The 140,855-nt window shown below is 49.1% G+C and overlaps 3 protein-coding genes and 2 long non-coding RNA genes across 5 annotated transcripts; 3 read left to right on the top strand and 2 right to left on the bottom strand.

Moving 5' to 3' along the window:
• Window positions 1–34,572: 34,572 nt before the first annotated feature.
• LOC140000741 (uncharacterized) lies at window positions 34,573–36,280 on the top strand. Its single transcript, XR_011805923.1, has 3 exons — window positions 34,573–35,627; window positions 36,016–36,077; window positions 36,223–36,280. It is a non-coding gene; the product is annotated as an uncharacterized lncRNA (long non-coding RNA).
• An 8-nt stretch (window positions 36,281–36,288) lies between these two features.
• Window positions 36,289–87,464, top strand: LOC113841723 (uncharacterized). Its single transcript, XM_072031649.1, has 43 exons — window positions 36,289–36,376; window positions 36,766–37,022; window positions 37,318–37,403; window positions 37,852–37,937; window positions 38,179–38,284; window positions 38,419–38,530; window positions 39,343–39,521; window positions 40,071–40,188; window positions 40,343–40,480; window positions 41,015–41,193; window positions 41,753–41,870; window positions 42,025–42,162; window positions 42,698–42,876; window positions 43,434–43,554; window positions 43,710–43,847; window positions 53,656–53,834; window positions 54,384–54,501; window positions 54,656–54,793; window positions 55,328–55,506; window positions 56,066–56,183; window positions 56,338–56,475; window positions 57,011–57,189; window positions 57,747–57,867; window positions 58,023–58,160; window positions 67,970–68,148; window positions 68,698–68,815; window positions 68,970–69,107; window positions 69,642–69,820; window positions 70,380–70,497; window positions 70,652–70,789; window positions 71,325–71,503; window positions 72,061–72,181; window positions 72,337–72,474; window positions 82,284–82,462; window positions 83,012–83,129; window positions 83,284–83,421; window positions 83,956–84,134; window positions 84,694–84,811; window positions 84,966–85,103; window positions 85,639–85,817; window positions 86,375–86,495; window positions 86,651–86,788; window positions 87,324–87,464. The coding sequence occupies exons 1-43, from the start codon at window positions 36,292–36,294 to the stop codon at window positions 87,462–87,464; spliced, it is 6,105 nt and encodes a 2,034-aa protein (XP_071887750.1). The 5' UTR covers window positions 36,289–36,291.
• Window positions 48,849–50,593, top strand: LOC140000740 (uncharacterized). Its single transcript, XR_011805922.1, has 3 exons — window positions 48,849–49,940; window positions 50,329–50,390; window positions 50,536–50,593. It is a non-coding gene; the product is annotated as an uncharacterized lncRNA (long non-coding RNA).
• A 19,061-nt stretch (window positions 87,465–106,525) lies between the features above and the next one.
• LOC140000819 (uncharacterized) lies at window positions 106,526–116,064 on the bottom strand. Its single transcript, XM_072031648.1, has 18 exons — window positions 115,422–116,064; window positions 114,972–115,033; window positions 114,673–114,826; window positions 114,027–114,283; window positions 113,646–113,731; window positions 113,112–113,197; window positions 112,765–112,870; window positions 112,519–112,630; window positions 111,528–111,706; window positions 110,861–110,978; window positions 110,569–110,706; window positions 109,856–110,034; window positions 109,179–109,296; window positions 108,887–109,024; window positions 108,173–108,351; window positions 107,495–107,615; window positions 107,202–107,339; window positions 106,526–106,666 (listed from the first exon to the last, which is right to left on the bottom strand). The coding sequence occupies exons 1-18, from the start codon at window positions 115,492–115,494 to the stop codon at window positions 106,526–106,528; spliced, it is 2,385 nt and encodes a 794-aa protein (XP_071887749.1). The 5' UTR covers window positions 115,495–116,064.
• Window positions 116,065–120,836: 4,772 nt separating this feature from the next.
• On the bottom strand, window positions 120,837–129,939 carry LOC140000767 (uncharacterized). The gene is made up of 18 exons (XM_072031513.1): window positions 129,734–129,939; window positions 129,284–129,345; window positions 128,985–129,138; window positions 128,339–128,595; window positions 127,958–128,043; window positions 127,424–127,509; window positions 127,077–127,182; window positions 126,831–126,942; window positions 125,840–126,018; window positions 125,173–125,290; window positions 124,881–125,018; window positions 124,168–124,346; window positions 123,491–123,608; window positions 123,199–123,336; window positions 122,485–122,663; window positions 121,807–121,927; window positions 121,514–121,651; window positions 120,837–120,978 (listed from the first exon to the last, which is right to left on the bottom strand). Exons 1-18 carry the CDS (start codon window positions 129,804–129,806, stop codon window positions 120,838–120,840), a joined length of 2,385 nt encoding a protein of 794 aa, XP_071887614.1. The 5' UTR covers window positions 129,807–129,939; the 3' UTR covers window position 120,837.
• Between the last annotated feature and the right edge of the window lie 10,916 nt (window positions 129,940–140,855).

Raw genomic sequence — 140,855 nt, 5'->3', positions numbered from 1 at the left:
TTTTCTCTATTGACAATGAAGAAAATCTAGGAAACCTAGTATACTTGTACATTAAACATAGAATCATAGAATCATAGAATACCCTGAGTTGGAAGGGACCCATAAAGATCATCAAGTCCAACTCCTGGCACTGCAAAGGTCTTCCCAAAAGTTTAGACCATGTGACTAAGTGCACAGTCCAATCCCTTTTTAAATTCAGACAGGCTTGGTGCAGTGACTACTTCACTGGGGAGCTTGTTCCAGTGTGCGACCACCCTCTCAGTGAAGAACCTGTTCCTGATGTCCACCCTAAACTTCCCCTGCCTCAGCTTAACACCGTTCTGACAGGTGATCACTGGTGATTACGGAGAATAGGTCACCTGCCTCTCCACTCCCCCTTGCAAGGAAGTTGTAGACCACAATGAGGTTCCCCCTCAGCCTCCTCTTCTCCAGGCTGAACAGGCCCAGTGTCCTCAGCCTCTCCTCATACATCTTTCCCTCTAGGCCCTTCACCATCTTCGTTGCCCTCCTCTGGACACTCTCCAACAGTTTAATGTCCTTTTTGTACTGTGGTGCCCACAACTGCACACGGTACTCAAGGTGAGGCTGCACCAGCACAGAGTAGAGCAGAACAATCGCCTCCCTTGACTGACTAGCAATGCCGTGCTTGATGCATCCCAGGATACAATGACCCTCCTGGCTGTCAGGGCACACTGCTGGCTCATATTCAGCTGCTGTCAACCACAACTACCAGATCCCTCTCTGTACAAATGTACATATGGAAAGGAAGGTCACCACATGATGCATCTGTACAAAGTAGGTGCAGAAGCATTCCCCTGAATTAAGTATGTGCTAAAATGAATTTGTTCATTTATGGCAAATGCTAGATTGAAGTTAGAGAGTGAATCTGTACTTTTTAACAGGGTAATGCAGCTTTGCTATTACATTACAGAGAAAGGAAAAGAAAACATCACTTTTAGAGCTGATCATTACAGTGAGACAGTAAGACAAAACTGCTCTTTATATGGCAGTTTGCAAATGCAGCTTAATCTAGTTTTAGCCAGAAGAAAGAAGTATCTCTAGTGCATTGTGTAATTATTCTAATTAATCTCAATTTCTAAACTAAGGTTGTTTAATTTCTCATGGCTTTTGTCTTGAGATAACATTTGTCTGCCCAGACAGTCTTGTTGGAAGAAGAGTAATTGGCTGTCTGTATATGCTTAGATGATGGGCACAATTTAAATATTAGATTTACCTCATAGAGTCTATAATTTGCAATTGTTTTGATACATGGATAGTTTTGCTGGATATTAGATTTATTATAGATATATAGATAATTAGAAGACCTCTAAGAGGGCTATATATATTTTATTCTGCAGTTGGTGACCTATCTGTTCTATGCCAGACTTACAAGTCGTCTGCTATGCTATCTAGAATTAATTTACCTAATAAGTAACTTACCTAAGTAATTTATCTGATAAGCCTTTGTCTCCTTTTATGACTTTGTTTTCCACCAAGCTGTTGAAATCCAGTAACACAGAACATTCTCAATAATATTAAAAGACTTTGAAAGTTGTATCAGTGCCTCAAGGTGGGTGTGACAGATAACAGATCTCTGCAGTGTCTGATTGATGGTAATATGTCACATATGCTTCTTAAAGTTTAACTGCTTGCAGAAAAGTATTAACCTTAAGCATCAATACAGAAATGAATTCTAGGCTTGAATTGTTCATCTCTCTTAAAAAAGCTTATGAGATGTGATCCTGGCTTTACTGGCCCTTAGGTCCAGTCTGACACAGTCAGTCCTGTGTTACCATATTCTCTTTGCCCTCTCAGAGTATGGCAAACTTGATCTGAAGAGAGATCATTTCATGCAGGTTGGTGTAAAAGCTTGAACTGTCTACACCATCAGGAAATAGAAACTCAGATAAAAGAGTGAAGAGGAAATTCAGGAAAATTGCTCAGTCTATATGACAACAAAACAAACTCAATACATATATATATATTTTCCTATTTCTTTAAATAGTGAGATCCATGACAGCTGAGACAGAAAAAATATATATATTATTATCATTATTAATATATTTACTAAATAATGATAATGATTGATAATGATAATGATAATGATAATGATAATGATAATGACAATGATAATGATAATGATAATAATTTTCTTTAGGGAGATAACTTCTGTACTGACACTGGAAAAGAGTCAAAGTCACTTAGTGCAAGGACCAATGAAGTTTTTGTTTGTAAACAGTGGTTATTTGAAACTGTTTTCATGACAGACATTTTTTCTACCTTCAGTGATTTGCTGCAGAGCAACATTCAGACCCTCTGAAAACAGCAATGGAAGATATTTGGAGAAAATCTGAGTGCAGCTTCAGCTTTTCATAGAAATCTTATCTGTCTTACCACTTGGTTCCAGCTATATGATGGCTCACTTGGTTGAAAACATTTTGGGATTTCACTGTCAAATAGCAGTGACAGTTTCTGTGTTGAGCTGGTGTATTGGATGCTTGTTACAGAGGTGCTTGTTACAGAGGGATATCCAAAAACCTTCTGCATAGGAGAGCTTCTGTCAGAGATGGGTTTTCATCTTCTTGGGGTATCCCTGGGTTCACATTGTTTTCTCTGCTTGAAACACTGTTGCTGGTTAGTCCCTGCTCACCCACCCACCCCTTTTTCCTGGCGTCTTCCCAGACTCCCCATGCACATTAACTTCCATGACAGATTAGTTCAGCCACAACACATCAGTTCTCCTGGAAAAAAAAAAAAATCAATGAAAGCAAGGCATTTCAAAACACTCTTTTTATAGTTCAGCCTTACTGAGGACTTTGCAGTTTCTGTCTATTGAAGTGTCAGAAGGAGAACATTTTCCCAGAAGTGGGAAGGAAGGAAGGACTTGAGTGATACACACACAAATCAACTGCTGTCACAAGGCTGCATGGTAATTGGCATCACATCACATATGCAAGCTTTTTCAAATAACAATTTTCCCACTTTACAGTCAGGAAGCAGTGTGACATACAGAATATCAAACAATTTATTAAAATCATACAAATAATAGCTATTTACCCAGATGGGAAGCAACAAATTGGTTTAGTGGCCCTGTGGTTGAAGTGCTTGTGTTGTGTAGGAAACACTGAGTTTTAAACCCCTAAGCCAATTTAAGATATGTGTTTTGAATGTGTCTAGAAATCTTCACCCATGACTAGCAGTTTTACAAGTTTGTGTATTATTTCTTACAGGACAGAACTAGGGCAAGGTACCCACCTGGGACCAGGTTGAGAGAAACACTTAGAAACAAATTTGTCATAATTTTGAAGGAATCTTTTAATCACACTACCACTGGGTATAGCAGGCAGTGTACCTGCCTAAAACAGGGGGTTGGAATTAGATCACAGAATCACAGAATCACAGAATTTCTAGGTTGGAAGAGACCTCAAGATCATCGAGTCCAACCTCTAACCTAACACTAACAGTCCCCACTAAACCATATCCCTAAGCTCCACATCTAAACGTCTTTTGAAGACTTCCAGGGATGGTGACTCCATCACCTCCCTGGGCAGCCTGTTCCAGTGCCTAACAACCCTTTCAGTAAAAAAAGTTCTTCCTAACATCTAACCTAAAACTCCCCTGGCGCAAAATGATCCTTAAGGTCCCTTCCAAACCAAACCATTCTATGATTCTATGATTCTATGATTCTGTGAGGTAGTATAGACTATAGACATTCACTCACTGAAGGATTTAGTTAGTTAGTTAGTTAGTTAGTTAGTTAGTTAGTTAGTTAGTTAGTTAGTTTTGTCATCAGCACATTTAAAAATGCTCTGCAAAATGTCTGTGAGAAAGAGGTCAGAGAGGACATCACCTCTTTGGCAAGACAGTGTTAGTGTGATGGTGAGATTGGATGAAATACCATCACAGAGTGTAGGCAGTTATCTTGTAGATAAACATTGCTTTCAAGGATTTTACAGGTGCCTAAAAGCTAGACAATCTGTATAAATCTCAAAGAAGGCACAGTCTCTTTTTTCACTTAATCTTGCAGTGTTTGCTCTGCTTGGTTTGTTCAGCCTGTTCAGTTAGCAAGAACAAAAGGTAATTGCTGATATTGCCTTGTTATTACAATTCTATGACTAGTGTTTTATAAATGTAATGAGCACCTTGCAAAAGAGTAAGAGATTGAGCAGGAATTTGGGAGACAGAATGGGATGGATGTGAGGTTATAACTATCCATTTTCACTAAATGTAATGTGAAACAAAAATGTGAAAAAATTGTAAAACATTGTTTTTTCAGGGTGAAAGTGCTGAAACAATTAATTACATCTAATGACTTGCATAAATATTACTCACTTATCCATACAGGGAAACAACAAATTGACATCATATCCTTGTGAGTAAACCACTTATATTGGATGGGAAAGAGTATCTTTCAGAACCTTAACTCACTGACTTTTAAATTTTATTTTAATATTATTGTGTTGTAGTGTAAAATGTGGTGAGGTCCCATCAAGACTGCAGATGACACCAAGTGAAGGACGATCAGTCATTGTGCACAGGAGGAGGCCCACTGCCCAGAGGGGATGATCAGGGGAGGAAGGGGATGATGGGGGCCCCAGCAGTGCAGGCAGGAGCAATGGGCAGCCCTACCTCAGGCAGGTAAATCCTGGCAGTGGTGTTGCCTGGGAATAAGAAGAAGGCCCCTCTTCTCAGCACCCAGCAGCCCTTGTAAATAAATATCTCCATGGAAATGTCATTTTGAAGATCTGATTATGGAAGCACAGTGTTGACAACGTGGCAGAATTCCACAACATTGACCTCAGATATTGTATAGAAGAAACTTGAACAATGGGCTGTCTAGAAAGCAAATAAGCTAGGCAAATTGAGATGCTGGAAGTAGAATACAAATGGAATATTCTGAAGAGGATTGTCTGGCATCCAGTGACTAGCAACAAGATTCCTCAGTAAAGGAAAGTGAAAAACAAAATAAAGAAACAACGAATTGTTGGGAGCTCCTTTTGTGAGGAGCTTGTGAGGAGCTTCTGCCTCCTAAAAATGACCTTTGTAGGTCCTGATCACAAATAGATATGTCCAACAGGCAAAATTAGGAGAATAATTCAAAGGAGCTTGGTTTCTATGAAGAAGGGTAGAAAATAAACTTAAGGTTTTTCTGCCACCACCATGGGGAGAATGCAAGATGTATTCTAACAAATAGTCTAGCAAAAGACTGAAGGGATGTGTTTGCAACAATGAAAAGAATTCATTTATTTGACTTTGTGTTCATTCTATTATAGAGGTAAATGGTCACTTTTTTTTTATTTTCCAGACATGATGTAAAGCGCTTGTGTATATATATGTATATATATATGTATATTTCAATCTGACAGGTTGGTTTTCATGATAATCTTCTATTTTTAAAAACATCCCTCTTTAAAACTTCTTTTTAAAGCACTTGCAAGAGACTAATAATAAATGTATTAATTTAAGTCAGGTAGTGATCCAATAGCCAGTGTTTCTTTAGTAATAGTATCAGGAATTATTACTTATAGCTTAGATCCCGAATGTATCACTACCACAGGAAAGAGCTTTAACGGTTCTCAGCATATTACTACAAAGACTTTGTAACAGTCAGTCAATACCTCTTAAGGAAAAAATGGACAGGACAGAAATTCAGAAAGATTTCTGGCAAACTCTTACAGCACAGTCAGAAAGATATTAAAAGAGGTTGACAGTTTTCTATTGAAAAAATATAATGGCATTAAATCTAAGATTAATCTATATCTTGTTAAGATTTTTTTTTTTTTGAAAGTAAATATATGTTTTCTAATCTCTCAGAGAATTTATATTGTAACGCTTCCCATCCCTGTTCCACAGTGCTTAACATTGGTGGGAAAGCTGAAAAAAAAAAAAAAATCATGCCCAAACAGCTTTTAGCTGTTCTATGAAGCTTTTTATTAGTAATGCAGGAGGAAATGCTTTCTGGATAGATAAATGTGTGAATATTGAATATATACAAAGAGGCAGCAGCATTCATCCTGAGAGGTACTCATGTCTTGTATGAAGGGAATCAATTTCTGTAATGTATTGACAACAGCTTTCTGGTTTTGATAAGATATGTAAAAGGATACTTGAGACACAATCAACTGCATTGACAACAAGAGAAAAAAAATAAACTGTTTCACAAGATGGGGATAATTGCAGGTAGTGCAAATATTGGCTACTTTGAATGGGCTCAGTAGATTCTGTCTTTACTGCTCTTTAAATCCTCCTCAATAAAAGAAAAGAAAAAGAAAAGGAAGGGAAGGGAAGGGAAGGGAAGGGAAGGGAAGGGAAGGGAAGGGAAGGGAAGGGAAGGGAAGGGAAGGGAAGGGAAGGGAAGGGAAGGGAAGGGAAGGGAAGGGAAGGGAAGGGAAGGGAAGGGAAGGCAAGGCAAGGCAAGGCAAGGCAAGGCAAGGCAAGGCAAGGCAAGGCAAGGCAAGAAAAAGAAAAGAAAAGAAAAGAAAAGAAAAGAAAAGAAAAGAAAAGAAAAGAAAAGAAAAGAAAAGAAAAGAAAAGAAAAGAAAAGAAAAGAAAAGAAAAGAAAAGAAAAGAAAAGAAAAGAAAAGAAAAGAAAAGAAAAGAAAAGAAAAGAAAAGAAAAGAAAAGAAAAGAAAAGAAAAGAAAAGAAAAGAAAAGAAAAGAAAAGAAAAGAAAAGAAAAGAAAAGAAAAGAAAAGAAAAGAAAAGAAAAGAAAAGAAAAGAAAAGAAAAGAAAAGAAAAGAAAAGAAAAGAAAAGAAAAGAAAAGAAAAGAAAAGAAAAGAAAAGAAAAGAAAAGAAAAGAAAAGAAAAGAAAAGAAAAGAAAAGAAAAGAAAAGAAAAGAAAAGAAAAGAAAAGAAAAAAAGAAAAGAAAAGAAAAGAAAAGAAAAGAAAAGAAAAGAAAAGAAAAGAAAAGAAAAGAAAAGAAAAGAAAAGAAAAGAAAAGAAAAGAAAAGAAAAGAAAAGAAAAGAAAAGAAAAGAAAAGAAAAGAAAAGAAAAGAAAAGAAAAAAAAAGAAAAAAAAAGAAAAAAAAGAAAGAAAAGAAAAGAAAAGAAAAGAAAAGAAAAGAAAAGAAAAGAAAAGAAAAGAAAAGAAAAGAAAAGAAAAGAAAAGAAAAGAAAAGAAAAGAAAAGAAAAAAGAAAAGAAAAGAAAAGAAAAGAAAAGAAAAGAAAAGAAAAGAAAAGAAAAGAAAAGAAAAGAAAAGAAAAGAAAAGAAAAGAAAAGAAAAGAAAAGAAAAGAAAAGAAAAGAAAAGAAAAGAAAAGAAAAGAAAAGAAAAGAAAAGAAAAAAAAAGAAAAAAAAAGAAAAAAAAGAAAAGAAAAGAAAAGAAAAGAAAAGAAAAGAAAAGAAAAGAAAAGAAAAGAAAAGAAAAGAAAAGAAAAGAAAAGAAAAGAAAAGAAAAGAAAAGAAAAGAAAAGAAAAGAAAAGAAAAGAAAAGAAAAGAAAAGAAAAGAAAAGAAAAAGAAAAGAAAAGAAAAGAAAAAAAAGAAAAGAAAAGAAAAGAAAAGAAAAGAAAAGAAAAGAAAAGAAAAGAAAAGAAAAGAAAAGAAAAGAAAAGAAAAGAAAAGAAAAGAAAAGAAAAGAAAAGAAAAGAAAAGAAAAGAAAAGAAAAGAAAAGAAAAGAAAAGAAAAGAAAAGTAGAAAAAAGGGCTAAAGGGTTGAGACAAGGACAGGGAGATCACTCACCAGTTACCATCACAGGCAAAACAGACTCACCATAGGAAGATTAATGTAATTTATTATCTATCACTAGAACAGTAAGAAGCTAAAAGCAAGCTAAAACCATCTTCCCCACATTCATCCACAGATCCGTACCGCAGGGTCAATCCATGCCCCAGGAGCAAACTCCTCCAGCACAGGTCCCCCATGGGTGGGCAGCAGCTCCCCCCAGACCCCCTGCTCCTGCGGGGGCTCCTCTCCACAGGCTGCAGCTCCAGCCCAGGGCCTGCTCCTGCGGGGGCTCTCCAGGAGGCTGCAGCCTCCTCTAGGCCACATCCACCTGCTCCACCGGGGGCTCCTCCACCCATGGGGGGGCTGCAGCATGGAGATCTGCTCCCTGTGGGACCCATGGGCTGCAGGGGGACAGCCTGCTCCACCAGGGGCCTCTCCACAGGCCTCAGGGGAACTTGTGCTGCATGCCTGGTGCACTTCCTGCCCTCTTTCTGAACTCACCTGGGGGGCTGCAGGGATAGTGCTCACTCCTTACTCTCCCAGCTGCAGTTGTGCAGCTTTTTTTTTTTTTTTTCTTTTCTTTTTTTTTTTTTCCTTTCTTCACTCTTTTTTTCCCAGAGGCCACCCATCAGTGCGTGTGGCCCATATCTGGAGAGTGGCAGGTCCCTGTTGGAGCCATCTGGACCTGGCTTCTCTCTGACATTGGTCAGCTGCTGTACTCTGCTCATAGAGGCCCCCCCTGCAGCTCCCCTGCTACCAAAACCTTGCCACATAAACGTAATAAACAGAGAGGAAATATTTTAGTCTATATAATGACAGAAAAATATGCTCAATAAACTGACCAAATCATCTGCTTTATCCAACATGGAAGTGTGACTTTCAGGTTTAAATATTAGAGATAGATATACCAACAGTGAACAAAAATTACAAGATAACAATGTACAGAGATGTTTAATGCTTGCATGACAGGAAAGCCAGAAACTCCATCTATGTTTGGATGCCTATGTGTGGGCACACTGTCAGCAATTTGTTAAACAGGATTTGCATTCCATTTTTCTGTAGGGGCTGTTAAATTGTTTGTGTAACTTCTTTGGTCATCTGCCACAGTCAGAGAAATGACACAGACCAAGGTCTTGCCTGCTCTGGTACTGATGTGACTGAAAGAAAGACCAACACCACCAGCAAAGCTCTCCCAGGCTATGCAGGAGGCAACCAAGTGGAGCAGTCTGATGTAAGCACTGCTGGGCATTGGTCCTATGGGTGCCACAGTAGTGTGTGGTCCCTTGGTGCCACCTGTTTTAGAAATAGGGGTATTGTGAATTGAAGAGCATTTGTTAGGAAGCTGACAAGTTCACTTCAAATTTGTAGGAAGTAGGAAAAAAAATAAGGAAGAATGACTCAAACACTGTTAATTCTGATCAATTATTTATTATAGAAATTAGCAAGCATTCAGGTTTTACATGTAGTTGCTTGGGTATCTTCTAGTTCACCTGCCTCATTTAAAAGGCTGTTCACTACTTCACACCCAATAAGCGAATTTTAGTTCCTCTAGAGGGTGATTTTGGGCATATGAACCCAGCAGTACTAAACACATTGTTAGTCTGAACTCTTTACTGCTTTCATTAGGTATCACCTTATTTCTACTGGCTTCTCTTTTCTCTCTACCCTAAGGATATCACAAGTGGTCTCAATGCAATTAGTATTTTTCCCATAAAATTTATTTTTACTCTTGAGGCCCAAAGTAGCTGCCGGTGGATGGATGAATTGAAGAATCTCTCTCTGGTCTGCAGAGCTGCAAATTCAACCTGTCTGTAGAATACCCCAATTAAAATAGAGCATATGTTTTCCTGTAGCAAGCTAGTTTGTTCAGAGTCAGCTTTATAGAAAGATAATTTTCTCATTTCCTTTGGTAAAAAGAAAGCTTGGTGTTCTAACAGTTATAAATCTGCTTCCTTAATCTTGTCCTTGGCTGACACATCACCAAAATATACAAGGATGGTTTCGAGAATGGAGGCATTAAACACTATTAAAACCTCCACTTTTTTTTTTTTTTTTTTTGGCTGCCACTGTGATGCACATTCAACATATTTTCTATGCCAAAGAGCATAGAAAATGGCACATTAACATTATGGCTTGGGATTTCTGCTACATACAAAGTCAGTTGTGTGTTCTTCCTCCTGAAATTTCATCTCATTAGATTTTATGAACATCATGCATGTCTTTAACCTATGCCATCTTTTTAATTTTTTTATTTTTTCTCATATAACTCTTCATAGAATATCCCAAGTTGGAAGGGACCCATAAAGATCATCAAGTCCAACTCCTGGCACTGCAAAGGTCTTCCCAAAAGTTTAGACCATATGACCAAGTGCACAGTCCAATCCCTTTTTAAATTCAGACAGGCTTGGTGCAGTGACTACTTCACTGGGGAGCTTGTTCCAGTGTGCGACCACCCTCCCAGTGAAGAACCTGTTCCTGATGTCCACCCTAAACTTCCCCTGCCTCAGGTTAACACCGTTCCCACAGGTCCTATCACTGGTGATTATGGAGAATAGGTCACCTGCCTCTCCACTCCCCCTCGCAAGGAAGTTGTAGACCGCAATGAGGTTCCCTCTCAGCCTCCTCTTCTCCAGGCTGAACAGGCCCAGTGTCTTCAGCCTCTCCTCATACGTCTTTCCCTCTAGGCCCTTCACCATCTTCGTTGCCCTCCTCTGGACACTCTCCAACAGTTTAATGTCATTTTTGTACTGTAGTGCCCAGAGCTGCATACAGTACTTGAGGTGAGGCTGCACCAGCGCAGAGTAGAACAGGACAACCATTTCCCTTGACTGACTAGCAATGCCTTGCTTGATGCATCCCAGGATATGGATAGTTGATCCTCTTGTTCCTTCAAATATTTAGACAAGTTAGAATCCTCTTATGATCCTCTTAGAGGATCCTAAGCAAAGTATTTTTGATTTTAACATCCTTAGTAGATACATTTAGACTGTTTATTACCCTCCTTCAGTTTTATGAACATTGAATGTTTTTAGTCAAAATGACACCAAGAATGGTGAAAAAATCCATATTTGAAGGAACTTTAAATATCCTCCTTTAGCTCTACCTCATTCTGGTGCTGTACCTATGTAATCATGCTCAAGTCACATGCTTATTTCATCTACCTCAAAGAACTGTAGTTTGGATCTGTGTAGGTTCATTTTCATTAGACCTGTTATATTTTGGATGTCCACAACTACAAATATGACTTCTCTTCTTCTCTAAGCTACATATATATTTTTATTTTCTTTAAACAATGTTTATACTTTGCTGTTTCTAATATTCTTAGTTGTCTTTATCTGTTGAAAGGCTAATCAGACTTCCCAGTTTTTCCTAAGGTCCTTCATTTAAAAACAAAATAGAGCTGAAAAATGTAAATGCACAACTTTCAAAGTATCTATTCAGTCTCTTGGCTGTCTATTGTAAAGTATTTTTTTATTATTCTTTTTTTTTTTTTTTCAATTAAAATAATATCTGAAGCTGGTTACTAAATTTATGCACCTTCTTTCCTCACCATCTATCCATTAGGATAGGGAGATGGGGGAAAAAATAAATTTGTTATGACAAAGATTTTTTTCATCAAAAGGGCACATTAGATCATAATGAAAATTTTACAGAATATGTGGCAAGAAAACAAATCAAGCTTTTTTTAAAAAAACATATTTTTATAAATATTCTGTAACAATGTCAGCTAAACAAATGAAAGAATCACAACATCTAGCCTTTTTCTGGTTTTGTTTAGAAACAAAACATGAGTAAATTGGTTAAAATATTATTTACATTTTAAGGAAAAAAACAGACACCATTTATGGTTAAGTTTATTTATTTATTTACTTTCATTAGTTTCATCTGACTAATGAACACTTTACCCCTGTTTCTCAAGGTCTACTGCATGCTGTTTGTTGAACTGCCATTTCAGTTACAGCCAACAAGATCATCTCCCTGATAATCAAATTTTGATTTTCTTAGCTTTCCAATGAGAAGTCAAAGAGAGCTAATAAGTTTGATCTCCTCTATCAGCTGTTTTGTGGACATGAGTGAAAGGTATGTTTATGTTATAAAACATGATGCTTTACAGCAGATTGAATTGTTCTAGGCACAACAGTTCAGGAAGCCACATTAAATTTTGAGTTAAATCTAATTTAATTGAACAACCATGTTTCATATATAATACAATGTTTTAATTTAAGTTTTGTTAGTTCTAGGGACTGATCCAAAGACTGCATCAACTAATGGGGAAGATGCTATATCCATATTGATCTTGAAACAATTTTAATAATGCTGAGGTTAAATCTTGATTTGTCTTAAGTGGCAATTGAGCAGTGAGAGTGCCTGAAGGACAACTAGAGTGTCTGTATAAGCTGAGCTTATAAAGAATTGCCTAGAAGATCTCTGTCAACTTCTCGTTTCTCTCTCCCCAGAGGCCATCACAAGTAGCCTGATGCAATTAGCAATTTTCCCATAAAATTTACATTTTTCTTTTGGGGCCCAAAGTAACTTTTAGTGGGTGGAGGAATAGAAGAATATCTTCCTCACCTGTGGAGATGCAAACTCTACCAGTATGTATAAATGCTACCAATATGTGAATTCTTCTCCCTTCTTTGCCAGGCACTCAAATCTTCTTCACCCACTTATTTTTTTAGTGATTGGACACTTGACACTTTTTTAAACTGCTACCAAAGAACAGGGAATCCTTCTCAACAATGAATAAACTTTAAGAAATATGTTCACCTTGGAAATAAAGATAAAACCTGAGACATGGCAGCAGCTTACAATGTCAGTATCCATTTGCATTCCTGCATTTAAAGGGAAAAAATTTTTATAAGGATTCATGTCAAACAAGTCAAAAGTGCAGATTAAACCTAATTACAGTAAAGCACTTTCCCTTTCAGTCAAAGAGTTAATAAAAGTACTAGTGATATATGGGATCCGTAAACCATTTAAGCATTTTTTTTCTTTGTAGGGTACTGTCACATACTGAAAGGACTTTTCTTTCTCATCTGTCAGATGGTCTAATGTTAGACATATTTCTCTTAGAAAGCACCATGCTGACAGAGCAAATAGCGGGAAGAAAACAGTCTTGGCATTCTAAGTCCAGGCACACAAAAGCAGGGACTGGTTGTTATGTGCAAAATGAACCTCTCTGTAGTATAAGCAAGATGCCTAGCTCAGTCACATGGCACCAGCCCCATGAGGCTGAGATCATTTCTCATTCTGTTGTTATCAGTGTGACTGAATCATTGTGCTTTGGAAAATGCAAACAGCCCATGATTTCTAAAAAGAGCACAACACTTGCCATGTAATCTCTCTTAATGTCTGCTACCCTGATCACCAGCAGTGCCAAACACCATCAAACCATGTGTCACGTAGTCAAGGTCCTCTCTTGTATCTCAGCAGTGGATGATGCCTGGAGGAGTTCCTTTTTCTCTAACCTTCCTCTTAAGCGGTAATTATGATGTAAACTTTTGAAGCGTCTACATCAGAAAATCAATGCTTCACATGTGGATGTTATGGGTGATTTATGACTTTCATTACATTTGATAGAAGGAGCAAAACATTTGCATTTTAATTACCCCTTTTTACTCATTCCAGATTTTATCAATTAGGTTCTGCATATAAATTTTGCAGAATGATTGCCTTAAAAGCCCCTCTCCCCCACTCCATCCCCCCCCCCCCAAAAAAAAAAAAAAAAAAAAAAAAGTCGAAAAGAACAAATAAGAGGGATTTCCTCCATACCAACAATTATTTTTGCATCACCCTTAGCTTTCAGGCTTTTGACACACAGAAAAAAATAAATAAATTTAAAAATCTCCTCTAGAATTGGGCGCTTACTCATTGTGCTGTAAGTGATTATACCCTATCTCTGTGAACTCACAACCAACAGTGTTATTTTGTGCTGAGGTCTGGTTAAAGCTGCAGCAACATGTTCACTGCTGATTTAGCTGTTGAATAATGTCACTAAAATTCATTCCTTTACAGATGCCTGCTAGGACTTATGACATCCTATAAATACAAGATTAAAGCCCTCTGCAAAACTCTCAGGTTAAATATATTGAAATCTGTCTTCAGTCTAATTAGGAACATCCAATCGTCTAATTTGAAATCACCTCTCTAGAAGAAAGTTAGTTTTTCATCTCCCTACTATTTGTCTTAGAGTTTTAGTCTTCGCTCCTTGCTCAGGGAGATCATGCTCCCTACATACACGTGCCAGCAGTACCCACCCTGGCCCTGAAGAAGCAGTGACAGGTACCCCGGCTTGTGCAGTGATAGGAACCACATCATGCTGTGAGAAGTGCAGCTCCTCACTAGCCACTGAAGTATCTCCTCAGACACGTTTTTTGTCCTGAAGGGACGTAAATACATGTGTATAACGTCCTCCACTAAACACCCCCCCCCCCCCTTTCATAATAATCCACCGCTGTTCTGGTACTTGTCTTAATATTTGAAGGAACAAGCAATATCAAATAATTACCTTTAAAGAAATGAATGACCCAATAAACCCCCATCCCCACTGTTGTGGTTTAAACCGGTCAGCAGCTAAATACCACACAGCCATTCGCTCACCCTCACCCCCCTCCCTCTCTGGGATGGGGGAGAGAAATGAAAAAGTGAAGCCTGTGAGCTGAGATAAAGACAGTTTATAAAGACAGGAAAATTAATAATAATAATAATAATAAACAATAACAATAATAATAATAATGTGTACAAAACAAGTGATGCACAATGCAATTGCTCACCACCCACTGACTGATTCCCAGCCTAACCCCAAGCAGTCCGGCCCCCTCCCACCCCGGCTAGCCACCCCCATATATTGTTTAGCATGACATCAGATGGTATGGTATACCCCTCTGGCCAGTTTGGGTCAGCTTTCCTGGGTCTGTCCCCTCCCAGCTCCTGCTGCACACCTAGCCTGTCTGCTGGCAGAGCAGAGCGAGAAGCTGAAATGTCCTTGGCTTGGTGTAAGCACTGCTCTACAACAATTAAAACATCAGCATGTTATCAGCACGCTTCTCATCCTAATCCAAAACATAGCACCCTACCAGCTACAAGGAGGAAAATTATTCTAACTGAAATCAGGACACCATCTCATGACCACTGTACCAAAAACTGTCTCTGACTTTCACCTTCCCGATGATTTTTAGCTTGTTTTTAAGCAGCAGGTCCAAGAGATCACTTTTCTGTTTTCATTCCTCATTCACCTGTACCAGGAAGAGTTGTCAACCCTGTTGTATTGTCCATTCAGCAGGCCCACAACAACAGGCCTGTGAACATGAAGCTTCTTCCAGTTATTTGAAGAAAACTTCATCCACTTGTTCTACCGTAAGAGATCTACTGCAGATACCTGCTACAATAGCATTCATATTGGTGTATCTATAGTGGGCATCACAGAACAAGTTAAAAATTATTTTCTTAGTTCCACTAAAAAGAAAGGGACTGTTGAACCTGTATTTCATTAACCATTATTTTGTTCAGTGCCACATTTTATTCATCGTATTATATTACTAGCCAGTTTCTTCCTGTTCTTATTCCATTTACCACATTTACCTCAATCACCATTCACTTTTACCTGAACAGCATGGATATTCTCTGATGTAGCAATGATGTCTTTCAACTATATCTCATTTAGAAATTTCCCAGTACCTTCATTGTATTGTGAGTAGGTCAAAAACATAATCCAAAAAGATCGGTCTTTGAACTAGACATCACCTCTATAAGTAGTAACACTTCAACTATAGAACCATAGAATCATAGAATCACAGAATCATTCAGTTTGGAAAAGATCTCTAAGATTATCTGGTCCAACCTTTAATCTAGTACTGACAAGTCCACCACTAAACCAGCCTACTAAGTTAGTATACCTACTAAGTGTCCGGGTACTACTTACCTGGACATGATAGCCACTGTGCATCCTCAGCAAGTCATCTTGTATGGGGACATACTGATCTAATGCTGGTGGTCAGAGGACTGGAGGACTTCATGAACTTCAAGGACTTGAAGAGGACTTCAAGATACCAACTGCTCTAGTGCACATACTCTGGGCAGGATGGAACCACAGTCACTCCAGACAGGTGGCTGAGAGACCTGTGGTAGAAATGATACATCATTTCAGTGCTTAATCACATCTTACAATTGAGGCTCTTTTTTCCTAAAGTGTAGTTTAAGTGGCTTCACATTTGCTAGCTTCCAGTCAACAAGAACCTCCTCAAACTCCCCAGATCTTTGGTAAATTGATGAGAGTGGTCCTTCTACAATGTCTGTAAAATTCCCTCAGCACTCTGAGGTGAATCCCATCAAGCCGCATGAATTTATGAATATTGAGCTGATACAACTGTTTCCTTACAATTTTGGTGACAAGTAGACAAGTGGCACTCCCCTAGTCACAGTCCTTTGAATCCAAGACCAGGAAGCCCCAGGAAGCAATTCATAAATTATGGAAACATATAGACCACCATCTAACAATTGGGACAGTGAAAATGCTACAGACACTTGCTACAGACGCCTGCCTCCAGAGCTCCATTTGTGGCATTATGAAGCAGCCACATGAAGCATCAAATGAGAAATGAACATGCTTAATAGAGATCCAGGAGAAGTGCCTCAAATTAAAGATAACCCTGCCATGCCAAGTCATATTTTATAGTGTACTAGTATTAATATTATTATTTAAACATATGTTTAAGTCCTACTTTTTTTGCTAGACAAGGAATATTTGACATATTTCAAAACTAAAATTGAAAGTGTCTGTGATGTTTAGGACAGGTGAGGAAAACACATGCATTCAATGTGCAATTACAAAATAAGACACTAATTCCTCATAGTCTTGCAAGGGATGCTGGGCCATTGGGTGCCTGCTTATTTGCATTTCAACTAGTATTTGCATTTCAGTGGTATTAGACCTGAAAGCCTGATTCACACTTAGGAGACCAATGTGCACAAAAGAGCTGTTCTGGTAATGTTGGAACCAAGCAACTTCACACTTCACTTTGCTCTTCACTTCTGTCAAAAATGTTCAAGCTCCATCATCTTGTATGAAGCACTTTGGGAGATGCAATGATATATACATAAAATAAGGAACATGATTCCCATGAGGCACACATTTAGCACTCAGCCTTAGAAAGTCCTAAACCCCAGAAAGAGCTAAAATATGTCCTCTAAATATTGGAAGAAGATGGGAAGCACAGAAAATAGTAAGCCCTCTCAGTTGAACTGTGGTAGTTAACTTTGTACCAGCAGAACTGCTAGAGGACATTCCTTATTATTTATGCAAGCAGCTGGAAACAAAAACACTCTATGAGTTGGGTTCGCAGTCTCAGGAAGCATAGAGGCAGTTCAATAAAGTAACATGATGAAGTGCCCTCAGAAAAAATTGGATGCCCGAAAGCAGTAAATAGGTATCGTTCTGATCTGATATCAAAAAATAAGCTGAGATCATTGTACATTTACCTGCCTCCCTTCTCATGAAAAGATTTATATGTGTGAGAAAATACTTTCCAATACTAGAGTAGAAGGTAATTAGCAATTTAATATCCTTTCTATTCCTAAGAAAAGAAGAGGTAGATGAATTATTGAGTAATAAATTTTGAAGGGATATTGGGTTGGATGGTAACAGGAATTTATCAAATGATAATAGAACCATTAAGGAAGATATGGGAAACTGAACAGAGAGGAGATTACTAAGTTATATAACACAATAATTTTGAATAAAAATGCATACACTTTTTAGCGTATTTAGTTCTATATTTAGAGCTCTGCTGTGAGCCCAAGCACTGTGCTCCTGCAGCAGTTGAGGAAAGGCCACGTGCTTACTCTGTGACTTGGCATCAGGTCATCAGGAGCCCAGCAGTGAGAGCAAAGCAGTTTGTTTCAAGAACGTTATTTGTCCTTTCAGGAGCTGAGGAGACACAGACCCACTATCTCACAGTATGCCAGCCAAGGAATTTTTGACACAGATCATCATGAGCCATGCTGAGACAATGTTGATGGGCAGTGATAGCTGTCTGCAGAGCACATTGGGATCATCATAGCACCAGGCAGGACAGGGAAAAATGAGTTAAGGAACCAGAACCAGATTAATTCAGGTAAGGAATCTCCACAAAGCAAAACAAACTCATAAGAAACTGAATGAGACAAGTTTTTTTTCTATAAGCATGTATGGGTTCTCTATAATGCCTGGTCAACTGATGTATTCTAGTTCATGTCCTTACAGCTGGTAGCTGTGGGCTACTTTTCCATAGCTACTTTTTTCATTAGTAACTATGGAAGTCACCTTCCCAGCAAAACCAAAAAGCTGGAATCATAGAATAGCTTGCATTCCATTCACAACCCCCCTGCCATGAGCAGGGATACCTTCCACTAGATCGAGGTGCTGAAGGCCCCATTGGACCTGACACATCTGGAAGGGAGCATCCATAACATCTCTGGGAAGCCCATTCCAGTAACCACCCTCTAACCACTCTCATAGTAAAAAGTTCCTTCCTTACATCTATTCTACTGTCTTTTAATTTAAAACTGTTACTCCTTCAACAAGTATATCCCTTTAAATCAGGCTGACAGAAAAAGTAAATAAAGTTGTCTACTATAGGGAAAAAACTTAGACAACATACCACCTTTTTTGTATTTTTTTTTTTTTTTTTTGCTTAGGACATGGGGGAAGCAGGGATCACACAGTCCTCTGTGAAGCAGTTTAGGACAAATAAGTCCACAGATTTATTTCAGACTGTCTACACAGACTGTAGATACAGTCCTGCACAGTCCTGTTACACACACACACACACACACAAAATCTTTCTTATATTAGTACGATTTAGAGTGCACATCATGTTCTTGTTTAAACATCTTGTTGATGTTTAAAGCTTAACCATCAAACTTTACTCTACCTAACAGTGTCCTACACTGTGTAAACTTAGCTGGTATAATAAAAGCAAATTTTCAGAAAATACAATTGAAAATATTGTAAAATATATTGAATAAATTATGTGACAAGTTGACTGTATGTTTTAAGTAGGAATAACCAAACATCATCCCTTAATGTCAAGTCAAAACACTATATTAAAAACAGATATGTCTGTAATTCAGTATTGACTGGAAAGCCAGCACATGCAAAGAAGGTTGTTATTAAATGCTTCACAAATGTCTTTGCTACAATTAACATTAGCATGCTGTTCTTATTACCAAGTGCAGGGAGTTCACATAATATTTTCTACTTGGAAAGGCAGAATGTTAACAATCTGCACAACATTCCCTATAATGAGCAATCAGGAAAGAATAATACCAGGAAGGTTAATGAAATACTGATGCTTAAAGAAAGCTCTCCAACAAATTAACTGAGGCGATACACTTAGAGCTGAAGCATTGATTCTGTACCATGATGTCATCACCTAAGTGTAAACAGTGGATATCTGCTGTTCCACTAGGACAAAACAAACATGTCTCATTTATTTCTCCTTCCTCTACTTCTCCTGTCCTTGCAGTACTGCTTAAGGAGTGTCTCTTCTGCCTTTGCAGAGCCAACTGAGATGAAGTGGAGATGAGCTGTGGAAAGCTTGGGGCTGGAGCCTCCAGAGGAAGGTCTTCTGGACCTTCTGGCATCTGGAAGAAGAGCCCTGCCTGTTGCCAGTGCCAGAACGCCCTTCTCAAAAAACACCTGGTGACTTTCCTTCCTCCCCAGACCTGTCCTGGGCACAGTATGTGCTTCTTGCAAGCTGGGCAAGTGAAGCCAAGTATGGCATGCCTTCAGAGCCCCTGATTGGAATGTTATATGTTGTTTCTACCTGCTAACAGGTGATCCTGGCAGGTGTTGGGTTTATGCTTGTGAGTAGCATAGTCTAAAATGGAAGGATGCATGCATCAAATGGGACACAATTTAATATAGGTACAACAAAAAGGTACATGTTGTTTTGTTTTTTTTTTTTCTCCCTGATATCTTTGCACCACAGGAGGAGGAATCAGTGATGTGTGCCAAAACTCCATGGGGAGGATTTTCAAGCAATGGCCAAGTAAGGGAGCAAAGGGGAGTAAAAATGAGGTTTGTGTCCCCAAGAGAAAACTGCCACAACAAACTTGACATCACACTGTTCTTTTTAAAAGAAAACTAAGCAAACATTTATGATTGTTTGTGTGCCTGTGGGAGAACACTGTAAAAAAAGGCATCCAAAAGGGCATTTCATGTCAAAAGGAAGAAGCAAGAGCAACTAGGGAAAACAATGTGTGCTTGCAGCCCAGAAAGCCAACTGTATCCTGGGCTGCACCAAAAGCAGTGTGGCCAGTAGGGCGAGGGAGGGGATTCTCCCCCTCTGCTCTGTTCTCATAAAGCCCACTTGGAGTGCTGTGTTCAGCTCTGGGGACTCCAGCAGAAGGACATGAACTGTAGGAGTATCACCATGGGGGTGAACAAGCTTCATGATTGGTGATAACAGACTAATAACAATGAAGCCATGAGGAATGTAAACAAGTTAGAAGGAATAAAGAAGTGGTGATTCACGAGACACCTTGCTGTCTCAAATTGCTTGTTCTCCAGCTGTTAGGATATGGAAGTGGTTAAATGTTCACCTTTGGTGGGCAAAGTTGTTAACCAATGAATACCTATTGGGAAAGTATCACTTGTAGAGCTAATGGTATAAAAAGGGAGCCTGTCCTCAATAAAGTTGTTAAAGTTATTGATTCTTAAACTTAACCTGGTGTCCGTGTGGTCATTATGCCACAATGGACCTGTTAGAATGGGTGCAGAGGAGAGCAATGAGGAAGACCAAGGGACTGGAGCACCTCTCCTGTGAAGACAGGCTGAGGAAGTTGGGGTTATTCAGCCTGGAGAAGAGAAGGCTCTGGGGAGACCTTACAGCAGCTTTCCAGTGCCTAAAGGGTGCTACAGGAAAGCTGAGGAGGGACTCCTTGCCAGGGAGTATAGTTACAGTACAAGGGGTAATGGCTTTAAACTGAAAGATGGTATATTTAGATTAGTTATAAGGAAGAAACTATTTACTATATGGGTGGTGAGGCACTGCAACAAGTCTTCCAGAGAAATTGTATATGCTCCATGCTTGAAGTGTTTTAAGTGTTAGAAGGGACTTTGGGCAACCTGGTCTAGTGGGAGTTGTCCCTGTCTATGGCAAGGGGGTTGGAATTGGGTGGTCTTTATGGTTTCTTCCAACTCAAACCGTTCTGTGATCTGTGATTTTATGATTCAATGAGGTAATGTAGACATTCATGTACCAAAGGTCTTCATTTGAACAGAACATTTGAATAGAACAAGCAGCCTTGTCTTAAATGAATGTCTTAAAGCATTTTTGAAATGCTTACTCTGTATGAATCACTGAAATAAATGTATAAAATTTATAAAAATATTAAATAAATATTATTTATAAAAGAAATTTGTAAACCACATATAAATAAGGAATAAATCTTAAATTTAGCTCAGAACACATATACACAGATCTGCTAAAGTAGTTTATTACATTAAGTGCAAAGTCATCAATCGGGATGCCATTTCTGTAGGTACATAAGGCAAAATACCCATTGTACATGAGAAACCACTGGTTTATAATTAAATTTTTTCTTTTTAATTTTTTTTCCATGTGCTGCATTTCTCAGGTGTTTTTTTGTTTGTTTTGTATTTTACACAGTTAAAACAGTAGTAACACATAAAGTAATATTAGAATCTCTTTGATTCAGCTAGGAATCCAATACAAGTCATTTTGATCTATAAAAATTCTCATTCCTAGAGAAGAGATGAAAATAACTAGAACACGAGCAGCAAGCTGACAGGGACAACTTTCATGTTGGCCCATTGTGGTATAATTGCCTGAGGTAACTTGGAAAATAAAACTAACAATCACATTTTAAAGAAAATGTACAGCATTGAAGAGGCTTTCAAGGTAGGGCATAGTTGCACTACCTGAGCGTTCCCTAGGCTTCCAACCTTAGATGCTATCGCGCTGGGGAAACTTGGTGTGCTAGCTCTAAGGAACACCACGGAGCGTGGAGTGGAGTGGAGACACCACGGCTAGGCTCTGTAATCAGGTGGGACCTCGATTGTTCTTGTGCACACCGAGACCGATAAGCTGCACTTTTTGCTACCCTGAGCCAAGGACCTCTCATGTTTTGACAAATGCTGTACCCTAGTGTACTTTTGCTCATTATAATATCATTATAATACCAAAACACACCTCCATCCCAAAAGCTACCTGCCTCCAAGGTGCAACCACCCCTCACTGAGTATGCACTCTGAATTTCTCAGAGCCTATTACTTTAAACAGAGACGGGAGAACTTTTCACCAATCACAATTAAGATATGCTTGACTAGAGCCACTCAAGCTCCACCTAAAAGATAGAAAATAATATAAATTGGCCTAAGAGAGGGGATGTTAGGGAAAATACCACTGTCAGGGGAGATACTGTCCCAAGGGAATAAAATATCCTTAGGACCTCCTGACTCCTGGGACCAGTCAACAGGCTGAGCCTCTCTTCCCCTCCCATTGGGATGCCTTTGGGTGAGATTTGAACACTTGGTTATAAATCTCTCTAGAGTCTTTGATCCTTTTAACACGTTAATTTCTAGGCTGCGCACCTGTAACACCTGTAACACCTGTGCATTTCATACATGCTACCTTGCTTTTGCAGACAGTCACTATTGCCAGCAATCCAAAGAACCTGTGTACCTGTTGCTGTAATAAATCACACTTGATTGCATTGTTATAGCTCTCATTAAGTGCAACTAGGGTAAGGGTGGTTATACATTATTGGTGAATCCATGACCATGATAGTTCAGTGTTCTGAATCCAACCAGGCCCCTAACGATTAATGAGTTATTGGTGAATATCCGACTGGACCCCAGACGGTTAATGCGTTATTGGTGAAATCTGTGATTGTGATAGTTCAGTACCCTGAATCCGACCGGGCCCATAACGGTTAATCAGCTACATCCCATAACGCGACACCCATGTGTTGTCACTTGCACATCATCAGTGCACCCATGTAAAAGTAGTAAGATGTCAGAGAACAAATACATTTTCAACACCAAGTTTTACTGTTTTAAAAAACATGGAAAAAGAAAACAGGACCAGCTTAGTCAAAGAATGTGAAACAGATGGTAATGCAACTCAAGAGAAGTAGAATGTCCAATCCAAAGAGATCATTGCAAATGCTGACAGCCTTTCCTCTACTGGAGCACACCTTTGCACATCAATGACCATAATTCAATTTCAGAGAAAATTATGACATCTTTCCCTACATAAGACTGAACCAAAAGCTAGAAGGGTAAAAGTATCATTAGGTACCAAAGGGTAAAAGTTTAAAAGTTATGATTACTGTCTATTACTAAACATGAATATCAGGGAAGGTACAAAACACTCTTTTTATGAAATACTAAATTAAAATAAAATATAAAGAAAATAGGCGTCCTTGTTTCAGCTGCAACAGATTTAATTTTCTTCATAGTGGCTGGTATGGTGTTGTGTTTTGGGTTCAGGAGGAAAAAAATGTTGATAGTACACTGATGTCCAGTTGTTGCAAAACAGTCTTACACACAGCCAATAACTTCCCAGATTCTTGTGCTATTCCACCAGTGAGGAGGCTGGGAGGGGACACAGCCAGGACAGCTGACCCCAGCTGGCCAAGGGGATGTCCCATAGCATGTGGTGTCATGAGGCACAATAACACTGGGGGATTGGCTGGTGTAGGGGGCTACTGCTTGAGGCCAGGCCAGGCATCAGTCAGTTGGTGGTGAACAATTGTGTTGTGCATCACTTGTGTATTCTTTTGTGTATTTTTATTTATCTATTAATTATTTACTTCCCCCTATTTCCTGTCATTTTCTTTCCTATTAAACTGTCTTTATTTCAACTCCCATGTTTTTACATTATTTTTTTTTCCTGATCCTATCCTCCATCATTGTGGTGAGCAAATGGCTGTGTGGTGCTTGGCTGCCTGCTGGCTTAAACCGCAACAGTCCTTTTTGGCACCCGGTGTGGCTCATGAAGGTCTGAGATAACAATAGATCTGACCAGAGTGTGCTAGAGCAAAATTGTATATAATTTGTTACAAGCATTATACAGGTATATATACTTTTAATAGTAGGAAGTCACAATGTTGATATATTTGTTCTCAACATTTATTTATTTGCTCACCAGATTATTTTATGTCACCCCTCTCTTGCTGTTTATCACATCTGAGGGCTGGCTTAAGGTTGTTTTTGGTTGTATCAGTTTGTGTGTTAAATATATTACATTCACTTACATTACATCAGCTGTGAGCCTAATTTGGTATTTGTACTCACCAGTGCCATTCATCCTTGTACTTCAAGAACCACTTTGTGGAAAGTATTACCAAATAAATTTCTTACCTTTTCTATGCAAGAACCCAACACATGCAGGACAACTCTCCTCTTCAGCATCCCTTTCCCATTACCTTTCCTCTCTCCTTTTCTCTTACCATTCTCCTTCAAGATAGTTCCAACAGCTCTTGAGAATTTTGAATATCCCTGGGATGCTCAAATAAGCATGATCCTATTGTTAAGTCTCCTGAATGTGTTTCAGGTTTTGTTTAAGGTTAAACAACTATTTAAGAATATCACCCAGAGATCTTTCCTGAGGCTGGATAGTTATGAGTGGCAGTGAGTGTGGGATAGTATGGGCAGAAACCTGGAACAGTGGGTACCTCCAGTGTTTTGGAACTTCACTCCTGAACAACTGCAGAATCCTCAAAAACTGGTAAAATGGTTGAAAAAGGTATACCATCACCCTGGCAATTCTATAGAGAGACAAATCACTGCAACTTGCAGGGGCCTGGCCCATGCCTACCAAGACCTCTTCAGCAGTATTCAGCATCCTCAAGGAGAAAGGAAGGTCTGGATCTGATGACAAAACAGATGTTACAACTATTACAACCCCCACAGCAGACATTGTGGCTAATCCAACTGCTGCAACAGGTGCTGCAGCTAATCTAGCTTTGGCAACAGACATGATGGTTGCTCAAACTCTTGCACAGACACGGCTGGGTTAAGCAACAGTAGAGAAGGTGAGCTGCACTGCAACCCTGCTTTTATGGATATCCCTTTTATCCCACAACCATCCATGAAGAACAAATAGTGAAAAAAACACATGGTGAGATGTCAAGGGGATAATTATCTACTTCACATGACATAAAGGGATTATTAATCTTTATTGTTTCCATACAGGAAGACAATTTCTAAAGTTATTGTTTCAATCTCTTCTGTTAAATATAAAGTTTACTTAGTCTTTATTACTCCTACTCACCTCAGTGCATCTTCAGAGCTAGGTAAGAATGGAAAGGTACAGTTAGACCAGTTCTGCAGAAAACTGAAATCCTGCACTACTGATCCCATTTGATGTGAAATACTTAAGGTTAGGTATCAAAAATACCATATTCATGCAAAATAATAATCACTATCATTGGACTGTTAAACAAAAAGCCAAAAAGGCTTAAATATTATGCACTAACTAGAGACAGATTGCAAAGGCTCACTGTGGCATAGCATCAAACTTTTGAGTCCAGTATCTAGAAATATCCAATAGCATATTAAATGGCAAAATTAAACACTCATCCAATACAATTAATTAAAAATTTGATAAATGCCAGAGGTGCAAACTATATCTTCCTTAGGGATTACTGGTAAGATTTTTTTTCCTCTCTATCAAAAACATTCAGAAGTTCATGCTTCTCATCTCTAAATATATTGAAAGGGTAGGAGTCACTTGCTTCCATAAATTTAGAATAGAAATGCCTTGAGATGTGTGAGGGGAAGATGCCAATTATCCATAATATTCCAAAATATCATAGTTTACAGCCCATAATTCAGTTCCAGTTTTCATAATAGCATGCTCACTAACATATTTTCTTTTTCTTTCTCCTTACTTTTCCTAAAACAATTGCTCTTTTCATGAACACCTGTTGAACTTAGATTATACCATTCAACAAATTTTGGCTTGGCAGATAACTGTAACACTGGATAAAACCTTACTGGGTTGTTCCAGCATTTTCATTACCTTTATATACCAGGAAAAATGACAACCAAGGTAGGTACTATTATGACTTACAGCTCATGTTCAGAGATCTTTAAATGATGAAATGCCTACACTCCAACACCAAATAGATCAGCAAAGCAACGCACTGTTATTATGATAAATAAACAATATGATTTATGAAAGGTGAAAAAGAACAAAAGAAAATGAATATTGAGAACTTTTAAACCTCAGAGCAGTCTTTCTCACACTCATCCCATCACACTCACAAGTGATTTCTATGCTGTCTTTAAAGTAATGAAATCCTGTGCAATTCAATAAATCCAAGTGCCAATAGTGATGTCACAGGTTATGTGTCACTTACTCTAAATTTATTATTACACAAGAATACTTGTTTACCTTTCTGTCTAGTTTCAATGAAGAACTAGTAAAGACATACATACTGTGATTATCAGTTATGTTATTATACCAAGGATGAGTATTTTTGAATAAAGCTGCATGAGACACTTTTCAGCATACTAAAATAAAGTTGTATATCAGGGTCTGCATAGTCAAAGAAAATCAGATGATCTATGAAGAGATCAAAAAAGGTATGCAAGAAGATATCTACTCTTCTGTAAACAGAAACTTGGGTCTATATCATATAGAGAGATAACTTTAATGTAGTTAAAGCATTGTATACTAAGATTTAACAGTAAATTTAAACCTGTATCTGAATTTCATAATAAATATCTGTCTTTAATATTGGGACATCAGTAGAGTGAAACAGTTTGAAACAAGGCCAGCTACATTGCAAATGTAAGTTAAGTAATTTATGTGTTAATGAAGTCGTTACATAGACATATGTTGCTACGTAGAAGCTGTAGGTGTATCATGTCATGCACTTCTAAATTTCTTCATTTTAAAACTTGTTAAAATGTATGAGCATTTTTTCAAAAACACATACATTTTAATTTTTCTCAGACTTTCAATATGTGGAGAGAATTCAATGCATAATACCACTCTTATGCTTTCCATTCATTTTTAGGAGGAATACTTTTAAAATGTGTTAAGTGGAATTGTGTTTTGTAGGTAAAGCAGTCTACTAGAAACTAAATTTAGATGACTAGGTAATTTGCTAAGGACCCCCAGATAGCTATCACTTTTTAAGATGCCGTGTCTTAAAGCTCATTGACATTTTAGTTACTAGATTGTGTTTCTATAATTTCCTCCATTTAGAAAGAGATTAGAATTTACTGAGTGAAAACTATAAAACGTGAAAAGGACCTTGACAGTATTTTGCCTTCCTCAGGAAGAAAAATATCAGTGAAACAATTTATACTTCTATTTGTGTTTTGGAAGCAAAATTCAATGTCTAAAGTTTCTTGACATTTCTTACATTAAAGTACCCACTTTCTCTTTCTGAAAACATTTTTATAAAGAATGAAATATTTAAAGTCTGCATGACAAATCACTTCATCAGAGATATACATGTATATTTACATAGTTCTCCTTAAGAGATTCCAGTAAAAGCATAATGTTCTAAATAATTAGTAACAGTATCAGTGAAAAGAGATTAGAATTTAAAAATCCTAATATAGTACTATAATCTACTTCCTTTTACTAGTCAGATTAATAAGTGCCTCAAAAGTACAGAGTTAATATTTCAAAATGTATTTACCATTCTAGCAATAAAGTAATAGGCCAGCTAAACTCTTCCAAAATACAGGAAACACACAAAAAAGAATTCCTTCTTTAAATTCTCAGTAAAATCATATAGCCATTTTCAGAATAGCAGTCACTTACCTTAAAGGTTATTCAGTTTTTAAGCCTGTGTCCTGGTTTCAGTTAGGACAGAGTTAATTTTCCTCCTAGTAGCTGGTAGAATGCTATGTTTTCGATTAGGATGAGAATAATGCTGATAACACACTGATGTTTTAATTGTTGTAGAGAAGTGCTTACACCAAGCCAAGGACGTTTCAAATTCTCACTCTGTCTTGTCAACAGGCAGGCTCGGGGTGCAGCAGGAGCTGGGAGGGGACAGACCCAGGACAGCTGACCCAAACTGGCCAAAGGGGTATTCCATACCATCTGACATGATGCTAAATATATAGGGGTGGCTAGCTGGGGGAGGAGGGCCAGATTGCTCAGGGTTAGGCTGGACATCGGTCAGTGGGTGGTGAGCAATTGCATTGTGCATCTCTTGTTTTGTACACATTATTATTATTATTATTATTATTATTATTATTATTATTATTATTATTATTATTATTATTATTATTATTATTATTATTATTATTATTATTATTATTATTATTATCTTCCAGTCTTAATGAATTAATGAATTGCCTTTATCTCAACTCACAGGCTTCACTTTCCAATTTCTCTCCCCCATCCCAGAGAGGGAGGGGGGAGACTGAGCAAACAGCGTTTAGCTGCCAACCGGGTTAAACCACAACAGCTTGTCATCTATCTGTACTTCTGCAAGGCCTTTCACAAGGTCCCACATGACATCCTGGTCTCAAAACTGGAGAGAGATGGATTAGAATGGTGGACCATTCACTGGATAAGGAGTTGGCTTGAAAGTAACACCCAGAGAGTGGTGGTCAATGGTTCTATGTCAAAGTGGAGGCCAGTGATGAGTGGTGTCCCTCAGGGGTCTGTCCTGGGACTATCACTGTTTAATATCTTTACCAACAACATAGACAGCGGGATTGAGTGAACCCTCAGCAAGTTTGCAAATGACACCAAGCTGAATGGTGCAATTGATTCAACAGAAGGAAGGGATGCCATCCAAAGGGACGTGGACAAACTGAAGAAGTGGGCCCACATGAAGCTATTGAGGTTCAACAAGTCCAAGTGCAATGTGCTGCACCTGGGCTGGCAATCATGTACAGACTGGGGGAAGAACTCAGTGAGAGCAGCACTGCGGAGAAGGACTCAAGGGTTCTGGTGGATGAAAAGCTCGACATGAGCCAGCAGTGCGAGCTTGCACCCCAGAAGGCCAACTGCATCCTGGGATGCATCAACAGATCTGCGTCCAGCAGGTAGAGGGAGGTGATTTTCTTCCTATACTCTGCCCTCGCGAGGCCCCACTTGGAGTACTGCATCCAGGTCTGAAGTGCCCTGCACAAGAAAGATGTTAGAGCTTGTAGCGTATGGTTCTTCATGTCCCTGTTCAAGTGCCATCTGTGGCAAAATGTTCTTCATGTCCCTGTTCAGGCACCGTTTGTGGCATGATGACCACATGGAGGCCAGGGTTCTTTAAGGATCCATAACTTCTACTTCTTTATTGATAACATAACTTCAACTCCCTACTTGAGGGTATAACTTTGACTCCTTATTGAGGATAGGTTCCTGTCTCATACCGTATGCTCTACAGAAATACTTTTTCACTATTCATTGGTCAACAACTTTGCCCAGCAACAGCAAGCACCCAGCAACTTCCATTGGAAGAACAAGACAGAGAACTGCTGGAGAACAAGTAGTCCGAGACAACAAGGCATATTGTGAATCACCCTTCTTTGTTTCTTCTAAACTCTTTACATTCCTCATGGCCTCCTCGTTAAGAGTGCAATGTTATCGTCAACCATGGGGCTTGTCAATCCCCATGGCAATACACTCACAAGAGCTGGTCCAGAGGAGGGCCATGAAGATGATCAGAGTGCTGGAGCACCTTGCCTTAAAAGAAAGGTGGAGAGAGCTGGGGCTTTTCATCCTGGAGAAGAGAAGGCTCCGGGGTGACCTCATTGAGACCTGTCAGTACTTAAAGGGTTCTCATAAAAAAGGTAGAGGGCAACTCTTTGCTCAGTCAGATAATGACCGGATGAGGGGGAATGGTTTCAAACTAAAAGAGTGGAGATTTAGATTAGAGGTTATGAGGAAATTCTTCACTCAGGGTGTGGTGAGGCACTGAAACAGGTTGCCCAGAGAACTGTGGATGCCCCATCCCTTGAGGTGTTCAATACCAGGTTAGATCATAGAATCATAGAAATACAAGGTTTAAAAGGACCTACAAGGTCATCTAGTTCAACCGTCCTCCTATCACCAATACTACCCAATAAGCCACTAAATCACATCTTGTAGCACCTCGTCCCAGTGCTTCTTGAACACCGCCAGGGACAGTGACTCCATTACCTCTCTGGGCAGGCCATTCCAGTGCCTTGCCACTCAGAGAGAAAAATATCTTCCTGATACCTAATCTAAATCTCCCCAGGCTCAACTTGTGGCCATTTCCTCAAATCCTGTCATCAGTTATCTGGGAGAAGAGGCCAACCACCTCCTCATTAGGAAGTTGTAGAGAGCAATGAAGTCTCCTCGAGCGTCATTTCTCCAGACTGGGCAATCCCAGCTCCCTCAGCCACTCCTCATAGGACTTTCACTCCACACCCCTGACCAGTTTTGTTGCCCTTCTCTGGACATGTTCCAGGGTCTTGATGTCTTTCTGGTAGTGAGGGGCCCAAAACTGTACACAGTACTTGAGGTGCAGCCTCACCAGAACTGTGTACAGGGAGATGACCACTCCCCTGCTCCTGCTGACTCTAATACAGGCCAAGATGCCATTGGCCTTCTTGGCCACCTGGGCACACTGTCAACTCATGTTCAGCTGAGCATCAATCAACACTAACAGGACCTTTTCCTCTTCATAATCTTCTAGACACTCTATAGAAGTGTCTAGAAGACACTGCCCAAGTCTATAGCATTGTATGGGGTTATTGTGGCCAAAGTGCAGGACCTGGCACTTGGCCTTGTTGAAACTCATCCCATTTGCCTCAGCCCAGCAGTGCAGCCTATCCAGATCCCTCTGAAGGGCCACCCTACCCTCAGGCAGATTGAGGCTACCTCCCTATTTGGTGTTGTCTGCAAACTTACTGAGTGTACACTCAATCCTCTCATCCAAAACATCAATAAAGATGTTAAACAAGACAGGCCCCGGTACTGACCCCTGGGGGACACCACTTGTAACAGGATGCCAGCAAGACTAAATTCCATTAACCACGACCTGCTGGACGTGGCCCTTCAGACAGTTCTTTTCCCAGAGTATACCTGCCCAGGCCACAGGCAGACAGCTTTCCCAGGAGAATACTGTGGGAGACTGTGTCAAAGGCTTTGCGGAAGTCTAGGCAGACTACATCAACAGCTTTTCCCTCATCTACCAGTCTGGTCACATGGTCATAGAAGGAGATGAGGTTGGACAAGCACAACCTGTCTTTCAAGAACCTGTGCTGCCTGGGCCTGATCCCCTGGATGCCATGCATGTACCATGTGATCTCACCCAAAATGATTTGCTCTATAACTTTCCCGGGAACCAAGGCCGGGCTGACAGGCCTGTAGTTCCTCAGATCCTCCTTACTGCCCTTCTTGTAGATGGAAGTCCCATCGGCAAGCCTTCAATCCTCTAAGACCTCTCCAGATAACCAGAAATGTTGATAGATGGTGGAAAGCAGCTTGGCAATCACCTCCTCCAGCTCCCTCAGCATCCTAGTGTGTCCCCAGCCTTCACATCTTCCACCAGTCCTTCTCTGTTAGTGAAGAACAGATCTAGCAGGGCACCTTCCCTGGCAGGCTCTTGTACCTACTGTATCAGGAACCTAGGTACACACTCTAGAAATCTCCTGGACTGCTTCCTTTGCGCAGTATTTTATTTCCAGCATATATTAGGGAAGTTGAAGTCTCCCAAGAGAACAAGTGCTGGCAATACTGCAACTTCTTCAAACTGCTCATAGAATGTCTCATCCATCTCTTCATCCTGATTAGGCAGTCTATAACAGACCCCCACCAAGATGTCACTCCTGCAGGTCTTCTCCCTGATCCTTATCCATAGACACTCACCTTTATCATTCCCAACCCCAAGCTCAACATCAAAAGACTCTTTAATATAAACAGCCACACCACCACCCTTCCTTGTCTATCCCTTCTGAAGAGCTTGTAGCTGTCCATCACAGTATTCCAGTCTTGGGAGTGATCCCACCATGTTTCAGTTACAGCAGCTAGTTCATAGTTAGCCTGCCACACAATCATTTCTAGCTCCTCCTGTTTGTTAGCCATGCTGCATGCATTGGTGTAAACGCACTTCAGATAAGATATCTGTCTCACCCCCATCTTCAGCATTGTACTTCTAGGCCCTTCTCTGGTGAGCTCTGTTTTAACCCCTTCCCCTGTCATAGTTAGTTTAAAGCTCTCTGAGTCCTGCTAGCTCCTGCGCTAAGATTCATTTCCCCCTTTGAGACAGGTGAGTTCCATCCATTGACAACAGACCAGGGGTCAAGTAAACTGCCCCACAGTCAAAGAACCCGAAGTTCCTGTCTCAACACCAGCCTCTCAACCAATTATTCATTACCTGTGTTTTCCTAGCCCACTCCATGTCCTTTACCACCCCAGAAGGTTTAGAGGAAATCACCACTGGCACCCCTGCTCCTTGAACTATTCGCTCTAAACCTCTGAAATCTCTTTTCATAGTTCACAGGCTTCTCTGAGCGATTCCACCACTGCCCACCTGAACTATGAGTACTGGGTAGTAATCAGTGGGGTGAACCAGCTCTGGGAGTTTTCTAGTTATGTCCCTGACCTGGGCCCCAGGTAGGCAGCACTCTTCCTTATGGCTCAGGTATGGTCTGCTCTCTCAGAAGGGACTCACCTACCACAACCACCCTTCTTTCCTGGCAGAGGCAGTCTGAATGCACAGAGTCCACTGTCTTGTCCTTGATAACCTCTTAGGAGAACCTTCCTGCACATCTCCACTTACTACCCCTTAAATGTCCAATGCTGCAAACTTATTGTTTAGGGAGACCTGGGGACTTGAGGTAGGCAGAGGGGGTGTTCACCCATGATGCTGAGCAGGGACACTCCCTAAACCCTTCCTATTCCTCAGGTCCCCCTCCTACGCACAACAGGAACAGGGAAGGGGGTCCACCACCAATTGTGGAGTATCTCCCTGGTGCCTTTCACTCTGGCACACCAGAGAGCTACTCTGCCAGTTGAATTTTTTTGTTGGTTCTGGGAGCTTCTTCCTCTGTGTTAATTAGTCTGTAAATGTAATAGGAGCAACTGGCCAACAGGAAAAGGTGGGTTTTTTTTGCAATACCAGAAATTTAAATTGGGAAAATTAGGGAAGAAAAGGGACTCATAGGCACTCAAGGAAAAGGGCTAATTCACCAAACTGTAGTTACTCAAATATTGCACGCATTGAGAGGACCTAGGGAAATTGCCGTAGTACATGTCAGAGGACATCAAAAGGGGAACTGGTTTCCACATAAGAGGGAATAATCTAGCAGGTAAAGAAGCTAGGGAAGCAGCTCTTAGGAAGCATGACGTAGTTCTAACCCTACAGGAATAGGATAATGAAAAAGGGGCACGAGAAAAAGCATACAGAAGCACAAATAAAAACTATAAAGACAAGAGGGGCAGAACTGAAAGAAGGAAAATGGATTCTGCCTGATGGAAGAGAAATACTGCCAAAGGAACAAGCTAGGCGTGCACTTCTACAGTTATTACTACAAACGCATTAGGGAACAACAGCATTGAGTGATCAATTTCTAAAATTTTATGGGTGTGTAGGAATACATGAGATAGCCAAACAAACTGTCCAGGAGCAAAAAACAGGCAGTAGCAGGGAAAATTCTGATTAGCAAAAGAAAACAGTGTTAGCCATGAGGTGCTTTCACAGTGATGGCTAGCTCAGCTTTACCACACCGGTCTCTCACCCTACCCCTACTCAAAGGAAAGTGAGGAGAAAATGTGACAAAAAAGGGTTTAGATCAGGACAGTTTACAAAGGAATAAAGAAAGGGAAAAAATCAGAAAACAATAACACAAATAAAAGAAGCAGGTGATGCACAATGCAGCTGGTCACCACAAGCCAACTGATGCCCACCTGGTCCCTGAGCAACAGTGACCTCTCCTGCCAACCCCCCCAGCGTTATTGTCCCACATGACACCACATGCTATGGGACATCCCTTTGGCCAGTTGGGGTCAGCTGTCCTGGCCGTGTCCCCTCCCACCTCCCTGTGCACCCCCAGCCTTCTCAGGTTCACCAGGAGGAAATCATGCTTGATAAACTGCTTAAAATTATCTAATGAAAGGACTGGCTTGGAAGACAAGAAGAGGGTATTGCATATAGACAGGGGGACTGATGGCTGAAGTGCAGCCCTGCAGAAAGAGAGTTGAGTACTGAGCTGCACAAATGCTCTGCTGCTACCACACTGCTAGTAGTATTCAACAAGTGTGTAATTCAGAGCTTAACCCAGCCTCACGGAAGGAAGCGAAGTCCCAAATGTGTCCTCCTGAAAACTAACAGCCTAAACACAAGTGCAACGTCAGGGGAAATTCAGAGAAGATGGGACCGGTGTTGTGAAGGACAGGGCAAACTAGAACAAACACAGCATACGGTAGGATCAAAGAAGGAAAAGGTTGTTCATCCCTTGAGACATAAAAGTAAGATTTCAATGGGAAGAGAAAGTAAAACAGCACAGCACAAAATAAAAAACAGCGTTATTTATTATATACCCTGCATCTTCCCTTGGAACAGTCACAGCGAGGTCCCGACTCCCCTCCCATCTCATTTTCCCTCTAACCCTTGCTGATAAGATCAGCAGATTAAGGAGATGAACAACTCTTGTCATCTTTGCTTGCTGTCTCCCAAGTAAGAAACCTGCACGCAGGCAGAGAGAGGTCAGTGTCTCTCTCAGAAAAATAAATAAAGAAATAAATAAACAAATAGAATAAAAATAATTAAAAGAAAAAAAAAAAAAAAAGAAACAACAACAGAGCAAACAAACAAACGAACAATAAAGCAGCCACACTCAGTGGTATTCTACTGCAACAACATCATCTTTGTTTCTCACACTCCCCAGTCAGAAACCTGCACACAGGCAGAGACAGTCAAGTGTTTCTCTCAGAAATTAATAAATAAATTAATAAACAAAATAAAACATCCACACTCGGGCGTAAGGGACACCTGTGACAGAGAACTGGCACAGGGTGCCCAGAGAGGCTGTGGAGTCTCCCCCAACAGAGATCCTCAACAGCAGCCTGTGCATGCTCCTCGGCAACCTGCTGTAGGTGGCCCTGCTTGAGAGGATCCATGATTCCTCTCTGATCTATGGTTCCGTGATTCTCTTGATTTTGAAAGCAAAGAATTCACCTGAACATCAAAAGCAGCCTGAAGAAAACAGCCATGCTCTGGAAGAACACTTTGAAGGAGCATATGCAACTAAGCTGGGCCTGACTGGCAAGGAGCCTTACTGCAGCCTCCAGCTTGTTAGGACACGGTTTGCGCAGAGCCTGGCAAAACCAGGCTGGGGTCTTGTTTTGAGCAGTGAGCTGAACAAATTCTCTACAGGTACTGCAGTGATACCTATATTCAGCCTGAGCTCAAACCAGCCTCACTCACACAAGGGAGTGAAGTCCAAAATGTGTCCTCCTCACACCTGTAATTGCAATGGACGTGGGGGTGCTGGAAAGGTGGAGGCAGTATATCAAAGAAAACGGAGTAACAGGAGCATATGGTAACAAGCTGAGGTGAGAGATGGAGGCAGAGGTGTCTGCACCGCCCCGTCAGGGGCCTCACTCTGCACCCCTGCCCATGCTGAGGCAAGATGTGGGTGGCCTGTGAGGTGCCGACCCTTTGTGACACGTTCGATGATGTCGTGGGGCTCGGCTATAAATACCGGCCCTGCCGTGCCTGGCCACACTCCCCAGCAAGGCCTGGGAAGTGTTGGAGCTGCTCTCGCCAGCGCTACTCTGCTCCACAGGAGCTGCTCTGCCAGCAGCAGAAGGCGAGGGGAGCCTGTGGTAGAGAACGCTGGTTGGGAAGTGTTGAGGAAAAGGAGGAGGAGCCAAGGGAGTTTTGTAGCACGAAAAGCACGTCTTTACCAGCTTCTGTAAGGCTAGGGTAAAGATGAGGCACTACGTGCTGTTCAACCCCTTGAAGCCTGAGGACCTTTCATTAATTAAGGAGCTCACCAGGAAAGGTAAGGCCCTGGGGGGCCCTTGTGGGAGCGCTGTTGTCGCAAAGACGGACGTGAGCTGTGGAAGGCTTGGGGCTGGGGCTGCCGGGGGAAGGTCTTCTGAAGGGTCCTGGCGTCTGCAAGGAGAGCCCTGAGTGCATCCAATGTGCTTCCCAAAGTGCATCTAACGCCTCCCCTCCCTCCCCAGGCCTGTCCTGGGCACAGTGTGGGCTTCTTGCAAGCTGGGCAAGGTTCAGGAGCTGTGCAGCAGCTTGCCCCAGCAGTGCGAGTGCTGGTTGAGGGCAAGGCAGAGTTTGATCGCACACCACTGTCACCTCTGTGGCGATGGGGGTTCAGACTTCATGGGCATTGCCAACTCACAGCATCTTGGCATCTGTCTTTCGCTTTCCAGAAATCGCCCAAGTGTGGAATAGTACGTGCAGATACATCAGAAGGCAGCTGTTGCAGAAGAAGGTGAGCCTTACATCCTGCCCCTGGCCCATCTTGCCCCTTTGGACCTGGGCCACACAGCACCATCTTCAGGGCCAGCAAGTCACCCAGCACCCTTCCAGCTCTGCCCAGCACTGCCATTGGTCCCTCTTCTTGCTTGCGTTTTCAGGCGGTGAATATTGGAATCGGGACATTTGCCGTTGTGTCAGCGAAGACCACTGGTGCGGACGGCAAGGCTATGGTTGTCCGGAAACCCATATTCAAGCCCTGCAGGTTCATGAAGATATTTTACAAGCTCAAGTGTGCTGAGAGCAGAATTCCTAGTAAGAAGATTTTTGCTTTGCTTTCCCTCTGCAGCCCTTGCCTTTTGCTCCATGCAGTCGTGCCTGTGCCACGGCAGAGCAAAGTCTCTTGCACCATGGAGAGGCTGAGTGTGGGTGCACATACAGCATCCCAGAACATGCCCCTGCCCTGGGAGTCAGCCCCGTCTCTGCAGCTCATCCCACCCTCTAGCAGGATGCTCGTAGCACGTGGCAAAGCTTCCCTTGGCCTTCTGTTCCCCATCTGCTCTGCTCTGGAGATGTGGCCAAAGCTGGCAAGGACCTTCCCCGTGGCACAGCATTGCGCGAGGGCTGGGCGCTGCACACACTTCGTCTGTGAGTTTGCTGAACTGAGTGAGGACTGACATTGTTCCTTCATGGTTGTTTTCTAGTCGAGACATTCATTGATCCGCTGGACATTGAGAAAATTGCCGCACACATCTACTTCCGACCACAAATAGTAGAGCAGTGCATCCACGAGACCCTGCTTCTCTACGCTGGTGGCCTCTTGGACAACCAGGATGTGGAATTCTTCTTCAAGGGCATTGGCATTCTTACTGTGCGAAGAAGAGTGGTCACCATGAACTATTACACTGATTTCCTGCTGGACGTGGATGACACACGCAATATGCGTGAAGCTCTTCTCACGGTGAGCGGATCATGTCTCCAGGGCAGCTTGCAGCTCTGGCAATGCTGTCAAAGCTCTCTCAAACTGCTTTCTCCTTGCCTGCCTCACCATTGGGTGAGACAGGCTGGAGGAGCTACACAAACTGTTGGTAGCACCTTGGCCTGTTTGTGTGAGGGGCTAATGACACCAAAGGACAAAGTGGGGCGAGGATTTTGGAGAGGTAGCCGTGTTCCTGAGCAGTGGGAACGTTTGCTACCTTTGGGAGCAAGGAGCACATATCCTTGGCTTCTGCTGACGTGTGTCTGTCCCATTGCAGAACTCCAAGATGATGGATATGCTTGCCTTCAACGGCAAAAACAGATATACTCGCATCAGTGGAAATACGTTCCTCACACTACCAACGTGAGTGCCATCTCTTCTGCAACATCTGGCTGGCCAGGGGAGCGGGTGCCCAGCTCGTGCTTTGGGTGCAGCGTCTTCTTGATGCTTCTCTCCTGCCAGAGCGAGGCAGGACCAGCTCGTTCCTGGGAGGCCTTCCAGGTTGACCCCCTGCTCAGTCAGCACTTCTGGGCAGTGCAGATGAAGCGGCCAGTCTGCAGTTGAGGGTCCCTGAGAGCGGTGGGAGGGTGTGAGGGGACAGCGAGGAGGACTTGTGTTGGCTCTGGCAGTAAGGCATAAGAAGCATGGGAAGAAGCTGCTGGAGGCTGTGGGGCCCCTCAGCTCGCACAGGCCATTGTGTCCTCCAGAGGCTCGGCAGTAGCTCCCAAAGAGCCCTGCCAGCAGCTTCTTAGTGTGGGGCACCAAGGGAACATAGTGCCTTATTTGACAACTGCTGTCTTCCTGTTTCCAGGCTTATACTTCGGGACCCACGACGCAAAGCAGTTTGCATCAAGCCCAGAAGGGATCCGCAGCCTTGGGGCATGGGTGGCCGAAAATGTAATGTCCCAGTGGGCTCCTGGCAGGGGGTTGCGTGTTCTCCTTTTGTCCTCGCAGGGCAGGAGAGCCAATGTTGATGTGTGGGGGATGCGAGAGAAGGCAGCTGTGTGGGATAAAATGCCCCAGGAGTGGTGGCTCCCAGCGGTGGCAATGAGTGTGGGTGGACATGGCTGAGCAGCTCTGCTGCTGCTGCCGCTCCCCTGCACAGACACAGAGGTGACATCGTGCTGTTCTCTTGCAGTGAGTGTGCTGGACCCGGTGGTGATGGCTCGGAGGAGGGTTTCTCAAGCCAAGAGGGCAGAGAAGAAAAGAAAGGAGGAGGCAGACAAGCAGCGTGAACAAGCCAGGTGAGCCTGCTGGAGAAGTGTTGTGGCGGAGTTAGGGGACTCGCTGTGCTCTTGCTGCTGGAGCTAAGATGTGAGCTGCGAGCCCGCCCTTTAGAAACTGCCTCCCATAAGCTAAACTTGCTGTGTCTTACTAGATTCCTGCCACCAATTCATGAGAGGTCTGAGGAGGAGCTGAAGAAACCAACACCTTCAGCTTATCAACGGTCATCCATAATCCCGGCTTGTTATAAGGACACTCCACCAATGGTACGCCATAGGCATTTGTCAGTCCCGTTTCACTTTGGGGGTTCCAGAGCAAGGCAGAAGCAGCAGCTGTTGCTGCCCACTGTCCCCATGCTCCTGCCTGTGCCCAGCCCCAGGAGACTAACGCTGCGTGCGGATGTGTTTCCCTTGCCTGCAGGGAGTGCGCTCTGTGCGCGCTCAGATAGAAGACGGGCATGAATACTGATGGTCCACAGGCTCAGAAAGATTGAAGCTGAAATGTGGGACCTATGCTGTGTATGCATATGGAGTAGGAGCAAGGAGCATGGCATGTTTTCAGAGAGCCTAGGAAAAAATGCCCCCAGCAGGCTTTTGCCCTGCTCCTTGGGAGGGAGGGGAGCAGTGCAGGTCTCCGGCACGGCAGCGTTGCAGTCCCCACCTGGCCAGGCAGGTGCCTGCTGTCTGCGCGCTCCCCTGCACGTTGCCATGCGGGAGGAGCTGTTGCAGTTAGCAAAGGGCAGAGCCAGCAGAGAGCTGGGCATGGGCACGAATCTGCCAAGGGTCTGTACCTCCCTGCGAGGGATGTGTGCCCGCTGTACCTGCACCCTGAAGACTAAAGTGAGCCTGTGCGAGGCACCTGCCTTCACAGAAGCACACATGCAAGCAGAAAAGGCAGGCCCTGCCCTGGGCTCAGGGAGCAAGGGCTGCAGCCTTGAAAGCACTGTCTGTTGGAAGGAGACCCCTTTGGAGAGGGTGGCCTGCTGCTGCTCAGAGCCATTTCCTGCAGGAGCGCACTGGGAGTAGCAGCCTCAGCTGCTTGCAGCAGTTCTCTAGGAGACTCTCTTCTGGTTTTGCAGAAATATTTCTGCCAAATACTCAAGTGCACACGAGTTCCTACCCACATCGTGAGAAAGGAGTATGATCAGATGCTGAAGCGGAGAATAAAGGACAAGTTGAAAGGCCAAATGCCTACGAGCCTGAAGGCACCAAAGGGGTGGCAGCAAGTGCCACAGCAACCGAGGACAGCACAGAAAAAGTAAGTGTGCACCGGTCCAGCTGAGACCCGGAAACAGCCCTGGAGGCCATGACCCGTGTTCTGGGGTTCCACGGCTTGTCGTCTTCCCCTTCCTCGTGACATGGGAAGGAGCTGGGTGCGATGGCAACCCAGGGATCTCTCTGAACCCCACAACCGAGGCATGACACAGGTCCCAAGGGGAAGGCTGTGGGTGCAAAGGGCCAAGGCAGCTGTGTCTGATGGTGTGCGTCTGCTTGGGTTGTAACAACACACCCCACAGCTAGGGGCCTGAGTGAGGCCTTGGGACATTTCTGTCCCTTCTTCCCCACACAAGTGGAGGAAGTCAGATGCTTTTGTGCCAGTGAGATGTTTCCCTGGGCTGCACTGAACGTGCTCATGCCAAAAGGCACTGGAAACACCAAAGGGACAGCTGTTGTCCTGGTGTGGTCGTGGTCTTCCTCCTCCAGAAGCACCTTGTGGTGCTGGAGATAAGGTGTGAGCTGCGAGCCCAGCTCTGAGTAAGTGCCTCCAAGTGTAGTCCCATATGCTAAGCCTGCTGTGTCTTTCTAGATTCCTGCCACCAATTTATGAGGAATCTGAGGAGGAGCTGAAGAAGCCAACACCTCCAGCTCATGCAAAGCCTAGGACACCTGAGCACGGGGCTTTTGCTCAGGACACTTCAACACCGGTACGCCATAGGCATTTCCCAGCCCCGCTTCCCCTTGGAGATTCCAGAGCAGGACAGAAGCAGCAGATGTGGCTGCCCACCGTCCCTGTGCTCCTGCCTGTGCCCAGCCCCAGGAAACTAACGCTGCGTGCGGATGTGTTTCCCTTGCCTGCAGGGAGCGCGCTCTGTACGCGCTAAGATAGAAGAAAGAAGGCTCCGCATACTGAAGGCCCATAAGATGAAAAATCTTGAGGCTGAAACATGGAACCAATATGATTCCACGCTTCAAAAGCTGATGATGGAGCACAAGCAGGTATGACATGCGTTCAGAGCCCCCAGGAAGAAAATGTCCCAGCAGGCATTTCCCCTGCTCCTTGGGAGGCAGGGGAGCAGTGCAGGTCACCGGCACGGCAGCGTTGCAGTCCCCACCTGGCCAGGCAGCTGCCTGCTGTCTGCGTGCTCCCCTGCACGTTGCCATGCGGGAGGAGCTGTTGCAAGAAGCAAAGGGCAGAGCCAGCAGAGAGCTGGGCGTGGGCACGGGTCTGCCAAGGGTCTGTACCTCCCTGCGAGGGATGTGTGCCCGCTGGACCTGCACCCTGAAGGCTAAAGTGAGCCTGTGCGAGGCACCTGCCTCAGCAGAAGCACACACGCAAGCAGAAAAAGCAGGCCCTGCCCTGGGCTCAGGGAGCAAGGGCTGCAGCCTTGAAAGTGCTGGCTGTTGGAAAGAGACCCCATTGGAGAGGGTAGCCCGCAGCTGCTCACAGCCAGTTCCTGCAGCAGTGCACTGGGAGAGGCAGCCTCGGCTGCTTCCTGCAGTTCTCTAGGAGACTCTCTTCTGGTTTTGCAGAAAAACTTTCACCAGCCGATGGAGCATGACCAACGTCCTTCATTCCAACTGAGAATGGAGTACAATGAGAAGCTGAAGGAGAGGATGAATCAGAATGACAAAGGCCAGAGCGGTGCGAGCCTGAAGGCACCAGAGGGGAGGCAGGAAGAGCCACAGCCCCTGAGGAGAGCACAGTCAGAGTAAGTGTGCACCGGTCCAGCTGAGGCTTGGGAACAGCCCTGGAGGCCCTGAGCCCCTGCACCATGTTCTGAGGTTTCCTGGGCTTGAAGTCCTCCCCTTCCTCTTGACACGCGAAGGAGATGGGTGCGATGCCACGCCCAGGGGCCTCTGGGAATCCCCAGGCCCTTCCAGGACACAGGTCCTGAGGGGAAGGCTGTGGGTGCAAAGGGCCAAGGGGGCCGTGTCTGATGGTGTGCGTCTGCACGGGTTGTAACAACACATCCCACAGCTAGGGGCCCGAGTGAGGCCTTTGGACATTTCTGTCCCTTCTTCCCCACACAAGTGGAGGAAGTCAGATGCTTTTGTGCCAGTGAGATGTTTCCCTTGGCTGCACTGAACGTGCTCATGCCAAAAGGCACTGGAAACACCAAAGGGACAGCTGTTGTCCTGGTGTGGTCGTGGTCTTCCTCCTGCAGAAGCACCTTGTGGTGCTGGAGCTAAGTTGTGAGCTGCGAGCCCAGCTCTGAGTAAGTGCCTCCAAGTGTAGTCCCATAAGCTAAGCCTGCTGTGTCTTTTCAGATTCCTGCCACCAATTTATGGGAGGTCTGAGGAGGAGCTGAAGAAACCAACCCCTCCTGCTCATCCAAAGCCTAAGACCCCTGAGTGCCAGGATAATCCTCAGGACCCTCCAACATCGGTACGCCATAGGCATTTCCAAACCAGGTTTCCCCTTGGAGACTCCAGAGCAGGGCAGAAGCAGCAGATGTGGCGGCCCACCGTCCCTGTGCTCCTGCCTGTGCCCAGCCCCGGGAGACTAATGCTTCATGCGGTTGTGTTTCCCTTGCCTGCAGAGGTGGCGCTCTGTGCGTGCTCAGATGGAAGAAAGACGGTACAGAATACTCATGGCCCACAAGCGCACAGAGCTTGAAGATGAAATCGGTGGGGAATATGATGCAATCCTACGGAGTAGGAGCAGAGAGCGAAAACAGGTATGTCACGCATTCAGAGCCCCCAGGAAAGAAAAGCCCCAAGAAGGCAATTCCCCCACTCCTTGGGAGGGAGGGGAGCAGTGCAGGTCTCCGGCACGGCAGCGTTGCAGTCCCCACCTGGCCAGGCAGGTGCCTGCTGTCTGCGCGCTCCCCTGCACGTTGCCGTGCGGGAGGAGCTGTTGCAAGAAGCAAAGGGCAAAGCCAGCAGCGAGCGGGGCATGGGCACCGGTCTGCTGAGGGACCGTACCTCCCTGCAAGGGAGCAGTGTCCGTAGTATTTGTGCCCTGAAGACTAAAGTGAGCCTGTGCAAGGCACCTGCCTCAGCAGAAGCACACACGCAAGAAGAAAGAACAGGCCCTGCCCTGGGCTTAGGGAGCAAGGGCTGCAGCCTTGAAAGCACTGTCTGTTGGAAAGAGACCCCATTGGAGAGGGTAGCCCGCAGCTGCTCAGAGCCATTTCCTGCAGGACTACACTGGGAGGGTCAGCCTCAGCTCCTTGCAGCAGGTCTTTAGGAGACTCTCTTCTGGTTTTGCAGAACCCTGTCTACCACCTCCTGGAGGGTGACCAACGTCCTTCGAGCATTGTAAGAAGGGAGTATGACAAGAAGCTGAAGGACAGGATGAAAGAGAATGTCAAAGGCCAAAGCCCTGCAAGTAAGAAGGCACCAGATGCCTCGAAGGAAGAGACAAAGCCAACGAAGGCAACACAGACAGAGTAAGTGTGCACTGGTCCAGCTGAGACCTGGAAACAGCCCTGGAGGCCCTGAGCCCCTGAGCCGTGTTCTGGGGTTCCACGGCTTGTCGTCTTCCCCTTCCTCATGACACGGGAAGGAGCTGGGTGTGATGCCAACCCAGGGACCTCTCTGCACCCCATCACTGAGGCATGACACAGGTCCCGAGGGGAAGGCTGTGGGTGCAAAGGGCCAAGGGGGCCGTGTCTGATGGTGTGCGTCTGCACGGGTTGTAACAACACATCCCACAGCTAGGGGCCCGAGTGAGGCCTTGGGGCAATTCTGTCCCTTCTTCCCCACACAAGTGGAGGAAGTCAGATGCTTTTGTGCCAGTGAGATGTTTCCCTGGGCTGCACTGAACGTGCTCATGCCAAAAGGCACTGGAAACACCAAAGGGACAGCTGTTGTCCTGGTGTGGTCGTGGTCTTCCTCCTGCAGAAGCACCTTGTGGTGCTGGAGCTAAGTTGTGAGCTGCGAGCCCAGCTCTGAGTAAGTGCCTCCAAGTGTACTCCCATAAACTAAGCCTGCTGTGTCTTTCTAGATTCCTGCCACCAATTCCTGGGAGGTCTGAGGAGGAGCTGAAGAAGCCAAAACCTCCAGCTTACCCACAGACTAAACCCCGTGAGCACCTGTCTTTTGCTGCTCAGAAAACAGCAACATCGGTACGCCATAGGCATTTCCCAGCCCCGTTTCCCCTTGGAGATTCCAGAGCAGGGCAGAAGCAGCAGCTCTGGCTGCCCACCTGTCGCTGTGCTCCTGCCTGTGCCCAAGCTCCGGAGACTAATGCTGCATGCGATTGTGTTTTCCTTACCTGCAGGGAGTGCACTATATGCGTGTTCTAACAGAGGAAAAACGGGAACAAGCGCTGATGGCCCACAGGCTCAAAACACGACAAGCTGAAGCGTGGAAAGAATATGATTCCAAGACGCAGAAGCTGCTCTTTGAACGAAGAAAGGTATGACATGGATTCCGAGCCCCGAGGAAAAAAAAAACGCAAGCAGGCACTTCGCTCTCTCCTTGGGAGGGAGGGGAGCAGTGCAGGTCTCCGGCACGGCAGCACTGCAGTCCCCACCTGGCCAGGCAGCTGCCTGCTGTCTGCCCGCTCCCCTGCACGTTACCATGCGGGAGGAGCTGTTGCAGTGAGCAAAGGGCAAAGCCAGCAGCGAGCTGGGCATGGGCACGGGTCTGCCGAGGGACTGTACCTCCCTGCGAGGGATGAGTGCCCGCTGGACCTGCACTCTGAAGACTAAAGTGAGGCTGTGCGAGGCACCTGCCTTCACAGAAGCACACATGCAAGCAGAAAAGGCAGGCCCTGCCCTGGGCTCAGGGAGCAAGGGCTGCAGCCTTGAAAGTGCTGGCTGTTGGAAAGAGACCCCATTGGAGAGGGTAGCCCACAGCTGCTCAGAGGGAGTTCCTGCAGCAGTGCACTGGGAGGGGCAGCCTCAGCTCCTTGCAGCAGTTCTTTAGGAGACTCTCTTCTGGTTTTGCAGAACCCCATCAACTCCTTGCAGATGTGTGACCGACGTCCTTCCTTCCACATGAGAAAAGAATACGATGAGAAGCTGAAGGAGAGGATGATGCCTGTCAGTGGCCGAATAAAGAGTGCTGGTGCGGGCTGCCAGCTGGACTGACCACACTGCTCCCTGCATGGCCTTTTTTTTTGCACAAAGGAGGAGAGGAGAAGCCCTGCAACTCCCGGTACTGCTCCCATGGTTGCGAGCCACCTCTCCCGGTGGAGGGCAGCTCGTGCAGGGGGGCCTCAGGCCCTGCGGCAGAGGGCTTCTCGCAGTGTTGACGAGGACTATCTGCCACCAGGGACTTGCTGCTTTGCAACAATGGCCGGGAATGACAAGCAGGCTTCTGTCTCTGGGACACCTTCCTTGCCATCCGTTCTACCATTTGTGGGCCCACAGACCCATTCTCCTGCTTTGGGGATTCCTTTGGGGTTTTCTCCACATGCCCTCTCAGCACTTTAGACCTTCACTAGAAGTACTCTGCTTTTCCAGGTTCAATGTGCAAAAAAAGAAAAGGTGGTTTTTTAGCCGAGGCACTATTTGCTCCGCTGGACTTTGAGCAGATTGCCTCAGACATCCACTTCAATATTGATCGAATTGGGCCTTTTCTTGAGATACGCTGTCCCCACTTAATCCCCCCAAAAATCAACAAGTTTATAGTCCACTGAATATATATATTCCTCTTGCATAGTTGTGGCTATTAGGTCATCTACATACTGTGCCTTTGCCTGGGAGTGAGCTCCAAGCCTCAAGCTCCTTTGCTAGCTGATTACCAAACATCGTCAGGCTATTTTAAGCCCTTGAGGTAACCCTGTCCAAGACAACTGAATCTTTCTGCCATTTTATGGATTTTCTCACACAAAGGCAAATGCTTTTTGACAAAAGAAGGCATCTTTCAAGTCCAACATGGTAAATCACACATGGTCAGTTTTGAATTTGGGGTAGATGTGCTCCAGGATTTCACTAGGCACCAGAGTACTTTTGGTACCTGTATTAACTTAAAAATTGGATTAGCTGAGTCACAGAATCACAGAACTGGAGGGGTTGGAAGGGACCTCGAAAGATCATCGGGTCCAACCCTTCCACCAAAGCAGGCTGCCCAGGTAGGCGTCCAGACGGGCCTTGAATATCTCCAGAGAAGGAGACTCCACAACCTCCCTGGGCAGCCTGTCCCAGTGCTCCGTCACCCTCCCCGTGAAGAGGTTCTTTGGCATGTTGGTGCGGAACTTCCTGTGCTCTATCTTGTGGCCATTACTCCTTGTCCTGTCTCCACAAACCACTGAAAAGAGGTTGGCCAAATCCCTCTGTCTCCCACACCTCAGCTATTTCTACGCATTGATGAGATCCCCTCTCAGTCTTCTTTTCTCCAGGCTGAACAGACCTAGGTCTCTCTGCCTTTCCTCATAGGGAAGATAAGATAAGCTGCGTCTCTTTTACTTGGAGCTCCTTGGGCAAAACTTTATGCATGCTCCTGATTGTTTTAACAAATCTCTTCCCAACAAGGATTTAGCTGATCCTGGCAAATACAAAAATTGAAAGGCCGTTAAATTGTACAACCTTATCTCCTCAGCAGATTCTCCAAATTCCTCAAAGACAATGAACAAACCCCCACTAATTTATCACACCTTGAAAGTGCTGGCTGTTGGAAAGAGACCCCATTGGAGAGGGTAGCCCGCAGCTGCTCACAGCCAGTTCCTGCAGCAGTACACTGGGAGAGGCAGCCTCGGAGGCAGTTCTCTAGGAGACTCTCTTCTGGTTTTGCAGAAAAACTTTCACCAGCCGATGGAGCATGACCAACGTCCTTCATTCCAACTGAGAATGGAGTACAATGAGAAGCTGAAGGAGAGGATGAATCAGAATGACAAAGGCCAGAGCGGTGCGAGCCTGAAGGCACCAGAGGGCAGGCAGGAAGAGCCACAGCCCCTGAGGAGAGCACAGTCAGAGTAAGTGTGCACCGGTCCAGCTGAAGCCTGGGAACAGCCTCACTTCAACACACCCCACAGCTAGGGGACTGACTGACGCCTTGGGACAATTCTGTCCCTTCTTCCCCACCCAAACTGATGGCCTTTCCTTTGGATCCTGCAGGAAAGGGGAGAAGACGAGGCTCTTGGACAACTGTGACAAGGCCCAGGGCGTGCCGTCCACACCAGGAAACCGCAAGCGGCCCTGCAGCTTCCAGCTGCAGAGGCCGTAGCCATCAGCACCAATACCAAAAGCTGGAGCAGGCGCCGGCACCAGTACCAGGGACACTCGAGAAGAAGCTCCCACCTCTTCTCATGGCGCTGCCCCCTTTGCAGTGTGAGAGCTGTCAGCAAGGGGTGTGAAGAGCGCCTTCCAAAGGGTGACCTGCCAAATAAAGAGGGCGGGTGCCTGCTGCCAGCTTATACTTCAGGACCCACAACACAAACCGATTTGCATCAAGCCCAGAAGAGATCCGCAGCCTTGGGGCATGGGTGTAAGGCTTCTGTAAGGCTAGGGTAAAGATGAGGTACCCTAGCAGGTCCATGAGTTGAAATAAAACTAGGAAACGAAGAGAGAGGCTTGAATTTTTTTGTTGGTTCTGGGAGCTTCTTCCTCTGTGTTAATTAGTCTGTAAATGTAATAGGAGCAACTGGCCAACAGGAAAAGGTGGTTTTTTTTTGCAATACCAGAAATTTAAATTGGGAAAATTGGGGAAGAAAAGGGACTCATAGGCACTCAAGGAAAAGGGCTAATTCACCAAACTGTAGTTACTCAAATATTGCACGCATTGAGAGGACCTAGGGAAATTGCCGTAGTACATGTCAGAGGACATCAAAAGGGGAACTGGTTTCCACATAAGAGGGAATAACCTAGCAGGTAAAGAAGCTAGGGAAGCAGCTCTTAGGAAGCATGACGTAGTTCTAACCCTACAGGAATAGGATAATGAAAAAGGGGCACGAGAAAAAGCATACAGAAGCACAAATAAAAACTATAAAGACAAGAGGGGCAGAACTGAAAGAAGGAAAATGGATTCTGCCTGATGGAAGAGAAATACTGCCAAAGGAACAAGCTAGGCGTGCACTTCTACAGTTATTACTACAAACGCATTAGGGAACAACAGCATTGAGTGATCAATTTCTAAAATTTTATGGGTGTGTAGGAATACATGAGATAGCCAAACAAACTGTCCAGGAGCAAAAAACAGGCAGTAGCAGGGAAAATTCTGATTAGCAAAAGAAAACAGTGTTAGCCATGAGGTGCTTTCACAGTGATGGCTAGCTCAGCTTTACCACACCGGTCTCTCACCCTACCCCTACTCAAAGGAAAGTGAGGAGAAAATGTGACAAAAAAGGGTTTAGATCAGGACAGTTTACAAAGGAATAAAGAAAGGGAAAAAATCAGAAAACAATAACACAAATAAAAGAAGCAGGTGATGCACAATGCAGCTGGTCACCACAAGCCAACTGATGCCCACCTGGTCCCTGAGCAACAGTGACCTCTCCTGCCAACCCCCCCAGCGTTATTGTCCCACATGACACCACATGCTATGGGACATCCCTTTGGCCAGTTGGGGTCAGCTGTCCTGGCCGTGTCCCCTCCCACCTCCCTGTGCACCCCCAGCCTTCTCAGGTTCACCAGGAGGAAATCATGCTTGATAAACTGCTTAAAATTATCTAATGAAAGGACTGGCTTGGAAGACAAGAAGAGGGTATTGCATATAGACAGGGGGACTGATGGCTGAAGTGCAGCCCTGCAGAAAGAGAGTTGAGTACTGAGCTGCACAAATGCTCTGCTGCTACCACACTGCTAGTAGTATTCAACAAGTGTGTAATTCAGAGCTTAACCCAGCCTCACGGAAGGAAGCGAAGTCCCAAATGTGTCCTCCTGAAAACTAACAGCCTAAACACAAGTGCAACGTCAGGGGAAATTCAGAGAAGATGGGACCGGTGTTGTGAAGGACAGGGCAAACTAGAACAAACACAGCATACGGTAGGATCAAAGAAGGAAAAGGTTGTTCATCCCTTGAGACATAAAAGTAAGATTTCAATGGGAAGAGAAAGTAAAACAGCACAGCACAAAATAAAAAACAGCGTTATTTATTATATACCCTGCATCTTCCCTTGGAACAGTCACAGCGAGGTCCCGACTCCCCTCCCATCTCATTTTCCCTCTAACCCTTGCTGATAAGATCAGCAGATTAAGGAGATGAACAACTCTTGTCATCTTTGCTTGCTGTCTCCCAAGTAAGAAACCTGCACGCAGGCAGAGAGAGGTCAGTGTCTCTCTCAGAAAAATAAATAAAGAAATAAATAAACAAATAGAATAAAAATAATTAAAAGAAAAAAAAAAAAAAAGAAACAACAACAGAGCAAACAAACAAACGAACAATAAAGCAGCCACACTCAGTGGTATTCTACTGCAACAACATCATCTTTGTTTCTCACACTCCCCAGTCAGAAACCTGCACACAGGCAGAGACAGTCAAGTGTTTCTCTCAGAAATTAATAAATAAATTAATAAACAAAATAAAACATCCACACTCGGGCGTAAGGGACACCTGTGACAGAGAACTGGCACAGGGTGCCCAGAGAGGCTGTGGAGTCTCCCCCAACAGAGATCCTCAACAGCAGCCTGTGCATGCTCCTCGGCAACCTGCTGTAGGTGGCCCTGCTTGAGAGGATCCATGATTCCTCTCTGATCTATGGTTCCGTGATTCTCTTGATTTTGAAAGCAAAGAATTCACCTGAACATCAAAAGCAGCCTGAAGAAAACAGCCATGCTCTGGAAGAACACTTTGAAGGAGCATATGCAACTAAGCTGGGCCTGACTGGCAAGGAGCCTTACTGCAGCCTCCAGCTTGTTAGGACACGGTTTGCGCAGAGCCTGGCAAAACCAGGCTGGGGTCTTGTTTTGAGCAGTGAGCTGAACAAATTCTCTACAGGTACTGCAGTGATACCTATATTCAGCCTGAGCTCAAACCAGCCTCACTCACACAAGGGAGTGAAGTCCAAAATGTGTCCTCCTCACACCTGTAATTGCAATGGACGTGGGGGTGCTGGAAAGGTGGAGGCAGTATATCAAAGAAAACGGAGTAACAGGAGCATATGGTAACAAGCTGAGGTGAGAGATGGAGGCAGAGGTGTCTGCACCGCCCCGTCAGGGGCCTCACTCTGCACCCCTGCCCATGCTGAGGCAAGATGTGGGTGGCCTGTGAGGTGCCGACCCTTTGTGACACGTTCGATGATGTCGTGGGGCTCGGCTATAAATACCGGCCCTGCCGTGCCTGGCCACACTCCCCAGCAAGGCCTGGGAAGTGTTGGAGCTGCTCTCGCCAGCGCTACTCTGCTCCACAGGAGCTGCTCTGCCAGCAGCAGAAGGCGAGGGGAGCCTGTGGTAGAGAACGCTGGTTGGGAAGTGTTGAGGAAAAGGAGGAGGAGCCAAGGGAGTTTTGTAGCACGAAAAGCACGTCTTTACCAGCTTCTGTAAGGCTAGGGTAAAGATGAGGCACTACGTGCTGTTCAACCCCTTGAAGCCTGAGGACCTTTCATTAATTAAGGAGCTCACCAGGAAAGGTAAGGCCCTGGGGGGCCCTTGTGGGAGCGCTGTTGTCGCAAAGACGGACGTGAGCTGTGGAAGGCTTGGGGCTGGGGCTGCCGGGGGAAGGTCTTCTGAAGGGTCCTGGCGTCTGCAAGGAGAGCCCTGAGTGCATCCAATGTGCTTCCCAAAGTGCATCTAACGCCTCCCCTCCCTCCCCAGGCCTGTCCTGGGCACAGTGTGGGCTTCTTGCAAGCTGGGCAAGGTTCAGGAGCTGTGCAGCAGCTTGCCCCAGCAGTGCGAGTGCTGGTTGAGGGCAAGGCAGAGTTTGATCGCACACCACTGTCACCTCTGTGGCGATGGGGGTTCAGACTTCATGGGCATTGCCAACTCACAGCATCTTGGCATCTGTCTTTCGCTTTCCAGAAATCGCCCAAGTGTGGAATAGTACGTGCAGATACATCAGAAGGCAGCTGTTGCAGAAGAAGGTGAGCCTTACATCCTGCCCCTGGCCCATCTTGCCCCTTTGGACCTGGGCCACACAGCACCATCTTCAGGGCCAGCAAGTCACCCAGCACCCTTCCAGCTCTGCCCAGCACTGCCATTGGTCCCTCTTCTTGCTTGCGTTTTCAGGCGGTGAATATTGGAATCGGGACATTTGCCGTTGTGTCAGCGAAGACCACTGGTGCGGACGGCAAGGCTATGGTTGTCCGGAAACCCATATTCAAGCCCTGCAGGTTCATGAAGATATTTTACAAGCTCAAGTGTGCTGAGAGCAGAATTCCTAGTAAGAAGATTTTTGCTTTGCTTTCCCTCTGCAGCCCTTGCCTTTTGCTCCATGCAGTCGTGCCTGTGCCACGGCAGAGCAAAGTCTCTTGCACCATGGAGAGGCTGAGTGTGGGTGCACATACAGCATCCCAGAACATGCCCCTGCCCTGGGAGTCAGCCCCGTCTCTGCAGCTCATCCCACCCTCTAGCAGGATGCTCGTAGCACGTGGCAAAGCTTCCCTTGGCCTTCTGTTCCCCATCTGCTCTGCTCTGGAGATGTGGCCAAAGCTGGCAAGGACCTTCCCCGTGGCACAGCATTGCGCGAGGGCTGGGCGCTGCACACACTTCGTCTGTGAGTTTGCTGAACTGAGTGAGGACTGACATTGTTCCTTCATGGTTGTTTTCTAGTCGAGACATTCATTGATCCGCTGGACATTGAGAAAATTGCCGCACACATCTACTTCCGACCACAAATAGTAGAGCAGTGCATCCACGAGACCCTGCTTCTCTACGCTGGTGGCCTCTTGGACAACCAGGATGTGGAATTCTTCTTCAAGGGCATTGGCATTCTTACTGTGCGAAGAAGAGTGGTCACCATGAACTATTACACTGATTTCCTGCTGGACGTGGATGACACACGCAATATGCGTGAAGCTCTTCTCACGGTGAGCGGATCATGTCTCCAGGGCAGCTTGCAGCTCTGGCAATGCTGTCAAAGCTCTCTCAAACTGCTTTCTCCTTGCCTGCCTCACCATTGGGTGAGACAGGCTGGAGGAGCTACACAAACTGTTGGTAGCACCTTGGCCTGTTTGTGTGAGGGGCTAATGACACCAAAGGACAAAGTGGGGCGAGGATTTTGGAGAGGTAGCCGTGTTCCTGAGCAGTGGGAACGTTTGCTACCTTTGGGAGCAAGGAGCACATATCCTTGGCTTCTGCTGACGTGTGTCTGTCCCATTGCAGAACTCCAAGATGATGGATATGCTTGCCTTCAACGGCAAAAACAGATATACTCGCATCAGTGGAAATACGTTCCTCACACTACCAACGTGAGTGCCATCTCTTCTGCAACATCTGGCTGGCCAGGGGAGCGGGTGCCCAGCTCGTGCTTTGGGTGCAGCGTCTTCTTGATGCTTCTCTCCTGCCAGAGCGAGGCAGGACCAGCTCGTTCCTGGGAGGCCTTCCAGGTTGACCCCCTGCTCAGTCAGCACTTCTGGGCAGTGCAGATGAAGCGGCCAGTCTGCAGTTGAGGGTCCCTGAGAGCGGTGGGAGGGTGTGAGGGGACAGCGAGGAGGACTTGTGTTGGCTCTGGCAGTAAGGCATAAGAAGCATGGGAAGAAGCTGCTGGAGGCTGTGGGGCCCCTCAGCTCGCACAGGCCATTGTGTCCTCCAGAGGCTCGGCAGTAGCTCCCAAAGAGCCCTGCCAGCAGCTTCTTAGTGTGGGGCACCAAGGGAACATAGTGCCTTATTTGACAACTGCTGTCTTCCTGTTTCCAGGCTTATACTTCGGGACCCACGACGCAAAGCAGTTTGCATCAAGCCCAGAAGGGATCCGCAGCCTTGGGGCATGGGTGGCCGAAAATGTAATGTCCCAGTGGGCTCCTGGCAGGGGGTTGCGTGTTCTCCTTTTGTCCTCGCAGGGCAGGAGAGCCAATGTTGATGTGTGGGGGATGCGAGAGAAGGCAGCTGTGTGGGATAAAATGCCCCAGGAGTGGTGGCTCCCAGCGGTGGCAATGAGTGTGGGTGGACATGGCTGAGCAGCTCTGCTGCTGCTGCCGCTCCCCTGCACAGACACAGAGGTGACATCGTGCTGTTCTCTTGCAGTGAGTGTGCTGGACCCGGTGGTGATGGCTCGGAGGAGGGTTTCTCAAGCCAAGAGGGCAGAGAAGAAAAGAAAGGAGGAGGCAGACAAGCAGCGTGAACAAGCCAGGTGAGCCTGCTGGAGAAGTGTTGTGGCGGAGTTAGGGGACTCGCTGTGCTCTTGCTGCTGGAGCTAAGATGTGAGCTGCGAGCCCGCCCTTTAGAAACTGCCTCCCATAAGCTAAACTTGCTGTGTCTTACTAGATTCCTGCCACCAATTCATGAGAGGTCTGAGGAGGAGCTGAAGAAACCAACACCTTCAGCTTATCAACGGTCATCCATAATCCCGGCTTGTTATAAGGACACTCCACCAATGGTACGCCATAGGCATTTGTCAGTCCCGTTTCACTTTGGGGGTTCCAGAGCAAGGCAGAAGCAGCAGCTGTTGCTGCCCACTGTCCCCATGCTCCTGCCTGTGCCCAGCCCCAGGAGACTAACGCTGCGTGCGGATGTGTTTCCCTTGCCTGCAGGGAGTGCGCTCTGTGCGCGCTCAGATAGAAGACGGGCATGAATACTGATGGTCCACAGGCTCAGAAAGATTGAAGCTGAAATGTGGGACCTATGCTGTGTATGCATATGGAGTAGGAGCAAGGAGCATGGCATGTTTTCAGAGAGCCTAGGAAAAAATGCCCCCAGCAGGCTTTTGCCCTGCTCCTTGGGAGGGAGGGGAGCAGTGCAGGTCTCCGGCACGGCAGCGTTGCAGTCCCCACCTGGCCAGGCAGGTGCCTGCTGTCTGCGCGCTCCCCTGCACGTTGCCATGCGGGAGGAGCTGTTGCAGTTAGCAAAGGGCAGAGCCAGCAGAGAGCTGGGCATGGGCACGAATCTGCCAAGGGTCTGTACCTCCCTGCGAGGGATGTGTGCCCGCTGTACCTGCACCCTGAAGACTAAAGTGAGCCTGTGCGAGGCACCTGCCTTCACAGAAGCACACATGCAAGCAGAAAAGGCAGGCCCTGCCCTGGGCTCAGGGAGCAAGGGCTGCAGCCTTGAAAGCACTGTCTGTTGGAAGGAGACCCCTTTGGAGAGGGTGGCCTGCTGCTGCTCAGAGCCATTTCCTGCAGGAGCGCACTGGGAGTAGCAGCCTCAGCTGCTTGCAGCAGTTCTCTAGGAGACTCTCTTCTGGTTTTGCAGAAATATTTCTGCCAAATACTCAAGTGCACACGAGTTCCTACCCACATCGTGAGAAAGGAGTATGATCAGATGCTGAAGCGGAGAATAAAGGACAAGTTGAAAGGCCAAATGCCTACGAGCCTGAAGGCACCAAAGGGGTGGCAGCAAGTGCCACAGCAACCGAGGACAGCACAGAAAAAGTAAGTGTGCACCGGTCCAGCTGAGACCCGGAAACAGCCCTGGAGGCCATGACCCGTGTTCTGGGGTTCCACGGCTTGTCGTCTTCCCCTTCCTCGTGACATGGGAAGGAGCTGGGTGCGATGGCAACCCAGGGATCTCTCTGAACCCCACAACCGAGGCATGACACAGGTCCCAAGGGGAAGGCTGTGGGTGCAAAGGGCCAAGGCAGCTGTGTCTGATGGTGTGCGTCTGCTTGGGTTGTAACAACACACCCCACAGCTAGGGGCCTGAGTGAGGCCTTGGGACATTTCTGTCCCTTCTTCCCCACACAAGTGGAGGAAGTCAGATGCTTTTGTGCCAGTGAGATGTTTCCCTGGGCTGCACTGAACGTGCTCATGCCAAAAGGCACTGGAAACACCAAAGGGACAGCTGTTGTCCTGGTGTGGTCGTGGTCTTCCTCCTCCAGAAGCACCTTGTGGTGCTGGAGATAAGGTGTGAGCTGCGAGCCCAGCTCTGAGTAAGTGCCTCCAAGTGTAGTCCCATATGCTAAGCCTGCTGTGTCTTTCTAGATTCCTGCCACCAATTTATGAGGAATCTGAGGAGGAGCTGAAGAAGCCAACACCTCCAGCTCATGCAAAGCCTAGGACACCTGAGCACGGGGCTTTTGCTCAGGACACTTCAACACCGGTACGCCATAGGCATTTCCCAGCCCCGCTTCCCCTTGGAGATTCCAGAGCAGGACAGAAGCAGCAGATGTGGCTGCCCACCGTCCCTGTGCTCCTGCCTGTGCCCAGCCCCAGGAAACTAACGCTGCGTGCGGATGTGTTTCCCTTGCCTGCAGGGAGCGCGCTCTGTACGCGCTAAGATAGAAGAAAGAAGGCTCCGCATACTGAAGGCCCATAAGATGAAAAATCTTGAGGCTGAAACATGGAACCAATATGATTCCACGCTTCAAAAGCTGATGATGGAGCACAAGCAGGTATGACATGCGTTCAGAGCCCCCAGGAAGAAAATGTCCCAGCAGGCATTTCCCCTGCTCCTTGGGAGGCAGGGGAGCAGTGCAGGTCACCGGCACGGCAGCGTTGCAGTCCCCACCTGGCCAGGCAGCTGCCTGCTGTCTGCGTGCTCCCCTGCACGTTGCCATGCGGGAGGAGCTGTTGCAAGAAGCAAAGGGCAGAGCCAGCAGAGAGCTGGGCGTGGGCACGGGTCTGCCAAGGGTCTGTACCTCCCTGCGAGGGATGTGTGCCCGCTGGACCTGCACCCTGAAGGCTAAAGTGAGCCTGTGCGAGGCACCTGCCTCAGCAGAAGCACACACGCAAGCAGAAAAAGCAGGCCCTGCCCTGGGCTCAGGGAGCAAGGGCTGCAGCCTTGAAAGTGCTGGCTGTTGGAAAGAGACCCCATTGGAGAGGGTAGCCCACAGCTGCTCAGAGGGAGTTCCTGCAGCAGTGCACTGGGAGAGGCAGCCTCGGCTGCTTCCTGCAGTTCTCTAGGAGACTCTCTTCTGGTTTTGCAGAAAAACTTTCACCAGCCGATGGAGCATGACCAACGTCCTTCATTCCAACTGAGAATGGAGTACAATGAGAAGCTGAAGGAGAGGATGAATCAGAATGACAAAGGCCAGAGCGGTGCGAGCCTGAAGGCACCAGAGGGGAGGCAGGAAGAGCCACAGCCCCTGAGGAGAGCACAGTCAGAGTAAGTGTGCACCGGTCCAGCTGAGGCTTGGGAACAGCCCTGGAGGCCCTGAGCCCCTGCACCATGTTCTGAGGTTTCCTGGGCTTGAAGTCCTCCCCTTCCTCTTGACACGCGAAGGAGATGGGTGCGATGCCACGCCCAGGGGCCTCTGGGAATCCCCAGGCCCTTCCAGGACACAGGTCCTGAGGGGAAGGCTGTGGGTGCAAAGGGCCAAGGGGGCCGTGTCTGATGGTGTGCGTCTGCACGGGTTGTAACAACACATCCCACAGCTAGGGGCCCGAGTGAGGCCTTTGGACATTTCTGTCCCTTCTTCCCCACACAAGTGGAGGAAGTCAGATGCTTTTGTGCCAGTGAGATGTTTCCCTTGGCTGCACTGAACGTGCTCATGCCAAAAGGCACTGGAAACACCAAAGGGACAGCTGTTGTCCTGGTGTGGTCGTGGTCTTCCTCCTGCAGAAGCACCTTGTGGTGCTGGAGCTAAGTTGTGAGCTGCGAGCCCAGCTCTGAGTAAGTGCCTCCAAGTGTAGTCCCATAAGCTAAGCCTGCTGTGTCTTTTCAGATTCCTGCCACCAATTTATGGGAGGTCTGAGGAGGAGCTGAAGAAACCAACCCCTCCTGCTCATCCAAAGCCTAAGACCCCTGAGTGCCAGGATAATCCTCAGGACCCTCCAACATCGGTACGCCATAGGCATTTCCAAACCAGGTTTCCCCTTGGAGACTCCAGAGCAGGGCAGAAGCAGCAGATGTGGCGGCCCACCGTCCCTGTGCTCCTGCCTGTGCCCAGCCCCGGGAGACTAATGCTTCATGCGGTTGTGTTTCCCTTGCCTGCAGAGGTGGCGCTCTGTGCGTGCTCAGATGGAAGAAAGACGGTACAGAATACTCATGGCCCACAAGCGCACAGAGCTTGAAGATGAAATCGGTGGGGAATATGATGCAATCCTACGGAGTAGGAGCAGAGAGCGAAAACAGGTATGTCACGCATTCAGAGCCCCCAGGAAAGAAAAGCCCCAAGAAGGCAATTCCCCCACTCCTTGGGAGGGAGGGGAGCAGTGCAGGTCTCTGGCACGGCAGCGTTGCAGTCCCCACCTGGCCAGGCAGGTGCCTGCTGTCTGCGCGCTCCCCTGCACGTTGCCGTGCGGGAGGAGCTGTTGCAAGAAGCAAAGGGCAAAGCCAGCAGCGAGCGGGGCATGGGCACCGGTCTGCTGAGGGACCGTACCTCCCTGCAAGGGAGCAGTGTCCGTAGTATTTGTGCCCTGAAGACTAAAGTGAGCCTGTGCAAGGCACCTGCCTCAGCAGAAGCACACACGCAAGAAGAAAGAACAGGCCCTGCCCTGGGCTTAGGGAGCAAGGGCTGCAGCCTTGAAAGCACTGTCTGTTGGAAAGAGACCCCATTGGAGAGGGTAGCCCGCAGCTGCTCAGAGCCATTTCCTGCAGGACTACACTGGGAGGGTCAGCCTCAGCTCCTTGCAGCAGGTCTTTAGGAGACTCTCTTCTGGTTTTGCAGAACCCTGTCTACCACCTCCTGGAGGGTGACCAACGTCCTTCGAGCATTGTAAGAAGGGAGTATGACAAGAAGCTGAAGGACAGGATGAAAGAGAATGTCAAAGGCCAAAGCCCTGCAAGTAAGAAGGCACCAGATGCCTCGAAGGAAGAGACAAAGCCAACGAAGGCAACACAGACAGAGTAAGTGTGCACTGGTCCAGCTGAGACCTGGAAACAGCCCTGGAGGCCCTGAGCCCCTGAGCCGTGTTCTGGGGTTCCACGGCTTGTCGTCTTCCCCTTCCTCATGACACGGGAAGGAGCTGGGTGTGATGCCAACCCAGGGACCTCTCTGCACCCCATCACTGAGGCATGACACAGGTCCCGAGGGGAAGGCTGTGGGTGCAAAGGGCCAAGGGGGCCGTGTCTGATGGTGTGCATCTGCACGGGTTGTAACAACACATCCCACAGCTAGGGGCCCGAGTGAGGCCTTGGGGCAATTCTGTCCCTTCTTCCCCACACAAGTGGAGGAAGTCAGATGCTTTTGTGCCAGTGAGATGTTTCCCTGGGCTGCACTGAACGTGCTCATGCCAAAAGGCACTGGAAACACCAAAGGGACAGCTGTTGTCCTGGTGTGGTCGTGGTCTTCCTCCTGCAGAAGCACCTTGTGGTGCTGGAGCTAAGTTGTGAGCTGCGAGCCCAGCTCTGAGTAAGTGCCTCCAAGTGTACTCCCATAAACTAAGCCTGCTGTGTCTTTCTAGATTCCTGCCACCAATTCCTGGGAGGTCTGAGGAGGAGCTGAAGAAGCCAAAACCTCCAGCTTACCCACAGACTAAACCCCGTGAGCACCTGTCTTTTGCTGCTCAGAAAACAGCAACATCGGTACGCCATAGGCATTTCCCAGCCCCGTTTCCCCTTGGAGATTCCAGAGCAGGGCAGAAGCAGCAGCTCTGGCTGCCCACCTGTCGCTGTGCTCCTGCCTGTGCCCAAGCTCCGGAGACTAATGCTGCATGCGATTGTGTTTTCCTTACCTGCAGGGAGTGCACTATATGCGTGTTCTAACAGAGGAAAAACGGGAACAAGCGCTGATGGCCCACAGGCTCAAAACACGACAAGCTGAAGCGTGGAAAGAATATGATTCCAAGACGCAGAAGCTGCTCTTTGAACGAAGAAAGGTATGACATGGATTCCGAGCCCCGAGGAAAAAAAAAACGCAAGCAGGCACTTCGCTCTCTCCTTGGGAGGGAGGGGAGCAGTGCAGGTCTCCGGCACGGCAGCACTGCAGTCCCCACCTGGCCAGGCAGCTGCCTGCTGTCTGCCCGCTCCCCTGCACGTTACCATGCGGGAGGAGCTGTTGCAGTGAGCAAAGGGCAAAGCCAGCAGCGAGCTGGGCATGGGCACGGGTCTGCCGAGGGACTGTACCTCCCTGCGAGGGATGAGTGCCCGCTGGACCTGCACTCTGAAGACTAAAGTGAGGCTGTGCGAGGCACCTGCCTTCACAGAAGCACACATGCAAGCAGAAAAGGCAGGCCCTGCCCTGGGCTCAGGGAGCAAGGGCTGCAGCCTTGAAAGTGCTGGCTGTTGGAAAGAGACCCCATTGGAGAGGGTAGCCCACAGCTGCTCAGAGGGAGTTCCTGCAGCAGTGCACTGGGAGGGGCAGCCTCAGCTCCTTGCAGCAGTTCTTTAGGAGACTCTCTTCTGGTTTTGCAGAACCCCATCAACTCCTTGCAGATGTGTGACCGACGTCCTTCCTTCCACATGAGAAAAGAATACGATGAGAAGCTGAAGGAGAGGATGATGCCTGTCAGTGGCCGAATAAAGAGTGCTGGTGCGGGCTGCCAGCTGGACTGACCACACTGCTCCCTGCATGGCCTTTTTTTTTGCACAAAGGAGGAGAGGAGAAGCCCTGCAACTCCCGGTACTGCTCCCATGGTTGCGAGCCACCTCTCCCGGTGGAGGGCAGCTCGTGCAGGGGGGCCTCAGGCCCTGCGGCAGAGGGCTTCTCGCAGTGTTGACGAGGACTATCTGCCACCAGGGACTTGCTGCTTTGCAACAATGGCCGGGAATGACAAGCAGGCTTCTGTCTCTGGGACACCTTCCTTGCCATCCGTTCTACCATTTGTGGGCCCACAGACCCATTCTCCTGCTTTGGGGATTCCTTTGGGGTTTTCTCCACATGCCCTCTCAGCACTTTAGACCTTCACTAGAAGTACTCTGCTTTTCCAGGTTCAATGTGCAAAAAAAGAAAAGGTGGTTTTTTAGCCGAGGCACTATTTGCTCCGCTGGACTTTGAGCAGATTGCCTCAGACATCCACTTCAATATTGATCGAATTGGGCCTTTTCTTGAGATACGCTGTCCCCACTTAATCCCCCCAAAAATCAACAAGTTTATAGTCCACTGAATATATATATTCCTCTTGCATAGTTGTGGCTATTAGGTCATCTACATACTGTGCCTTTGCCTGGGAGTGAGCTCCAAGCCTCAAGCTCCTTTGCTAGCTGATTACCAAACATCGTCAGGCTATTTTAAGCCCTTGAGGTAACCCTGTCCAAGACAACTGAATCTTTCTGCCATTTTATGGATTTTCTCACACAAAGGCAAATGCTTTTTGACAAAAGAAGGCATCTTTCAAGTCCAACATGGTAAATCACACATGGTCAGTTTTGAATTTGGGGTAGATGTGCTCCAGGATTTCACTAGGCACCAGAGTACTTTTGGTACCTGTATTAACTTAAAAATTGGATTAGCTGAGTCACAGAATCACAGAACTGGAGGGGTTGGAAGGGACCTCGAAAGATCATCGGGTCCAACCCTTCCACCAAAGCAGGCTGCCCAGGTAGGCGTCCAGACGGGCCTCGAATATCTCCAGAGAAGGAGACTCCACAACCTCCCTGGGCAGCCTGTCCCAGTGCTCCGTCACCCTCCCCGTGAAGAGGTTCTTTGGCATGTTGGTGCGGAACTTCCTGTGCTCTATCTTGTGGCCATTACTCCTTGTCCTGTCTCCACAAACCACTGAAAAGAGGTTGGCCAAATCCCTCTGTCTCCCACACCTCAGCTATTTCTACGCATTGATGAGATCCCCTCTCAGTCTTCTTTTCTCCAGGCTGAACAGACCTAGGTCTCTCTGCCTTTCCTCATAGGGAAGATAAGATAAGCTGCGTCTCTTTTACTTGGAGCTCCTTGGGCAAAACTTTATGCATGCTCCTGATTGTTTTAACAAATCTCTTCCCAACAAGGATTTAGCTGATCCTGGCAAATACAAAAATTGAAAGGCCGTTAAATTGTACAACCTTATCTCCTCAGCAGATTCTCCAAATTCCTCAAAGACAATGAACAAACCCCCACTAATTTATCACACCTTGAAAGTGCTGGCTGTTGGAAAGAGACCCCATTGGAGAGGGTAGCCCGCAGCTGCTCACAGCCAGTTCCTGCAGCAGTACACTGGGAGAGGCAGCCTCGGAGGCAGTTCTCTAGGAGACTCTCTTCTGGTTTTGCAGAAAAACTTTCACCAGCCGATGGAGCATGACCAACGTCCTTCATTCCAACTGAGAATGGAGTACAATGAGAAGCTGAAGGAGAGGATGAATCAGAATGACAAAGGCCAGAGCGGTGCGAGCCTGAAGGCACCAGAGGGCAGGCAGGAAGAGCCACAGCCCCTGAGGAGAGCACAGTCAGAGTAAGTGTGCACCGGTCCAGCTGAAGCCTGGGAACAGCCTCACTTCAACACACCCCACAGCTAGGGGACTGACTGACGCCTTGGGACAATTCTGTCCCTTCTTCCCCACCCAAACTGATGGCCTTTCCTTTGGATCCTGCAGGAAAGGGGAGAAGACGAGGCTCTTGGACAACTGTGACAAGGCCCAGGGCGTGCCGTCCACACCAGGAAACCGCAAGCGGCCCTGCAGCTTCCAGCTGCAGAGGCCGTAGCCATCAGCACCAATACCAAAAGCTGGAGCAGGCGCCGGCACCAGTACCAGGGACACTCGAGAAGAAGCTCCCACCTCTTCTCATGGCGCTGCCCCCTTTGCAGTGTGAGAGCTGTCAGCAAGGGGTGTGAAGAGCGCCTTCCAAAGGGTGACCTGCCAAATAAAGAGGGCGGGTGCCTGCTGCCAGCTTATACTTCAGGACCCACAACACAAACCGATTTGCATCAAGCCCAGAAGAGATCCGCAGCCTTGGGGCATGGGTGTAAGGCTTCTGTAAGGCTAGGGTAAAGATGAGGTACCCTAGCAGGTCCATGAGTTGAAATAAAACTAGGAAACGAAGAGAGAGGCTTGAATTTTTTTGTTGGTTCTGGGAGCTTCTTCCTCTGTGTTAATTAGTCTGTAAATGTAATAGGAGCAACTGGCCAACAGGAAAAGGTGGTTTTTTTTTGCAATACCAGAAATTTAAATTGGGAAAATTGGGGAAGAAAAGGGACTCATAGGCACTCAAGGAAAAGGGCTAATTCACCAAACTGTAGTTACTCAAATATTGCACGCATTGAGAGGACCTAGGGAAATTGCCGTAGTACATGTCAGAGGACATCAAAAGGGGAACTGGTTTCCACATAAGAGGGAATAACCTAGCAGGTAAAGAAGCTAGGGAAGCAGCTCTTAGGAAGCATGACGTAGTTCTAACCCTACAGGAATAGGATAATGAAAAAGGGGCACGAGAAAAAGCATACAGAAGCACAAATAAAAACTATAAAGACAAGAGGGGCAGAACTGAAAGAAGGAAAATGGATTCTGCCTGATGGAAGAGAAATACTGCCAAAGGAACAAGCTAGGCGTGCACTTCTACAGTTATTACTACAAACGCATTAGGGAACAACAGCATTGAGTGATCAATTTCTAAAATTTTATGGGTGTGTAGGAATACATGAGATAGCCAAACAAACTGTCCAGGAGCAAAAAACAGGCAGTAGCAGGGAAAATTCTGATTAGCAAAAGAAAACAGTGTTAGCCATGAGGTGCTTTCACAGTGATGGCTAGCTCAGCTTTACCACACCGGTCTCTCACCCTACCCCTACTCAAAGGAAAGTGAGGAGAAAATGTGACAAAAAAGGGTTTAGATCAGGACAGTTTACAAAGGAATAAAGAAAGGGAAAAAATCAGAAAACAATAACACAAATAAAAGAAGCAGGTGATGCACAATGCAGCTGGTCACCACAAGCCAACTGATGCCCACCTGGTCCCTGAGCAACAGTGACCTCTCCTGCCAACCCCCCCAGCGTTATTGTCCCACATGACACCACATGCTATGGGACATCCCTTTGGCCAGTTGGGGTCAGCTGTCCTGGCCGTGTCCCCTCCCACCTCCCTGTGCACCCCCAGCCTTCTCAGGTTCACCAGGAGGAAATCATGCTTGATAAACTGCTTAAAATTATCTAATGAAAGGACTGGCTTGGAAGACAAGAAGAGGGTATTGCATATAGACAGGGGGACTGATGGCTGAAGTGCAGCCCTGCAGAAAGAGAGTTGAGTACTGAGCTGCACAAATGCTCTGCTGCTACCACACTGCTAGTAGTATTCAACAAGTGTGTAATTCAGAGCTTAACCCAGCCTCACGGAAGGAAGCGAAGTCCCAAATGTGTCCTCCTGAAAACTAACAGCCTAAACACAAGTGCAACGTCAGGGGAAATTCAGAGAAGATGGGACCGGTGTTGTGAAGGACAGGGCAAACTAGAACAAACACAGCATACGGTAGGATCAAAGAAGGAAAAGGTTGTTCATCCCTTGAGACATAAAAGTAAGATTTCAATGGGAAGAGAAAGTAAAACAGCACAGCACAAAATAAAAAACAGCGTTATTTATTATATACCCTGCATCTTCCCTTGGAACAGTCACAGCGAGGTCCCGACTCCCCTCCCATCTCATTTTCCCTCTAACCCTTGCTGATAAGATCAGCAGATTAAGGAGATGAACAACTCTTGTCATCTTTGCTTGCTGTCTCCCAAGTAAGAAACCTGCACGCAGGCAGAGAGAGGTCAGTGTCTCTCTCAGAAAAATAAATAAAGAAATAAATAAACAAATAGAATAAAAATAATTAAAAGAAAAAAAAAAAAAAAAGAAACAACAACAGAGCAAACAAACAAACGAACAATAAAGCAGCCACACTCAGTGGTATTCTACTGCAACAACATCATCTTTGTTTCTCACACTCCCCAGTCAGAAACCTGCACACAGGCAGAGACAGTCAAGTGTTTCTCTCAGAAATTAATAAATAAATTAATAAACAAAATAAAACATCCACACTCGGGCGTAAGGGACACCTGTGACAGAGAACTGGCACAGGGTGCCCAGAGAGGCTGTGGAGTCTCCCCCAACAGAGATCCTCAACAGCAGCCTGTGCATGCTCCTCGGCAACCTGCTGTAGGTGGCCCTGCTTGAGAGGATCCATGATTCCTCTCTGATCTATGGTTCCGTGATTCTCTTGATTTTGAAAGCAAAGAATTCACCTGAACATCAAAAGCAGCCTGAAGAAAACAGCCATGCTCTGGAAGAACACTTTGAAGGAGCATATGCAACTAAGCTGGGCCTGACTGGCAAGGAGCCTTACTGCAGCCTCCAGCTTGTTAGGACACGGTTTGCGCAGAGCCTGGCAAAACCAGGCTGGGGTCTTGTTTTGAGCAGTGAGCTGAACAAATTCTCTACAGGTACTGCAGTGATACCTATATTCAGCCTGAGCTCAAACCAGCCTCACTCACACAAGGGAGTGAAGTCCAAAATGTGTCCTCCTCACACCTGTAATTGCAATGGACGTGGGGGTGCTGGAAAGGTGGAGGCAGTATATCAAAGAAAACGGAGTAACAGGAGCATATGGTAACAAGCTGAGGTGAGAGATGGAGGCAGAGGTGTCTGCACCGCCCCGTCAGGGGCCTCACTCTGCACCCCTGCCCATGCTGAGGCAAGATGTGGGTGGCCTGTGAGGTGCCGACCCTTTGTGACACGTTCGATGATGTCGTGGGGCTCGGCTATAAATACCGGCCCTGCCGTGCCTGGCCACACTCCCCAGCAAGGCCTGGGAAGTGTTGGAGCTGCTCTCGCCAGCGCTATTCTGCTCCACAGGAGCTGCTCTGCCAGCAGCAGAAGGCGAGGGGAGCCTGTGGTAGAGAACGCTGGTTGGGAAGTGTTGAGGAAAAGGAGGAGGAGCCAAGGGAGTTTTGTAGCACGAAAAGCACGTCTTTACCAGCTTCTGTAAGGCTAGGGTAAAGATGAGGCACTACGTGCTGTTCAACCCCTTGAAGCCTGAGGACCTTTCATTAATTAAGGAGCTCACCAGGAAAGGTAAGGCCCTGGGGGGCCCTTGTGGGAGCGCTGTTGTCGCAAAGACGGACGTGAGCTGTGGAAAGCTTGGGGCTGGGGCTGCCGGGGGAAGGTCTTCTGAAGGGTCCTGGCATCTGCAAGGAGAGCCCTGAGTGCATCCAATGTGCTTCCCAAAGTGCATCTAACGCCTCCCCTCCCTCCCCAGGCCTGTCCTGGGCACAGTGTGGGCTTCTTGCAAGCTGGGCAAGGTTCAGGAGCTGTGCAGCAGCTTGCCCCAGCAGTGCGAGTGCTGGTTGAGGGCAAGGCAGAGCTTGATCGCACACCACTGTCACCTCTGTGGCGATGGGGGTTCAGACTTCATGGGCATTGCCAACTCACAGCATCTTGGCATCTGTCTTTCGCTTTCCAGAAATCGCCCAAGTGTGGAATAGTACGTGCAGATACATCAGAAGGCAGCTGTTGCAGAAGAAGGTGAGCCTTACATCCTGCCCCTGGCCCATCTTGCCCCTTTGGACCTGGGCCACACAGCACCATCTTCAGGGCCAGCAAGTCACCCAGCACCCTTCCAGCTCTGCCCAGCACTGCCATTGGTCCCTCTTCTTGCTTGCGTTTTCAGGCGGTGAATATTGGAATCGGGACATTTGCCGTTGTGTCAGCGAAGACCACTGGTGCGGATGGCAAGGCTATGGTTGTCCGGAAACCCATATTCAAGCCCTGCAGGTTCATGAAGATATTTTACAAGCTCAAGTGTGCTGAGAGCAGAATTCCTAGTAAGAAGATTTTTGCTTTGCTTTCCCTCTGCAGCCCTTGCCTTTTGCTCCATGCAGTCGTGCCTGTGCCACGGCAGAGCAAAGTCTCTTGCACCATGGAGAGGCTGAGTGTGGGTGCACATACAGCATCCCAGAACATGCCCCTGCCCTGGGAGTCAGCCCCGTCTCTGCAGCTCATCCCACCCTCTAGCAGGATGCTCGTAGCACGTGGCAAAGCTTCCCTTGGCCTTCTGTTCCCCATCTGCTCTGCTCTGGAGATGTGGCCAAAGCTGGCAAGGACCTTCCCCGTGGCACAGCATTGCGCGAGGGCTGGGCGCTGCACACACTTCGTCTGTGAGTTTGCTGAACTGAGTGAGGACTGACATTGTTCCTTCATGGTTGTTTTCTAGTCGAGACATTCATTGATCCGCTGGACATTGAGAAAATTGCCGCACACATCTACTTCCGACCACAAATAGTAGAGCAGTGCATCCACGAGACCCTGCTTCTCTACGCTGGTGGCCTCTTGGACAACCAGGATGTGGAATTCTTCTTCAAGGGCATTGGCATTCTTACTGTGCGAAGAAGAGTGGTCACCATGAACTATTACACTGATTTCCTGCTGGACGTGGATGACACACGCAATATGCGTGAAGCTCTTCTCACGGTGAGCGGATCATGTCTCCAGGGCAGCTTGCAGCTCTGGCAATGCTGTCAAAGCTCTCTCAAACTGCTTTCTCCTTGCCTGCCTCACCATTGCGTGAGACAGGCTGGAGGAGCTACACAAACTGTTGGTAGCACCTTGGCCTGTTTGTGTGAGGGGCTAATGACACCAAAGGACAAAGTGGGGCGAGGATTTTGGAGAGGTAGCCGTGTTCCTGAGTAGTGGGAACATTTGCTACCTTTGGGAGCAAGGAGCACATATCCTTGGCTTCTGCTGACGTGTGTCTGTCCTATTGCAGAACTCCAAGATGATGGATATGCTTGCCTTCAACGGCAAAAACAGATATACTCGCATCAGTGGAAATACGTTCCTCACACTACCAACGTGAGTGCCATCTCTTCTGCAACATCTGGCTGGCCAGGGGAGCGGGTGCCCAGCTCGTGCTTTGGGTGCAGCGTCTTCTTGATGCTTCTCTCCTGCCAGAGCGAGGCAGGACCAGCTCGTTCCTGGGAGGCCTTCCAGGTTGACCCCCTGCTCAGTCAGCACTTCTGGGCAGTGCAGATGAAGCGGCCAGTCTGCAGTTGAGGGTCCCTGAGAGCGGTGGGAGGGTGTGAGGGGACAGCGAGGAGGACTTGTGTTGGCTCTGGCAGTAAGGCATAAGAAGCATGGGAAGAAGCTGCTGGAGGCTGTGGGGCCCCTCAGCTCGCACAGGCCATTGTGTCCTCCAGAGGCTCGGCAGTAGCTCCCAAAGAGCCCTGCCAGCAGCTTCTTAGTGTGGGGCACCAAGGGAACATAGTGCCTTATTTGACAACTGCTGTCTTCCTGTTTCCAGGCTTATACTTCGGGACCCACGACGCAAAGCAGTTTGCATCAAGCCCAGAAGGGATCCGCAGCCTTGGGGCATGGGTGGCCGAAAATGTAATGTCCCAGTGGGCTCCTGGCAGGGGGTTGCGTGTTCTCCTTTTGTCCTCGCAGGGCAGGAGAGCCAATGTTGATGTGTGGGGGATGCGAGAGAAGGCAGCTGTGTGGGATAAAATGCCCCAGGAGTGGTGGCTCCCAGCGGTGGCAATGAGTGTGGGTGGACATGGCTGAGCAGCTCTGCTGCTGCTGCCGCTCCCCTGCACAGACACAGAGGTGACATCGTGCTGTTCTCTTGCAGTGAGTGTGCTGGACCCGGTGGTGATGGCTCGGAGGAGGGTTTCTCAAGCCAAGAGGGCAGAGAAGAAAAGAAAGGAGGAGGCAGACAAGCAGCGTGAACAAGCCAGGTGAGCCTGCTGGAGAAGTGTTGTGGCGGAGTTAGGGGACTCGCTGTGCTCTTGCTGCTGGAGCTAAGATGTGAGCTGCGAGCCCGCCCTTTAGAAACTGCCTCCCATAAGCTAAACTTGCTGTGTCTTACTAGATTCCTGCCACCAATTCATGAGAGGTCTGAGGAGGAGCTGAAGAAACCAACACCTTCAGCTTATCAACGGTCATCCATAATCCCGGCTTGTTATAAGGACACTCCACCAATGGTACGCCATAGGCATTTGTCAGTCCCGTTTCACTTTGGGGGTTCCAGAGCAAGGCAGAAGCAGCAGCTGTTGCTGCCCACTGTCCCCATGCTCCTGCCTGTGCCCAGCCCCAGGAGACTAACGCTGCGTGCGGATGTGTTTCCCTTGCCTGCAGGGAGTGCGCTCTGTGCGCGCTCAGATAGAAGACGGGCATGAATACTGATGGTCCACAGGCTCAGAAAGATTGAAGCTGAAATGTGGGACCTATGCTGTGTATGCATATGGAGTAGGAGCAAGGAGCATGGCATGTTTTCAGAGAGCCTAGGAAAAAATGCCCCCAGCAGGCTTTTGCCCTGCTCCTTGGGAGGGAGGGGAGCAGTGCAGGTCTCCGGCACGGCAGCGTTGCAGTCCCCACCTGGCCAGGCAGGTGCCTGCTGTCTGCGCGCTCCCCTGCACGTTGCCATGCGGGAGGAGCTGTTGCAGTTAGCAAAGGGCAGAGCCAGCAGAGAGCTGGGCATGGGCACGAATCTGCCAAGGGTCTGTACCTCCCTGCGAGGGATGTGTGCCCGCTGTACCTGCACCCTGAAGACTAAAGTGAGCCTGTGCGAGGCACCTGCCTTCACAGAAGCACACATGCAAGCAGAAAAGGCAGGCCCTGCCCTGGGCTCAGGGAGCAAGGGCTGCAGCCTTGAAAGCACCGTCTGTTGGAAGGAGACCCCTTTGGAGAGGGTGGCCTGCTGCTGCTCAGAGCCATTTCCTGCAGGAGCGCACTGGGAGTAGCAGCCTCAGCTGCTTGCAGCAGTTCTCTAGGAGACTCTCTTCTGGTTTTGCAGAAATATTTCTGCCAAATACTCAAGTGCACACGAGTTCCTACCCACATCGTGAGAAAGGAGTATGATCAGATGCTGAAGCGGAGAATAAAGGACAAGTTGAAAGGCCAAATGCCTACGAGCCTGAAGGCACCAAAGGGGTGGCAGCAAGTGCCACAGCAACCGAGGACAGCACAGAAAAAGTAAGTGTGCACCGGTCCAGCTGAGACCCGGAAACAGCCCTGGAGGCCATGACCCGTGTTCTGGGGTTCCACGGCTTGTCGTCTTCCCCTTCCTCGTGACATGGGAAGGAGCTGGGTGCGATGGCAACCCAGGGATCTCTCTGAACCCCACAACCGAGGCATGACACAGGTCCCAAGGGGAAGGCTGTGGGTGCAAAGGGCCAAGGCAGCTGTGTCTGATGGTGTGCGTCTGCTTGGGTTGTAACAACACACCCCACAGCTAGGGGCCTGAGTGAGGCCTTGGGACATTTCTGTCCCTTCTTCCCCACACAAGTGGAGGAAGTCAGATGCTTTTGTGCCAGTGAGATGTTTCCCTGGGCTGCACTGAACGTGCTCATGCCAAAAGGCACTGGAAACACCAAAGGGACAGCTGTTGTCCTGGTGTGGTCGTGGTCTTCCTCCTGCAGAAGCACCTTGTGGTGCTGGAGATAAGGTGTGAGCTGCGAGCCCAGCTCTGAGTAAGTGCCTCCAAGTGTAGTCCCATATGCTAAGCCTGCTGTGTCTTTCTAGATTCCTGCCACCAATTTATGAGGAATCTGAGGAGGAGCTGAAGAAGCCAACACCTCCAGCTCATGCAAAGCCTAGGACACCTGAGCACGGGGCTTTTGCTCAGGACACTTCAACACCGGTACGCCATAGGCATTTCCCAGCCCCGCTTCCCCTTGGAGATTCCAGAGCAGGACAGAAGCAGCAGATGTGGCTGCCCACCGTCCCTGTGCTCCTGCCTGTGCCCAGCCCCAGGAAACTAACGCTGCGTGCGGATGTGTTTCCCTTGCCTGCAGGGAGCGCGCTCTGTACGCGCTAAGATAGAAGAAAGAAGGCTCCGCATACTGAAGGCCCATAAGATGAAAAATCTTGAGGCTGAAACATGGAACCAATATGATTCCACGCTTCAAAAGCTGATGATGGAGCACAAGCAGGTATGACATGCGTTCAGAGCCCCCAGGAAGAAAATGTCCCAGCAGGCATTTCCCCTGCTCCTTGGGAGGCAGGGGAGCAGTGCAGGTCACCGGCACGGCAGCGTTGCAGTCCCCACCTGGCCAGGCAGCTGCCTGCTGTCTGCGTGCTCCCCTGCACGTTGCCATGCGGGAGGAGCTGTTGCAAGAAGCAAAGGGCAGAGCCAGCAGAGAGCTGGGCGTGGGCACGGGTCTGCCAAGGGTCTGTACCTCCCTGCGAGGGATGTGTGCCCGCTGGACCTGCACCCTGAAGGCTAAAGTGAGCCTGTGCGAGGCACCTGCCTCAGCAGAAGCACACACGCAAGCAGAAAAAGCAGGCCCTGCCCTGGGCTCAGGGAGCAAGGGCTGCAGCCTTGAAAGTGCTGGCTGTTGGAAAGAGACCCCATTGGAGAGGGTAGCCCGCAGCTGCTCACAGCCAGTTCCTGCAGCAGTGCACTGGGAGAGGCAGCCTCGGCTGCTTCCTGCAGTTCTCTAGGAGACTCTCTTCTGGTTTTGCAGAAAAACTTTCACCAGCCGATGGAGCATGACCAACGTCCTTCATTCCAACTGAGAATGGAGTACAATGAGAAGCTGAAGGAGAGGATGAATCAGAATGACAAAGGCCAGAGCGGTGCGAGCCTGAAGGCACCAGAGGGGAGGCAGGAAGAGCCACAGCCCCTGAGGAGAGCACAGTCAGAGTAAGTGTGCACCGGTCCAGCTGAGGCTTGGGAACAGCCCTGGAGGCCCTGAGCCCCTGCACCATGTTCTGAGGTTTCCTGGGCTTGAAGTCCTCCCCTTCCTCTTGACACTGGAAGGAGATGGGTGCGATGCCACGCCCAGGGGCCTCTGGGCATCCCCAGGCCTTTCCACGACCCAGGTCCTGAGGGGAAGGCTGTGGCTGCAAAGGGCCAAGGGGGCCGTGTCTGATGGTGTGCGTCTGCGTGGGACATAGCAACACATCCCACAGCTAGGGGCCTGAGTGAGGCCTTGGGACATTTCTGTCCCTTCTTCCCCACACAAGTGGAGGAAGTCAGATGGTTTTGTGCCAGTGAGATGTTTCCCTTGGCTGCACTGAATGTGCTCATGCCAAAAGGCACTGGAAACACCAAAGGGACAGCTGTTGTCCTGGTGTGGTCGTGGTCTTCCTCCTGCAGAAGCACCTTGTGGTGCTGGAGCTAAGTTGTGAGCTGCGAGCCCAGCTCTGAGTAAGTGCCTCCAAGTGTAGTCCCATAAGCTAAGCCTGCTGTGTCTTTTCAGATTCCTGCCACCAATTCCTGGGAGGTCTGAGGAGGAGCTGAAGAAACCAACCCCTCCAGCTCATCCAAAGCCTAAGACCCCTGAGTGCCTGGATAATCCTCAGGACCCTCCAACATCGGTACGCCATAGGCATTTCCAAACCAGGTTTCCCCTTGGAGACTCCAGAGCAGGGCAGAAGCAGCAGATGTGGCGGCCCACCGTCCCTGTGCTCCTGCCTGTGCCCAGCCCCGGGAGACTAATGCTTCATGCGGTTGTGTTTCCCTTGCCTGCAGAGGTGGCGCTCTGTGCGTGCTCAGATGGAAGAAAGACGGTACAGAATACTCATGGCCCACAAGCGCACAGAGCTTGAAGATGAAATCGGTGGGGAATATGATGCAATCCTACGGAGTAGGAGCAGAGAGCGAAAACAGGTATGTCACGCATTCAGAGCCCCCAGGAAAGAAAAGCCCCAAGAAGGCAATTCCCCCACTCCTTGGGAGGGAGGGGAGCAGTGCAGGTCTCCGGCACAGCAGCGTTGCAGTCCCCACCTGGCCAGGCAGGTGCCTGCTGTCTGCGCGCTCCCCTGCACGTTGCCGTGCGGGAGGAGCTGTTGCAAGAAGCAAAGGGCAAAGCCAGCAGCGAGCGGGGCATGGGCACCGGTCTGCTGAGGGACCGTACCTCCCTGCAAGGGAGCAGTGTCCGTAGTATTTGTGCCCTGAAGACTAAAGTGAGCCTGTGCAAGGCACCTGCCTCAGCAGAAGCACACACGCAAGAAGAAAGAACAGGCCCTGCCCTGGGCTTAGGGAGCAAGGGCTGCAGCCTTGAAAGCACTGTCTGTTGGAAAGAGACCCCATTGGAGAGGGTAGCCCGCAGCTGCTCAGAGCCATTTCCTGCAGGACTACACTGGGAGGGTCAGCCTCAGCTCCTTGCAGCAGGTCTTTAGGAGACTCTCTTCTGGTTTTGCAGAACCCTGTCTACCACCTCCTGGAGGGTGACCAACGTCCTTCGAGCATTGTAAGAAGGGAGTATGACAAGAAGCTGAAGGACAGGATGAAAGAGAATGTCAAAGGCCAAAGCCCTGCAAGTAAGAAGGCACCAGATGCCTCGAAGGAAGAGACAAAGCCAACGAAGGCAACACAGACAGAGTAAGTGTGCACTGGTCCAGCTGAGACCTGGAAACAGCCCTGGAGGCCCTGAGCCCCTGAGCCGTGTTCTGGGGTTCCACGGCTTGTCGTCTTCCCCTTCCTCATGACACGGGAAGGAGCTGGGTGTGATGCCAACCCAGGGACCTCTCTGCACCCCATCACTGAGGCATGACACAGGTCCCGAGGGGAAGGCTGTGGGTGCAAAGGGCCAAGGGGGCCGTGTCTGATGGTGTGCGTCTGCACGGGTTGTAACAACACATCCCGCAGCTAGGGGCCCGAGTGAGGCCTTGGGGCAATTCTGTCCCTTCTTCCCCACACAAGTGGAGGAAGTCAGATGCTTTTGTGCCAGTGAGATGTTTCCCTGGGCTGCACTGAACGTGCTCATGCCAAAAGGCACTGGAAACACCAAAGGGACAGCTGTTGTCCTGGTGTGGTCGTGGTCTTCCTCCTGCAGAAGCACCTTGTGGTGCTGGAGCTAAGTTGTGAGCTGCGAGCCCAGCTCTGAGTAAGTGCCTCCAAGTGTACTCCCATAAACTAAGCCTGCTGTGTCTTTCTAGATTCCTGCCACCAATTCCTGGGAGGTCTGAGGAGGAGCTGAAGAAGCCAAAACCTCCAGCTTACCCACAGACTAAACCCCGTGAGCACCTGTCTTTTGCTGCTCAGAAAACAGCAACATCGGTACGCCATAGGCATTTCCCAGCCCCGTTTCCCCTTGGAGATTCCAGAGCAGGGCAGAAGCAGCAGCTCTGGCTGCCCACCTGTCGCTGTGCTCCTGCCTGTGCCCAAGTTCCGGAGACTAATGCTGCATGCGATTGTGTTTTCCTTACCTGCAGGGAGTGCACTATATGCGTGTTCTAACAGAGGAAAAACGGGAACAAGCGCTGATGGCCCACAGGCTCAAAACACGACAAGCTGAAGCGTGGAAAGAATATGATTCCAAGACGCAGAAGCTGCTCTTTGAACGAAGAAAGGTATGACATGGATTCCGAGCCCCGAGGAAAAAAAAAACGCAAGCAGGCACTTCGCTCTCTCCTTGGGAGGGAGGGGAGCAGTGCAGGTCTCCGGCACGGCAGCACTGCAGTCCCCACCTGGCCAGGCAGCTGCCTGCTGTCTGCCCGCTCCCTTGCACGTTACCATGCAGGAGGAGCTGTTGCAGTGAGCAAAGGGCAAAGCCAGCAGCGAGCTGGGCATGGGCACGGGTCTGCCGAGGGACTGTACCTCCCTGCGAGGGATGAGTGCCCGCTGGACCTGCACTCTGAAGACTAAAGTGAGGCTGTGCGAGGCACCTGCCTTCACAGAAGCACACATGCAAGCAGAAAAGGCAGGCCCTGCCCTGGGCTCAGGGAGCAAGGGCTGCAGCCTTGAAAGTGCTGGCTGTTGGAAAGAGACCCCATTGGAGAGGGTAGCCCACAGCTGCTCAGAGGGAGTTCCTGCAGCAGTGCACTGGGAGGGGCAGCCTCAGCTCCTTGCAGCAGTTCTTTAGGAGACTCTCTTCTGGTTTTGCAGAACCCCATCAACTCCTTGCAGATGTGTGACCGACGTCCTTCCTTCCACATGAGAAAAGAATACGATGAGAAGCTGAAGGAGAGGATGATGCCTGTCAGTGGCCGAATAAAGAGTGCTGGTGCGGGCTGCCAGCTGGACTGACCACACTGCTCCCTGCATGGCCTTTTTTTTTGCACAAAGGAGGAGAGGAGAAGCCCTGCAACTCCCGGTACTGCTCCCATGGTTGCGAGCCACCTCTCCCGGTGGAGGGCAGCTCGTGCAGGGGGGCCTCAGGCCCTGCGGCAGAGGGCTTCTCGCAGTGTTGACGAGGACTATCTGCCACCAGGGACTTGCTGCTTTGCAACAATGGCCGGGAATGACAAGCAGGCTTCTGTCTCTGGGACACCTTCCTTGCCATCCGTTCTACCATTTGTGGGCCCACAGACCCATTCTCCTGCTTTGGGGATTCCTTTGGGGTTTTCTCCACATGCCCTCTCAGCACTTTAGACCTTCACTAGAAGTACTCTGCTTTTCCAGGTTCAATGTGCAAAAAAAGAAAAGGTGGTTTTTTAGCCGAGGCACTATTTGCTCCGCTGGACTTTGAGCAGATTGCCTCAGACATCCACTTCAATATTGATCGAATTGGGCCTTTTCTTGAGATACGCTGTCCCCACTTAATCCCCCCAAAAATCAACAAGTTTATAGTCCACTGAATATATATATTCCTCTTGCATAGTTGTGGCTATTAGGTCATCTACATACTGTGCCTTTGCCTGGGAGTGAGCTCCAAGCCTCAAGCTCCTTTGCTAGCTGATTACCAAACATCGTCAGGCTATTTTAAGCCCTTGAGGTAACCCTGTCCAAGACAACTGAATCTTTCTGCCATTTTATGGATTTTCTCACACAAAGGCAAATGCTTTTTGACAAAAGAAGGCATCTTTCAAGTCCAACATGGTAAATCACACATGGTCAGTTTTGAATTTGGGGTAGATGTGCTCCAGGATTTCACTAGGCACCAGAGTACTTTTGGTACCTGTATTAACTTAAAAATTGGATTAGCTGAGTCACAGAATCACAGAACTGGAGGGGTTGGAAGGGACCTCGAAAGATCATCGGGTCCAACCCTTCCACCAAAGCAGGCTGCCCAGGTAGGCGTCCAGACGGGCCTTGAATATCTCCAGAGAAGGAGACTCCACAACCTCCCTGGGCAGCCTGTCCCAGTGCTCCGTCACCCTCCCCGTGAAGAGGTTCTTTGGCATGTTGGTGCGGAACTTCCTGTGCTCTATCTTGTGGCCATTACTCCTTGTCCTGTCTCCACAAACCACTGAAAAGAGGTTGGCCAAATCCCTCTGTCTCCCACACCTCAGCTATTTCTACGCATTGATGAGATCCCCTCTCAGTCTTCTTTTCTCCAGGCTGAACAGACCTAGGTCTCTCTGCCTTTCCTCATAGGGAAGATAAGATAAGCTGCGTCTCTTTTACTTGGAGCTCCTTGGGCAAAACTTTATGCATGCTCCTGATTGTTTTAACAAATCTCTTCCCAACAAGGATTTAGCTGATCCTGGCAAATACAAAAATTGAAAGGCCGTTAAATTGTACAACCTTATCTCCTCAGCAGATTCTCCAAATTCCTCAAAGACAATGAACAAACCCCCACTAATTTATCACACCTTGAAAGTGCTGGCTGTTGGAAAGAGACCCCATTGGAGAGGGTAGCCCGCAGCTGCTCACAGCCAGTTCCTGCAGCAGTACACTGGGAGAGGCAGCCTCGGAGGCAGTTCTCTAGGAGACTCTCTTCTGGTTTTGCAGAAAAACTTTCACCAGCCGATGGAGCATGACCAACGTCCTTCATTCCAACTGAGAATGGAGTACAATGAGAAGCTGAAGGAGAGGATGAATCAGAATGACAAAGGCCAGAGCGGTGCGAGCCTGAAGGCACCAGAGGGCAGGCAGGAAGAGCCACAGCCCCTGAGGAGAGCACAGACAGAGTAAGTGTGCACCGGTCCAGCTGAAGCCTGGGAACAGCCTCACTTCAACACACCCCACAGCTAGGGGACTGACTGACGCCTTGGGACAATTCTGTCCCTTCTTCCCCACCCAAACTGATGGCCTTTCCTTTGGATCCTGCAGGAAAGGGGAGAAGACGAGGCTCTTGGACAACTGTGACAAGGCCCAGGGCGTGCCGTCCACACCAGGAAACCGCAAGCGGCCCTGCAGCTTCCAGCTGCAGAGGCCGTAGCCATCAGCACCAATACCAAAAGCTGGAGCAGGCGCCGGCACCAGTACCAGGGACACTCGAGAAGAAGCTCCCACCTCTCCTCTTGGCGCTGCCCCCTTTGCAGTGTGAGAGCTGTCAGCAAGGGGTGTGAAGAGCGCCTTCCAAAGGGTGACCTGCCAAATAAAGAGGGCGGGTGCCTGCTGCCAGCTTATACTTCAGGACCCACAACACAAACCGATTTGCATCAAGCCCAGAAGAGATCCGCAGCCTTGGGGCATGGGTGTAAGGCTTCTGTAAGGCTAGGGTAAAGATGAGGTACCCTAGCAGGTCCATGAGTTGAAATAAAACTAGGAAACGAAGAGAGAGGCTTGAATTTTTTTGTTGGTTCTGGGAGCTTCTTCCTCTGTGTTAATTAGTCTGTAAATGTAATAGGAGCAACTGGCCAACAGGAAAAGGTGGTTTTTTTTTGCAATACCAGAAATTTAAATTGGGAAAATTGGGGAAGAAAAGGGACTCATAGGCACTCAAGGAAAAGGGCTAATTCACCAAACTGTAGTTACTCAAATATTGCACGCATTGAGAGGACCTAGGGAAATTGCCGTAGTACATGTCAGAGGACATCAAAAGGGGAACTGGTTTCCACATAAGAGGGAATAACCTAGCAGGTAAAGAAGCTAGGAAAGCAGCTCTTAGGAAGCATGACGTAGTTCTAACCCTACAGGAATAGGATAATGAAAAAGGGGCACGAGAAAAAGCATACAGAAGCACAAATAAAAACTATAAAGACAAGAGGGGCAGAACTGAAAGAAGGAAAATGGATTCTGCCTGATGGAAGAGAAATACTGCCAAAGGAACAAGCTAGGCGTGCACTTCTACAGTTATTACTACAAACGCATTAGGGAACAACAGCATTGAGTGATCAATTTCTAAAATTTTATGGGTGTGTAGGAATACATGAGATAGCCAAACAAACTGTCCAGGAGCAAAAAACAGGCAGTAGCAGGGAAAATTCTGATTAGCAAAAGAAAACAGTGTTAGCCATGAGGTGCTTTCACAGTGATGGCTAGCTCAGCTTTACCACACCGGTCTCTCACCCTACCCCTACTCAAAGGAAAGTGAGGAGAAAATGTGACAAAAAAGGGTTTAGATCAGGACAGTTTACAAAGGAATAAAGAAAGGGAAAAAATCAGAAAACAATAACACAAATAAAAGAAGCAGGTGATGCACAATGCAGCTGGTCACCACAAGCCAACTGATGCCCACCTGGTCCCTGAGCAACAGTGACCTCTCCTGCCAACCCCCCCAGCGTTATTGTCCCACATGACACCACATGCTATGGGACATCCCTTTGGCCAGTTGGGGTCAGCTGTCCTGGCCGTGTCCCCTCCCACCTCCCTGTGCACCCCCAGCCTTCTCAGGTTCACCAGGAGGAAATCATGCTTGATAAACTGCTTAAAATTATCTAATGAAAGGACTGGCTTGGAAGACAAGAAGAGGGTATTGCATATAGACAGGGGGACTGATGGCTGAAGTGCAGCCCTGCAGAAAGAGAGTTGAGTACTGAGCTGCACAAATGCTCTGCTGCTACCACACTGCTAGTAGTATTCAACAAGTGTGTAATTCAGAGCTTAACCCAGCCTCACGGAAGGAAGCGAAGTCCCAAATGTGTCCTCCTGAAAACTAACAGCCTAAACACAAGTGCAACGTCAGGGGAAATTCAGAGAAGATGGGACCGGTGTTGTGAAGGACAGGGCAAACTAGAACAAACACAGCATACGGTAGGATCAAAGAAGGAAAAGGTTGTTCATCCCTTGAGACATAAAAGTAAGATTTCAATGGGAAGAGAAAGTAAAACAGCACAGCACAAAATAAAAAACAGCGTTATTTATTATATACCCTGCATCTTCCCTTGGAACAGTCACAGCGAGGTCCCGACTCCCCTCCCATCTCATTTTCCCTCTAACCCTTGCTGATAAGATCAGCAGATTAAGGAGATGAACAACTCTTGTCATCTTTGCTTGCTGTCTCCCAAGTAAGAAACCTGCACGCAGGCAGAGAGAGGTCAGTGTCTCTCTCAGAAAAATAAATAAAGAAATAAATAAACAAATAGAATAAAAATAATTAAAAGAAAAAAAAAAAAAAAAGAAACAACAACAGAGCAAACAAACAAACGAACAATAAAGCAGCCACACTCAGTGGTATTCTACTGCAACAACATCATCTTTGTTTCTCACACTCCCCAGTCAGAAACCTGCACACAGGCAGAGACAGTCAAGTGTTTCTCTCAGAAATTAATAAATAAATTAATAAACAAAATAAAACATCCACACTCGGGCGTAAGGGACACCTGTGACAGAGAACTGGCACAGGGTGCCCAGAGAGGCTGTGGAGTCTCCCCCAACAGAGATCCTCAACAGCAGCCTGTGCATGCTCCTCGGCAACCTGCTGTAGGTGGCCCTGCTTGAGAGGATCCATGATTCCTCTCTGATCTATGGTTCCGTGATTCTCTTGATTTTGAAAGCAAAGAATTCACCTGAACATCAAAAGCAGCCTGAAGAAAACAGCCATGCTCTGGAAGAACACTTTGAAGGAGCATATGCAACTAAGCTGGGCCTGACTGGCAAGGAGCCTTACTGCAGCCTCCAGCTTGTTAGGACACGGTTTGCGCAGAGCCTGGCAAAACCAGGCTGGGGTCTTGTTTTGAGCAGTGAGCTGAACAAATTCTCTACAGGTACTGCAGTGATACCTATATTCAGCCTGAGCTCAAACCAGCCTCACTCACACAAGGGAGTGAAGTCCAAAATGTGTCCTCCTCACACCTGTAATTGCAATGGACGTGGGGGTGCTGGAAAGGTGGAGGCAGTATATCAAAGAAAACGGAGTAACAGGAGCATATGGTAACAAGCTGAGGTGAGAGATGGAGGCAGAGGTGTCTGCACCGCCCCGTCAGGGGCCTCACTCTGCACCCCTGCCCATGCTGAGGCAAGATGTGGGTGGCCTGTGAGGTGCCGACCCTTTGTGACACGTTCGATGATGTCGTGGGGCTCGGCTATAAATACCGGCCCTGCCGTGCCTGGCCACACTCCCCAGCAAGGCCTGGGAAGTGTTGGAGCTGCTCTCGCCAGCGCTATTCTGCTCCACAGGAGCTGCTCTGCCAGCAGCAGAAGGCGAGGGGAGCCTGTGGTAGAGAACGCTGGTTGGGAAGTGTTGAGGAAAAGGAGGAGGAGCCAAGGGAGTTTTGTAGCACGAAAAGCACGTCTTTACCAGCTTCTGTAAGGCTAGGGTAAAGATGAGGCACTACGTGCTGTTCAACCCCTTGAAGCCTGAGGACCTTTCATTAATTAAGGAGCTCACCAGGAAAGGTAAGGCCCTGGGGGGCCCTTGTGGGAGCGCTGTTGTCGCAAAGACGGACGTGAGCTGTGGAAAGCTTGGGGCTGGGGCTGCCGGGGGAAGGTCTTCTGAAGGGTCCTGGCATCTGCAAGGAGAGCCCTGAGTGCATCCAATGTGCTTCCCAAAGTGCATCTAACGCCTCCCCTCCCTCCCCAGGCCTGTCCTGGGCACAGTGTGGGCTTCTTGCAAGCTGGGCAAGGTTCAGGAGCTGTGCAGCAGCTTGCCCCAGCAGTGCGAGTGCTGGTTGAGGGCAAGGCAGAGCTTGATCGCACACCACTGTCACCTCTGTGGCGATGGGGGTTCAGACTTCATGGGCATTGCCAACTCACAGCATCTTGGCATCTGTCTTTCGCTTTCCAGAAATCGCCCAAGTGTGGAATAGTACGTGCAGATATATCAGAAGGCAGCTGTTGCAGAAGAAGGTGAGCCTTACATCCTGCCCCTGGCCCATCTTGCCCCTTTGGACCTGGGCCACACAGCACCATCTTCAGGGCCAGCAAGTCACCCAGCACCCTTCCAGCTCTGCCCAGCACTGCCATTGGTCCCTCTTCTTGCTTGCGTTTTCAGGCGGTGAATATTGGAATCGGGACATTTGCCGTTGTGTCAGCGAAGACCACTGGTGCGGATGGCAAGGCTATGGTTGTCCGGAAACCCATATTCAAGCCCTGCAGGTTCATGAAGATATTTTACAAGCTCAAGTGTGCTGAGAGCAGAATTCCTAGTAAGAAGATTTTTGCTTTGCTTTCCCTCTGCAGCCCTTGCCTTTTGCTCCATGCAGTCGTGCCTGTGCCACGGCAGAGCAAAGTCTCTTGCACCATGGAGAGGCTGAGTGTGGGTGCACATACAGCATCCCAGAACATGCCCCTGCCCTGGGAGTCAGCCCCGTCTCTGCAGCTCATCCCACCCTCTAGCAGGATGCTCGTAGCACGTGGCAAAGCTTCCCTTGGCCTTCTGTTCCCCATCTGCTCTGCTCTGGAGATGTGGCCAAAGCTGGCAAGGACCTTCCCCGTGGCACAGCATTGCGCGAGGGCTGGGCGCTGCACACACTTCGTCTGTGAGTTTGCTGAACTGAGTGAGGACTGACATTGTTCCTTCATGGTTGTTTTCTAGTCGAGACATTCATTGATCCGCTGGACATTGAGAAAATTGCCGCACACATCTACTTCCGACCACAAATAGTAGAGCAGTGCATCCACGAGACCCTGCTTCTCTACGCTGGTGGCCTCTTGGACAACCAGGATGTGGAATTCTTCTTCAAGGGCATTGGCATTCTTACTGTGCGAAGAAGAGTGGTCACCATGAACTATTACACTGATTTCCTGCTGGACGTGGATGACACACGCAATATGCGTGAAGCTCTTCTCACGGTGAGCGGATCATGTCTCCAGGGCAGCTTGCAGCTCTGGCAATGCTGTCAAAGCTCTCTCAAACTGCTTTCTCCTTGCCTGCCTCACCATTGCGTGAGACAGGCTGGAGGAGCTACACAAACTGTTGGTAGCACCTTGGCCTGTTTGTGTGAGGGGCTAATGACACCAAAGGACAAAGTGGGGCGAGGATTTTGGAGAGGTAGCCGTGTTCCTGAGCAGTGGGAACATTTGCTACCTTTGGGAGCAAGGAGCACATATCCTTGGCTTCTGCTGACGTGTGTCTGTCCTATTGCAGAACTCCAAGATGATGGATATGCTTGCCTTCAACGGCAAAAACAGATATACTCGCATCAGTGGAAATACGTTCCTCACACTACCAACGTGAGTGCCATCTCTTCTGCAACATCTGGCTGGCCAGGGGAGCGGGTGCCCAGCTCGTGCTTTGGGTGCAGCGTCTTCTTGATGCTTCTCTCCTGCCAGAGCGAGGCAGGACCAGCTCGTTCCTGGGAGGCCTTCCAGGTTGACCCCCTGCTCAGTCAGCACTTCTGGGCAGTGCAGATGAAGCGGCCAGTCTGCAGTTGAGGGTCCCTGAGAGCGGTGGGAGGGTGTGAGGGGACAGCGAGGAGGACTTGTGTTGGCTCTGGCAGTAAGGCATAAGAAGCATGGGAAGAAGCTGCTGGAGGCTGTGGGGCCCCTCAGCTCGCACAGGCCATTGTGTCCTCCAGAGGCTCGGCAGTAGCTCCCAAAGAGCCCTGCCAGCAGCTTCTTAGTGTGGGGCACCAAGGGAACATAGTGCCTTATTTGACAACTGCTGTCTTCCTGTTTCCAGGCTTATACTTCGGGACCCACGACGCAAAGCAGTTTGCATCAAGCCCAGAAGGGATCCGCAGCCTTGGGGCATGGGTGGCCGAAAATGTAATGTCCCAGTGGGCTCCTGGCAGGGGGTTGCATGTTCTCCTTTTGTCCTCGCAGGGCAGGAGAGCCAATGTTGATGTGTGGGGGATGCGAGAGAAGGCAGCTGTGTGGGATAAAATGCCCCAGGAGTGGTGGCTCCCAGCGGTGGCAATGAGTGTGGGTGGACATGGCTGAGCAGCTCTGCTGCTGCTGCCGCTCCCCTGCACAGACACAGAGGTGACATCGTGCTGTTCTCTTGCAGTGAGTGTGCTGGACCCGGTGGTGATGGCTCGGAGGAGGGTTTCTCAAGCCAAGAGGGCAGAGAAGAAAAGAAAGGAGGAGGCAGACAAGCAGCGTGAACAAGCCAGGTGAGCCTGCTGGAGAAGTGTTGTGGCGGAGTTAGGGGACTCGCTGTGCTCTTGCTGCTGGAGCTAAGATGTGAGCTGCGAGCCCGCCCTTTAGAAACTGCCTCCCATAAGCTAAACTTGCTGTGTCTTACTAGATTCCTGCCACCAATTCATGAGAGGTCTGAGGAGGAGCTGAAGAAACCAACACCTTCAGCTTATCAACGGTCATCCATAATCCCGGCTTGTTATAAGGACACTCCACCAATGGTACGCCATAGGCATTTGTCAGTCCCGTTTCACTTTGGGGGTTCCAGAGCAAGGCAGAAGCAGCAGCTGTTGCTGCCCACTGTCCCCATGCTCCTGCCTGTGCCCAGCCCCAGGAGACTAACGCTGCGTGCGGATGTGTTTCCCTTGCCTGCAGGGAGTGCGCTCTGTGCGCGCTCAGATAGAAGACGGGCATGAATACTGATGGTCCACAGGCTCAGAAAGATTGAAGCTGAAATGTGGGACCTATGCTGTGTATGCATATGGAGTAGGAGCAAGGAGCATGGCATGTTTTCAGAGAGCCTAGGAAAAAATGCCCCCAGCAGGCTTTTGCCCTGCTCCTTGGGAGGGAGGGGAGCAGTGCAGGTCTCCGGCACGGCAGCGTTGCAGTCCCCACCTGGCCAGGCAGGTGCCTGCTGTCTGCGCGCTCCCCTGCACGTTGCCATGCGGGAGGAGCTGTTGCAGTTAGCAAAGGGCAGAGCCAGCAGAGAGCTGGGCATGGGCACGAATCTGCCAAGGGTCTGTACCTCCCTGCGAGGGATGTGTGCCCGCTGTACCTGCACCCTGAAGACTAAAGTGAGCCTGTGCGAGGCACCTGCCTTCACAGAAGCACACATGCAAGCAGAAAAGGCAGGCCCTGCCCTGGGCTCAGGGAGCAAGGGCTGCAGCCTTGAAAGCACCGTCTGTTGGAAGGAGACCCCTTTGGAGAGGGTGGCCTGCTGCTGCTCAGAGCCATTTCCTGCAGGAGCGCACTGGGAGTAGCAGCCTCAGCTGCTTGCAGCAGTTCTCTAGGAGACTCTCTTCTGGTTTTGCAGAAATATTTCTGCCAAATACTCAAGTGCACACGAGTTCCTACCCACATCGTGAGAAAGGAGTATGATCAGATGCTGAAGCGGAGAATAAAGGACAAGTTGAAAGGCCAAATGCCTACGAGCCTGAAGGCACCAAAGGGGTGGCAGCAAGTGCCACAGCAACCGAGGACAGCACAGAAAAAGTAAGTGTGCACCGGTCCAGCTGAGACCCGGAAACAGCCCTGGAGGCCATGACCCGTGTTCTGGGGTTCCACGGCTTGTCGTCTTCCCCTTCCTCGTGACATGGGAAGGAGCTGGGTGCGATGGCAACCCAGGGATCTCTCTGAACCCCACAACCGAGGCATGACACAGGTCCCAAGGGGAAGGCTGTGGGTGCAAAGGGCCAAGGCAGCTGTGTCTGATGGTGTGCGTCTGCTTGGGTTGTAACAACACACCCCACAGCTAGGGGCCTGAGTGAGGCCTTGGGACATTTCTGTCCCTTCTTCCCCACACAAGTGGAGGAAGTCAGATGCTTTTGTGCCAGTGAGATGTTTCCCTGGGCTGCACTGAACGTGCTCATGCCAAAAGGCACTGGAAACACCAAAGGGACAGCTGTTGTCCTGGTGTGGTCGTGGTCTTCCTCCTCCAGAAGCACCTTGTGGTGCTGGAGATAAGGTGTGAGCTGCGAGCCCAGCTCTGAGTAAGTGCCTCCAAGTGTAGTCCCATATGCTAAGCCTGCTGTGTCTTTCTAGATTCCTGCCACCAATTTATGAGGAATCTGAGGAGGAGCTGAAGAAGCCAACACCTCCAGCTCATGCAAAGCCTAGGACACCTGAGCACGGGGCTTTTGCTCAGGACACTTCAACACCGGTACGCCATAGGCATTTCCCAGCCCCGCTTCCCCTTGGAGATTCCAGAGCAGGACAGAAGCAGCAGATGTGGCTGCCCACCGTCCCTGTGCTCCTGCCTGTGCCCAGCCCCAGGAAACTAACGCTGCGTGCGGATGTGTTTCCCTTGCCTGCAGGGAGCGCGCTCTGTACGCGCTAAGATAGAAGAAAGAAGGCTCCGCATACTGAAGGCCCATAAGATGAAAAATCTTGAGGCTGAAACATGGAACCAATATGATTCCACGCTTCAAAAGCTGATGATGGAGCACAAGCAGGTATGACATGCGTTCAGAGCCCCCAGGAAGAAAATGTCCCAGCAGGCATTTCCCCTGCTCCTTGGGAGGCAGGGGAGCAGTGCAGGTCACCGGCACGGCAGCGTTGCAGTCCCCACCTGGCCAGGCAGCTGCCTGCTGTCTGCGTGCTCCCCTGCACGTTGCCATGCGGGAGGAGCTGTTGCAAGAAGCAAAGGGCAGAGCCAGCAGAGAGCTGGGCGTGGGCACGGGTCTGCCAAGGGTCTGTACCTCCCTGCGAGGGATGAGTGCCTGCTGGACCTGCACCCTGAAGGCTAAAGTGAGCCTGTGCGAGGCACCTGCCTCAGCAGAAGCACACACGCAAGCAGAAAAAGCAGGCCCTGCCCTGGGCTCAGGGAGCAAGGGCTGCAGCCTTGAAAGTGCTGGCTGTTGGAAAGAGACCCCATTGGAGAGGGTAGCCCGCAGCTGCTCACAGCCAGTTCCTGCAGCAGTGCACTGGGAGAGGCAGCCTCGGCTGCTTCCTGCAGTTCTCTAGGAGACTCTCTTCTGGTTTTGCAGAAAAACTTTCACCAGCCGATGGAGCATGACCAACGTCCTTCATTCCAACTGAGAATGGAGTACAATGAGAAGCTGAAGGAGAGGATGAATCAGAATGACAAAGGCCAGAGCGGTGCGAGCCTGAAGGCACCAGAGGGGAGGCAGGAAGAGCCACAGCCCCTGAGGAGAGCACAGTCAGAGTAAGTGTGCACCGGTCCAGCTGAGGCTTGGGAACAGCCCTGGAGGCCCTGAGCCCCTGCACCATGTTCTGAGGTTTCCTGGGCTTGAAGTCCTCCCCTTCCTCTTGACACTGGAAGGAGATGGGTGCGATGCCACGCCCAGGGGCCTCTGGGCATCCCCAGGCCTTTCCACGACCCAGGTCCTGAGGGGAAGGCTGTGGCTGCAAAGGGCCAAGGGGGCCGTGTCTGATGGTGTGCGTCTGCGTGGGACATAGCAACACATCCCACAGCTAGGGGCCTGAGTGAGGCCTTGGGACATTTCTGTCCCTTCTTCCCCACACAAGTGGAGGAAGTCAGATGGTTTTGTGCCAGTGAGATGTTTCCCTTGGCTGCACTGAATGTGCTCATGCCAAAAGGCACTGGAAACACCAAAGGGACAGCTGTTGTCCTGGTGTGGTCGTGGTCTTCCTCCTGCAGAAGCACCTTGTGGTGCTGGAGCTAAGTTGTGAGCTGCGAGCCCAGCTCTGAGTAAGTGCCTCCAAGTGTAGTCCCATAAGCTAAGCCTGCTGTGTCTTTTCAGATTCCTGCCACCAATTCCTGGGAGGTCTGAGGAGGAGCTGAAGAAACCAACCCCTCCAGCTCATCCAAAGCCTAAGACCCCTGAGTGCCAGGATAATCCTCAGGACCCTCCAACATCGGTACGCCATAGGCATTTCCAAACCAGGTTTCCCCTTGGAGACTCCAGAGCAGGGCAGAAGCAGCAGATGTGGCGGCCCACCGTCCCTGTGCTCCTGCCTGTGCCCAGCCCCGGGAGACTAATGCTTCATGCGGTTGTGTTTCCCTTGCCTGCAGAGGTGGCGCTCTGTGCGTGCTCAGATGGAAGAAAGACGGTACAGAATACTCATGGCCCACAAGCGCACAGAGCTTGAAGATGAAATCGGTGGGGAATATGATGCAATCCTACGGAGTAGGAGCAGAGAGCGAAAACAGGTATGTCACGCATTCAGAGCCCCCAGGAAAGAAAAGCCCCAAGAAGGCAATTCCCCCACTCCTTGGGAGGGAGGGGAGCAGTGCAGGTCTCTGGCACGGCAGCGTTGCAGTCCCCACCTGGCCAGGCAGGTGCCTGCTGTCTGCGCGCTCCCCTGCACGTTGCCGTGCGGGAGGAGCTGTTGCAAGAAGCAAAGGGCAAAGCCAGCAGCGAGCGGGGCATGGGCACCGGTCTGCTGAGGGACCGTACCTCCCTGCAAGGGAGCAGTGTCCGTAGTATTTGTGCCCTGAAGACTAAAGTGAGCCTGTGCAAGGCACCTGCCTCAGCAGAAGCACACACGCAAGAAGAAAGAACAGGCCCTGCCCTGGGCTTAGGGAGCAAGGGCTGCAGCCTTGAAAGCACTGTCTGTTGGAAAGAGACCCCATTGGAGAGGGTAGCCCGCAGCTGCTCAGAGCCATTTCCTGCAGGACTACACTGGGAGGGTCAGCCTCAGCTCCTTGCAGCAGGTCTTTAGGAGACTCTCTTCTGGTTTTGCAGAACCCTGTCTACCACCTCCTGGAGGGTGACCAACGTCCTTCGAGCATTGTAAGAAGGGAGTATGACAAGAAGGTGAAGGACAGGATGAAAGAGAATGTCAAAGGCCAAAGCCCTGCAAGTAAGAAGGCACCAGATGCCTCGAAGGAAGAGACAAAGCCAACGAAGGCAACACAGACAGAGTAAGTGTGCACTGGTCCAGCTGAGACCTGGAAACAGCCCTGGAGGCCCTGAGCCCCTGAGCCGTGTTCTGGGGTTCCACGGCTTGTCGTCTTCCCCTTCCTCATGACACGGGAAGGAGCTGGGTGTGATGCCAACCCAGGGACCTCTCTGCACCCCATCACTGAGGCATGACACAGGTCCCGAGGGGAAGGCTGTGGGTGCAAAGGGCCAAGGGGGCCGTGTCTGATGGTGTGCGTCTGCACGGGTTGTAACAACACATCCCACAGCTAGGGGCCCGAGTGAGGCCTTGGGGCAATTCTGTCCCTTCTTCCCCACACAAGTGGAGGAAGTCAGATGCTTTTGTGCCAGTGAGATGTTTCCCTGGGCTGCACTGAACGTGCTCATGCCAAAAGGCACTGGAAACACCAAAGGGACAGCTGTTGTCCTGGTGTGGTCGTGGTCTTCCTCCTGCAGAAACACCTCGTGGTGCTGGAGCTAAGTTGTGAGCTGCGAGCCCAGCTCTGAGTAAGTGCCTCCAAGTGTACTCCCATAAACTAAGCCTGCTGTGTCTTTCTAGATTCCTGCCACCAATTCCTGGGAGGTCTGAGGAGGAGCTGAAGAAGCCAAAACCTCCAGCTTACCCACAGACTAAACCCCGTGAGCACCTGTCTTTTGCTGCTCAGAAAACAGCAACATCGGTACGCCATAGGCATTTCCCAGCCCCGTTTCCCCTTGGAGATTCCAGAGCAGGGCAGAAGCAGCAGCTCTGGCTGCCCACCTGTCGCTGTGCTCCTGCCTGTGCCCAAGCTCCGGAGACTAATGCTGCATGCGATTGTGTTTTCCTTACCTGCAGGGAGTGCACTATATGCGTGTTCTAACAGAGGAAAAACGGGAACAAGCGCTGATGGCCCACAGGCTCAAAACACGACAAGCTGAAGCGTGGAAAGAATATGATTCCAAGACGCAGAAGCTGCTCTTTGAACGAAGAAAGGTATGACATGGATTCCGAGCCCCGAGGAAAAAAAAAACGCAAGCAGGCACTTCGCTCTCTCCTTGGGAGGGAGGGGAGCAGTGCAGGTCTCCGGCACGGCAGCACTGCAGTCCCCACCTGGCCAGGCAGCTGCCTGCTGTCTGCCCGCTCCCCTGCACGTTACCATGCAGGAGGAGCTGTTGCAGTGAGCAAAGGGCAAAGCCAGCAGCGAGCTGGGCATGGGCACGGGTCTGCCGAGGGACTGTACCTCCCTGCGAGGGATGAGTGCCCGCTGGACCTGCACTCTGAAGACTAAAGTGAGGCTGTGCGAGGCACCTGCCTTCACAGAAGCACACATGCAAGCAGAAAAGGCAGGCCCTGCCCTGGGCTCAGGGAGCAAGGGCTGCAGCCTTGAAAGTGCTGGCTGTTGGAAAGAGACCCCATTGGAGAGGGTAGCCCACAGCTGCTCAGAGGGAGTTCCTGCAGCAGTGCACTGGGAGGGGCAGCCTCAGCTCCTTGCAGCAGTTCTTTAGGAGACTCTCTTCTGGTTTTGCAGAACCCCATCAACTCCTTGCAGATGTGTGACCGACGTCCTTCCTTCCACATGAGAAAAGAATACGATGAGAAGCTGAAGGAGAGGATGATGCCTGTCAGTGGCCAAATAAAGAGTGCTGGTGCGGGCTGCCAGCTGGACTGACCACACTGCTCCCTGCATGGCCTTTTTTTTTGCACAAAGGAGGAGAGGAGAAGCCCTGCAACTCCCGGTACTGCTCCCATGGTTGCGAGCCACCTCTCCCGGTGGAGGGCAGCCCGTGCAGGGGGGCCTCAGGCCCTGCGGCAGAGGGCTTCTCACAGTGTTGACGAGGACTATCTGCCACCAGGGACTTGCTGCTTTGCAACAATGGCCGGGAATGACAAGCAGGCTTCTGTCTCTGGGACACCTTCCTTGCCATCCGTTCTACCATTTGTGGGCCCACAGACCCATTCTCCTGCTTTGGGGATTCCTTTGGGGTTTTCTCCACATGCCCTCTCAGCACTTTAGACCTTCACTAGAAGTACTCTGCTTTTCCAGGTTCAATGTGCAAAAAAAGAAAAGGTGGTTTTTTAGCCGAGGCACTATTTGCTCCGCTGGACTTTGAGCAGATTGCCTCAGACATCCACTTCAATATTGATCGAATTGGGCCTTTTCTTGAGATACGCTGTCCCCACTTAATCCCCCCAAAAATCAACAAGTTTATAGTCCACTGAATATATATATTCCTCTTGCATAGTTGTGGCTATTAGGTCATCTACATACTGTGCCTTTGCCTGGGAGTGAGCTCCAAGCCTCAAGCTCCTTTGCTAGCTGATTACCAAACATCGTCAGGCTATTTTAAGCCCTTGAGGTAACCCTGTCCAAGACAACTGAATCTTTCTGCCATTTTATGGATTTTCTCACACAAAGGCAAATACTTTTTGACAAAAGAAGGCATCTTTCAAGTCCAACATGGTAAATCACACATGGTCAGTTTTGAATTTGGGGTAGATGTGCTCCAGGATTTCACTAGGCACCAGAGTACTTTTGGTACCTGTATTAACTTAAAAATTGGATTAGCTGAGTCACAGAATCACAGAACTGGAGGGGTTGGAAGGGACCTCGAAAGATCATCGGGTCCAACCCTTCCACCAAAGCAGGCTGCCCAGGTAGGCGTCCAGACGGGCCTCGAATATCTCCAGAGAAGGAGACTCCACAACCTCCCTGGGCAGCCTGTCCCAGTGCTCCGTCACCCTCCCCGTGAAGAGGTTCTTTGGCATGTTGGTGCGGAACTTCCTGTGCTCTATCTTGTGGCCATTACTCCTTGTCCTGTCTCCACAAACCACTGAAAAGAGGTTGGCCAAATCCCTCTGTCTCCCACACCTCAGCTATTTCTACGCATTGATGAGATCCCCTCTCAGTCTTCTTTTCTCCAGGCTGAACAGACCTAGGTCTCTCTGCCTTTCCTCATAGGGAAGATAAGATAAGCTGCGTCTCTTTTACTTGGAGCTCCTTGGGCAAAACTTTATGCATGCTCCTGATTGTTTTGACAAATCTCTTCCCAACAAGGATTTAGCTGATCCTGGCAAATACAAAAATTGATGCGTGTAATACACAATAAATGTTTTTTTATTGTCTTTTGTATTATAAAAACAAGGAGTTTTGTTTGAGGACCGGGAGTTGCGAAAACTCCCTGCTGAAGTAAGGAGCTGTATAATGCTTGGCTAGACACTATGAAAATTCTTTTGCTTAATGTAACAAAAAAGAGAACCCCCTCCCCTTCTCTCCTTCTACATCTCAGTTGCCTCTTTTGTTCAAAGACCCTGCTGCAAAGCTCACATAACGATCTCCTGATAAGTTGCTAAACTAGTGTATCAACATCCTGCCTTCCTGTCTCACGCTGGGCCAACATGACCAAATAAAAAAAGAAGTTGAACAACGCTGAGGAAGACTGCAGCCTTCATCTCCACGACCACCAGAGGGACAGAAACGACCCCCTAGCAACAGTGCGCGCAGTCGCAGAATATACCAGGATGTGCTGCGTAATCCTGGAATTACCAAGATATAAAAAGGGACCCTGGTGGGGGTGAGGTGCGCGCCGTTGGTGGAGCCGAGACTCCCCGGCCGCCCAGCGCTGTTTTGCTTGCTGTTGCTTACTCAATAAATTCCTTTCTATTATTAATGCAATGCTCTCTGAAAATTAATTAAGGGGGCAACTTATAACAGTAAGGGCTGCAGCCTTTGTTATAAGTTAGACCACACAATTTTCTGGTCTATTGAAATTCTTTTATTAACCAAGTAAGCAGACACAAGCTAAATAGCGCTGGGCGGCTGGGGAGTCTCCGCTCCGCAACAGCATGCAACTTCCCTTTCCAGGGTTGCTGTTTTATAGCAGTCGAGTTCCAGCTTATGTTCGTCACAATGTGAGCTTCAGGTCTTTGTTTCCTGGAGCGATCTCCCACTTCTCGTCACATATGGGTCCTTTAACACAGCTGGCATGTGTCCATCCTTTCTCCGCAGTCCGGACGACTGTTTCTGTGGTAAGCAAAACAACATAGGGGCCTTCCCCATCGTGGTGTTAAAGCAGTCTCTTTCCAAGTCTTAATTAGAATTGAGGGTGATCAAGTGGCAATTCCAAGTCATAGGGCACACCATATAGCATTTCAAAAGGAGAAATTCCTACATCAGTTCTGGTCTGTGTCCATATGTTTAACAGTGCAAGGGGTAAGCATTTTACCCAAGAAGTCTTAGTTTCCAGCACAAGTTTTGTTAGTTGTTTCTTAATTTCACCATTCATTCGCTCTACCTTTCCAGAAGAGGAGGGGTGCCAGGGGCTGTGAAAATCCCACTCAATCTCTAAGGCCTGCTTTAATCCTTGCAGTAAAGCTTTACACCCATTCAGTCACGTGGTCAATTAGGACAGACAAGTAACTCAGTAAAGTCTACCTGTATACTTTGGAAAGGTCAAAGCCCTGGCTCCCGTCCCCCTCTAGATAGGTTACAGAAGACCTTTTTATTTACCCTTTGACATCTAGTAGTACATCCTCTACATGTGTGCTTCCCTAAAGTATATATTCCTACATAGACATGCTTTCTTAGAACAACATCACACATTGCTTGCACCTCCCAATGACTCTTCTGATGTAAAACAGTTAATATTTGCCTCATTATCACTTTATTCAGTATTTCTCTCCCATCAGGGAGTACCGATTTTCCTTAAAATGATTCACATATTTGTAACATTAATACCTCCTTGGGAGGTTGTAATTGCTCCAAAATCTTTTTTAGAATTTACCCAAATAGATAGGTGTGTGAGGAATGTTTTAACAAATATGCATATGGAGTGGTTCACACCTTTGGAAAGATTTGGGAGGAAAGAGGTTTAATTAATACGCAAGGGAAAAATCTTATACATCAAGAATTAATAAGGAAAATTTTAAAAGCATTAAGGGAACCTAAAGAAATAGCAGTAGTACATGTAAGAGGGCACCAGAAAGGATTGGAATATCACACTAGGGGAAATAATCTAGCAGATAAAGAAGCTCAAGAAGCAGCTTTAAGAATTCAGGCTGCTAAAATCAATATAGTACAGGAAGAAGAAAGACAGGAAGAAGAAAAAGAAGAAGAAGAAAAGAGGTTCACTCCTGAAGAACGAACAAAACTGGAGAAAATAGGTGCTAAATTAGAACGAGGAAAATGGACATTGCCAGACGGACGAGAGATGTTACCGAAGGCTTATGCAAGACAAATATTGGAACGTTTGCATACACAAACACACTGGGGTACAAGAGCACTAAGTAATCATTTACTTAAACAATTTGGTTGTATAGGGGTTTTTGAAATAGCAAAGCAAGTCACACAAGGTTGTTTAACTTGTCAGAAAATAAATAAGAAAATATTCCGACAGGCGGCAGCGGGAGGAAGAAAAACAGCATATCGGCCTTTTGAGAGAGTACAAGTTGATTTTACCGAACTACCTAAAGTAGGGAGGATCAAGTATTTGTTGGTAATTGTGGATCATTTAACACAATGGGTAGAAGCTTATCCTGTGGCACGAGCTACAGCACAAGTGGTGACAAAAATTTTATTGGAACACCTGATACCTAGATATGGGATAATCCAGTACATTGATTCTGACCAAGGCACACACTTTACTTCTAAAATAATAAAATTATTATGTCAATCATTAGGTATTCAGTGGGAATATCATACTCCGTGGCACCCACAAAGCTCAGGGAAAGTAGAGAGAATGAATCAAACAATAAAACAGCAATTGGCTAAATTAATGGTTGAGACACAAATGCCTTGGACTCGATGTTTACCATTGGCACTTTTAAACATAAGAACTAAATCACATAGTGAGACTGGATTATCACCATATGAAATGTTATATGGTATGCCTTATTCACAGGGAATGCCTCTGGGAGACAATGTAGTTGAAGATCGTAGTATCCAGAAATATATAATTACTATTGGGAAAAGGTTGCAAGAACTAAGAGAAATTGGAATACTGGTTCAAACACCACCTTTAGGATTTGCTATCCATAAAATACAACCAGGGGACGAGGTTTTAATAAAAACTTGGAAAGAAGAATCTTTACAGCCCCGGTGGGAGGGACCGTACCTTGTTTTACTTACCACCGAAACAGCTGTGAGAACAGCAGAAAGGGGTTGGACCCATGCATCCAGAGTAAAAGGACCAATAAATACCAAAACTTGGAGGGTTGAGTCCGCTCCTGGGGAACTGAAATTAAAACTAAAAAGAACTAATATTCCGGAAATAGGGCATGCTTTACATGAAACACCAGAAGAAGGGGACAAGCAAGCCCGCAATGAAGAAAGGTGAGAAGGCAAGACCGGGGCAGGACTCTCCACTGCGGTGTGTATAGTCTACCGAGGGAGGCAACCCCTATGGGTATTGACTGCCGAGTGTGAGGGCCTCCACCGACTTCTCCCGCACTGAAATCAAGCTGTCCCAGAGAAAGAAACAAATGAGCAAACGGAAAATGTATGTATATAGTAAGAATTTTTTTTTTTTTTTTTTTTTTTAACCTATTGTAATTAGTTTTCCAGGAGCTGAATCACCCTCGAAAGCCGAACAGTGACACGAGTTTAAACAGATTCTGGAGGTGGATCCAACCCCAAGGCATTTCTCACACCTTTACGATACTCTCTGGACGACGCAGAAGGATGTTATACTTCCTGGTACTATTCTTACAAGGGCAACTGAGCCATGGAAATAATTTTTTCATTTTGGGGGAGGAAGTGGCTAAGGCTTTTAATCTTAGCAATTGCTGGGTTTGTGGAGGACCAGGAGAAGCTGAAAGTTGGCCTTGGGTAGCTGGCCCAGTCGAACCTAAGTGGTGGGTTAGTAATTTGAGTGAGGTTCATGATGGAACACAGTTCTGGAAAGAGGAGGAGGACCCGTGGCAATTGCATTCATCAAGAAAAGGTATATATTGTTTAAACCGAACAGGAACAGTAAAAGTAGGAGAAAGCATTTGTAAATGGACTCTGTCCCCTGGATATGAATGTACTGATCCTGAATGTGGACCTATAAACTGTACAGCAAGTAAAGGGAAATGGAATACCACACATGTCCAGCTAAAAAATGGGACTTGGCTGAGATGCTCATCTAAGGAATTTTTTGGGCCTGGGTGTAAAGCCATGGCAAGAGCACAATCAAAAGGACAATTTGACGTTCAAATTTTGAGTTGTCAGCGTGATAACACCACCAGTGAACAGCATGTGGTAAAAGTCTACCGCTGGAGGTGGCAAAATGAGAATGGGACACAAGTTTCTTTTAAACATTTCTGGTCAGCTCGTAATATGACAAATCGTGAAGGAGAAATTAGTTGTAATTGTGAGTGGGAATCTAGTGCGGGGGCTTGGAAGTGTATGTATACAAGCATTAATGAGGCAAACATTGTAACGGGGCCTCTTGGTAATGAGAACACCTTGTATTTTCATGCCCCAAGGAATAAAAAGGAGTGGGACGGTCCTTTTCCAAATGGGGTGTGGGCTTTAAGAGGACATTATTGGATATGTGGCAAACGGGCCTACAAAAGGCTACCAAAAGATTTGTCAGGAGTATGCTACGTGGGATACATAAGACCTTTATTCTTTTTATTATCTCAAATACAAGGGAATCACTTGGGAATAAAATTATATGATGATATTGATATTGATAGGGAGAAACGATACATTGATACCTCTTTAGCCGGAGGTAGTGCTCAAAAATGGAGAGAAAACGAATGGCCTCCTGAAAGAATCATACAGTATTATGGACCAGCTACATGGAATCCAAATGAGGTAATATCTGGAGCTCGAGAACCTATTTATAATTTGAATCGCATAATTAGGTTACAAGCAGTTCTCGAATTAATAACTAATCAAACAGCAACAGCTCTGGATCTCTTAGCTGACCAATCTACCCAGATGAGGAATGCTATTTTCCAACATAGAATGGTCTTAGACTATTTACTAGCAGAAGAAGGGGGTGTGTGTGGTAAACTAAATTATTCTAATTGTTGCTTACGAATTGACGATAATGGGAAAGTAGTTAAAAAGATAACCAAGGAAATTAGAAAATTAGCCCACGTCCCAACACAAACCTGGAAGGATATGGAATGGGATTTATTTTCATGGCTGCCTGGTGGACCATGGGTTAGAAGAATGTTATTTTTTTTTGTTATGTGGTGTAATGACGTTATTATTTGTACCTTGTATGATACCTTGTTTTACATTATTAATACGCCGGGTGATAAATAGTACATTGGTAATAACTTCAGTAAGAAAGGAAGGGAATATGTCAATTATGATGCTTAAGGATTGGACCCTCCAAGAACAAACTGATGAAATCCAATTATTAATAACAGAAGAGACACGAATTGGGGATATTAAAAAGAAGATAAGGGATTGTGAGGAATGTTTTAACAATTCCAATTCGTGTCCATAAATTCGTGTCCATAAAAAAATAAGTCTGTAATAATGTAATAATTCTGTTTGAATCCTGTCTGCCTCTGGGCCCTGCACTGGCGGTTTAATTCTTGAACCACAGATGCAGTGTGCCCCAGTCTCCCCCTCATTCCAGTCAGTTTATCACGTCTTCAGAAAACACTCCTTAAATTTATGAACCTGTTTGCTTTTGTTATTCCTGACTTCTAGTTCTAACAGTTACAGTTTTTCTTTTCTAAGGGGGCAATTTATAACAAATTTGGTGCTGTGACTCGGATGAAGGCAATCTGATTGAAAGACCTTCGGAGGGGGCGCCCCGCTGATTTCAGCGGCCTTCGCTAGGACTACTTTCATTCAAATCCTTCACCCACGAACCCTAAATTCGGCAGCAAGCAAATAAAGCCGGCAACCCCTAGTAATCTTTGTGCACGAAGACCGAACGAAGACTCAGGAATGAGTAAGTATAGGCCGGTGATCCGTTCGGTTGGGGTTGGGTATCCTGGAGCGTAGCGTTGTGAGACGTCCAATTGCAGACGAAGCAAGTGCGGACCCCTCGGTAGTGCAGTTCCCACATCCCGCGAGGGACTGGGCCACGAAAAGGGGGAAGCGATTTGTGTGTGTGTGTGTGTGTGAAGGCGCTCCAGAAGATGGGACAGAAGAAGAGTAAGCCTTCTGGTCCCATGGGCGGGGTAACGTCTGATGTTAGGTTACCCCAGGATTAATGATTAATAATTGGGAGGATTCCCCTTTTAGGCGGGGAAGGAATAAAGTAAAAATGATACATTATTGTGTTGAAGTTTGGGGTGGTAAACAGATTTGAGGAGACCACCTTTACTGGCCCATATTTGGGTCCTTTGAAGATTGGGTTTGCCAGGCCCTAAATATTTATGTAAACTCAAAGGCACCTTTTAATTTGGAAGAAAGTGAATATACACATTTGTGGATCAGCTCGAAAACTCGAGCCAATTTATATCCTCTAAAAGAGAAAGGAGGGGATGGGAGGCATGAGAAAAACTGAGAATTAGAGATCCCAGCCCCACTGCCTCCCTATATTTCACCACCACCATCTGCAGCCCCTCTGACTCCCGGGCTTCCTAATCCGCAACCCCAGGGAGACTCTGATAGCGACTCTGACTCTAGTGCTCGGGGACCAGTGACTAGGAATATGTGGCTGTCCACATTAACTCCGGGGACGTCCAAGATTTTAAGAAAGACAGGAGGAGGGTAAGCGAGCTTTAATGGCAACTGGCATAATGTTTCCAACTGCTGAGGAATAATTCTAACTGGAATAATAACTGTACATTGCATATTGTATATATAAAAGCCCGGGCATTTTTGTTAAAGTGTTCTTTTATACATATGTTAATATGTGAATATGTAAATATAAGAACTGCCATTGAGGTGTATGTCTAAGGGAACAAAATTTGCCCAGGCATATTATCGGCTCATCAGGTTTAAGTGTCCTCAGTGTAATTGTCTACAGGCGGTTAATTTACAGTGGTCTGATTTTACTTGTGTATCTATATATTGTGGATTTTGGAGGGATTGGGATTGACTAGTAAAGAGCTTCTAGGAAAACGGTGGAATATTAACCACTGTAGATTACAATAGGAAAAGTTTAAAGCCAAGAAATCCCAAGGAAAAGCCCCCTAGGATGTATACTAACACATTGGAGGGATATAGTGGGGTGAGTGGGTACAGAGAGTAAAAGAACCCTTATCAAATATTGTAATCAGTGGTGGCCACTTTATAAACTAGAGGATGGAGCGGAGTGGCCCCTAAATGGAAGTATTAATTATAACACCATATTACAGTCAATGTTGTTTTTGTGGAAAGAAGGAAAACAGGATGAAATGTTGTATATTGATGTTGTTTCAGCATCTTGGAGGGAAAAGGTACGGAATTAAGTTGGCCCCTGACTGAGCCTGACTTCTAGTTCTAACAGTTACAGTTTTTCTTTTCTGTCTTCTTCGAGATTGATTTAACACTGCTATAGATGTTATGTAGATGACTGTGAATAGCTGGGAAAGAATGTTTTAATTGCTCGTGAGTCGCCAACCTGTTTGGGAGTTTCAGAACAACTGATAATAACCGGTGACTGCTGGTGACTGTTATGGGATCCTTGGTATCTGGCCAGGGGGGCCAAGAGATTAAGAGGAAGAGAAAAGAAGCTGAAGGACGGTTGGGAGACAAGACCTGCGGAGAGTGTACAGAGAGTGTTCCATAAACTTGGGATAGTGCCAAGTAAGTACAAAGGGTGAGAGGAAGACTATGAGCCTTCAGCATGAAAGACCCCTAGAGACCCCCAGAGGAGACTGATGCGCATGCTCCAGTAGGAGGAACCGGACCCCGGAAGCTAATTTTAATAATCTCTTTTTTTAGAAGTAGTAATGAATATGTATTAGTCTAGGTGCATAAAAATCAGCTGCTTGATGTAACTGGTGTGCGTCCTGGTGGAGCGGAGACTCCCGGTGCACCCAGCGCTGTTTGCTTACCTCTATTCCTTTATATTACTTTAATAAATCCTATTTTTCATTTAATCCTAAATTGAATCCTGAGCCATTTATAACAGGTGGCCCTGTAAACCCCCGAGGTAAAATTGTCCACCTATATTGTTGCTTCCGCCCCCATTTCAGGGTCTTTCCAGTCAGAGGTGAATATACATGTATGTTTGTTCTCAGGGCCAGAGAGCACTCCGTTAATAACACTGTTATTCCAGTCTAACAATTTACTAGTTGAATGCTCAATTTAATCACCAAATCCCTTCCCAACAAGTTAGTCCCTGCCTTGGATACATACAATAATTGCCCAGTGATCATTTTATCCCCTAGTCTCAGCTTGGTATCCCCCAAAAGTGGCACTGTTATCCCAGTCCCTTCTACCCCCATCACATTTAGGGTTTCATTACTTAATTTAATTCCTGATACTTTACAAGTCAGTAATGACTTAGCTGCCCCAGTGTATTGGGTTTGATGGCAAGGTTTGGGGGGGGTGTGACAGGTGTGGGGGTGGGAAACTGCAGTGGCAGCCCCCATGAAAAAAAAAAAAAAAAACAAAAAAAACAAAACAAAACAGAAACCTCCCCGTGGTAGATAAGGGACAATTTCATCTGGCCCTAAAGGGGCCCACTGCTGCCCAGAGCCAAGCCATAGCAACACAGTCCATGCCTCTGTGAGAGCACATCCACAAAAACAAACAAACAAAGAAACAAACAAAAACCTGCTGCTCAACAGCAGTTGGGAGAGTGAGAACCCCCACCCCCCTCCTCCCCTCCCCCCCGCAGACACCAAAGTCAGTGCAGAAGGAGGGGGAGGAGGCGCTCCAGGCTCTGGAGCCGAAGCCCCCCTGCGGCCGCTGGAGAGGCCCCTGGTGGAGCAAGCTGTTCCCCCCTCCCCGTTGCTTGGGAAACTGAACAAACACCACAGCAAATATGCAAATATACCAAAACTTCTAGACTGTTACTTAGATAATGCCTACATCACCTTTCCCTGCTCATTCAACTTCGAATACCTTTAACACTTTCAGCAAACCTTTTAACACTTCCTTTATCTTTCTCTAGCCTTTACTTTTCTAATGCCGACATCAAAGGCTCAGTCAGGGGCCAACTTAATTCCGTACCTTTTCCCTCCAAGATGCTGAAACAACATCAATATACAACATTTCATCCTGTTTTCCTTCTTTCCACAAAAACAACATTGACTGTAATATGGTGTTATAATTAATACTTCCATTTAGGGGCCACTCCGCTCCATCCTCTAGTTTATAAAGTGGCCACCACTGATTACAATATTTGATAAGGGTTCTTTTACTCTCTGTACCCACTCACCCCACTATATCCCTCCAATGTGTTAGTATACATCCTAGGGGGCTTTTCCTTGGGATTTCTTGGCTTTAAACTTTTCCTATTGTAATCTACAGTGGTTAATATTCCACCGTTTTCCTAGAAGCTCTTTACTAGTCAATCCCAATCCCTCCAAAATCCACAATATATAGATACACAAGTAAAATCAGACCACTGTAAATTAACCGCCTGTAGACAATTACACTGAGGACACTTAAACCTGATGAGCCGATAATATGCCTGGGCAAATTTTGTTCCCTTAGACATACACCTCAATGGCAGTTCTTATATTTACATATTCACATATTAACATATGTATAAAAGAACACTTTAACAAAAATGCCCGGGCTTTTATATATACAATATGCAATGTACAGTTATTATTCCAGTTAGAATTATTCCTCAGCAGTTGGAAACATTATGCCAGTTGCCATTAAAGCTCGCTTACCCTCCTCCTGTCTTTCTTAAAATCTTGGACGTCCCCGGAGTTAATGTGGACAGCCACATATTCCTAGTCACTGGTCCCCGAGCACTAGAGTCAGAGTCGCTATCAGAGTCTCCCTGGGGTTGCGGATTAGGAAGCCCGGGAGTCAGAGGGGCTGCAGATGGTGGTGGTGAAATATAGGGAGGCAGTGGGGCTGGGATCTCTAATTCTCAGTTTTTCTCATGCCTCCCATCCCCTCCTTTCTCTTTTAGAGGATATAAATTGGCTCGAGTTTTCGAGCTGATCCACAAATGTGTATATTCACTTTCTTCCAAATTAAAAGGTGCCTTTGAGTTTACATAAATATTTAGGGCCTGGCAAACCCAATCTTCAAAGGACCCAAATATGGGCCAGTAAAGGTGGTCTCCTCAAATCTGTTTACCACCCCAAACTTCAACACAATAATGTATCATTTTTACTTTATTCCTTCCCCGCCTAAAAGGGGAATCCTCCCAATTATTAATCATTAATCCTGGGGTAACCTAACATCAGACGTTACCCCGCCCATGGGACCAGAAGGCTTACTCTTCTTCTGTCCCATCTTCTGGAGCGCCTTCACACACACACACACACACAAATCGCTTCCCCCTTTTCGTGGCCCAGTCCCTCGCGGGATGTGGGAACTGCACTACCGAGGGGTCCGCACTTGCTTCGTCTGCAATTGGACGTCTCACAACGCTACGCTCCAGGATACCCAACCCCAACCGAACGGATCACCGGCCTATACTTACTCATTCCTGAGTCTTCGTTCGGTCTTCGTGCACAAAGATTACTAGGGGTTGCCGGCTTTATTTGCTTGCTGCCGAATTTAGGGTTCGTGGGTGAAGGATTTGAATGAAAGTAGTCCTAGCGAAGGCCGCTGAAATCAGCGGGGCGCCCCCTCCGAAGGTCTTTCAATCAGATTGCCTTCATCCGAGTCACAGCACCAAATTTGTTATAAATTGCCCCCTTAGAAAAGAAAAACTGTAACTGTTAGAACTAGAAGTCAGGAATAACAAAAGCAAACAGGTTCATAAATTTAAGGAGTGTTTTCTGAAGACGTGATAAACTGACTGGAATGAGGGGGAGACTGGGGCACACTGCATCTGTGGTTCAAGAATTAAACCGCCAGTGCAGGGCCCAGAGGCAGACAGGATTCAAACAGAATTATTACATTATTACAGACTTATTTTTTTATGGACACGAATTTATGGACACGAATTGGAATTGTTAAAACATTCCTCACAATCCCTTATCTTCTTTTTAATATCCCCAATTCGTGTCTCTTCTGTTATTAATAATTGGATTTCATCAGTTTGTTCTTGGAGGGTCCAATCCTTAAGCATCATAATTGACATATTCCCTTCCTTTCTTACTGAAGTTATTACCAATGTACTATTTATCACCCGGCGTATTAATAATGTAAAACAAGGTATCATACAAGGTACAAATAATAACGTCATTACACCACATAACAAAAAAAAATAACATTCTTCTAACCCATGGTCCACCAGGCAGCCATGAAAATAAATCCCATTCCATATCCTTCCAGGTTTGTGTTGGGACGTGGGCTAATTTTCTAATTTCCTTGGTTATCTTTTTAACTACTTTCCCATTATCGTCAATTCGTAAGCAACAATTAGAATAATTTAGTTTACCACACACACCCCCTTCTTCTGCTAGTAAATAGTCTAAGACCATTCTATGTTGGAAAATAGCATTCCTCATCTGGGTAGATTGGTCAGCTAAGAGATCCAGAGCTGTTGCTGTTTGATTAGTTATTAATTCGAGAACTGCTTGTAACCTAATTATGCGATTCAAATTATAAATAGGTTCTCGAGCTCCAGATATTACCTCATTTGGATTCCATGTAGCTGGTCCATAATACTGTATGATTCTTTCAGGAGGCCATTCGTTTTCTCTCCATTTTTGAGCACTACCTCCGGCTAAAGAGGTATCAATGTATCGTTTCTCCCTATCAATATCAATATCATCATATAATTTTATTCCCAAGTGATTCCCTTGTATTTGAGATAATAAAAAGAATAAAGGTCTTATGTATCCCACGTAGCATACTCCTGACAAATCTTTTGGTAGCCTTTTGTAGGCCCGTTTGCCACATATCCAATAATGTCCTCTTAAAGCCCACACCCCATTTGGAAAAGGACCGTCCCACTCCTTTTTATTCCTTGGGGCATGAAAATACAAGGTGTTCTCATTACCAAGAGGCCCCGTTACAATGTTTGCCTCATTAATGCTTGTATACATACACTTCCAAGCCCCCGCACTAGATTCCCACTCACAATTACAACTAATTTCTCCTTCACGATTTGTCATATTACGAGCTGACCAGAAATGTTTAAAAGAAACTTGTGTCCCATTCTCATTTTGCCACCTCCAGCGGTAGACTTTTACCACATGCTGTTCACTGGTGGTGTTATCACGCTGACAACTCAAAATTTGAACGTCAAATTGTCCTTTTGATTGTGCTCTTGCCATGGCTTTACACCCAGGCCCAAAAAATTCCTTAGATGAGCATCTCAGCCAAGTCCCATTTTTTAGCTGGACATGTGTGGTATTCCATTTCCCTTTACTTGCTGTACAGTTTATAGGTCCACATTCAGGATCAGTACATTCATATCCAGGGGACAGAGTCCATTTACAAATGCTTTCTCCTACTTTTACTGTTCCTGTTCGGTTTAAACAATATATACCTTTTCTTGATGAATGCAATTGCCACGGGTCCTCCTCCTCTTTCCAGAACTGTGTTCCATCATGAACCTCACTCAAATTACTAACCCACCACTTAGGTTCGACTGGGCCAGCTACCCAAGGCCAACTTTCAGCTTCTCCTGGTCCTCCACAAACCCAGCAATTGCTAAGATTAAAAGCCTTAGCCACTTCCTCCCCCAAAATGAAAAAATTATTTCCATGGCTCAGTTGCCCTTGTAAGAATAGTACCAGGAAGTATAACATCCTTCTGCGTCGTCCAGAGAGTATCGTAAAGGTGTGAGAAATGCCTTGGGGTTGGATCCACCTCCAGAATCTGTTTAAACTCGTGTCACTGTTCGGCTTTCGAGGGTGATTCAGCTCCTGGAAAACTAATTACAATAGGTTAAAAAAAAAAAAAAAAAAAAAAATTCTTACTATATACATACATTTTCCGTTTGCTCATTTGTTTCTTTCTCTGGGACAGCTTGATTTCAGTGCGGGAGAAGTCGGTGGAGGCCCTCACACTCGGCAGTCAATACCCATAGGGGTTGCCTCCCTCGGTAGACTATACACACCGCAGTGGAGAGTCCTGCCCCGGTCTTGCCTTCTCACCTTTCTTCATTGCGGGCTTGCTTGTCCCCTTCTTCTGGTGTTTCATGTAAAGCATGCCCTATTTCCGGAATATTAGTTCTTTTTAGTTTTAATTTCAGTTCCCCAGGAGCGGACTCAACCCTCCAAGTTTTGGTATTTATTGGTCCTTTTACTCTGGATGCATGGGTCCAACCCCTTTCTGCTGTTCTCACAGCTGTTTCGGTGGTAAGTAAAACAAGGTACGGTCCCTCCCACCGGGGCTGTAAAGATTCTTCTTTCCAAGTTTTTATTAAAACCTCGTCCCCTGGTTGTATTTTATGGATAGCAAATCCTAAAGGTGGTGTTTGAACCAGTATTCCAATTTCTCTTAGTTCTTGCAACCTTTTCCCAATAGTAATTATATATTTCTGGATACTACGATCTTCAACTACATTGTCTCCCAGAGGCATTCCCTGTGAATAAGGCATACCATATAACATTTCATATGGTGATAATCCAGTCTCACTATGTGATTTAGTTCTTATGTTTAAAAGTGCCAATGGTAAACATCGAGTCCAAGGCATTTGTGTCTCAACCATTAATTTAGCCAATTGCTGTTTTATTGTTTGATTCATTCTCTCTACTTTCCCTGAGCTTTGTGGGTGCCACGGAGTATGATATTCCCACTGAATACCTAATGATTGACATAATAATTTTATTATTTTAGAAGTAAAGTGTGTGCCTTGGTCAGAATCAATGTACTGGATTATCCCATATCTAGGTATCAGGTGTTCCAATAAAATTTTTGTCACCACTTGTGCTGTAGCTCGTGCCACAGGATAAGCTTCTACCCATTGTGTTAAATGATCCACAATTACCAACAAATACTTGATCCTCCCTACTTTAGGTAGTTCGGTAAAATCAACTTGTACTCTCTCAAAAGGCCGATATGCTGTTTTTCTTCCTCCCGCTGCCGCCTGTCGGAATATTTTCTTATTTATTTTCTGACAAGTTAAACAACCTTGTGTGACTTGCTTTGCTATTTCAAAAACCCCTATACAACCAAATTGTTTAAGTAAATGATTACTTAGTGCTCTTGTACCCCAGTGTGTTTGTGTATGCAAACGTTCCAATATTTGTCTTGCATAAGCCTTCGGTAACATCTCTCGTCCGTCTGGCAATGTCCATTTTCCTCGTTCTAATTTAGCACCTATTTTCTCCAGTTTTGTTCGTTCTTCAGGAGTGAACCTCTTTTCTTCTTCTTCTTTTTCTTCTTCCTGTCTTTCTTCTTCCTGTACTATATTGATTTTAGCAGCCTGAATTCTTAAAGCTGCTTCTTGAGCTTCTTTATCTGCTAGATTATTTCCCCTAGTGTGATATTCCAATCCTTTCTGGTGCCCTCTTACATGTACTACTGCTATTTCTTTAGGTTCCCTTAATGCTTTTAAAATTTTCCTTATTAATTCTTGATGTATAAGATTTTTCCCTTGCGTATTAATTAAACCTCTTTCCTCCCAAATCTTTCCAAAGGTGTGAACCACTCCATATGCATATTTGTTAAAACATTCCTCACACACCTATCTATTTGGGTAAATTCTAAAAAAGATTTTGGAGCAATTACAACCTCCCAAGGAGGTATTAATGTTACAAATATGTGAATCATTTTAAGGAAAATCGGTACTCCCTGATGGGAGAGAAATACTGAATAAAGTGATAATGAGGCAAATATTAACTGTTTTACATCAGAAGAGTCATTGGGAGGTGCAAGCAATGTGTGATGTTGTTCTAAGAAAGCATGTCTATGTAGGAATATATACTTTAGGGAAGCACACATGTAGAGGATGTACTACTAGATGTCAAAGGGTAAATAAAAAGGTCTTCTGTAACCTATCTAGAGGGGGACGGGAGCCAGGGCTTTGACCTTTCCAAAGTATACAGGTAGACTTTACTGAGTTACTTGTCTGTCCTAATTGACCACGTGACTGAATGGGTGTAAAGCTTTACTGCAAGGATTAAAGCAGGCCTTAGAGATTGAGTGGGATTTTCACAGCCCCTGGCACCCCTCCTCTTCTGGAAAGGTAGAGCGAATGAATGGTGAAATTAAGAAACAACTAACAAAACTTGTGCTGGAAACTAAGACTTCTTGGGTAAAATGCTTACCCCTTGCACTGTTAAACATATGGACACAGACCAGAACTGATGTAGGAATTTCTCCTTTTGAAATGCTATATGGTGTGCCCTATGACTTGGAATTGCCACTTGATCACCCTCAATTCTAATTAAGACTTGGAAAGAGACTGCTTTAACACCACGATGGGGAAGGCCCCTATGTTGTTTTGCTTACCACAGAAACAGTCGTCCGGACTGCGGAGAAAGGATGGACACATGCCAGCTGTGTTAAAGGACCCATATGTGACGAGAAGTGGGAGATCGCTCCAGGAAACAAAGACCTGAAGCTCACATTGTGACGAACATAAGCTGGAACTCGACTGCTATAAAACAGCAACCCTGGAAAGGGAAGTTGCATGCTGTTGCGGAGCGGAGACTCCCCAGCCGCCCACCGCTATTTAGCTTGTGTCTGCTTACTTGGTTAATAAAAGAATTTCAATAGACCAGAAAATTGTGTGGTCTGACTTATAACAAAGGCTGCAGCCCTTACTGTTATAAGTTGCCCCCTTAATTAATTTTCAGAGAGCATTGCATTAATAATAGAAAGGAATTTATTGAGTAAGCAACAGCAAGCAAAACAGCGCTGGGCGGCCGGGGAGTCTCGGCTCCACCAACGGCGCGCACCTCACCCCCACCAGGGTCCCTTTTTATATCTTGGTAATTCCAGGATTACGCAGCACATCCTGGTATATTCTGCGACTGCGCGCACTGTTGCTAGGGGGTCGTTTCTGTCCCTCTGGTGGTCGTGGAGATGAAGGCTGCAGTCTTCCTCAGCGTTGTTCAACTTCTTTTTTTATTTGGTCATGTTGGCCCAGCGTGAGACAGGAAGGCAGGATGTTGATACACTAGTTTAGCAACTTATCAGGAGATCGTTATGTGAGCTTTGCAGCAGGGTCTTTGAACAAAAGAGGCAACTGAGATGTAGAAGGAGAGAAGGGGAGGGGGTTCTCTTTTTTGTTACATTAAGCAAAAGAATTTTCATAGTGTCTAGCCAAGCATTATACAGCTCCTTACTTCAGCAGGGAGTTTTCGCAACTCCCGGTCCTCAAACAAAACTCCTTGTTTTTATAATACAAAAGACAATAAAAAAACATTTATTGTGTATTACACGCATCAATTTTTGTATTTGCCAGGATCAGCTAAATCCTTGTTGGGAAGAGATTTGTCAAAACAATCAGGAGCATGCATAAAGTTTTGCCCAAGGAGCTCCAAGTAAAAGAGACGCAGCTTATCTTATCTTCCCTATGAGGAAAGGCAGAGAGACCTAGGTCTGTTCAGCCTGGAGAAAAGAAGACTGAGAGGGGATCTCATCAATGCGTAGAAATAGCTGAGGTGTGGGAGACAGAGGGATTTGGCCAACCTCTTTTCAGTGGTTTGTGGAGACAGGACAAGGAGTAATGGCCACAAGATAGAGCACAGGAAGTTCCGCACCAACATGCCAAAGAACCTCTTCACGGGGAGGGTGACGGAGCACTGGGACAGGCTGCCCAGGGAGGTTGTGGAGTCTCCTTCTCTGGAGATATTCAAGGCCCGTCTGGACGCCTACCTGGGCAGCCTGCTTTGGTGGAAGGGTTGGACCCGATGATCTTTCGAGGTCCCTTCCAACCCCTCCAGTTCTGTGATTCTGTGACTCAGCTAATCCAATTTTTAAGTTAATACAGGTACCAAAAGTACTCTGGTGCCTAGTGAAATCCTGGAGCACATCTACCCCAAATTCAAAACTGACCATGTGTGATTTACCATGTTGGACTTGAAAGATGCCTTCTTTTGTCAAAAAGTATTTGCCTTTGTGTGAGAAAATCCATAAAATGGCAGAAAGATTCAGTTGTCTTGGACAGGGTTACCTCAAGGGCTTAAAATAGCCTGACGATGTTTGGTAATCAGCTAGCAAAGGAGCTTGAGGCTTGGAGCTCACTCCCAGGCAAAGGCACAGTATGTAGATGACCTAATAGCCACAACTATGCAAGAGGAATATATATATTCAGTGGACTATAAACTTGTTGATTTTTGGGGGGATTAAGTGGGGACAGCGTATCTCAAGAAAAGGCCCAATTCGATCAATATTGAAGTGGATGTCTGAGGCAATCTGCTCAAAGTCCAGCGGAGCAAATAGTGCCTCGGCTAAAAAACCACCTTTTCTTTTTTTGCACATTGAACCTGGAAAAGCAGAGTACTTCTAGTGAAGGTCTAAAGTGCTGAGAGGGCATGTGGAGAAAACCCCAAAGGAATCCCCAAAGCAGGAGAATGGGTCTGTGGGCCCACAAATGGTAGAACGGATGGCAAGGAAGGTGTCCCAGAGACAGAAGCCTGCTTGTCATTCCCGGCCATTGTTGCAAAGCAGCAAGTCCCTGGTGGCAGATAGTCCTCGTCAACACTGCGAGAAGCCCTCTGCCGCAGGGCCTGAGGCCCCCCTGCACGAGCTGCCCTCCACCGGGAGAGGTGGCTCGCAACCATGGGAGCAGTACCGGGAGTTGCAGGGCTTCTCCTCTCCTCCTTTGTGCAAAAAAAAAGGCCATGCAGGGAGCAGTGTGGTCAGTCCAGCTGGCAGCCCGCACCAGCACTCTTTATTTGGCCACTGACAGGCATCATCCTCTCCTTCAGCTTCTCATCGTATTCTTTTCTCATGTGGAAGGAAGGACGTCGGTCACACATCTGCAAGGAGTTGATGGGGTTCTGCAAAACCAGAAGAGAGTCTCCTAAAGAACTGCTGCAAGGAGCTGAGGCTGCCCCTCCCAGTGCACTGCTGCAGGAACTCCCTCTGAGCAGCTGTGGGCTACCCTCTCCAATGGGGTCTCTTTCCAACAGCCAGCACTTTCAAGGCTGCAGCCCTTGCTCCCTGAGCCCAGGGCAGGGCCTGCCTTTTCTGCTTGCATGTGTGCTTCTGTGAAGGCAGGTGCCTCGCACAGCCTCACTTTAGTCTTCAGAGTGCAGGTCCAGCGGGCACTCATCCCTCGCAGGGAGGTACAGTCCCTCGGCAGACCCGTGCCCATGCCCAGCTCGCTGCTGGCTTTGCCCTTTGCTCACTGCAACAGCTCCTCCTGCATGGTAACGTGCAGGGGAGCGGGCAGACAGCAGGCAGCTGCCTGGCCAGGTGGGGACTGCAGTGCTGCCGTGCCGGAGACCTGCACTGCTCCCCTCCCTCCCAAGGAGAGAGCGAAGTGCCTGCTTGCGTTTTTTTTTTCCTCGGGGCTCGGAATCCATGTCATACCTTTCTTCGTTCAAAGAGCAGCTTCTGCGTCTTGGAATCATATTCTTTCCACGCTTCAGCTTGTCGTGTTTTGAGCCTGTGGGCCATCAGCGCTTGTTCCCGTTTTTCCTCTGTTAGAACACGCATATAGTGCACTCCCTGCAGGTAAGGAAAACACAATCGCATGCAGCATGAGTCTCCGGAGCTTGGGCACAGGCAGGAGCACAGCGACAGGTGGGCAGCCAGAGCTGCTGCTTCTGCCCTGCTCTGGAATCTCCAAGGGGAAACGGGGCTGGGAAATTCCTATGGCGTACCGATGTTGCTGTTTTCTGAGCAGCAAAAGACAGGTGCTCACGGGGTTTAGTCTGTGGGTAAGCTGGAGGTTTTGGCTTCTTCAGCTCCTCCTCAGACCTCCCAGGAATTGGTGGCAGGAATCTAGAAAGACACAGCAGGCTTAGTTTATGGGAGTACACTTGGAGGCACTTACTCAGAGCTGGGCTCGCAGCTCACAACTTAGCTCCAGCACCACGAGGTGCTTCTGCAGGAGGAAGACCACGACCACACCAGGACAACAGCTGTCCCTTTGGTGTTTCCAGTGCCTTTTGGCATGAGCACGTTCAGTGCAGCCCAGGGAAACATCTCACTGGCACAAAAGCATCTGACTTCCTCCACTTGTGTGGGGAAGAAGGGACAGAATTGCCCCAAGGCCTCACTCGGGCCCCTAGCTGTGGGATGTGTTGTTACAACCCGTGCAGACGCACACCATCAGACACGGCCCCCTTGGCCCTTTGCACCCACAGCCTTCCCCTCGGGACCTGTGTCATGCCTCAGTGATGGGGTGCAGAGAGGTCCCTGGGTTGGCATCACACCCAGCTCCTTCCCGTGTCATGAGGAAGGGGAAGACGACAAGCCGTGGAACCCCAGAACACGGCTCAGGGGCTCAGGGCCTCCAGGGCTGTTTCCAGGTCTCAGCTGGACCAGTGCACACTTACTCTGTCTGTGTTGCCTTCGTTGGCTTTGTCTCTTCCTTCGAGGCATCTGGTGCCTTCTTACTTGCAGGGCTTTGGCCTTTGACATTCTCTTTCATCCTGTCCTTCACCTTCTTGTCATACTCCCTTCTTACAATGCTCGAAGGACGTTGGTCACCCTCCAGGAGGTGGTAGACAGGGTTCTGCAAAACCAGAAGAGAGTCTCCTAAAGACCTGCTGCAAGGAGCTGAGGCTGACCCTCCCAGTGTAGTCCTGCAGGAAATGGCTCTGAGCAGCTGCGGGCTACCCTCTCCAATGGGGTCTCTTTCCAACAGACAGTGCTTTCAAGGCTGCAGCCCTTGCTCCCTAAGCCCAGGGCAGGGCCTGTTCTTTCTTCTTGCGTGTGTGCTTCTGCTGAGGCAGGTGCCTTGCACAGGCTCACTTTAGTCTTCAGGGCACAAATACTACGGACACTGCTCCCTTGCAGGGAGGTACGGTCCCTCAGCAGACCGGTGCCCATGCCCCGCTCGCTGCTGGCTTTGCCCTTTGCTTCTTGCAACAGCTCCTCCCGCACGGCAACGTGCAGGGGAGCGCGCAGACAGCAGGCACCTGCCTGGCCAGGTGGGGACTGCAACGCTGCCGTGCCAGAGACCTGCACTGCTCCCCTCCCTCCCAAGGAGTGGGGGAATTGCCTTCTTGGGGCTTTTCTTTCCTGGGGGCTCTGAATGCGTGACATACCTGTTTTCGCTCTCTGCTCCTACTCCGTAGGATTGCATCATATTCCCCACCGATTTCATCTTCAAGCTCTGTGCGCTTGTGGGCCATGAGTATTCTGTACCGTCTTTCTTCCATCTGAGCACGCACAGAGCGCCACCTCTGCAGGCAAGGGAAACACAACCGCATGAAGCATTAGTCTCCCGGGGCTGGGCACAGGCAGGAGCACAGGGACGGTGGGCCGCCACATCTGCTGCTTCTGCCCTGCTCTGGAGTCTCCAAGGGGAAACCTGGTTTGGAAATGCCTATGGCGTACCGATGTTGGAGGGTCCTGAGGATTATCCTGGCACTCAGGGGTCTTAGGCTTTGGATGAGCTGGAGGGGTTGGTTTCTTCAGCTCCTCCTCAGACCTCCCAGGAATTGGTGGCAGGAATCTGAAAAGACACAGCAGGCTTAGCTTATGGGACTACACTTGGAGGCACTTACTCAGAGCTGGGCTCGCAGCTCACAACTTAGCTCCAGCACCACAAGGTGCTTCTGCAGGAGGAAGACCACGACCACACCAGGACAACAGCTGTCCCTTTGGTGTTTCCAGTGCCTTTTGGCATGAGCACATTCAGTGCAGCCAAGGGAAACATCTCACTGGCACAAAACCATCTGACTTCCTCCACTTGTGTGGGGAAGAAGGGACAGAAATGTCCCAAGGCCTCACTCAGGCCCCTAGCTGTGGGATGTGTTGCTATGTCCCACGCAGACGCACACCATCAGACACGGCCCCCTTGGCCCTTTGCAGCCACAGCCTTCCCCTCAGGACCTGGGTCGTGGAAAGGCCTGGGGATGCCCAGAGGCCCCTGGGCGTGGCATCGCACCCATCTCCTTCCAGTGTCAAGAGGAAGGGGAGGACTTCAAGCCCAGGAAACCTCAGAACATGGTGCAGGGGCTCAGGGCCTCCAGGGCTGTTCCCAAGCCTCAGCTGGACCGGTGCACACTTACTCTGACTGTGCTCTCCTCAGGGGCTGTGGCTCTTCCTGCCTCCCCTCTGGTGCCTTCAGGCTCGCACCGCTCTGGCCTTTGTCATTCTGATTCATCCTCTCCTTCAGCTTCTCATTGTACTCCATTCTCAGTTGGAATGAAGGACGTTGGTCATGCTCCATCGGCTGGTGAAAGTTTTTCTGCAAAACCAGAAGAGAGTCTCCTAGAGAACTGCAGGAAGCAGCCGAGGCTGCCTCTCCCAGTGCACTGCTGCAGGAACTGGCTGTGAGCAGCTGCGGGCTACCCTCTCCAATGGGGTCTCTTTCCAACAGCCAGCACTTTCAAGGCTGCAGCCCTTGCTCCCTGAGCCCAGGGCAGGGCCTGCTTTTTCTGCTTGCGTGTGTGCTTCTGCTGAGGCAGGTGCCTCGCACAGGCTCACTTTAGCCTTCAGGGTGCAGGTACAGCGGGCACACATCCCTCGCAGGGAGGTACAGACCCTTGGCAGACCCGTGCCCACGCCCAGCTCTCTGCTGGCTCTGCCCTTTGCTTCTTGCAACAGCTCCTCCCGCATGGCAACGTGCAGGGGAGCACGCAGACAGCAGGCAGCTGCCTGGCCAGGTGGGGACTGCAATGCTGCCGTGCCGGAGACGTGCACTGCTCCCCTGCCTCCCAAGGAGCAGGGGAAATGCCTGCTGGGACATTTTCTTCCTGGGGGCTCTGAACGCATGTCATACCTGCTTGTGCTCCATCATCAGCTTTTGAAGCGTGGAATCATATTGGTTCCATGTTTCAGCCTCAAGATTTTTCATCTTATGGGCCTTCAGTATGCGGAGCCTTCTTTCTTCTATCTTAGCGCGTACAGAGCGCGCTCCCTGCAGGCAAGGGAAACACATCCGCACGCAGCGTTAGTTTCCTGGGGCTGGGCACAGGCAGGAGCACAGGGACGGTGGGCAGCCACATCTGCTGCTTCTGTCCTGCTCTGGAATCTCCAAGGGGAAGCGGGGCTGGGAAATGCCTATGGCGTACCGGTGTTGAAGTGTCCTGAGCAAAAGCCCCGTGCTCAGGTGTCCTAGGCTTTGCATGAGCTGGAGGTGTTGGCTTCTTCAGCTCCTCCTCAGATTCCTCATAAATTGGTGGCAGGAATCTAGAAAGACACAGCAGGCTTAGCATATGGGACTACACTTGGAGGCACTTACTCAGAGCTGGGCTCGCAGCTCACACCTTATCTCCAGCACCACAAGGTGCTTCTGCAGGAGGAAGACCACGACCACACCAGGACAACAGCTGTCCCTTTGGTGTTTCCAGTGCCTTTTGGCATGAGCACGTTCAGTGCAGCCCAGGGAAACATCTCACTGGCACAAAAGCATCTGACTTCCTCCACTTGTGTGGGGAAGAAGGGACAGAAATGTCCCAAGGCCTCACTCAGGCCCCTAGCTGTGGGGTGTGTTGTTACAACCCAAGCAGACGCACACCATCAGACACAGCTGCCTTGGCCCTTTGCACCCACAGCCTTCCCCTTGGGACCTGTGTCATGCCTCGGTTGTGGGGTTCAGAGAGATCCCTGGGTTGCCATCGCACCCAGCTCCTTCCCATGTCACGAGGAAGGGGAAGACGACAAGCCGTGGAACCCCAGAACACGGGTCATGGCCTCCAGGGCTGTTTCCGGGTCTCAGCTGGACCGGTGCACACTTACTTTTTCTGTGCTGTCCTCGGTTGCTGTGGCACTTGCTGCCACCCCTTTGGTGCCTTCAGGCTCGTAGGCATTTGGCCTTTCAACTTGTCCTTTATTCTCCGCTTCAGCATCTGATCATACTCGTTTCTCACGATGTGGGTAGGAACTCGTGTGCACTTGAGTATTTGGCAGAAATATTTCTGCAAAACCAGAAGACAGTCTCCTAGAGAACTGCTGCAAGCAGCTGAGGCTGCTACTCCCAGTGCGCTCCTGCAGGAAATGGCTCTGAGCAGCAGCAGGCCACCCTCTCCAAAGGGGTCTCCTTCCAACAGACGGTGCTTTCAAGGCTGCAGCCCTTGCTCCCTGAGCCCAGGGCAGGGCCTGCCTTTTCTGCTTGCATGTGTGCTTCTGTGAAGGCAGGTGCCTCGCACAGGCTCACTTTAGTCTTCAGGGTGCAGGTACAGCGGGCACACATCCCTCGCAGGGAGGTACAGACCCTTGGCAGATTCGTGCCCATGCCCAGCTCTCTGCTGGCTCTGCCCTTTGCTAACTGCAACAGCTCCTCCCGCATGGCAACGTGCAGGGGAGCGCGCAGACAGCAGGCACCTGCCTGGCCAGGTGGGGACTGCAACGCTGCCGTGCCGGAGACCTGCACTGCTCCCCTCCCTCCCAAGGAGCAGGGCAAAAGCCTGCTGGGGGCATTTTTTCCTAGGCTCTCTGAAAACATGCCATGCTCCTTGCTCCTACTCCATATGCATACACAGCATAGGTCCCACATTTCAGCTTCAATCTTTCTGAGCCTGTGGACCATCAGTATTCATGCCCGTCTTCTATCTGAGCGCGCACAGAGCGCACTCCCTGCAGGCAAGGGAAACACATCCGCACGCAGCGTTAGTCTCCTGGGGCTGGGCACAGGCAGGAGCATGGGGACAGTGGGCAGCAACAGCTGCTGCTTCTGCCTTGCTCTGGAACCCCCAAAGTGAAACGGGACTGACAAATGCCTATGGCGTACCATTGGTGGAGTGTCCTTATAACAAGCCGGGATTATGGATGACCGTTGATAAGCTGAAGGTGTTGGTTTCTTCAGCTCCTCCTCAGACCTCTCATGAATTGGTGGCAGGAATCTAGTAAGACACAGCAAGTTTAGCTTATGGGAGGCAGTTTCTAAAGGGCGGGCTCGCAGCTCACATCTTAGCTCCAGCAGCAAGAGCACAGCGAGTCCCCTAACTCCGCCACAACACTTCTCCAGCAGGCTCACCTGGCTTGTTCACGCTGCTTGTCTGCCTCCTCCTTTCTTTTCTTCTCTGCCCTCTTGGCTTGAGAAACCCTCCTCCGAGCCATCACCACCGGGTCCAGCACACTCACTGCAAGAGAACAGCACGATGTCACCTCTGTGTCTGTGCAGGGGAGCGGCAGCAGCAGCAGAGCTGCTCAGCCATGTCCACCCACACTCATTGCCACCGCTGGGAGCCACCACTCCTGGGGCATTTTATCCCACACAGCTGCCTTCTCTCGCATCCCCCACACATCAACATTGGCTCTCCTGCCCTGCGAGGACAAAAGGAGAACACGCAACCCCCTGCCAGGAGCCCACTGGGACATTACATTTTCGGCCACCCATGCCCCAAGGCTGCGGATCCCTTCTGGGCTTGATGCAAACTGCTTTGCGTCGTGGGTCCCGAAGTATAAGCCTGGAAACAGGAAGACAGCAGTTGTCAAATAAGGCACTATGTTCCCTTGGTGCCCCACACTAAGAAGCTGCTGGCAGGGCTCTTTGGGAGCTACTGCCGAGCCTCTGGAGGACACAATGGCCTGTGCGAGCTGAGGGGCCCCACAGCCTCCAGCAGCTTCTTCCCATGCTTCTTATGCCTTACTGCCAGAGCCAACACAAGTCCTCCTCGCTGTCCCCTCACACCCTCCCACCGCTCTCAGGGACCCTCAACTGCAGACTGGCCGCTTCATCTGCACTGCCCAGAAGTGCTGACTGAGCAGGGGGTCAACCTGGAAGGCCTCCCAGGAACGAGCTGGTCCTGCCTCGCTCTGGCAGGAGAGAAGCATCAAGAAGACGCTGCACCCAAAGCACGAGCTGGGCACCCGCTCCCCTGGCCAGCCAGATGTTGCAGAAGAGATGGCACTCACGTTGGTAGTGTGAGGAACGTATTTCCACTGATGCGAGTATATCTGTTTTTGCCGTTGAAGGCAAGCATATCCATCATCTTGGAGTTCTGCAATAGGACAGACACACGTCAGCAGAAGCCAAGGATATGTGCTCCTTGCTCCCAAAGGTAGCAAACGTTCCCACTGCTCAGGAACACGGCTACCTCTCCAAAATCCTCGCCCCACTTTGTCCTTTGGTGTCATTAGCCCCTCACACAAACAGGCCAAGGTGCTACCAACAGTTTGTGTAGCTCCTCCAGCCTGTCTCACGCAATGGTGAGGCAGGCAAGGAGAAAGCAGTTTGAGAGAGCTTTGACAGCATTGCCAGAGCTGCAAGCTGCCCTGGAGACATGATCCGCTCACCGTGAGAAGAGCTTCACGCATATTGCGTGTGTCATCCACGTCCAGCAGGAAATCAGTGTAATAGTTCATGGTGACCACTCTTCTTCGCACAGTAAGAATGCCAATGCCCTTGAAGAAGAATTCCACATCCTGGTTGTCCAAGAGGCCACCAGCGTAGAGAAGCAGGGTCTCGTGGATGCACTGCTCTACTATTTGTGGTCGGAAGTAGATGTGTGCGGCAATTTTCTCAATGTCCAGCGGATCAATGAATGTCTCGACTAGAAAACAACCATGAAGGAACAATGTCAGTCCTCACTCAGTTCAGCAAACTCACAGACGAAGTGTGTGCAGCGCCCAGCCCTCGCGCAATGCTGTGCCACGGGGAAGGTCCTTGCCAGCTTTGGCCACATCTCCAGAGCAGAGCAGATGGGGAACAGAAGGCCAAGGGAAGCTTTGCCACGTGCTACGAGCATCCTGCTAGAGGGTGGGATGAGCTGCAGAGACGGGGCTGACTCCCAGGGCAGGGGCATGTTCTGGGATGCTGTATGTGCACCCACACTCAGCCTCTCCATGGTGCAAGAGACTTTGCTCTGCCGTGGCACAGGCACGACTGCATGGAGCAAAAGGCAAGGGCTGCAGAGGGAAAGCAAAGCAAAAATCTTCTTACTAGGAATTCTGCTCTCAGCACACTTGAGCTTGTAAAATATCTTCATGAACCTGCAGGGCTTGAATATGGGTTTCCGGACAACCATAGCCTTGCCATCCGCACCAGTGGTCTTCGCTGACACAACGGCAAATGTCCCGATTCCAATATTCACCGCCTGAAAACGCAAGCAAGAAGAGGGACCAATGGCAGTGCTGGGCAGAGCTGGAAGGGTGCTGGGTGACTTGCTGGCCCTGAAGATGGTGCTGTGTGGCCCAGGTCCAAAGGGGCAAGATGGGCCAGGGGCAGGATGTAAGGCTCACCTTCTTCTGCAACAGCTGCCTTCTGATGTATCTGCACGTACTATTCCACACTTGGGCGATTTCTGGAAAGCGAAAGACAGATGCCAAGATGCTGTGAGTTGGCAATGCCCATGAAGTCTGAACCCCCATCGCCACAGAGGTGACAGTGGTGTGCGATCAAGCTCTGCCTTGCCCTCAACCAGCACTCGCACTGCTGGGGCAAGCTGCTGCACAGCTCCTGAACCTTGCCCAGCTTGCAAGAAGCCCACACTGTGCCCAGGACAGGCCTGGGGAGGGAGGGGAGGCGTTAGATGCACTTTGGGAAGCACATTGGATGCACTCAGGGCTCTCCTTGCAGACGCCAGGACCCTTCAGAAGACCTTCCCCCGGCAGCCCCAGCCCCAAGCCTTCCACAGCTCACGTCCGTCTTTGCGACAACAGCGCTCCCACAAGGGCCCCCCAGGGCCTTACCTTTCCTGGTGAGCTCCTTAATTAATGAAAGGTCCTCAGGCTTCAAGGGGTTGAACAGCACGTAGTGCCTCATCTTTACCCTAGCCTTACAGAAGCTGGTAAAGACGTGCTTTTCGTGCTACAAAACTCCCTTGGCTCCTCCTCCTTTTCCTCAACACTTCCCAACCAGCGTTCTCTACCACAGGCTCCCCTCGCCTTCTGCTGCTGGCAGAGCAGCTCCTGTGGAGCAGAGTAGCGCTGGCGAGAGCAGCTCCAACACTTCCCAGGCCTTGCTGGGGAGTGTGGCCAGGCACGGCAGGGCCGGTATTTATAGCCGAGCCCCACGACATCATCGAACGTGTCACAAAGGGTCGGCACCTCACAGGCCACCCACATCTTGCCTCAGCATGGGCAGGGGTGCAGAGTGAGGCCCCTGACGGGGCGGTGCAGACACCTCTGCCTCCATCTCTCACCTCAGCTTGTTACCATATGCTCCTGTTACTCCGTTTTCTTTGATATACTGCCTCCACCTTTCCAGCACCCCCACGTCCATTGCAATTACAGGTGTGAGGAGGACACATTTTGGACTTCACTCCCTTGTGTGAGTGAGGCTGGTTTGAGCTCAGGCTGAATATAGGTATCACTGCAGTACCTGTAGAGAATTTGTTCAGCTCACTGCTCAAAACAAGACCCCAGCCTGGTTTTGCCAGTCTCTGCGCAAACCGTGTCCTAACAAGCTGGAGGCTGCAGTAAGGCTCCTTGCCAGTCAGGCCCAGCTTAGTTGCATATGCTCCTTCAAAGTGTTCTTCCAGAGCATGGCTGTTTTCTTCAGGCTGCTTTTGATGTTCAGGTGAATTCTTTGCTTTCAAAATCAAGAGAATCACGGAACCATAGATCAGAGAGGAATCATGGATCCTCTCAAGCAGGGCCACCTACAGCAGGTTGCCGAGGAGCATGCACAGGCTGCTGTTGAGGATCTCTGTTGGGGGAGACTCCACAGCCTCTCTGGGCACCCTGTGCCAGTTCTCTGTCACAGGTGTCCCTTACGCCCGAGTGTGGATGTTTTATTTTGTTTATTAATTTATTTATTAATTTCTGAGAGAAACACTTGACTGTCTCTGCCTGTGTGCAGGTTTCTGACTGGGGAGTGTGAGAAACAAAGATGATGTTGTTGCAGTAGAATACCACTGAGTGTGGCTGCTTTATTGTTCGTTTGTTTGTTTGCTCTGTTGTTGTTTCTTTTTTTTTTTTTTCTTTTAATTATTTTTATTCTATTTGTTTATTTATTTCTTTATTTATTTTTCTGAGAGAGACACTGACCTCTCTCTGCCTGCGTGCAGGTTTCTTACTTGGGAGACAGCAAGCAAAGATGACAAGAGTTGTTCATCTCCTTAATCTGCTGATCTTATCAGCAAGGGTTAGAGGGAAAATGAGATGGGAGGGGAGTCGGGACCTCGCTGTGACTGTTCCAAGGGAAGATGCAGGGTATATAATAAATAACGCTGTTTTTTATTTTGTGCTGTGCTGTTTTACTTTCTCTTCCCATTGAAATCTTACTTTTATGTCTCAAGGGATGAACAACCTTTTCCTTCTTTGATCCTACCGTATGCTGTGTTTGTTCTAGTTTGCCCTGTCCTTCACAACACCGGTCCCATCTTCTCTGAATTTCCCCTGACGTTGCACTTGTGTTTAGGCTGTTAGTTTTCAGGAGGACACATTTGGGACTTCGCTTCCTTCCGTGAGGCTGGGTTAAGCTCTGAATTACACACTTGTTGAATATTACTAGCAGTGTGGTAGCAGCAGAGCATTTGTGCAGCTCAGTACTCAACTCTCTTTCTGCAGGGCTGCACTTCAGCCATCAGTCCCCCTGTCTATATGCAATACCCTCTTCTTGTCTTCCAAGCCAGTCCTTTCATTAGATAATTTTAAGCAGTTTATCAAGCATGATTTCCTCCTGGTGAACCTGAGAAGGCTGGGGGTGCACAGGGAGGTGGGAGGGGACACGGCCAGGACAGCTGACCCCAACTGGCCAAAGGGATGTCCCATAGCATGTGGTGTCATGTGGGACAATAACGCTGGGGGGGTTGGCAGGAGAGGTCACTGTTGCTCAGGGACCAGGTGGGCATCAGTTGGCTTGTGGTGACCAGCTGCATTGTGCATCACCTGCTTCTTTTATTTGTGTTATTGTTTTCTGATTTTTTCCCTTTCTTTATTCCTTTGTAAACTGTCCTGATCTAAACCCTTTTTTGTCACATTTTCTCCTCACTTTCCTTTGAGTAGGGGTAGGGTGAGAGACCGGTGTGGTAAAGCTGAGCTAGCCATCACTGTGAAAGCACCTCATGGCTAACACTGTTTTCTTTTGCTAATCAGAATTTTCCCTGCTACTGCCTGTTTTTTGCTCCTGGACAGTTTGTTTGGCTATCTCATGTATTCCTACACACCCATAAAATTTTAGAAATTGATCACTCAATGCTGTTGTTCCCTAATGCGTTTGTAGTAATAACTGTAGAAGTGCACGCCTAGCTTGTTCCTTTGGCAGTATTTCTCTTCCATCAGGCAGAATCCATTTTCCTTCTTTCAGTTCTGCCCCTCTTGTCTTTATAGTTTTTATTTGTGCTTCTGTATGCTTTTTCTCGTGCCCCTTTTTCATTATCCTATTCCTGTAGGGTTAGAACTACGTCATGCTTCCTAAGAGCTGCTTTCCTAGCTTCTTTACCTGCTAGGTTATTCCCTCTTATGTGGAAACCAGTTCCCCTTTTGATGTCCTCTGACATGTACTACGGCAATTTCCCTAGGTCCTCTCAATGCGTGCAATATTTGAGTAACTACAGTTTGGTGAATTAGCCCTTTTCCTTGAGTGCCTATGAGTCCCTTTTCTTCCCCAATTTTCCCAATTTAAATTTCTGGTATTGCAAAAAAAAACCACCTTTTCCTGTTGGCCAGTTGCTCCTATTACATTTACAGACTAATTAACACAGAGGAAGAAGCTCCCAGAACCAACAAAAAAATTCAAGCCTCTCTCTTCGTTTCCTAGTTTTATTTCAACTCATGGACCTGCTAGGGTACCTCATCTTTACCCTAGCCTTACAGAAGCCTTACACCCATGCCCCAAGGCTGCGGATCTCTTCTGGGCTTGATGCAAATCGGTTTGTGTTGTGGGTCCTGAAGTATAAGCTGGCAGCAGGCACCCGCCCTCTTTATTTGGCAGGTCACCCTTTGGAAGGCGCTCTTCACACCCCTTGCTGACAGCTCTCACACTGCAAAGGGGGCAGCGCCATGAGGAGAGGTGGGAGCTTCTTCTCGAGTGTCCCTGGTACTGGTGCCGGCGCCTGCTCCAGCTTTTGGTATTGGTGCTGATGGCTACGGCCTCTGCAGCTGGAAGCTGCAGGGCCGCTTGCGGTTTCCTGGTGTGGACGGCACGCCCTGGGCCTTGTCACAGTTGTCCAAGAGCCTCGTCTTCTCCCCTTTCCTGCAGGATCCAAAGGAAAGGCCATCAGTTTGGGTGGGGAAGAAGGGACAGAATTGTCCCAAGGCGTCAGTCAGTCCCCTAGCTGTGGGGTGTGTTGAAGTGAGGCTGTTCCCAGGCTTCAGCTGGACCGGTGCACACTTACTCTGTCTGTGCTCTCCTCAGGGGCTGTGGCTCTTCCTGCCTGCCCTCTGGTGCCTTCGGGCTCGCACCGCTCTGGCCTTTGTCATTCTGATTCATCCTCTCCATTAGCTTCTCGTTGTACTCCATTCTCACGTGGAAGGAAGGACGTTGGTCATGCTCCCTCGGCTGCTGGAAGTTTCTCTGCAAAACCAGAAGAGAGTCTCCTAGAGAACTGCCTCCGAGGCTGCCTCTCCCAGTGTACTGCTGCAGGAACTGGCTGTGAGCAGCTGCGGGCTACCCTCTCCAATGGGGTCTCTTTCCAACAGCCAGCACTTTCAAGGTGTGATAAATTAGTGGGGGTTTGTTCATTGTCTTTGAGGAATTTGGAGAATCTGCTGAGGAGATAAGGTTGTACAATTTAACGGCCTTTCAATTTTTTTATTTGCCAGGATCAGCTAAATCCTTGTTGGGAAGAGATTTGTTAAAACAATCAGGAGCATGCATAAAGTTTTGCCCAAGGAGCTCCAAGTAAAAGAGACGCAGCTTATCTTATCTTCCCTATGAGGAAAGGCAGAGAGACCTAGGTCTGTTCAGCCTGGAGAAAAGAAGACTGAGAGGGGATCTCATCAATGCGTAGAAATAGCTGAGGTGTGGGAGACAGAGGGATTTGGCCAACCTCTTTTCAGTGGTTTGTGGAGACAGGACAAGGAGTAATGGCCACAAGATAGAGCACAGGAAGTTCCGCACCAACATGCCAAAGAACCTCTTCACGGGGAGGGTGACGGAGCACTGGGACAGGCTGCCCAGGGAGGTTGTGGAGTCTCCTTCTCTGGAGATATTCGAGGCCCGTCTGGACGCCTACCTGGGCAGCCTGCTTTGGTGGAAGGGTTGGACCCGATGATCTTTCGAGGTCCCTTCCAACCCCTCCAGTTCTGTGATTCTGTGACTCAGCTAATCCAATTTTTAAGTTAATACAGGTACCAAAAGTACTCTGGTGCCTAGTGAAATCCTGGAGCACATCTACCCCAAATTCAAAACTGACCATGTGTGATTTACCATGTTGGACTTGAAAGATGCCTTCTTTTGTCAAAAAGCATTTGCCTTTGTGTGAGAAAATCCATAAAATGGCAGAAAGATTCAGTTGTCTTGGACAGGGTTACCTCAAGGGCTTAAAATAGCCTGACGATGTTTGGTAATCAGCTAGCAAAGGAGCTTGAGGCTTGGAGCTCACTCCCAGGCAAAGGCACAGTATGTAGATGACCTAATAGCCACAACTATGCAAGAGGAATATATATATTCAGTGGACTATAAACTTGTTGATTTTTGGGGGGATTAAGTGGGGACAGCGTATCTCAAGAAAAGGCCCAATTCGATCAATATTGAAGTGGATGTCTGAGGCAATCTGCTCAAAGTCCAGCGGAGCAAATAGTGCCTCGGCTAAAAAACCACCTTTTCTTTTTTTGCACATTGAACCTGGAAAAGCAGAGTACTTCTAGTGAAGGTCTAAAGTGCTGAGAGGGCATGTGGAGAAAACCCCAAAGGAATCCCCAAAGCAGGAGAATGGGTCTGTGGGCCCACAAATGGTAGAACGGATGGCAAGGAAGGTGTCCCAGAGACAGAAGCCTGCTTGTCATTCCCGGCCATTGTTGCAAAGCAGCAAGTCCCTGGTGGCAGATAGTCCTCGTCAACACTGCGAGAAGCCCTCTGCCGCAGGGCCTGAGGCCCCCCTGCACGGGCTGCCCTCCACCGGGAGAGGTGGCTCGCAACCATGGGAGCAGTACCGGGAGTTGCAGGGCTTCTCCTCTCCTCCTTTGTGCAAAAAAAAAGGCCATGCAGGGAGCAGTGTGGTCAGTCCAGCTGGCAGCCCGCACCAGCACTCTTTATTCGGCCACTGACAGGCATCATCCTCTCCTTCAGCTTCTCATCGTATTCTTTTCTCATGTGGAAGGAAGGACGTCGGTCACACATCTGCAAGGAGTTGATGGGGTTCTGCAAAACCAGAAGAGAGTCTCCTAAAGAACTGCTGCAAGGAGCTGAGGCTGCCCCTCCCAGTGCACTGCTGCAGGAACTCCCTCTGAGCAGCTGTGGGCTACCCTCTCCAATGGGGTCTCTTTCCAACAGCCAGCACTTTCAAGGCTGCAGCCCTTGCTCCCTGAGCCCAGGGCAGGGCCTGCCTTTTCTGCTTGCATGTGTGCTTCTGTGAAGGCAGGTGCCTCGCACAGCCTCACTTTAGTCTTCAGAGTGCAGGTACAGCGGGCACTCATCCCTCGCAGGGAGGTACAGTCCCTCGGCAGACCCGTGCCCATGCCCAGCTCGCTGCTGGCTTTGCCCTTTGCTCACTGCAACAGCTCCTCCTGCATGGTAACGTGCAGGGGAGCGGGCAGACAGCAGGCAGCTGCCTGGCCAGGTGGGGACTGCAGTGCTGCCGTGCCGGAGACCTGCACTGCTCCCCTCCCTCCCAAGGAGAGAGCGAAGTGCCTGCTTGCGTTTTTTTTTTCCTCGGGGCTCGGAATCCATGTCATACCTTTCTTCGTTCAAAGAGCAGCTTCTGCGTCTTGGAATCATATTCTTTCCACGCTTCAGCTTGTCGTGTTTTGAGCCTGTGGGCCATCAGTGCTTGTTCCCGTTTTTCCTCTGTTAGAACACGCATATAGTGCACTCCCTGCAGGTAAGGAAAACACAATCGCATGCAGCATTAGTCTCCGGAGCTTGGGCACAGGCAGGAGCACAGCGACAGGTGGGCAGCCAGAGCTGCTGCTTCTGCCCTGCTCTGGAATCTCCAAGGGGAAACGGGGCTGGGAAATGCCTATGGCGTACCGATGTTGCTGTTTTCTGAGCAGCAAAAGACAGGTGCTCACGGGGTTTAGTCTGTGGGTAAGCTGGAGGTTTTGGCTTCTTCAGCTCCTCCTCAGACCTCCCAGGAATTGGTGGCAGGAATCTAGAAAGACACAGCAGGCTTAGCATATGGGACTACACTTGGAGGCACTTACTCAGAGCTGGGCTCGCAGCTCACAACTTAGCTCCAGCACCACAAGGTGCTTCTGCAGGAGGAAGACCACGACCACACCAGGACAACAGCTGTCCCTTTGGTGTTTCCAGTGCCTTTTGGCATGAGCACGTTCAGTGCAGCCCAGGGAAACATCTCACTGGCACAAAAGCATCTGACTTCCTCCACTTGTGTGGGGAAGAAGGGACAGAATTGCCCCAAGGCCTCACTCGGGCCCCTAGCTGTGGGATGTGTTGTTACAACCCGTGCAGACGCACACCATCAGACACGGCCCCCTTGGCCCTTTGCACCCACAGCCTTCCCCTCGGGACCTGTGTCATGCCTCAGTGATGGGGTGCAGAGAGGTCCCTGGGTTGGCATCACACCCAGCTCCTTCCCGTGTCATGAGGAAGGGGAAGACGACAAGCCGTGGAACCCCAGAACACGGCTCAGGGGCTCAGGGCCTCCAGGGCTGTTTCCAGGTCTCAGCTGGACCAGTGCACACTTACTCTGTCTGTGTTGCCTTCGTTGGCTTTGTCTCTTCCTTCGAGGCATCTGGTGCCTTCTTACTTGCAGGGCTTTGGCCTTTGACATTCTCTTTCATCCTGTCCTTCACCTTCTTGTCATACTCCCTTCTTACAATGCTCGAAGGACGTTGGTCACCCTCCAGGAGGTGGTAGACAGGGTTCTGCAAAACCAGAAGAGAGTCTCCTAAAGACCTGCTGCAAGGAGCTGAGGCTGACCCTCCCAGTGTAGTCCTGCAGGAAATGGCTCTGAGCAGCTGCGGGCTACCCTCTCCAATGGGGTCTCTTTCCAACAGACAGTGCTTTCAAGGCTGCAGCCCTTGCTCCCTAAGCCCAGGGCAGGGCCTGTTCTTTCTTCTTGCGTGTGTGCTTCTGCTGAGGCAGGTGCCTTGCACAGGCTCACTTTAGTCTTCAGGGCACAAATACTACGGACACTGCTCCCTTGCAGGGAGGTACGGTCCCTCAGCAGACTGGTGCCCATGCCCCGCTCGGTGCTGGCTTTGCCCTTTGCTAACTGCAACAGCTCCTCCCGCATGGCAACATGCAGGGGAGCGCGCAGACAGCAGGCACCTGCCTGGCCAGGTGGGGACTGCAACGCTGCCGTGCCGGAGACCTGCACTGCTCCCCTCCCTCCCAAGGAGTGGGGGAATTGCCTTCTTGGGGCTTTTCTTTCCTGGGGGCTCTGAATGCGTGACATACCTGTTTTCGCTCTCTGCTCCTACTCCGTAGGATTGCATCATATTCCCCACCGATTTCATCTTCAAGCTCTGTGCGCTTGTGGGCCATGAGTATTCTGTACCATCTTTCTTCCATCTGAGCACGCACAGAGCGCCACCTCTGCAGGCAAGGGAAACACAACCGCATGAAGCATTAGTCTCCCGGGGCTGGGCACAGGCAGGAGCACAGGTTCGGTGGGCCGCCACATCTGCTGCTTCTGCCCTGCTCTGGAGTCTCCAAGGGGAAACCTGGTTTGGAAATGCCTATGGCGTACCAATGTTGGAGGGTCCTGAGGATTATCCTGGCACTCAGGGGTCTTAGGCTTTGGATGAGCTGGAGGGGTTGGTTTCTTCAGCTCCTCCTCAGACCTCCCATAAATTGGTGGCAGGAATCTGAAAAGACACAGCAGGCTTAGCATATGGGAGTACACTTGGAGGCACTTACTCAGAGCTGGGCTCGCAGCTCACAACTTAGCTCCAGCACCACAAGGTGCTTCTGCAGGAGGAAGACCACGACCACACCAGGACAACAGCTGTCCCTTTGGTGTTTCCAGTGCCTTTTGGCATGAGCACATTCAGTGCAGCCAAGGGAAACATCTCACTGGCACAAAACCATCTGACTTCCTCCACTTGTGTGGGGAAGAAGGGACAGAAATGTCCCAAGGCCTCACTCAGGCCCCTAGCTGTGGGATGTGTTGCTATGTCCCACGCAGACGCACACCATCAGACACGGCCCCCTTGGCCCTTTGCAGCCACAGCCTTCCCCTCAGGACCTGTGTCCTGGAAAGGCCTGGGGATGCCCAGAGGCCCCTGGGCGTGGCATCGCACCCATCTCCTTCCAGTGTCAAGAGGAAGGGGAGGACTTCAAGCCCAGGAAACCTCAGAACATGGTGCAGGGGCTCAGGGCCTCCAGGGCTGTTCCCAAGCCTCAGCTGGACCGGTGCACACTTACTCTGACTGTGCTCTCCTCAGGGGCTGTGGCTCTTCCTGCCTCCCCTCTGGTGCCTTCAGGCTCGCACCGCTCTGGCCTTTGTCATTCTGATTCATCCTCTCCTTCAGCTTCTCATTGTACTCCATTCTCAGTTGGAATGAAGGACGTTGGTCATGCTCCATCGGCTGGTGAAAGTTTTTCTGCAAAACCAGAAGAGAGTCTCCTAGAGAACTGCAGGAAGCAGCCGAGGCTGCCTCTCCCAGTGCACTGCTGCAGGAACTGGCTGTGAGCAGCTGCGGGCTACCCTCTCCAATGGGGTCTCTTTCCAACAGCCAGCACTTTCAAGGCTGCAGCCCTTGCTCCCTGAGCCCAGGGCAGGGCCTGCTTTTTCTGCTTGCGTGTGTGCTTCTGCTGAGGCAGGTGCCTCGCACAGGCTCACTTTAGCCTTCAGGGTGCAGGTCCAGCAGGCACTCATCCCTCGCAGGGAGGTACAGACCCTTGGCAGACCCGTGCCCATGCCCAGCTCTCTGCTGGCTCTGCCCTTTGCTTCTTGCAACAGCTCCTCCCGCATGGCAACGTGCAGGGGAGCACGCAGACAGCAGGCAGCTGCCTGGCCAGGTGGGGACTGCAACGCTGCCGTGCCGGTGACCTGCACTGCTCCCCTGCCTCCCAAGGAGCAGGGGAAATGCCTGCTGGGACATTTTCTTCCTGGGGGCTCTGAACGCATGTCATACCTGCTTGTGCTCCATCATCAGCTTTTGAAGCGTGGAATCATATTGGTTCCATGTTTCAGCCTCAAGATTTTTCATCTTATGGGCCTTCAGTATGCGGAGCCTTCTTTCTTCTATCTTAGCGCGTACAGAGCGCGCTCCCTGCAGGCAAGGGAAACACATCCGCACGCAGCGTTAGTTTCCTGGGGCTGGGCACAGGCAGGAGCACAGGGACGGTGGGCAGCCACATCTGCTGCTTCTGTCCTGCTCTGGAATCTCCAAGGGGAAGCGGGGCTGGGAAATGCCTATGGCGTACCGGTGTTGAAGTGTCCTGAGCAAAAGCCCCGTGCTCAGGTGTCCTAGGCTTTGCATGAGCTGGAGGTGTTGGCTTCTTCAGCTCCTCCTCAGATTCCTCATAAATTGGTGGCAGGAATCTAGAAAGACACAGCAGGCTTAGCATATGGGACTACACTTGGAGGCACTTACTCAGAGCTGGGCTCGCAGCTCACAACTTAGCTCCAGCACCACAAGGTGCTTCTGCAGGAGGAAGACCACGACCACACCAGGACAACAGCTGTCCCTTTGGTGTTTCCAGTGCCTTTTGGCATGAGCACGTTCAGTGCAGCCGAGGGAAACATCTCACTGGCACAAAACCATCTGACTTCCTCCACTTGTGTGGGGAAGAAGGGACAGAAATGTCCCAAGGCCTCACTCAGGCCCCTAGCTGTGGGGTGTGTTGTTACAACCCAAGCAGACGCACACCATCAGACACAGCTGCCTTGGCCCTTTGCACCCACAGCCTTCCCCTTGGGACCTGTGTCATGCCTTGGTTGTGGGGTTCAGAGAGATCCCTGGGTTGCCATCGCACCCAGCTCCTTCCCATGTCACGAGGAAGGGGAAGACGACAAGCCGTGGAACCCCAGAACACGGGTCATGGCCTCCAGGGCTGTTTCCGGGTCTCAGCTGGACCGGTGCACACTTACTTTTTCTGTGCTGTCCTCGGTTGCTGTGGCACTTGCTGCCACCCCTTTGGTGCCTTCAGGCTCGTAGGCATTTGGCCTTTCAACTTGTCCTTTATTCTCCGCTTCAGCATCTGATCATATTCCTTTCTCACGATGTGGGTAGGAACTCGTGTGCACTTGAGTATTTGGCAGAAATATTTCTGCAAAACGAGAAGAGAGTCTCCTAGAGAACTGCTGCAAGCAGCTGAGGCTGCTACTCCCAGTGCGCTCCTGCAGGAAATGGCTCTGAGCAGCAGCAGGCCACCCTCTCCAAAGGGGTCTCCTTCCAACAGACGGTGCTTTCAAGGCTGCAGCCCTTGCTCCCTGAGCCCAGGGCAGGGCCTGCCTTTTCTGCTTGCATGTGTGCTTCTGTGAAGGCAGGTGCCTCGCACAGGCTCACTTTAGTCTTCAGGGTGCAGGTACAGCGGGCACACATCCCTCGCAGGGAGGTACAGACCCTTGGCAGATTCGTGCCCATGCCCAGCTCTCTGCTGGCTCTGCCCTTTGCTAACTGCAACAGCTCCTCCCGCATGGCAACGTGCAGGGGAGCGCGCAGACAGCAGGCACCTGCCTGGCCAGGTGGGGACTGCAACGCTGCCGTGCCGGAGACCTGCACTGCTCCCCTCCCTCCCAAGGAGCAGGGCAAAAGCCTGCTGGGGGCATTTTTTCCTAGGCTCTCTGAAAACATGCCATGCTCCTTGCTCCTACTCCATATGCATACACAGCATAGGTCCCACATTTCAGCTTCAATCTTTCTGAGCCTGTGGACCATCAGTATTCATGCCCGTCTTCTATCTGAGCGCGCACAGAGCGCACTCCCTGCAGGCAAGGGAAACACATCCGCACGCAGCGTTAGTCTCCTGGGGCTGGGCACAGGCAGGAGCATGGGGACAGTGGGCAGCAACAGCTGCTGCTTCTGCCTTGCTCTGGAACCCCCAAAGTGAAACGGGACTGACAAATGCCTATGGCGTACCATTGGTGGAGTGTCCTTATAACAAGCCGGGATTATGGATGACCGTTGATAAGCTGAAGGTGTTGGTTTCTTCAGCTCCTCCTCAGACCTCTCATGAATTGGTGGCAGGAATCTAGTAAGACACAGCAGGTTTAGCTTATGGGAGGCAGTTTCTAAAGGGCGGGCTCGCAGCTCACATCTTAGCTCCAGCAGCAAGAGCACAGCGAGTCCCCTAACTCCGCCACAACACTTCTCCAGCAGGCTCACCTGGCTTGTTCACGCTGCTTGTCTGCCTCCTCCTTTCTTTTCTTCTCTGCCCTCTTGGCTTGAGAAACCCTAATCCGAGCCATCACCACCGGGTCCAGCACACTCACTGCAAGAGAACAGCACGATGTCACCTCTGTGTCTGTGCAGGGGAGCGGCAGCAGCAGCAGAGCTGCTCAGCCATGTCCACCCACACTCATTGCCACCGCTGGGAGCCACCACTCCTGGGGCATTTTATCCCACACAGCTGCCTTCTCTCGCATCCCCCACACATCAACATTGGCTCTCCTGCCCTGCGAGGACAAAAGGAGAACACGCAACCCCCTGCCAGGAGCCCACTGGGACATTACATTTTCGGCCACCCATGCCCCAAGGCTGCGGATCCCTTCTGGGCTTGATGCAAACTGCTTTGCGTCGTGGGTCCCGAAGTATAAGCCTGGAAACAGGAAGACAGCAGTTGTCAAATAAGGCACTATGTTCCCTTGGTGCCCCACACTAAGAAGCTGCTGGCAGGGCTCTTTGGGAGCTACTGCCGAGCCTCTGGAGGACACAATGGCCTGTGCGAGCTGAGGGGCCCCACAGCCTCCAGCAGCTTCTTCCCATGCTTCTTATGCCTTACTGCCAGAGCCAACACAAGTCCTCCTCGCTGTCCCCTCACACCCTCCCACCGCTCTCAGGGACCCTCAACTGCAGACTGGCCGCTTCATCTGCACTGCCCAGAAGTGCTGACTGAGCAGGGGGTCAACCTGGAAGGCCTCCCAGGAACGAGCTGGTCCTGCCTCGCTCTGGCAGGAGAGAAGCATCAAGAAGACGCTGCACCCAAAGCACGAGCTGGGCACCCGCTCCCCTGGCCAGCCAGATGTTGCAGAAGAGATGGCACTCACGTTGGTAGTGTGAGGAACGTATTTCCACTGATGCGAGTATATCTGTTTTTGCCGTTGAAGGCAAGCATATCCATCATCTTGGAGTTCTGCAATGGGACAGACACACGTCAGCAGAAGCCAAGGATATGTGCTCCTTGCTCCCAAAGGTAGCAAATGTTCCCACTGCTCAGGAACACGGCTACCTCTCCAAAATCCTCGCCCCACTTTGTCCTTTGGTGTCATTAGCCCCTCACACAAACAGGCCAAGGTGCTACCAACAGTTTGTGTAGCTCCTCCAGCCTGTCTCACCCAATGGTGAGGCAGGCAAGGAGAAAGCAGTTTGAGAGAGCTTTGACAGCATTGCCAGAGCTGCAAGCTGCCCTGGAGACATGATCCGCTCACCGTGAGAAGAGCTTCACGCATATTGCGTGTGTCATCCACGTCCAGCAGGAAATCAGTGTAATAGTTCATGGTGACCACTCTTCTTCGCACAGTAAGAATGCCAATGCCCTTGAAGAAGAATTCCACATCCTGGTTGTCCAAGAGGCCACCAGCGTAGAGAAGCAGGGTCTCGTGGATGCACTGCTCTACTATTTGTGGTCGGAAGTAGATGTGTGCGGCAATTTTCTCAATGTCCAGCGGATCAATGAATGTCTCGACTAGAAAACAACCATGAAGGAACAATGTCAGTCCTCACTCAGTTCAGCAAACTCACAGACGAAGTGTGTGCAGCGCCCAGCCCTCGCGCAATGCTGTGCCACGGGGAAGGTCCTTGCCAGCTTTGGCCACATCTCCAGAGCAGAGCAGATGGGGAACAGAAGGCCAAGGGAAGCTTTGCCACGTGCTACGAGCATCCTGCTAGAGGGTGGGATGAGCTGCAGAGACGGGGCTGACTCCCAGGGCAGGGGCATGTTCTGGGATGCTGTATGTGCACCCACACTCAGCCTCTCCATGGTGCAAGAGACTTTGCTCTGCCGTGGCACAGGCACGACTGCATGGAGCAAAAGGCAAGGGCTGCAGAGGGAAAGCAAAGCAAAAATCTTCTTACTAGGAATTCTGCTCTCAGCACACTTGAGCTTGTAAAATATCTTCATGAACCTGCAGGGCTTGAATATGGGTTTCCGGACAACCATAGCCTTGCCATCCGCACCAGTGGTCTTCGCTGACACAACGGCAAATGTCCCGATTCCAATATTCACCGCCTGAAAACGCAAGCAAGAAGAGGGACCAATGGCAGTGCTGGGCAAAGCTGGAAGGGTGCTGGGTGACTTGCTGGCCCTGAAGATGGTGCTGTGTGGCCCAGGTCCAAAGGGGCAAGATGGGCCAGGGGCAGGATGTAAGGCTCACCTTCTTCTGCAACAGCTGCCTTCTGATGTATCTGCACGTACTATTCCACACTTGGGCGATTTCTGGAAAGCGAAAGACAGATGCCAAGATGCTGTGAGTTGGCAATGCCCATGAAGTCTGAACCCCCATCGCCACAGAGGTGACAGTGGTGTGCGATCAAGCTCTGCCTTGCCCTCAACCAGCACTCGCACTGCTGGGGCAAGCTGCTGCACAGCTCCTGAACCTTGCCCAGCTTGCAAGAAGCCCACACTGTGCCCAGGACAGGCCTGGGGAGGGAGGGGAGGCGTTAGATGCACTTTGGGAAGCACATTGGATGCACTCAGGGCTCTCCTTGCAGATGCCAGGACCCTTCAGAAGACCTTCCCCCGGCAGCCCCAGCCCCAAGATTTCCACAGCTCACGTCCGTCTTTGCGACAACAGCGCTCCCACAAGGGCCCCCCAGGGCCTTACCTTTCCTGGTGAGCTCCTTAATTAATGAAAGGTCCTCAGGCTTCAAGGGGTTGAACAGCACGTAGTGCCTCATCTTTACCCTAGCCTTACAGAAGCTGGTAAAGACGTGCTTTTCGTGCTACAAAACTCCCTTGGCTCCTCCTCCTTTTCCTCAACACTTCCCAACCAGCGTTCTCTACCACAGGCTCCCCTCGCCTTCTGCTGCTGGGCACAGGCAGGAGCACAGGGACGGTGGGCCGCCACATCTGCTGCTTCTGCCCTGCTCTGGAGTCTCCAAGGGGAAACCTGGTTTGGAAATGCCTATGGCGTACCAATGTTGGAGGGTCCTGAGGATTATCCTGGCACTCAGGGGTCTTAGGCTTTGGATGAGCTGGAGGCGTTGGTTTCTTCAGCTCCTCCTCAGACCTCCCATAAATTGGTGGCAGGAATCTGAAAAGACACAGCAGGCTTAGCTTATGGGACTACACTTGGAGGCACTTACTCAGAGCTGGGCTCGCAGCTCACAACTTAGCTCCAGCACCACAAGGTGCTTCTGCAGGAGGAAGACCACGACCACACCAGGACAACAGCTGTCCCTTTGGTGTTTCCAGTGCCTTTTGGCATGAGCACATTCAGTGCAGCCAAGGGAAACATCTCACTGGCACAAAACCATCTGACTTCCTCCACTTGTGTGGGGAAGAAGGGACAGAAATGTCCCAAGGCCTCACTCAGGCCCCTAGCTGTGGGATGTGTTGCTATGTCCCACGCAGACGCACACCATCAGACACAGCCCCCTTGGCCCTTTGCAGCCACAGCCTTCCCCTCAGGACCTGGGTCGTGGAAAGGCCTGGGGATGCCCAGAGGCCCCTGGGCGTGGCATCGCACCCATCTCCTTCCAGTGTCAAGAGGAAGGGGAGGACTTCAAGCCCAGGAAACCTCAGAACATGGTGCAGGGGCTCAGGGCCTCCAGGGCTGTTCCCAAGCCTCAGCTGGACCGGTGCACACTTACTCTGACTGTGCTCTCCTCAGGGGCTGTGGCTCTTCCTGCCTCCCCTCTGGTGCCTTCAGGCTCACACCGCTCTGGCCTTTGTCATTCTGATTCATCCTCTCCTTCAGCTTCTCATTGTACTCCATTCTCAGTTGGAATGAAGGACGTTGGTCATGCTCCATCGGCTGGTGAAAGTTTTTCTGCAAAACCAGAAGAGAGTCTCCTAGAGAACTGCAGGAAGCAGCCGAGGCTGCCTCTCCCAGTGCACTGCTGCAGGAACTGGCTGTGAGCAGCTGCGGGCTACCCTCTCCAATGGGGTCTCTTTCCAACAGCCAGCACTTTCAAGGCTGCAGCCCTTGCTCCCTGAGCCCAGGGCAGGGCCTGCTTTTTCTGCTTGCGTGTGTGCTTCTGCTGAGGCAGGTGCCTCGCACAGGCTCACTTTAGCCTTCAGGGTGCAGGTCCAGCAGGCACTCATCCCTCGCAGGGAGGTACAGACCCTTGGCAGACCCGTGCCCATGCCCAGCTCTCTGCTGGCTCTGCCCTTTGCTTCTTGCAACAGCTCCTCCCACATGGTAACGTGCAGGGGAGCACGCAGACAGCAGGCAGCTGCCTGGCCAGGTGGGGACTGCAATGCTGCCGTGCCGGAGACGTGCACTGCTCCCCTGCCTCCCAAGGAGCAGGGGAAATGCCTGCTGGGACATTTTCTTCCTGGGGGCTCTGAACGCATGTCATACCTGCTTGTGCTCCATCATCAGCTTTTGAAGCGTGGAATCATATTGGTTCCATGTTTCAGCCTCAAGATTTTTCATCTTATGGGCCTTCAGTATGCGGAGCCTTCTTTCTTCTATCTTAGTGCGTACAGAGCGCGCTCCCTGCAGGCAAGGGAAACACATCCGCACGCAGCGTTAGTTTCCTGGGGCTGGGCACAGGCAGGAGCACAGGGACGGTGGGCAGCCACATCTGCTGCTTCTGTCCTGCTCTGGAATCTCCAAGGGGAAGCGGGGCTGGGAAATGCCTATGGCGTACCGGTGTTGAAGTGTCCTGAGCAAAAGCCCCGTGCTCAGGTGTCCTAGGCTTTGCATGAGCTGGAGGTGTTGGCTTCTTCAGCTCCTCCTCAGATTCCTCATAAATTGTTGGCAGGAATCTAGAAAGACACAGCAGGCTTAGCTTATGGGACTACACTTGGAGGCACTTACTCAGAGCTGGGCTCGCAGCTCACAACTTAGCTCCAGCACCACAAGGTGCTTCTGCAGGAGGAAGACCACGACCACACCAGGACAACAGCTGTCCCTTTGGTGTTTCCAGTGCCTTTTGGCATGAGCACATTCAGTGCAGCCAAGGGAAACATCTCACTGGCACAAAACCATCTGACTTCCTCCACTTGTGTGGGGAAGAAGGGACAGAAATGTCCCAAGGCCTCACTCAGGCCCCTAGCTGTGGGGTGTGTTGCTATGTCCCACGCAGACGCACACCATCAGACACGGCCTACTTGGCCCTTTGCAGCCACAGCCTTCCCCTCAGGACCTGAGTCCTGGAAAGGCCTGGGGATGCCCAGAGGCCCCTGGGCGTGGCATCGCACCCATCTCCTTCCAGTGTCAAGAGGAAGGGGAGGACTTCAAGCCCAGGAAACCTCAGAACATGGTGCAGGGGCTCAGGGCCTCCAGGGCTGTTCCCAAGCCTCAGCTGGACCGGTGCACACTTACTCTGACTGTGCTCTCCTCAGGGGCTGTGGCTCTTCCTGCCTCCCCTCTGGTGCCTTCAGGCTCACACCGCTCTGGCCTTTGTCATTCTGATTCATCCTCTCCTTCAGCTTCTCATTGTACTCCATTCTCAGTTGGAATGAAGGACGTTGGTCATGCTCCATCGGCTGGTGAAAGTTTTTCTGCAAAACCAGAAGAGAGTCTCCTAGAGAACTGCAGGAAGCAGCCGAGGCTGCCTCTCCCAGTGCACTGCTGCAGGAACTGGCTGTGAGCAGCTGCGGGCTACCCTCTCCAATGGGGTCTCTTTCCAACAGCCAGCACTTTCAAGGCTGCAGCCCTTGCTCCCTGAGCCCAGGGCAGGGCCTGCTTTTTCTGCTTGCGTGTGTGCTTCTGCTGAGGCAGGTGCCTCGCACAGGCTCACTTTAGCCTTCAGGGTGCAGGTCCAGCAGGCACTCATCCCTCGCAGGGAGGTACAGACCCTTGGCAGACCCGTGCCCATGCCCAGCTCTCTGCTGGCTCTGCCCTTTGCTTCTTGCAACAGCTCCTCCCACATGGTAACGTGCAGGGAAGCGGGCAGACAGCAGGCAGCTGCCTGGCCAGGTGGGGACTGCAACGCTGCCGTGCCGGAGACGTGCACTGCTCCCCTGCCTCCCAAGGAGCAGGGGAAATGCCTGCTGGGACATTTTCTTCCTGGGGGCTCTGAACGCATGTCATACCTGCTTGTGCTCCATCATCAGCTTTTGAAGCGTGGAATCATATTGGTTCCATGTTTCAGCCTCAAGATTTTTCATCTTATGGGCCTTCAGTATGCGGAGCCTTCTTTCTTCTATCTTAGTGCGTACAGAGCGCGCTCCCTGCAGGCAAGGGAAACACATCCGCACGCAGCGTTAGTTTCCTGGGGCTGGGCACAGGCAGGAGCACAGGGACGGTGGGCAGCCACATCTGCTGCTTCTGTCCTGCTCTGGAATCTCCAAGGGGAAGCGGGGCTGGGAAATGCCTATGGCGTACCGGTGTTGAAGTGTCCTGAGCAAAAGCCCCGTGCTCAGGTGTCCTAGGCTTTGCATGAGCTGGAGGTGTTGGCTTCTTCAGCTCCTCCTCAGATTCCTCATAAATTGGTGGCAGGAATCTAGAAAGACACAGCAGGCTTAGCATATGGGACTACACTTGGAGGCACTTACTCAGAGCTGGGCTCGCAGCTCACAACTTAGCTCCAGCACCACAAGGTGCTTCTGCAGGAGGAAGACCATGACCACACCAGGACAACAGCTGTCCCTTTGGTGTTTCCAGTGCCTTTTGGCATGAGCACGTTCAGTGCAGCCCAGGGAAACATCTCACTGGCACAAAACCATCTGACTTCCTCCACTTGTGTGGGGAAGAAGGGACAGAAATGTCCCAAGGCCTCACTCAGGCCCCTAGCTGTGGGGTGTGTTGTTACAACCCAAGCAGACGCACACCATCAGACACAGCTGCCTTGGCCCTTTGCACCCACAGCCTTCCCCTTGGGACCTGTGTCATGCCTTGGTTGTGGGGTTCAGAGAGATCCCTGGGTTGCCATCGCACCCAGCTCCTTCCCATGTCACGAGGAAGGGGAAGACGACAAGCCGTGGAACCCCAGAACACGGGTCATGGCCTCCAGGGCTGTTTCCGGGTCTCAGCTGGACCGGTGCACACTTACTTTTTCTGTGCTGTCCTCGGTTGCTGTGGCACTTGCTGCCACCCCTTTGGTGCCTTCAGGCTCGTAGGCATTTGGCCTTTCAACTTGTCCTTTATTCTCCGCTTCAGCACCTGATCATACTCCTTTCTCACGATGTGGGTAGGAACTCGTGTGCACTTGAGTATTTGGCAGAAATATTTCTGCAAAACGAGAAGAGAGTCTCCTAGAGAACTGCTGCAAGCAGCTGAGGCTGCTACTCCCAGTGCGCTCCTGCAGGAAATGGCTCTGAGCAGCAGCAGGCCACCCTCTCCAAAGGGGTCTCCTTCCAACAGACGGTGCTTTCAAGGCTGCAGCCCTTGCTCCCTGAGCCCAGGGCAGGGCCTGCCTTTTCTGCTTGCATGTGTGCTTCTGTGAAGGCAGGTGCCTCGCACAGGCTCACTTTAGTCTTCAGGGTGCAGGTACAGCGGGCACACATCCCTCGCAGGGAGGTACAGACCCTTGGCAGATTCGTGCCCATGCCCAGCTCTCTGCTGGCTCTGCCCTTTGCTAACTGCAACAGCTCCTCCCGCATGGCAACGTGCAGGGGAGCGCGCAGACAGCAGGCAGCTGCCTGGCCAGGTGGGGACTGCAACGCTGCCGTGCCGGAGACCTGCACTGCTCCCCTCCCTCCCAAGGAGCAGGGCAAAAGCCTGCTGGGGGCATTTTTTCCTAGGCTCTCTGAAAACATGCCATGCTCCTTGCTCCTACTCCATATGCATACACAGCATAGGTCCCACATTTCAGCTTCAATCTTTCTGAGCCTGTGGACCATCAGTATTCATGCCCGTCTTCTATCTGAGCGCGCACAGAGCGCACTCCCTGCAGGCAAGGGAAACACATCCGCACGCAGCGTTAGTCTCCTGGGGCTGGGCACAGGCAGGAGCATGGGGACAGTGGGCAGCAACAGCTGCTGCTTCTGCCTTGCTCTGGAACCCCCAAAGTGAAACGGGACTGACAAATGCCTATGGCGTACCATTGGTGGAGTGTCCTTATAACAAGCCGGGATTATGGATGACCGTTGATAAGCTGAAGGTGTTGGTTTCTTCAGCTCCTCCTCAGACCTCTCATGAATTGGTGGCAGGAATCTAGTAAGACACAGCAGGTTTAGCTTATGGGAGGCAGTTTCTAAAGGGCGGGCTCGCAGCTCACATCTTAGCTCCAGCAGCAAGAGCACAGCGAGTCCCCTAACTCCGCCACAACACTTCTCCAGCAGGCTCACCTGGCTTGTTCACGCTGCTTGTCTGCCTCCTCCTTTCTTTTCTTCTCTGCCCTCTTGGCTTGAGAAACCCTAATCCGAGCCATCACCACCGGGTCCAGCACACTCACTGCAAGAGAACAGCACGATGTCACCTCTGTGTCTGTGCAGGGGAGCGGCAGCAGCAGCAGAGCTGCTCAGCCATGTCCACCCACACTCATTGCCACCGCTGGGAGCCACCACTCCTGGGGCATTTTATCCCACACAGCTGCCTTCTCTCGCATCCCCCACACATCAACATTGGCTCTCCTGCCCTGCGAGGACAAAAGGAGAACACGCAACCCCCTGCCAGGAGCCCACTGGGACATTACATTTTCGGCCACCCATGCCCCAAGGCTGCGGATCCCTTCTGGGCTTGATGCAAACTGCTTTGCGTCGTGGGTCCCGAAGTATAAGCCTGGAAACAGGAAGACAGCAGTTGTCAAATAAGGCACTATGTTCCCTTGGTGCCCCACACTAAGAAGCTGCTGGCAGGGCTCTTTGGGAGCTACTGCCGAGCCTCTGGAGGACACAATGGCCTGTGCGAGCTGAGGGGCCCCACAGCCTCCAGCAGCTTCTTCCCATGCTTCTTATGCCTTACTGCCAGAGCCAACACAAGTCCTCCTCGCTGTCCCCTCACACCCTCCCACCGCTCTCAGGGACCCTCAACTGCAGACTGGCCGCTTCATCTGCACTGCCCAGAAGTGCTGACTGAGCAGGGGGTCAACCTGGAAGGCCTCCCAGGAACGAGCTGGTCCTGCCTCGCTCTGGCAGGAGAGAAGCATCAAGAAGACGCTGCACCCAAAGCACGAGCTGGGCACCCGCTCCCCTGGCCAGCCAGATGTTGCAGAAGAGATGGCACTCACGTTGGTAGTGTGAGGAACGTATTTCCACTGATGCGAGTATATCTGTTTTTGCCGTTGAAGGCAAGCATATCCATCATCTTGGAGTTCTGCAATGGGACAGACACACGTCAGCAGAAGCCAAGGATATGTGCTCCTTGCTCCCAAAGGTAGCAAATGTTCCCACTGCTCAGGAACACGGCTACCTCTCCAAAATCCTCGCCCCACTTTGTCCTTTGGTGTCATTAGCCCCTCACACAAACAGGCCAAGGTGCTACCAACAGTTTGTGTAGCTCCTCCAGCCTGTCTCACCCAATGGTGAGGCAGGCAAGGAGAAAGCAGTTTGAGAGAGCTTTGACAGCATTGCCAGAGCTGCAAGCTGCCCTGGAGACATGATCCGCTCACCGTGAGAAGAGCTTCACGCATATTGCGTGTGTCATCCACGTCCAGCAGGAAATCAGTGTAATAGTTCATGGTGACCACTCTTCTTCGCACAGTAAGAATGCCAATGCCCTTGAAGAAGAATTCCACATCCTGGTTGTCCAAGAGGCCACCAGCGTAGAGAAGCAGGGTCTCGTGGATGCACTGCTCTACTATTTGTGGTCGGAAGTAGATGTGTGCGGCAATTTTCTCAATGTCCAGCGGATCAATGAATGTCTCGACTAGAAAACAACCATGAAGGAACAATGTCAGTCCTCACTCAGTTCAGCAAACTCACAGACGAAGTGTGTGCAGCGCCCAGCCCTCGCGCAATGCTGTGCCACGGGGAAGGTCCTTGCCAGCTTTGGCCACATCTCCAGAGCAGAGCAGATGGGGAACAGAAGGCCAAGGGAAGCTTTGCCACGTGCTACGAGCATCCTGCTAGAGGGTGGGATGAGCTGCAGAGACGGGGCTGACTCCCAGGGCAGGGGCATGTTCTGGGATGCTGTATGTGCACCCACACTCAGCCTCTCCATGGTGCAAGAGACTTTGCTCTGCCGTGGCACAGGCACGACTGCATGGAGCAAAAGGCAAGGGCTGCAGAGGGAAAGCAAAGCAAAAATCTTCTTACTAGGAATTCTGCTCTCAGCACACTTGAGCTTGTAAAATATCTTCATGAACCTGCAGGGCTTGAATATGGGTTTCCGGACAACCATAGCCTTGCCATCCGCACCAGTGGTCTTCGCTGACACAACGGCAAATGTCCCGATTCCAATATTCACCGCCTGAAAACGCAAGCAAGAAGAGGGACCAATGGCAGTGCTGGGCAAAGCTGGAAGGGTGCTGGGTGACTTGCTGGCCCTGAAGATGGTGCTGTGTGGCCCAGGTCCAAAGGGGCAAGATGGGCCAGGGGCAGGATGTAAGGCTCACCTTCTTCTGCAACAGCTGCCTTCTGATGTATCTGCACGTACTATTCCACACTTGGGCGATTTCTGGAAAGCGAAAGACAGATGCCAAGATGCTGTGAGTTGGCAATGCCCATGAAGTCTGAACCCCCATCGCCACAGAGGTGACAGTGGTGTGCGATCAAGCTCTGCCTTGCCCTCAACCAGCACTCGCACTGCTGGGGCAAGCTGCTGCACAGCTCCTGAACCTTGCCCAGCTTGCAAGAAGCCCACACTGTGCCCAGGACAGGCCTGGGGAGGGAGGGGAGGCGTTAGATGCACTTTGGGAAGCACATTGGATGCACTCAGGGCTCTCCTTGCAGATGCCAGGACCCTTCAGAAGACCTTCCCCCGGCAGCCCCAGCCCCAAGATTTCCACAGCTCACGTCCGTCTTTGCGACAACAGCGCTCCCACAAGGGCCCCCCAGGGCCTTACCTTTCCTGGTGAGCTCCTTAATTAATGAAAGGTCCTCAGGCTTCAAGGGGTTGAACAGCACGTAGTGCCTCATCTTTACCCTAGCCTTACAGAAGCTGGTAAAGACGTGCTTTTCGTGCTACAAAACTCCCTTGGCTCCTCCTCCTTTTCCTCAACACTTCCCAACCAGCGTTCTCTACCACAGGCTCCCCTCGCCTTCTGCTGCTGGGCACAGGCAGGAGCACAGGGACGGTGGGCCACCACATCTGCTGCTTCTGCCCTGCTCTGGAGTCTCCAAGGGGAAACCTGGTTTGGAAATGCCTATGGCGTACCAATGTTGGAGGGTCCTGAGGATTATCCTGGCACTCAGGGGTCTTAGGCTTTGGATGAGCTGGAGGCGTTGGTTTCTTCAGCTCCTCCTCAGACCTCCCATAAATTGGTGGCAGGAATCTGAAAAGACACAGCAGGCTTAGCTTATGGGACTACACTTGGAGGCACTTACTCAGAGCTGGGCTCGCAGCTCACAACTTAGCTCCAGCACCACAAGGTGCTTCTGCAGGAGGAAGACCACGACCACACCAGGACAACAGCTGTCCCTTTGGTGTTTCCAGTGCCTTTTGGCATGAGCACATTCAGTGCAGCCAAGGGAAACATCTCACTGGCACAAAACCATCTGACTTCCTCCACTTGTGTGGGGAAGAAGGGACAGAAATGTCCCAAGGCCTCACTCAGGCCCCTAGCTGTGGGATGTGTTGCTATGTCCCACGCAGACGCACACCATCAGACACGGCCCCCTTGGCCCTTTGCAGCCACAGCCTTCCCCTCAGGACCTGTGTCCTGGAAAGGCCTGGGGATGCCCAGAGGCCCCTGGGCGTGGCATCGCACCCATCTCCTTCCGGTGTCAAGAGGAAGGGGAGGACTTCAAGCCCAGGAAACCTCAGAACATGGTGCAGGGGCTCAGGGCCTCCAGGGCTGTTCCCAAGCCTCAGCTGGACCGGTGCACACTTACTCTGACTGTGCTCTCCTCAGGGGCTGTGGCTCTTCCTGCCTCCCCTCTGGTGCCTTCAGGCTCACACCGCTCTGGCCTTTGTCATTCTGATTCATCCTCTCCTTCAGCTTCTCATTGTACTCCATTCTCAGTTGGAATGAAGGACGTTGGTCATGCTCCATCGGCTGGTGAAAGTTTTTCTGCAAAACCAGAAGAGAGTCTCCTAGAGAACTGCAGGAAGCAGCCGAGGCTGCCTCTCCCAGTGCACTGCTGCAGGAACTGGCTGTGAGCAGCTGCGGGCTACCCTCTCCAATGGGGTCTCTTTCCAACAGCCAGCACTTTCAAGGCTGCAGCCCTTGCTCCCTGAGCCCAGGGCAGGGCCTGCTTTTTCTGCTTGCGGAATCACGGAATCATAAACCAGAGAATAATTGAGGTTGGACGGGACTTCTGGAGGTCCAACAGCACCCTACTGCCCCGCTCAAGCAGGGCCACCTACAGCAAGTTGCCGAGGAGCATGCACAGGCTGCTTTTGATGATCTCTGTTGGGCAAGACTCCACAGCCTCTCTGGGCACCCTGTACCAGTTCTCTTTCTCAGGTGGCCATTACCTCTGTGTGTTACTGTTTTATTTTATTTTATTTTATTTTATTTTATTTTATTTTATTTTATTTTATTTTATTTTATTTTATTTTATTTTATTTTTTTATTTTATTTTATTTTATTTTATTTTATTTTATTTTATTTTATTTTATTTTATTTTATTTTATTTTATTTTATTTTATTTTATTTTATTTTATTTTATTTTATTTTATTTTATTTTATTTTACCATATGCTGTGTTTCTTCTAGCTTTCCTTGTCCTTTACAACACCGGTCCCATCTTCTCTGAATTTCCCCTGATGTTCCACTTGTGTTTAGGCTGTTAGTTTTCAGGAGGACACATTTGGGACTTCGCTTCCTTCTGTGAGGCTGTGTTAAGCTCTGAATTACACACTTGTTGAATACTACTAGCAGTGTGATAGCAGCAGAGCATTTGTGCAGCTCAGTACTCAACTCTCTTTCTGCAGGGCTGCACTTCAGCCATCAGTCCCCCTGTCTATATGCAATGCCCTCTTCTTGTCTTCCAAGCCAGTCCTTTCATCAGATAATTTTAAGCAGTTTATCAAGCATGACTTCCTCCTGGTGAATCTGTGCTGACCGCTGCTAATGATTTTCTTGTTCGCGTGTCTGAAAATGGTTTCCAGGGTTAGCTGTCCCATCACCTTCCCAGGGACTGAGGTGAAGCAGATTCGCCTATAGTTCCCTCCTCCTTCTTCTCACCCTTCTTAAAGATAGGAGTGATGTTTTCTTTGGGCACTCATCCGAATCACTGTGACTGACCAAGGATTATCAAGGACGGCCATTACATCTGCCAGCTCCCTGAGCATTTGTAGGTGCATCCCATCAGGGCCCATGGGCTTACAAATGTCCAGTTTGCTTAAGTACTCTGACCTGATCCTCATCTATCAAGGATTCATCTTCCATATTCCAGCTTTTCCCCTTGGTTTCTAGGACCTGGGATTACTAAAGTTCAGTCTTCCTAGTAAAGACTGAGAAAATAGGTCTTCAGTACTGTGGTGGTTTTACTCAGGTGGGCAGCTGAGTTCCACCACAACCACTCTTTCTCTCCCCCTCATCAAAGGGAAAGGGGCAGAAAATACAACACAAAGAGCTCAAGGTTTGAGATAGGGCTGATTTAATTAAATGAAAGAGGAAGAGGGAGAAAAAGAAAAAAAAAAAAAAAAAAAAAGACTGTGCAGAAGCACAGAGAGAAAAGCAGTTACTCTCTTCTTCCTAACAATGAGCGGTGTTCAGCCACATCCCAGGAAGCATGGCCTCAAGAAACGTACAGTTGTTCAGGAGTACAGACGCTTCCACAACA

Source organism: Anas platyrhynchos, chromosome Z (genome assembly GCF_047663525.1).
Source record: "Anas platyrhynchos isolate ZD024472 breed Pekin duck chromosome Z, IASCAAS_PekinDuck_T2T, whole genome shotgun sequence".
NCBI lineage: Eukaryota > Metazoa > Chordata > Aves > Anseriformes > Anatidae > Anas > Anas platyrhynchos.
This window is presented reverse-complemented; position numbering and strand designations above follow the sequence as displayed.

Excerpts from the sequence above, each read along its gene's own strand:
- LOC140000767 (XM_072031513.1), bottom strand. The coding sequence starts at position 129,806 with ATGAGGCACTACGTGCTGTTCAACCCCTTGAAGCCTGAGGACCTTTCA. Across the intron at positions 128,044-128,338 it reads TGCGTGAAGCTCTTCTCACG|AACTCCAAGATGATGGATAT; the intron begins GTGAGCGGATCA and ends GTCCCATTGCAG. Across the intron at positions 127,183-127,423 it reads GGGCATGGGTGGCCGAAAAT|TGAGTGTGCTGGACCCGGTG; the intron begins GTAATGTCCCAG and ends GTTCTCTTGCAG.
- LOC140000819 (XM_072031648.1), bottom strand. The coding sequence starts at position 115,494 with ATGAGGCACTACGTGCTGTTCAACCCCTTGAAGCCTGAGGACCTTTCA. Across the intron at positions 110,979-111,527 it reads CCGAGGACAGCACAGAAAAA|ATTCCTGCCACCAATTTATG; the intron begins GTAAGTGTGCAC and ends GTGTCTTTCTAG. Across the intron at positions 109,297-109,855 it reads CTGAGGAGAGCACAGTCAGA|ATTCCTGCCACCAATTCCTG; the intron begins GTAAGTGTGCAC and ends GTGTCTTTTCAG.
- LOC113841723 (XM_072031649.1), top strand. The coding sequence starts at position 36,292 with ATGGTTGTCCGGAAACCCATATTCAAGCCCTGCAGGTTCATGAAGATA. Across the intron at positions 83,422-83,955 it reads TGATGATGGAGCACAAGCAG|AAAAACTTTCACCAGCCGAT; the intron begins GTATGACATGCG and ends CTGGTTTTGCAG. Across the intron at positions 85,818-86,374 it reads ACGAAGGCAACACAGACAGA|ATTCCTGCCACCAATTCCTG; the intron begins GTAAGTGTGCAC and ends GTGTCTTTCTAG.